General features: G+C 43.2%; 1 protein-coding gene and 1 pseudogene across 2 annotated transcripts; both read left to right on the top strand.

Moving 5' to 3' along the window:
* The first annotated feature begins 25,957 nt into the window (after positions 1 to 25,957).
* LOC147435666 (putative clathrin assembly protein At4g40080) lies at positions 25,958 to 79,447 on the top strand. Of its 2 annotated transcripts, none has more exons than XM_086488661.1 (2): positions 25,958 to 26,109; positions 77,507 to 79,447. In XM_086488661.1, exon 2 carries the CDS (start codon positions 77,578 to 77,580, stop codon positions 78,655 to 78,657), a length of 1,080 nt encoding a protein of 359 aa, XP_086344787.1. In that variant the 5' UTR covers positions 25,958 to 26,109; positions 77,507 to 77,577; the 3' UTR covers positions 78,658 to 79,447. The 2 variants fall into 2 exon arrangements, with proteins under 2 accessions (XP_086344787.1, XP_086344786.1); XM_086488660.1 differs by lacking the exon at positions 25,958 to 26,109 and adding an exon at positions 26,133 to 26,386.
* Positions 79,448 to 99,334: 19,887 nt separating this feature from the next.
* Positions 99,335 to 99,939, top strand: LOC147435665 (uncharacterized; annotated as a pseudogene).
* Positions 99,940 to 144,179: the final 44,240 nt, after the last annotated feature.

Raw genomic sequence — 144,179 nt, 5'->3', positions numbered from 1 at the left:
AATGTGTCTTCGTCCTCTCATCACCAAAGGGTAGTAAAGCACGCTCGTGCCCAAGTGGTGATTAGGGAGTGGTTTCGTTAAGGAGGCAAATGCAAATACGGATTAATTGATAGATAGTCCTAGGTGCGGAACCATCGTCTCTAATACCACTTGTTGGGAAGCGTGTTCCCTAATCAACAATGGTTTAGCATTAGGCTATGGAAGATGGAGCCTTAGCTTGATCATGGCGTTAGGGTTAGGGTTAGAGAGATGTAGATTAGGGTTAGGCTATACGAAATGCAAGAGTAGAGAGAGAGAGAGAGAGAGAGAGAGTTGTTGAAAGGTCAACCTTTCAACAATGCTTCCACAAAGATTCCATAAAGATCCCTCAAAGATTCTCTAAAGATTCCAAATAAATATGTTGATGAAGTGATGAAGACGAAGATGGATGCTGTAATGTGAAGATACAAGCTCATGGACATCATCAAATATCCCGTTATTATCATTTTGAGCCATTACGGCCACTTTTGTAATATTTACGAGAACTTCATATTTTAAGTCAACAATTGTATTGAGGCCACAGATGCTTGTTGGATGAGCAAAGCCAACTCACGGTGTTGTAATTAAGCTCTATAGAAGCATAGGGACAAATAAGGTCATTTTGGTCGGACATTAGGTTTTCTAAGGCTTAGTATATAAAGCCAAAACCTAAAGCTTTGTAAAGAGACTTCTAATAATCTGATCTTCTGTGTCGTTGGGAGACTACGAGAGAGTGAGAGTGTGTGTGTGTGTGTGTGTGCTACAGGAGCTACGGTGGTCAGAATCGCAAACGGAGAGCAGCAGTGCATTGCCCACGAGGAGAGTTGCGCGTTGATGCTTACATCACGCGCGTCGTCTGTGTTTTGGCAGATTCACCCACGAGCTACTTTTGGAGTTTCAGTGAGTAACTGTTGTCCGTTTTTGCATTTCAGCATATCCACGCGATCAAAGAGAGTAGAGCTACACATTAGGCACTTTAGTTTTCGAAAACGTCAACCTGCAAAAACCAGCCAGACATCCTACGTGTTTTCTGCACAGAGGGTATTGAGTAGGTTTTTTGGTCACGGACCTTAGGGAGAGTGGCCTATTGGTGTTGATAGGATATCCCTCAAGTTTCGTAACATTTCGAGAACGTCTAATGGGCTTTTGGCTTGCGGTAGCATCATAGGAGACTCTCACATTCACAGAACCGATGGCATGTAGAGTTGATATCTCTGTAGGAAGTAGTCATTAGTCGGTCGAGTAGAGGTTGACACCCTTTGCTTGCTTCCACGCGCCTGCGGGTCGAGCTTCGTCCTCAGTTGACGTTATATGTTCTCGCTATGCTGACGTCCGTCGCGGCGTACCCGTCCAACATTGGCGCCGCTGCCGGGGACGAGGGCCCTAAGTAGGTGACCGAGACTCTGAGTCCTTGAGGATAGAGGTCCCTCTGGCTTGCCATAGTATATTCATTCTTTTAGATAGGATCGGAGAGTGGTGGAATCTTTTGGTCTTAGAGGGAGTCTAGGGAGCGTGTGTCTAGCCTAGATCCTTTGTCTTAGGTAGTATTAGGTAGTATTAGGTAGTAGTTGGTTGTGGTGTAGAGAGTAGGAGTTGGAGTGGTAGATGTGGTGGTAGGTTGACTTGAGAGTTAGTGTGAGGCTAGGAAGCAACCAAGACATCAAAATCACCATCTCACATGATCAGTAGGAGTAGGGTAAGTAGGATATCTTGATTGTTGATCTAGAGTACTTTATGCATGTCTTATTTGTTGTTAGGCTCATCAGAGAAGTGGGAAATGCTAAGTAGGAAAGACGGTAAGTTGTGTTTGGAAGCTGATTTGAAGTCCAAAAGTTTCTGTGATTATTGCTGAGAGTTCTACAAAGCATAGGGAATACTACTGCCAGAAAAAAATTACATTTTAAGACAGTAGTAGACATCCTACGCGTAGGATGTCTCTAGGGCACTTTTGGCAGGGAATTTGGGAAAAATGAGGTTAACAGTGGGTTCAGAGGGTAGGTGTTACCCTAGTAACATATTGACTTGAGTGTTTTTCCCTATTTTTGTTGACCAAAAGCCAAAAGGCGGAGTCAGAAAACGTAAAATTTCAGAAAAGGCTTAGAATGAGTGATTTTTGCATGTTTTTGCAATTGTGAAGCATACTTGCACTTGCTGAGAGCATAAGGAAGCATCAGGGACACTTCAGTCTGAAAAAATAAGCAGCAGACATCCTACGCGTAGGATGTCTACAGGGTGATATGGGCACTTTTTTGAAAATCTGAGGTTACCGGTGTGTTTAGAAGGTAGGTTCTACCCTATTTTCACCTGGAAAGTGGAAATTTGACCAAATTTTGACATATCAAAGCCAAAAGACGAGAATTGCCAGACATCCTACCCAAATTGTGCCCAAGGCATAATTTTTGAGACCAAACCATAGGGTGACTTCATGTGCATGTTATACATGATGTTTTAAGTGCATGTGAGAGTTTTCAGCTCATTTGGGTGAGAAAATTGGGTTTTAAGCAGACTTTAGCATTTTTGACTGAAAAAGGCAAGGATAGCTAGTTTTGGGGTCTTTTGAAATCCAAACCAAAATCTGAGCATACCACTGGGTTGCTGACATCAAGGGGAAGCTTTGGGTCAAGTCTGGACTCTAAACAAAATTCTGAGCATACCACAGTGATCAGCACCTTAAGGAGAGTCTGTGGTTCAAATTTGGGGCAATTCTGAGCAGTTAGACATACTACGCGTAGGATGTCTAAGGCATGATTTAGAGACCAAAATTCTCCTGTGACCATACCATGCTGTCATATAGCCTTAGATAAGCCCCCTAGACAAATTTAGTCCAATTTGGAGTTGATTTGACTTGGGAATTCATTAGAACAAACATCGGGCTTTTGGAACAGATTCTTGATCATTTGACCAACCCATAGGTGTCAGAATCAAAAAGTAAAAATAGTTGTGAGCTAATCACAACAAGGGGAAGCTACAATGCAAGTTTGAGCTGAAACAAAGCAAAAAGACATCCTACGCGTAGGATGTCTCCAGGGTCATAAAGTGGTCAAAATTCTACTTTGGCCATATAGGGAGGTTCTAAGTGTCTCAAGGATTCCAGAACTTTTTTCAAAAGTGAATTTGGACCTTGTTTGGCCTATTTACCAAGCAAAGACAAGAATTGTCAGACATCCTACTCTTAGAGTGCACTAGAAGCTTATGCATCCCAAATCTTGACCTATTGGCATCCAAATTCAAATTCTAAGCATACCATTGGGTTGCTGAGCACTAGGAGAATCTTGGGATCAAGTTTGGACAAAATTTGAGCAGTTAGACATCCTACGCATAGCATGTCTCCAACTTGATTTAGGACTCCAAACCAACCAATGAGCACACCACTGTGATCAGCACATCAAGGAGAAGCTGGGGTGAAAATTTCAAGTCATTCTGAGCAAAAAGACATCCTACGCGTAGGATGTCTCAAGGCCATTCTTAGGTCCAAATGAAATTCTGAGCATACCATTGTGTTGCTGGACTTAAGGGGAGTCTCTGGACCAAATTTTGTTAAATTTTGAGCATATAGACATCCTACGCGTAGGATGTCTCTAGGCCAGTTTTAGGGTCCAACTGTAATTTTGATCATACAGGAGTGTTCACAGTGTCACAGAGATCCCAAATCTTCTTTTAAAATTGAATTTGGACTCATTTTGACCATTCTAAACTGCAATTCACTGTTTTGGTCATAACTTTCACAAACGGTATCGGATTGGAAAAGTTTTTATATCAAAACGTAGCTTGAGAGCGACACTACAGATCTTAGAGCAGAACTTGAACTAAATGCATGCCTATGGCAACCATTTAGTTCAACTTTGGAAAAAAAAAACGTCGTTTAAGGCCTCAAAATGCATCCGGAAGTCAGGGGTGTCTAAAACCGGCAGTTCGAAAGAATTGTGAGAAAACGGTCACGGTTTTTGAAGACTGCTAAGTTAGTCACCCGCGGGAAGGTGTAAAAGTTAACTACGGCCTAGTGTAAAATTTGAGCGTCCATACACAAATCTGGTAGCAGTAAGACCATACACAAGGACTCTTGATTTTGCAACAACAGTCGCAAGTTTTGGAGAACTTTAACACAAGATTTTTGCTAGCAAATCACTGTGACTTGTGCATAATTCTCTTGTGCTAGCTTAAGTTTAGTTCAGCTAAAAGCGAACTTGAAAGTCACTTCCGAGCCCACGGAACAAGTGTGGCCATCAAAGGTACATCAAGAATTTTTTCATTCATTGTGAAAAAGTTTGCCAGCTAAATAGAATTTTGCAGATTGTGTGCTAAAGTGAACACAGATTAGCTCGACTCAAGAATCGCTACAAAGGGAGCAGTCGTTGCAGTATAGTGGTAAGTTGCATAACTTATCACAGTGCTTCCACTAGATCGAGGCCTGCTAAAAAGCTCTAGGAAAAGCAAGCAGCCAGACAAGACAGTATCAGTCTTGGCAAGCAAGGGAGCTAAGAAGTTCAAGCAGTGCAAGCCAAGCCCAGTTCATAAAACTCAGAGATTAAGGCATCCACAAAAGCTGAAGGACCTCAAGCGAAAAAGACCGACACAAGGGTGCTAATAATTTTTATTAGCATTGAGGCAAGCAATTAGAGCTATCACTGAACAGGTACAACAAGGGAGTCAAGATGAAAGCAATGGCGTCTCAAAGGAATCAGACCAGTCAGGAAGAAGCTTCAAGTACATCCACAGATACTACAAGAGAGCAAATTTGGATCTATCTGATTGGATACTACAAAGGACTGCCATGCTATGAGGATGTCAATCGGAATTTGTACATCAAGACAAAGAAAGATACAGAGGAAACTCGGACATCTCAATATGTGGAAGTTGAAACAGCGAAGAATGTACTACACCCACATCCAAATTTCATGGAAGACTGTCTGGGATCAATTTACATGAGGCACGGAAAATACATCGACAATGAGATAGAAATGTTGTACAAGGATCAACTTACAGAACTCTACGCATATCCTCCAAGTATTTTTCTGTACAAAGCACAAGATGGAAAACAGAAATTTGGTACCCTCTATGGAGATGAAGACGGTCGATACTACAGGGCTGTCACAAGTCATGAAGTTCCTGTAGAAAACAATCATTACTTTACAGCAGAAGCGTTTGGCTCAAGAGGAGAAGACTACATGTCTAAAGGTGGTAATGTATACCATATCGTCATGGGTTTACCTCTAACTACGCATCTGGAAGAATTGACACCTACGGCTGTCACTACACAAATGAGTGACACACCACATGACACACAACAAGACACAACACAAGACACCACATGGAAAGACACGACACAAGTCTCGTGCACCGCACCAGCACAAGACAAAGCTCAAACACACCAAATTGCACAAACAGGGAATACGCCGGAAGTATCACCTATGAAGATAGCACAACTTCAAAAAAAACTAGCTCGGTCTCAAGAGCTACTTAACAAAGCACAAGAAGTCATATCATCAGGCATTGAACAGATGCTAACATCAGATATTGAACACTCTCGGATGGGGGGAGTTCAAACTCAACAAAGAGACCCTATATCTTCAAGAGTGGGATTAAGAAGTCCAGTTTTACAAGAAGTAGTGTCCTTTCCAGGAGTCCAAGTGGAATTTCAAGAAGCATTGGAAGATGCCGAGCCGGAGGAGAGACCACTGGAAATTCACAATGCCCAATATAAAAGGTCAGGTCAAGATGTCATTGTGGTCGACAAATACGATAGGCACTATGAAATAGCCGATGTAAAAAATATGGATGAGTTTAGCAATTGTGGGCAACCTGTAAGTCACATACTTGGACCCCGTCCAAAAGCACCATCAAGGGAAACGGAAAACAAAGATTTGGTTCAATCTTCACCCTCGGTGCAAAACTCGCCAAAATCAACTCGGAAACATAGCCCTAAGGCTATGCAGAAGCCCCATGTCAAAGACCATATACTGATGGAAGAATTAGCATCACAACTGCTAGAAAGCATGGATAGTGATTTGATCTTGTATGCAAGCAATAATGGAAGCTATTTTCAGCTTCTCAAGGACAAGACGATGAAGGATAAAGAGACAAAGCCAGTGGATACACCTAAGTCAGTCGTAATCTATAGGTTCATGCATGCAAAGAAGAGGTCATATCTGTATCTAGATACCACAGGAAACCATTATCAGCAGTATTATGGAGAGCTGCCTCGTCCAAAGGGTGCACATGTTGAGATAACAACATATTGCGACCAATGTGCCATTGGTCATTTAGTGAAGGACTGCCCAATAAAGCTCTACATGGAAAAGAAGAAGCAACAAGCCAAAAGCAAAGTTCAGACAGTGACAACAAGGGAACGGAAGAAAGAATCCCCAACAAGATCTCCGAAAAAGAAGCAGATCTTGTCGCAGAGCACAAAAGATAGGCTCAAGACACAGTTGCTTGAAGTCAAGGGTGTCGACGACATTATCATAGAGAATCAGGCTTTCAAAAAAGATCAATTGAATCAGCTGATTCAAGATCGTTTAAGGAACCTCAGTGAGGACAGTCAGAGCATCCACAAGGTGATGAAGATGAAGCTTGTAGTTCAAGGTTCGAGAGCAAAAGAAGCCAAGATTTTGACAATAGTGAGCCAACGCAAGAAGAGGTGGCAGAGGTAACAAAAAATCTTAGTGCCACATCACAAGTGGAAGACATGCAAATAGAGTCAATGGATGAAGCTGAAAGTCTACCAAATAAATTTTCTATTGTGGATTCTTCATTGGTGATTGAACAAATCATAGAGTATGAGAAGCTAAAAGAAGACGTAACTGAAGACATACAATGCACAGAAGATTAGGAAATGACTGAGTCCAAGATTGACTACCAAGGACAAGCAATACATGATATGAATGAATATTTTCAAGAAGAGACTCTACAAAAACCCATGGAACAATGGAAACCAAAGGCCACGGCGACCATTGCTTCAGAAGAAGAGAGTAAACGTCAACATCCTGCTACACAAGCTTCAAAACATTTCCAAGAAGAAAAGTCACCATTGAATGACCTTCAAGTGCTAGAAGAAGTAAATAGTGACAGAGAGCTTCTAAAATCAAGAATCAAGGCGTCACAGTCAAAAACTAGCAATGAACACCAACAAGCAGCTACAGCAGAAGATAGTAAGCACTTGGGACATGCTACAACCAGTCAAATGACAAAGAATTTCAACATACAAGAGGATGACAAAGCTTCCAAGGCACAAAAGTCCAAGACAAGTACCAAAAGCAAAGAGGACATCAGTTACTTGGCAGCCAACAAGAAGATTAAATTCTCGTTGGACGTGTATGAGAAACTGAAATTCAACTTTACAGCAGAGATAGATTGCACTGCCACGACTAATGTCATGTCTTATGGGCTATGGTTACTTCTAGGTAAGCCAGAACTATATGAAATTCAGGTACAAGTTCCTATATCACATGGAATAGCCGTCACAAGTTTAGGGATTGCGAAAGCTACCCTTAAACTACGGTCAAAGATAATCAAAGACAAATTCCTAGTGGTGGATTCCTCCAAAATGAATACACATTTGATTTTGTCCAAGCACTGGGCAAAAACATTGGCAGAAGAACCTGGATTTTCAACAATGTGAAGGGGATCGGGGAGCACCACAGACAGAGAGTGAGAGAGAGAGAAGGAGACACACACTATGTGGGTGGGGAGACTCAAAAGAGTGAGCAACCCCCTATACACTTATGCTATGTATAAGGTATACAAGTCAGTGGGCGCCCAGACTCTGGGCGACCGGGCAAGGCACAGACGCCTATACCCCAACAACCTCCCACTTAAAGGCGACTGTGCCTTTAAGCAAGAGAACCTAGTCTAAAGACTACAAAAGGCGAGAGAAAACCGCTCTCAACCGATGCCCACTGGCTGGCTGTGATCGTGTGCATCCGGCTGTCCTGCTCCCGTGTAAGTCCATACACCACCAGACGTACCGCACACGTACTGCAAGTATGTACGCAATACCTGCATATCTCCCTCGTGCACTATGCCATCATCAGTCAACAAATGACTGACAACCCCAACTGCAAATGCTCCCACTGGAGCTGCAATATCCGGTCTCAAGATCAACATCTCATACATGAGACCACCGAATGCCGATGCAATGCTAGCGGGCCCTGCTAGCTCTACGGAGCATGCATCAACATATATATCCCTGGCAATAGGCATCTCTGACTAACAAGGCGTGTCAGCCACATGCATCTCCTGACTGTCCGCAAAAGACGCATCAACCTGTCGTGCAACCTCAGAGCAAACCAGCTGCTCTAGGTGTCTGCTCGAAGACATATGCTGCACAACTATATCCCCATGCTCACTGTCGAGCATAGAAAGGAATGACTGCATAATCGCTGACATCTCAGCCTCCTCTGCAATCATCCACTGCAAACATGACCACTCAATCTGTTGTGACTCACTAGAGCTCTCATGCTCTAACTCCATACGCATAGACTCTTGCACAACGTCCTCCTGTCGTGACTCACTAGAGCAAGACCGCTCTACCTGTCTATCCTGCATAGAAGTATCTCGCACAACTGACTCTCTGCTTTGCTCAGTCACTAGCAAAGCATGCATGTCTGACTCTGTCACCTCTCTGTGTGACTGCTCAAGTCGTGCCCCAACTGTGTGCACAACGAGCTCACTTCCCTGCAACCCATGAGCAAAAGAGACTCGCCTATCATGCAGCCAGGTAGAGAGCGAACACCGTCTCTCCCGTGATCCACATGCAATGGGTAACCTATACCACTTCTGGCACCTCTCGCAATCACTAGCGAACCCAAACGCATCACAAAATCTCGCTCTCGTAGCGAAATCTGACATCCACTATCCCGTAATTGTCTGACTGAGATCAAATCCCGTCTCAGATCTGGCACATAACGCACATGACGCAGGGTAAATCTCATACCAATGGGCAAGGACAAACATACGTCTCCTGCACCCTCAATGTCATACACAACACCATCATCCATGTGCACACAACCAAGTCTCCCACTAGAAAACGTGCTAACCACTCACGATGCGACGTGACATGGAAAGTAGCATCTGAATCTAGTAACCAATGTGAAGACAATGTGCAATCCGATATGCAATCCGTAGACATAAGATCGTCTGAAGACAAGCTAGATGTAAATGTGACATCGCCGTCACAAGCATACTCAGTAACCACCATACTGATCTCACTAGCATCTGTCATGCCCAAATCTGCATCACGCATCTGTCGCCTCCGTTGTCTCAAACGCCTGAAACATCGACGCCTAATGTGCCCTCTATGTCCACAATGCCAACATGTCAAGTCTCTATGCCGTCGAGACTTGCGTGTGGGACCAATCTCTCCCATGGACATAGAAGTGGGACTATACTCCCCTGTAGACATGGATGTCGCATACATAGCATGTAAACTCTGCCATAAAGCATGAGTTGTAGTCTCCCTCGAGACTTGCCAGTAAACAGACTCAACCAGATGCAAACAAATCGTAGACATGGCTAACTCATCAAGATCCTGCCAATCATCATCACGCATAGAATTGGGCTTCGCCGATAAACCATGCAAGGGTTTATCCTGCCCCAAATCCGCCAATGCAACAAGCATATGTTCCTTCCAAGCAACAAAATCTACACCATCAAACTGTGTCAGACCATAACGTTGGAAGTCAAATGAAAAATCAGCCATAATGCTCGCAAAAGAGCAACCAACAAAGAGTAGCAAATGTCAACCAAATCAGCCCTAAACTGGCTCGAATCGCATCAACAAAAGTCTGCAAATATGGCTGCAAAACAGCCCCAAAATTCAGCTCTTAAACAGCTACATAAACAAGTCACAAATGTGTCCCAAATCAGCCTACAACTGAGCCATACATGGACACCTGCAAAAAGGAAACAATAGCTGAAAATTCAGCGCCCAAATAAGCCCTCAAACCTGCCTGTAAACTTGTAAACCTGTAGCTGAAACCTGCTGAAAAACCTCAAGCCATTAGTGCTCGAATCCGGCTACCTAGCTCGTAGCCACACAAGCATACATCACAATACTCACTCCTGTGAGTGTGCCAAGATAACTGTACGCCTGTCAAACCCGTGGGCTAATCACCAAGCCCACACTGTGCGGTATCGATGCATACACACGCACAAATCTCCCACCTGCAGAGAACACCGCACGCAAATGCTGAGTGCAACCCGCAATCTCTACCTAGATCGCATAAATGATACGCATAAAACTCCTGGGAAAATTTCGCCAGAGTTTTGTCAGTAAAATGGCCACAAAACCAGTAACCAAACTGACTGCACGCTCAAAACCATGAGCAACCAAAGCGCATCAAACCGCACTCCAAATGCATGCACCAATCTCCACACTTTGCATACATCATTGCAAACACCTGCAAATCTAGTACACAAATATCTGATCTACCTGTGACTGCCAAAAAACATGCTCGAGGCATACATTGCCGAGCTCAAAATGCAATCACATTAGTCTCCCTGAGCATCAAACCACATAAGGCATACATCGTATCCTCCCACCTGTGAGGAAACTTGCAGCAAATATCACTCTCACATCTGAGAGCAAACCATGTGTGGAATCTTCGACACACAATAAACAACTGCTGCTGCAGAAAATTCAGCATTCAGAATTTTAAAATTCTAATATGATGAGCGCGTCCGGAGCGTGCCAAAACCCCAAGGTAGACTCCTGGATCACATGTATCCGAGTCCGGGTGTGAAAGCTATGCCAAAAACCTCCGTTTCGACCCAAAAACGCAGCATAAACTGCCAAAAGAGGGCTGAAAAATGCAGCTCCTCAACCGTAGCTCGAATGAATCTTTTGATGGCTCGAATGGCTTCGAAAGGGGGGTAAAACGCTAGAACACCTGGTGGAAACACTCTCAGAAAGCTGAATTTGCCGATGCCGAAGTCGAAACCCTGTTTGCACTCTTGAAAGTGCGCGCGCGCGAACGCGATTTTGGGAATGACACTGGCTCTCCGCTGTCCGTCGTGACTGTGCACACACGCGCTCCCTCTGCACCTACGCTCTGATACCAATTGAAGGGGATCGGGGAGCACCACAGACAGAGAGTGTGAGAGAGAGAAGGAGACACACACTATGTGGGTGGGGAGACTCAAAAGAGTGAGCAACCCCCTATACACTTATGCTATGTATAAGGTATACAAGTCAGTGGGCGCCCAGACTCTGGGCAGCCGGGCAAGGCACAGACGCCTATACCCCAACACAATGGTCATCACGACTAGCTCTCAAGAAATCCAGCCTACTACTGCTCCAAGATTATCGGCTTCCGACAAAGGCAAAGCCAAAATGAGCCCACAAATGTCCTACCAACAGAAGCAGCCCCTTAAATCAGAGTCTTCAATCCAGCCCCAAAAAGTTCAAGACAGAGCTTCGACATCAACTGACCACATGCTTCCACATGAAAGACAGACTCCAAAGAAAATCTTTCAACCAAAATACCCTACACTGCGAGATCATCGTCGACAAAAATCTGCAAAGGTCTACATCAAAGCTGAAGAAATCAAGGTCAAGGACCCAATATGGGTAAATGAGCCTAGCCGATTGACGAAAGGTAAACACATGGGATGGATAGCCTCCCACTACAGCTTAGTAGAGCAAGGCTATTATGAGGGTCAAAAGAAACTTTGGTTACCAAAACCACAGACCTCGGCTTATGTGGTGGATAAAGGTTTCAAAAAGCGTCCCCAAAAGCAACAAAGCTCATATTTATATCGCCAAAGGAGACCAACCAACAAGGATCACCAAAGGGATGGAGAAAATTTCCAATCCAACTGGCCTTCATACCAACATAGGACTTCATCGATAAATAATCCCAAAAATGGCACTCTTGTACATCTCAATACGACATCAAAAACATCATGGGAAGTGCCATCTACAATTCTTCAAGCACAAGGTTACTATCAAGGAAATCGGAGAATCTGGCTACCAAAGATGTCAGGTAAACATTCTTCAATCAAACGACTTTAGCTTGAAGATAATCACAATTTCACGGAAGGCAAAATCAAGGACAATGTCACACTCAAGGCAAAGGATATCTGCAAAGACACGCTAATCACACGATGCAGATACAAATGGGTGCCAAAAGAAAAACACATACCGAAGAAGATTGAAGTCATCTCTAGCTCTCAAGAAATGTCAAGACATGATAGACAAAGTGTTACAGGGAATGGAGCGAGCCAATCTTCTCAACCAAGGGACCAACAACAACAAAAAGAAATTTTGACAACCAAGGTCACCCAGGTATGGCAAAAGAAACCAATATTGCCACTATGGTCCTTTACAAATCCTCTCTTCGAGGATGGGAGTTTTGAATTTCAACACCTATTCTTCGATGAAAGATCCCGAGAGTAAGTCAAGTCGCCATAAAAATCATGGCATAAGAGTCAAGAGTCGGGCAGCTGAGCCACGAAATGAGCAAGCGTCAGACCCAAACTTCATGTCTTAATATTTTTTGTGGTCTATGAGTCTAGATATTTAGATTATAGCTCAAGCTAGAAGAGTTGAGCATATTGTAAAATTGAGTCGCTCATGCTAGATAGGTGAGCATAAGAGTCAAAGTCTACTATTTTAAATGGTGGAGTGGCGGAGTAGTCCAGAAAACACTCACGCACATGAACACAGTGAGGAGAGTGGAAAAAACCTCGTCGACAAAAACCCTTCTTGTGAGTAACGGCAGCTCTTGAAGTCAAATATATTTTTGCTTCTCTAGCTACGTTCACTCCTGGAAGCACCCATTCAAACTCCTCTCGCACCGCATATTGTTTCCCATGCATCTATCTGTGCAAGCATATATAATGTCCCATCATTGGACATTTGCATTTGACACGATTTGTGTTTCACCCATGCACTTACACAACAAAATGACGATGACGAATTGGTAACAGGTTTCATAAGCATTTGCTCAACAACAATGACTCTGACTTCAAGCTACTAACACTTATCCACTGTATATCCAGTAATAGTAGCCATACGGCCATAAGTACTTTAACTCAAGAAAACTCGATTACATCAAACATAAGTACATATAGCCTCACATATAATGGTGACTAAAGGCATTTTTTCCCCACTGGGTTTTTCCCTCTAGTCCTATCCAGGTATCCAAGACCTTCATTTTGTAATATACGCCACATTTTATTTTTACTATTTTATTTTTCTTATAAAAACACAGAAAAGCAGATCAACGACATCCCTAAACAACTACATGCTCATCATCTATAGGATCCAAGGGGAGCGGCCCAGAAACAATTCAAAAAGGCTTCAAGATTACAGGTACACATGCAGGATGACACCCAAAGAACAAACAATACAGAGCTGCCAAGATAAAGACTTGCTGCAACAACAAACCTCACTCAACCTATTCACCCTACAACAACCAATCGGAGGGGGAGAGCTATGGCTTCAACTACACTACATGTACAAGAAAAAGGTAACTCTACAACATACAAAGCATCTGGTAGAAGCAACTGCAACAACAAAAGATTCAACCAACACCAAAACATGAACCACTCGCCAAGGCCACTGCAGACATAGGGTCTTGTCGAGGACGACAAGACTTCGGAGGGCGAGAGTGTTGAAAGGTCAACCTTTCAACAATGCTTCCACAAAGATTCCATAAAGATCCCTCAAAGATTCTCTAAAGATTCCAAATAAAGATGTTGATGAAGTGATGAAGACGAAGATGGATGCTGTAATGTGAAGATACAAGCTCATGGACATCATCAAATATCCCGTTATTATCATTTTGAGCCATTACGACCACTTTTGTAATGTTTACGGGAACTTCATATTTTAAGTCAGCAATTGTATTAAGGCCATAGATGCTTGTTGGATGAGCAAAGCCAGCTCACGGTGTTGTAATTAAGCTCTATAGAAGCATAGGGACAAATAAGGTCATTTTGGTCGGACATTAGGTTTTCTAAGGCTTAGTATATAAGCCAAAACCTAAAGCTTTGTAAAGAGACTTCTAATAATCTGATCTTTTGTGTCGTTGGGAGACTACGAGAGAGTGAGAGAGTGTCTGTGTGTGTGCTACAGGAGCTACGGTGGTCGGAATCGCAAACGGAGAGCAGCAGTGCATTGCCCACGAGGAGAGTTACGCGTTGATGCTTACATCACGCGCGTCGCCTGTGTTTTGGCAGATTCACCCGCGAGCTACTTTTGGAGTTTCGGTGAGTAACTGTTGTCCGTTTTTGCATTTCAGCATATCCACGCGATCAGAGAGAGTAGAGCTACACATTAGGCACTTTAGTTTTCGAAAACGTCAACCTGCAAAAACCGGCCAGACATCCTACGTGTTTTCTGCACAAAGGGTATTGAGTAGGTTTTTTGGTCACGGACCTTAGGGAGAGTGGCCTATTGGTGTTGATAGGATATCCCTCAAGTTTCGTAACATTTCGAGAACGTCTAATGGGCTTTTGGCTTGCGGTAGAATCATGGGAGACTCTCACATTCACAGAACTGATGGCATGTAGAGTTGATATCTCTGTAGGAAGTAGTCATTAGTCGATCGAGTAGAGGTTGACACCCTTTGCTTGCTTCCACGCGCCTGCGGGGCGAGCTTCGTCCGGCGTACCCGTCCAACTGAGGACGAAGCTCGACCCGCAGGCGCGTGGAAGCAAGCAAAGGGTGTCAACCTCTACTCGACCGACTAATGACTACTTCCTACAGAGATATCAACTCTACATGCCATCGGTTCTGTGAATGTGAGAGTCTCCTATGATGCTACCGCAAGCCAAAAGCCCATTAGACGTTCTCGAAACGTTACGAATCTTGAGGGATATCCTATCAACACCAATAGGCCACTCTCCCTAAGGTCCGTGACCAAAAAAACCTACTCAATACCCTCTGTGCAGAAAACGCGTAGAATGTCTGGCCGGTTTTTGCAGGTGGACGTTCTCGAAAACTAAAGTGCCTAATGTGTAGCTCTACTCGCTCTGATCGCGTGGATATGCTGAAATGCAAAAACGGACAACAATTACTCACCGAAACTCCAAAAGTAGCTCGCGGATGAATCTGCCAAAACACAGACGAACGCGCGTGATGTAAGCATCAACGCGTAGCTCTCCTCGTGGGCAATGCAGTGCTGCTCTCCGTTTGCGATTCCGACCACCGTAGCTCCTGTAGCACACACACACACACTCTCTCACTCTCTCGCAGTCTCCCAACGACACAGAAGATTAGATTATTAGAAGTCTCTTTAGAAAGCTTTAGGTTTTGGCTTATATACTAAGCCTTAGAAAACCTAATGTCCGACCAAAATGACCTTATTTGTCCCTATGCTTCTATAGAGCTTAATTACAACACCGTGAGCTAGCTTTGCTCATCCAACAAGCATCTGTGGCCTCAATACAATTGCTGACTTAAAATATGAAGTTCCCGTAAACATTACAAAAGTAGCCGTAATGGCTCAAAATGATAATAACGGGATATTTGATGATGTCCATGAGCTTGTATCTTCACATTACAGCATCCATCTTCGTATTCATCACTTCATCAGCATCTTTATTTGGAATCTTTAGAGAATCTTTGAGGGATCTTTATGGAATCTTTGTGGAAGCATTGTTGAAAGGTTGACCTTTCAACAAGAGTAAACACAATGATGATAGCTCAAAGTGCAATGATTCATTAGAAAATAGCCTCTTAAGTAGGCATGGTGCTTTACAATCATTGGCTAGAGAGGTTGCATCCTCTTGCTATAGGACCATGTCATCATATAATCTTTCCTAGGTGTCTAGAGGGCTTTTCCATATGTTGCCTCAAGTTGGGCTTACCCTAACAATCAGGATGCTTTCAGAGCGCTTTTTCTTCCTCGTGAAGAGTTAAGAAGCTGATTCCTGCTGAAAAAATACGATGCACGACGAAGAAAAGATTTTGGGATTCTTTTTCTCTCTTCATGCATGCACCAAAAGTTGTTGCTTTTTACTTAAACTCTAAAAATAGTTTGTAAAGGAGAGTTCTATTTACATTGCTTCTTTTGAATGGTTAAAATATAAGCAAAACTGATAAAATGTCCAAAAGTATTAATCACGATAACAAATATAATCACTTGAAAAAGGGCATTTGTCCAAAACTTGTGTGCTTGCTTGCATAAGCAATCATACAACCGTGTCTACTTAAAGAATTTCCTTCATATGGGACCTATCCAGCTATTAGTGCCCTTACCTAGGAGGATGTAGCTGATTATACAGTGCATGAAGAAAGATGCCTCCAAGCTTTTCAATTGCATCACTCGCTTCATTTTACAACACAATCAATATCCAAAGAACCTCTTCAAATGGACTACAAGTAAGAGAAAACAAGTGATATATAAGAGAGGATTCTACTAAGAGCTCTTACACACTACATAATTACAAAGGAGACTATCTAAATCACTAGTGTATCATATCAAATCGTCCAGAACACAACTTGGGGGGAGAGAGAGAGAGAGAGAGAGAGAGAGAGAGAGAGAGAGATTGCTTCACCCAAAATATCACAGCCCTCACATATTTGTGCACAAAATAATCAAATACAATGTACCTTTAAAAAATGTAATGCCAATGGAAAACCCAAGGGGTGTCACGGACCTAGGTCAAGGGCCAGCTCCCAAGGTGTGGACAGGGGAATACTATATATAGAGAGCCAAGGGCCTACTTAAAGGGTGGTAGGGCGGATGTATTCCCAAGGCAGTTCCCTTGGGTCTCATATTGGTATCAGAGCTTAGGGGAGAGGGGAGCTATGGAGGAGGGCGGAAATCTTGCATGGAGTTGCATGTTATCTCTCTCTCTCTCTCTCTCTCTCTCTCTCTCTCTCTCTCTCTCTCTCTCTCTCTCTCTCTCTCTCTCTCTCTCTCTCTCTCTCTCTCTCTCTCTCTCTCTCTCTGGCCTTCAAGGAGGAGGAAGGGCATGCTTGTCAAGCCAGCTTTGCATGCCCTGGCGAAGAAGGGGATGATGTTGAGGTTGGTAGCAAACAGGGTTGTGGGAATCATGGCTTCCACAGACGCATCTCGGGGTCGAGGGCCGCGAGAGTGGCCGCTTGCATGAAGGAGACGGGTTGCTTTGACTTGCGTGAACCTGAGTCGAGTTGGGCTTGCTAGAATCACCCTAGCCTGAGGAGGTTTTTTCACCACAGGGGAGTCTCTTGGTTTGGACTATTGCGCATGCTATCTCTCTCTTTTTCTCTGCGCAAGATGCTGCCCGCCATCGCTCAGTATTAGTAGCAAATTTCACATTTTATTTTATTTTTTCAACACTTGGATGCCCAATTGGGAGACCTAAGACCCTCCCAAGAGCATTCTCCCACCAAAGGGATGCCTCGGTGCTCACCCGCTTGTCAGATCCCTTGGAAGGGGAAGCAGGGTACATAAGTCCATGCCAAGGGCTGAGGCTTGCCTTCGACAATGGAGTAGGATATGCAAAGCTGTTGAATATGCAACAGCAAGCGGGATCCAAGTCATTGAATCATGAATTTCCAAGGTGTTGAAGGCCGAGACCAAGGCAACAAGCTTTCCAAAGATTATGGAAAGTGATGGATGGACAGTTGGAAGAATAACCAATTGTAAGCAGTCGATTGTAAGCAGACATGAAGGACAATTGGCAGCGGTTCGAGGTTCAAGGATACTCGAAAGCACGTGCCATGTGGCCGAGGTGGCAATATGATTCGATTAGTTAATGAGGTATGCAATAGTGCATGATTGTGCAATTTAAGCACTCGACACAAAAACAAGGCTTGTGATCATTACCAACCGCATGATATTTTTGTTTCCCAACAGATTGTTTGCAGCAACCATTCACGGTCCAGTAAGGCTTGAGTGAGCAATGATCTTGATTAAAAAGCAAGGCTTCTCCCCATGCTTGGCAAAGGCCAAGGTAAGGTAGTGCTTGAGAATCTCATGAAGATTGGCTATGCGTATTGCTAGCCATGATGAAGGAGGCACAGGTGCTCCGCATGGCCGACCTTTGGTAACAATTCTGAGACATCGACAGGTATCTTTTTCTTCTAGTTCAGAGTTTTGGGGCATGGCTCCTAGGCACGTTCACTATATCCAATGCAATAAGGAATGGTCATGCTAAACTCATTGTTGGCAACACAAAAACAATCCAATTTCAAGGGTAAATGCGAGCAGAGTTGGGCAATACAGGTACGCTTTATTTCTGCACTACTATAAGTACTATTAAGCTTTTATTCCGGTATAGTACTTGACAAGGTTGACAATCAGCAGCGTTAAATTTCTTTTACCTGTCTCGAGTATGACAATGCCATAAGATGCATTACGGGGGGAAAGGCTTCAATTTAGGAATCTTGCATTGAGACTTTCCACGTTTGGAATATGAGCATACAAACTTGGGAGGGACTTGGCAATGTGTCTGTAGGTGCATACAACAACTCTCTCTCACGCAAAAGATATGGCTTTGAGTCAGCTTCGAGCGGGTTTTTTCCTTTGGAATTTCAGGAAAACTGGTTGCAGTAGGATGATCGGGGTAGACAATTTCAAGTTTTTCTATGTTTTGACCTTAAAAATTGGCAAGGATTGTTTGTTTTACTAAATAAAGTTCTTTGAGCACGCTTATGGGAAGCAAGGCTTCTAACTCGTGCCAAGATCCTGACATTGACTTTGAATCAACGACATTGGCACACAATTGTGGGCATTTGTCCAAGTGAGGATATAAGCTCACAATTTACGTATGACAACGACAGATTGTGATGTATCCATGCCCCATTGTGCAAGGCACTTTTGGCATCGGCTCAATCTCTAGGGGTCATCAATGTCGCCAAGGGCTTACACCTCAGCATGCATGACATGCTAGTGAGGTAGACATAGTTCCATCTTACTACTATTTATGCTTCCACTATAACACCAGCTACTCTGTCAAGGACAAGGCAAAGTGCCATACTTACGTCACCTTGGTACAGTCACGACCACATACAAGGTAGGTGGATCAGGATGTGCCTTATGCTATCTCTCTTTGCGAGAGTGTCGTACAAGTAGACTGTGAAATGCTTATAAAATAAGCTATTAAGTTATAGTAACGTAAGGAAGGATCCTCATCCCGACATTCTCTTTATCTTTTCTCTTTTTCTTAAGAACTAATGTTAACCTTCTAAGTAGGATTTGGTTACATGTTTTGGTTGTGCATAGTCATGAGCTAGGGTGCTCTGACTCTCAGGAAGAAAGTGGCAAAGATGCCACAAAATAAAAATTCATCGTTCAATAGACTGAATATTAATTTTAAATTGATGTAAAGGCTAAGCCACACAAAGGCTAAGAGCCATCTGTTTTTGAAAGGGTACAAGCTATCTATTTTAGAATGGCTTAGAGCCATCTACTTGTAATCCATAAGGGATTTATTTTAGAATAGCTTAGAGCCATCTGCTTGTAATCCATCAGGGATTATGTGTGCTTTGTCGCATGTGTTGGAGGCTAGGAACTCGCTGTGCACTATGTGCGAGCCTTGAAAGGCTTCAAGCACACAACTAGAAGATCCTAGCAAGCTCAAAGGGGCAAGGGTGTGACACTCGCCCAATGCTTCCGTTGTGAAGGATCATGTGCCGCGAAGAAGAAGGAGCCGCCACCGTCGCCACGCTCAACCGCCTCGCCACCATCGATGCTGTCGCAATGCTCAATTACTCTCTCTCTCTCTCTCTCTCTCTCAAGCATACACATACACACACACACACACACACACACGCGCGTGAGCACACGAAGGAGGAGAAGACAAAAGTAGAGCAAGAGCACTTCTTAGCTTGCACCTCAAAGAATGAGGATTTTTAGGTCAAATGGACCTTTTATAAGAGTTTGACCCATTCACACATAGGCGCCCACAATGGCCGATCATTGCAAAACTACTGTAAAAATAAGATAAGCGGTGCGCCTCTCATCGGAGATAACCTAAACACTTATTGGACCGACAAGCCCAGTCCATGATTCAATCAAATAAATAATAAGGCGTCCATCGGAGGTGATAGGGTGTCCGTGAGGGTTAACATGCCTCCCTTCCTGATGTAGATTCCATCTCAGATGTAATTCCGTCCTCAAAAGCTATTGAGATGAAGCCCGTTCATCGAGGTGGAAGAGCATTCAAGATTGAATGTCTTTAGCTTCTTCAATCACTGCAAAATCAACCAAAATTGTCACAGTAATTGCATTCTCATATACAATTAAAAAGCATATGCAATTGTAGGCACACAAATTGATTGGTAATAGAATATTAAACAAGTCTAGGGTCACTAATTTAACGGTCGAAAGGTACTAGAGGTCAACTATTAATACAATAGGCAAGCTTCTAAATTCTCTCTGGTCAATTAAGTTGTTTAATTGCGAGAGCAAAGTATTTCATGTTTGAGGGCTGACTAGAGGTACCTAAAAGACCGTTTAGTTAAGCTATGATAAAAGGAATTGCTTATGAAATCATCGCCTAAATTATTCCTTTGTTTACCCCCAAAGTCTTTCATAATAATAGTTCAAGTAATGCTTTTAAGGCTTCGTCTTTTCCTTTCTTGAACAAGGCTCCACATAGTCACAACAACAACAAGAATAATGAAAAAGTCGATGTGAAGACTGTTGTTTGCTACACTTGTCACAAGATGAAACATACAGGTAATAAGTGTTTTGAAAGCAAGTCAACATCTGAAGATAATGACTATCAAGTGCACAACATGGAGATGGATGTCAACATTACCAACACTTTTAAAGATAGCAAACAAGAACCTCAAGGTAACTCGGACTACCAAGATCACAGAAGTACTCCTACTTCTCAGCTACATAGTGTTTTAAGTATGTAAGTTAAGATCGGTGATGATGCCTTTAAATTATTACATGATGATGGGAGCACACAAGATTTTATTTCTATATGTGTGCACAAAAGTTAAAACTGCATATGACTTGGACAAATTACAAAGTAAAAACATCTTTCCAAGGAACCAAAATAAATTGTGTGTATATGGTAAAAGATTTGCAATACCAATTAGAAGACTTCGTTAAATTACAAAAAAAATTAGTAGCACCATTGGAAAATATATATTTAATTTTGGTTATGCCTTGGAGGCATGCATTTAATCCAAAGATTGACGATGATCAGCATACACTCATTATCATGCATAATGAAAAATATTTCACATTACAAGCTAACAAAAATTCTAGAACTAGAACCTGTTCTTAGTCACACTCATGCTAAAAGGTTAGCTAAAAAAGATAACAAACAAATTTAAATTCTAACCAATAAAATTGACACACACCAAAGACCAATTGTCTCCTTCTCAAGAAACTTTTTTGATGAAATATATATAAAAAATATGTTGAAGATTTACCTTCAGGATTACCTCCCTCTAGAGTGGAAGACCACACAATAGAGTTGATTCCAGGGAGTGCACCACCTTATGAGCACCAATTCATCAAAATCAAATTGAAGAGATCAAAATTCAACATCACATTGAGAAGTTATTAAAATCGTGTTTTGATTAAGTCAAGTATTTCACCTTTTGGTGCACTAATTCTCTTAGTCAAAAAGAAAAATGGTACTTATCGTTTGTGCTTTCACAACCAACTATCTCTGATCGTCACATTAAGTGGACATCATTTATTTAAAGTTTTCATCCACTCATTCAATATCAACCAGTGCATGAAAATAGGGTTGCAGATGCGCTAAGTCGCATGTCATTGATTAATAACATTTCTGTTGTGTCCGTTTTGAAACTTGTTCAAAAATGATTAATACTTATGCTAATGACTGTGACTTTGTTAACATATATGGTTACATTGGTAACCATACATCTTTTGTTCATGCACACTACTCTTTACGTGATGGATATTTGTTCTTTGAAAAGCGATTGTGTGTAACCATTGCATTTCGCCAACTTGTCCTTAAAGAGTACTATGAACCACCTTATATCGGCCACCGTAGGATTGCCACAACTATTCACATAGTATAATCTCAAAGTTTATTGGTCATCCCTTTGATGTTGTTACATATGTTGCACAATGTTTTCTTTGTCAACGAATCAAGCATCATCATGGTAAGCAATATGGTTTGTTGATCCCTTTACATTATCCCGACTCTCCCTGGCAACACATTTCTATGGATTTTATTATTGGATTGCCACTCACTTGTGCATAAAAAAAAATGATTTGGACCATTTTAGATAGATTTAGTAACCACACTTACTTTCTACCCTGTAAAAAAACCCTCTCAACTAAGCAAGCGGCTCTATTGTTTCTTAAGCATATTTTTGTTTTGCATGGAATGCCTAAGTCTATCATATTGGACTGAGATAGACGTTTTTGCAATAATTTTTGGATAACACTTTTCACAAATTTAGGCACTTAAATAGAATTCACTTATGTATTTCATCTAGAATCTAATTGACAAACTAAAGCGACCAATAACCCATGTTAGATCTTTTATGAATATACACTCATGGGAGACCACAAACTTGGGACATATACATTTACTTGCTTCAATTTGATTATAACAACACTTCTCATTCATCCATGGAAAAATCACCATTTCAAATTGTATATGGGTGCTCACTACTTACTCCTTGTCTTGCATTTCTCATAAAGTACCACATGCTAATGAAATTGCTAAAAAATGCACCAAAATCTAAGAGCAAGCAAAACAAGAAATTCACAAAGCACAACATGCATACATCAAACAAGCAAATAAAAAGAGACAACCCATGGAGTTCAAAGAGGAAGATTTTGTGATGCTTCACATTGAAAAGAGACGTCTTAAAGAGCATAGAGACCAATTCTGCAAGCTAGCACCATGGTATTATGGTCCCTTTAAAATCACTAATCATATCAATGATCATTCTTTTTTATTAGCTCTCCCTAACTCTTGGAAAATTCACAGCACATTTCACATAAGTCTTCCATGTCCTTTCAAAGGTTCTCTACCATCACTCCCTATCATTAATGATCCACCTTTTTTAGAAGACAATTCTAAAATCCTTGTACCTAAGACCATCAAGATACTTTGACATGCAGTGATGTGTTGCATCATAAGTATTTGCTTAAGTATAAGAATCATGCATGGCCTTGGAAGCGCCGAGTGGATGCTAGAGAGATTTTTTCGCTCTCATTCTAGTATCATGGAAGCATATCAAACTTCTAGAAGCTGAACATTTTTATTCTTTACCTAAGGTTTTCACTTTGATTGATGACTGGGGTATTTCATACCTGAGGTTTGCCCTTTGATAGTTCATTCAATGGTAATTTAATCCTGAGGTTTTTCTTTGACTATTAGTCTGTGGTATTTGATACTTGAGGTTCTTCCCTTTGACAGCGATTAAGTGCATCATTTAGAGCAGTAGTTGATTGAGGTTTGTCCTTTGAACAATGTAAAAGGTGATTGCTTTTCACTCTTGTCATGCTCTTCTTGTCTTTGTTAGAGGGCCCGCTAACAAAGATCTCTTTCCGTTTCGTAGATATTTGGATATGTGGATTGCACTTACCTTTTTGGTTTCCTCTTTTCTGGATATTATGATGAGCAGTGGGAAGTCCCCTTTGAGTACTTTACTCGATCCTAAATATATCATGTGGAGATTTTCCTCGTCTCTACACAAATTTTGAAGATTCTTAGTCTTTTCTATTTTTCGCAAGTGAGGACATTTACTTCTCTATTGCGGAGGAACGTTATCACTATTACTACCTTTGGATATTTTATCAATTCTGCTTATGTTTTATTCTCAAAAATCATTCAAAAGAAGCAATATAAATAGAAATCTCATTTATCTACTATTCTTAGAGTTTAAGTAAAAATCAACCACTTCTTTTTTTTTGCGTGCATGCATGAAGAGAGAAAGAGAATCTTGGAATCGCGTACACCACACTTTGTTAGCAGGAATCATCTTCTTGACTTTCACGAGGAAGACGAGCGCTCCGAAAGCATCCTTATCAGTTAAGCTGGTGTTTTACCCCCTTTTCAAAGCCAACAAAGTCATCAAAATCTCCATCAAAATTTTGTCCTCTTTTATACTAATTTTCTCTCTTAATCATGGCATACACTCTCTTGATTGTGTAGCTCGTGCTATTTTTTCTTTCATATATTTGTTTTATTGTAATTCATGCACGCAAGGCAAATACTCAATTATATTGATTGAGGGGGATGGTTGTACCCAATATGGTGTCTTGTGTTTTGATTCTTGTTTATGTTGCTCTCTTTGTGTGTTGTGATTATTCAATCAATCGTTTTGTTGAATTTATTTTGACTCAAAGTTGTGTTGAAAGTTTTAGGAATATTTCACGAAGCCAACAATATTTGAAGGTTTTTGCACAATGAGGTGATGGAGCATAGGACATTCTTTAAGTAGATACCATTGTAGTTGTGTTTTTGCAAGACTCCATCAAAAATCACATATATTTGATATAAATGCACTTTTTCAATTATTTTCTACACAATTTGGTGAGAGCCCTAATAGTGGGCACTGACAGTAGGACACGTCCCTGTAGAAAGGCACAGTTGTAGGCCTATCTATGCAAGCTGCAAGCACACATAATTGATACATGTGACCTTTCTCAAAGGTGCATTGCTTGTATTTGCTGATTTTTTGGACAGGTAGATGAGGGCCTTGATAGTGGTACAGTTTCCAATAGCGACATTCTCTAGGTAGATATAGTCCACGTTGCCTCTAGAGCTTCCAAAGGGTGAGCTCAACCAAAAATCGTTGATCAACCATGAATTTGATCCATCAATTGGAACAACAACCAACCACTAAAATCAGCGTGTGGGGTAGTCTAAGAGCCGGGTCGCACCCTTTTCGAGTAGGGAGAGAGGGGTGGAGGATACGTGTAGGTCGTGCCTAGAGGGAGTTGAAAGAGAAGAAAAAGCGAGAGGCAATTTCGATGGCCGCAGGCTTTTCTATTGGGGTAGCAACTATCAGAAACCAGGCGAAGCAACTTTCTATAGAAAAATAGCTCAATACCTTGTTTTTTGGAGGTACTAATAGAACTATAGTGGGGCTTCTACAATTTAGGAGAAATCGTTGAATTCACTATTTTTAGTATTCTCTCTCGTCCCACTATCCCCACTCGCAGAGGGTGCGACCCAACTTTAATGCGCCGCGTGCGCATAGAGGCCCTTGCACTGCCACTAGCATATGATAAGGATACCCTTAAAAGCAAGTAAAAAAGAGGGTGGGAGGGGTAGGGGATGCTTGTTAGGGGGGGGATTTTGGAGCGAGGTTTTGGATTGGATGGGAGGGTTGGGGGAGTGGGGCTGCTTGTTATGGGGGCGAGCCTTTCGAGCGAGCATTTCAAGCGAGCTTTCATGTGAGACATAGCAAGGCAAGAAGAAATAAAATAAAAGCTCGTCCCATACCCATCTCCCCATATGGGGACCCCCTTGGGAGAACAGTTTCAATCATATCCAATGTCATTTCAAGGCAAGAAGAAATAAAATACCCATCTTCCCATATGGGGACCCCCTTGGGAGAAGAGTTTCAACCATATCCAATGTAGACTCTTTCACCCCCATTATGAGCCCTTTTCTACTTCATCCCATTCACACATGCAACAGTGCAACCCATCAAAGACAGAAAACTCTACAACGACAACATCATTAAATAGTTGGAGACCAAATGGTAACCTCATTGGTTCAGCACGTGTAGGGTCGAGTGCTCAAAACCCTCGCCCATAGCTAGCGTCGAATAATGCTTGGAATACCTTTTTGTCCATGGGGAGAAAGCCACCCATCTAGCTCAAGAAATTGCAACATCTACTAACATAATATGACGGAAGGGGGAGCCCTTTACACGTGTCGCAATCTGCGACCTGAAAGTTAAAGTCCAAAACAAAAACAAGCCCCTTTGCACACGATAAAGAGAGAGAGAGGCTGCCGTCGCGGCCATACTAGTATATTTTAAGCCAATATGTTCATGCCAACACACCCCAGCATCTTTGAGCTATGCCTTGTTCCAAGCAGTCTGAACCGTGGCGTACACTAAAGTGCTCAAAATTCCTTCACCTAGTCTACAAGCTCCAACTTCTTCAGCGGAAAATTGCAATGGGACCTCGGGCCCGGAAAGTTGTCTCAACGTGTCCGTAAATGGACCTTTTGCTCAGGGCGACGAGACAGGTAATAACTACATGCAGGCTGAGCTGGATTTGTAAAGTTCACTGTACAAGCTTACTTGCCGCCACATTTGTTGCTCATGAGGGTTGACAGCGTCGCGCTCTCGAGCTTACTCTAGCAGAGCCCAGCTTCTCTCTCTCTCTCTCTCTCTCTCTCTCTCTCTCTCTCTCCCCGCGTGCGCACAGACCACCGGTTACTTGAAAGAACAAGTGGCGCTCGGCGTCTCATCAGTTAGCTCAAATTCGAACAGCAGCAAGACCTATGCACTGAGATGAATCTTGTGAGTAATTTTAGCTCAAATTTGTGTACTGTGTGTGTGTGTGTGTGTGTGTGAGAGAGAGAGAGAGAGAGAGAGAGAGAGAGAGAGAGCATTTGCCGATTGTCAAGTTGACCTGTTTGGGCAATTATTGCACATGATGTTCAGGTCGCGGTCTTTCAGTCATGGTGGGTGAAGTGGATGTGCGCATGCATCCATGTCAATTTTGTCACTTGATCCATCTATGGATGTGTATGTATGGTTGGCATACATTACACATCAATATTTAGGATATGGATGTCGAGTCTCCATTCAAGTTACACAATTCCAACGTTATGTGATTCTTCTATGCTTAGTGCCCATGCATCTCCCCCCAGGAAGCGTATCCGCAACCCATGCCTCATCCTTCATGCAAGAGTATGAAATACATGGGCAATCGGGGACGGAGGTCCTCCTCATTTCCCGGTATCCGGCTTTGATTGCATCAAGTCTTTTCTTAGCAAGGTCCTAGTAAGCAAGGCATGTACTCGTTTTTATCTGTTTACGAATTATAGCTATCAATGACATGCTGAAGAAGTAGGTCTCTAGAAGTAGTTCTATGATCCGTATAGGTCTTTGATGCAATGGTGCACCCAAAACCATGATCAACGTCTATCACGCACCTGAACCGTATGTCAACCATACAAGCTAAACCTTAACTGCATATCTACTTGTCTCTATCTGCTGCTGATGTGAAAAATTCCATCCTCAATAATATGATCAAAATGCTCTTTGTAAAATGTCATTTTCTTCCCAAACTCTTGAAAAGGAGTCACCATGTTGTCTCCATATTAGTTGAGGTCTAATCTAGTATAACATGACCCAAAAGCTCCCACAAGCTATGTATGTAAGATATTGATCTAGTAAATGCAACCAGTGTAGCTCCAACAAGTTATTTATGTAAAATATTGACGTAGTAAGGGCCTTAATTACAATTGTTAGCTCCCAATCTTTCTCTTACGTCTTGATGTTGCTGTGTGGCTTTACACCAACCTTGCTGCCACGACCTTGCTATCCTTGCTCATCATTTGCAGCCGAGGCCAATGACTTAGGATCTCCCAAAGTTGCTTTTGCTCCGAGGTTGAGTCTTGGGTTATTGGTTGGACGGGGTTTCCAACAAGAGCAAGCCTTTGCCAGATTTCTTATTTGATGACATGGATAGCAGTAGTGAGGCAGCTTGGAGTACCCAACGTTATGCGTGACCAATCCATCACCTTCTGTTGGGAGAAGAATCTCCTTTGGGAGAGCGGGGATCTCAAATCAAAACTCAAATGGTAGGGTTTTTGTTGCCTTAGTGACTATAGAAGCAAAAGTCCTAAGGGAACTCAGTATACAAGACCTAGTGAGATCCCCCGTTCAAGGAAGCAAGGAGAGATATTGGGGTGCAGACGGGGGAAGCGGACAAAAACTTGGAAGTCTGTCTCCTTGGCAGCCGCATCAAGTGCAAGGGCAAAGCCATTCAAAGCCATGGATCATGGTATCAATCATGAAAAGTATGCCAGTGCAACTCGCAAAGCCATGGGGCTCATTTGAAGCACCTTGATTGCCATATTTAGATCCTCAATATGGCTTGAAGCCGACTAGAGCGACTTGACTAGAGCGACTCGGGTTCGTGGAGATTTCCAGATGTTTCTTTGAAGAGTGGCTTGTGGGCCACTATTTGTTGACATGTTTTTCTTGGAGTTGTTTGGAGGACATCAGATTGATCTTGGTCCAAAGAGTATCCATGAGTGGTAGTTGACAGTTAGCCCTTCTCAAAAAAGGTTTCCATACACGCTATGGTCAGTATGAGTTTTAAGCCTTACCTTTTGGTTTGACTAATGCTGTTGTTACGTTCTAGCAAATGATGAATGATCTGTTGAGACCGTTTCTCAAAAACTTTGATGCTGTATTTTTTGATGATATCTTTTTTTTCCCCCGAGAAAGAGATCCTTCTATTAGTTAATGAAACTGCCCATAGGGCTACAACAACCTCTACTAAAGAGGGCTACAACAATCATAAGGAGAGACTCTCCCATTGAAAAAAAAACATACGTACAATGAAGCTAAATCAAGAGATGGGAGGAGGGAAAAGCCACACAGGTGGACAGTAGTGCCATATGAGCACACCCTGGACTGTGGTGAAGAAAGGCTCAGGGCGCCAGAGTCGAAGGAATGCCTCTCTACGCTTCCGCATGCGGTTGGAGCTACCCTGGAGTCTCTCAAACTCTCCCCTGAGAGTATGGATCAACTCTAGTCAAAAGTCTTGAACAGTCTCCGTTGGTAGCACAAGGCGAGCGTCAAAGATGCGGAAGTAGCGGGCCTGCCAGATGAACCAGCCAGATGAACTAGAGTGTCAGGCCAAAGACGAGCTCCCAACAAACCTCTCTCTCATTGCACCACTCCTGTGGAGTAAGCTTTGTAGCAGGCTGGAGTGTAGGTTGACCCCCCTGTATCATGATTATCCTATTGGTGGAGGATAGCTCAAACTATAATGCAGGGCCCGTGAGAGGGGACCAAGCAGCTGCCCCCAAGTGTACTGCCGTGCTGTAGAAAGAGCTGGCATCAGCCGAAGGACCCCAGCCAAACGTGCTGTGCCATAGGGCAGTCCCAAAGACAGTGACGGTGACTCTCCAAAGGATGGTCACAAGCTGCATATGTTGCCGAGAGGCCACTATGTACAAGCCAGCTCCCCGCTGCTGTAGCTCTATGTGCAACCAGCCAGTGGAACGTGACTCGCCGCGGCTGTCTGACGTCCCACAACCTCGCCCAAAAAGCTAACAAGAACTTAACTATGAGACCCTCCTTCTGCAAATGAGGTGCTGCAGCAAGACGAGCCTCTCTTCGTGCTCCCAGTATGTGACGTCCCTGTCGAATAGGGTACTAAAAGAAAGGGACACCTGGATGGTTGGCTGAGGGGACCCTTCCAGGATCCCACTGCACTTGTGCCAGTGGGCAGCTCTCCCAAGCCCACAGCCTCGAGTGACTTGTCTCAAGAGCTGCTGGGTCAGGATCTATGACACAAGTCCTCCCACAAATGCCCACAACTCGGATCCTCTAAAAACAACACTCTTCAACTTGTGGGGCCTCTATTGAGACTCTATGCAAACGACCCTCACCCTGTAGCTCGAAAAACATGGAAGGTACAGTCTCTGAGCAAAGCTCGAACTGCAATGAGGACCTCCAGTCGCGTGAAGGCCCCCATCCATCTAGCCGCTGCTGACTCGAGAGGTGTAAGCCACTCAGTTGGTATTGCCTGTGTGATGTCCTGACACATGCTCTGCACCCCTCTCATGCCTTGTAGCTAGATGCTCTGAAGCTCCTCTGACAAACCTGAGAACTGTCGCCAGCCACCTAAAGTGCGTGCTGGACCCTCTGCCATGGAACCCCAAGAAACATGAGGCCTACTACCAACCAAGTGGCCTCTTTGAGTGCTGACCATGGGGTTCCAAACAAGGGGTTGTATCAGGCGCTCCCGCGTGGAAGTAGGTTGGTGCTGCTCCAGGCCTCTCCGCAGCTGCTCCAAATTTCTTGACATCACTAGTAGGTGTCTCTTCTTGAGCTGATAATTTCGGAGGTCCACTGATTGCTATGCCTTGGGACTGTTAGACTTACACCACTCTGCTGCTTCACAGGTCTAGGGCATACATGTATGGCCAGTGTGCCTCCGGGCTGGCGACCCTTTGCATATGCATTTAGACTGCATCATTGTCCGGCCGCCCACTCCGGGCTGGCCGCCCACTTTTGTCCGTGCGTGCACATATATTTCCATATATCATTTTCTTGTTTGGTCGTGGGGGATTTTTCCAGACTTTGCGCTACCTCCCCTTGGGCACCTATTTATGGGGCCAGGGGGTACCCACTTCCATCGTTTGATTGTATAGATAGAGTTTCTGCTCATGGTAGTCATGGGGGGGCTGATCGCCCCTCTTCACCATATCTTGCGTTTGTATTCTCTCTCTCTCTCTCTCTCTCTCTCTCTCTGATTTGAAGAATGTCCATGAAGTTAGAAGCTTCTTGGGATTGTGTTCGTGCATATGCATTTAGATTGCATCACTGTCCGGCCGCCCACTCCGGGCTGGCCGCCCACTTTTGTCCGTGCGTGCACATATATTTCCATATATCATTTTCTTGTTGGGTCGTGGGGGATTTTTCCAAACTTTGCGCTACCTCCCCTTGGGCACCTATTTATGGGGCTAGGGGGTACCCACTTCCATCGTTTGATTGTATAGATAGGGTTTTCTGCTCATGGTAGTCATGGGGGGGCTGATCCCTCCTCTTCACCATATCTTGCGTTTGTATTCTCTCTCTCTCTCTCTCTCTCTCTCTCTCTCTCTCTCTCTCTCTCTCTCTCTCTCATTTGAAGAATGTCCATGAAGTTAGAAGCTTCTTGGGATTGTGTTCGTACTATAGGCTGTTCATAAGGAAGTTTGCAGAGGTTGCTTCCCCTTTGCATATCTTGACACAGAAAGGAGTCCCTTTCTTGTGGGGACCCATTCGAAAGAGAAATTGACTACGGGACCAATTTTGACTTTGCCGCACTTGTAGAAGTCATTTGAAGTATATTGTGTTGCTTGTGGTCGTAGTTTGGGTGCGGTCTTAATGCAAGAAGGCCATGTCATTGCTTACGAGAGTCGATTGTTCTCAAGGCCGGAATTGACAGCACAGATTTATGAGAAGGAGCTTTTGGCGGTTATCCATGCTCTTACTCAGTGGCCCGCCGGCCCACTATGATGTGTGGGTCGTGCGGTACTTGAACTTCATAAAGGTCTGCAACACTTGCTTCTTTGGGCCGCGCCGAAAGCGACACAAAGTCTTCTGAGTCTCCTTCGATGCTTCCACTTCTTCTATGGACGTAGGTCCACCTTCCTCAAGAATCTCCGAGGCTGAAAATTCCTGAAACCACTTCCAACACAAAAACATGAACATACCTATTCCATATAAGGTGATTAGAAAAAATCTCGTCTTTCTAGAAGACTGTGCATGCAATGTAGATGAACAAATCGACGCAATGCCAAACCGTTCACCACACACACGCAAACAATGAGATCGAATCTTTCTCTTCTGATCTAAAGCAATCAACTGTGGCAATGCACAACGGAAATGCCCATGCTTGGTGCTCATACTTTCATGTGCTCTTTCTACAATTGTGTCGTGCCAAGGAAGAGACAAGAATGTGACTTCCTTACATGCATACTTTTCAGCTTCTCATGAATAATCCGCATACATCCGTGCTCATTCATGAGTGAAACGTGCTCAACGTACAATATGTCATGCCTAGGAAAAGGGATCACATAAAGACGCGGACTAAAATACAGGAAACGATCACGAATGAAACACTCGTACAATGCGTGCTGACTAATCATGCGAACACATAATACTTCCTGTAAGGGTTCTTTTGACCTAGGCTCGAGAGCCAAGATCGGTTCTTCTTGAAGGGGTTCTTTGGACCTAGGCTCGAGAGCCAAGATCGATCCTTCGTGATTGATCGAATCTACAACGAGGCTAGCTTCTCTAGAAAAAGCATCAACTAACACATCATCCTTGTGAACAATCACGTCTTCTTCATGCAACTCATCATGCTTGTGAGAAATCACATTTTGATCATGCAAATCATCATGCTTGTCATTGTCCTCCAAATCATCATGCAAATCATTGGCATTCAAATCATCATGCTCATCATTATCATTCAATTCATCATGCAAATCCTATGTGTCATGCTTTGGAGAAGAAGAGACTAAGAGAGTCTCCTTTTCCCGAATCTCTTCAATCTTCGCCTGCACATTAGAAATGAGAGGAAGAATGAACAACGTTCTTGCGATCCAATTCTGTTTTTCTTTTTGCGTACTTGCGATTAAATTCTTTGGCCTCCAAGCGTAATTGCTCGCGCTCACGCTCCATGGCTGCCATTCTTGCTTCGTTCCACGTTGTCATCATGTCCATAATTGTCTTGCACCAATCTTCCATAGGATTTGGTGCAATCCTTGGCGTAGATGGGGAAGGGTGAGGGTCGGAAAAACCTCTTGGTGGGGAAAATTCTTCTTCGCCTCTCTCATGCTCATCACCTCCAAGCGAAGTATCCATTCCGCTTTGAGTGATGACCATCTACTGAAGTCGTGGGTTCTTGTGGTCTTGGGTTGTTAACTTCACGAACTTGGGTTCTCGGGATTCTTGATTCTTGGGTTCTTGAGTGTCGTGAGGTTCTTGGGTGGCTCCTTGGATGAGATTCGACAGTGGGGCCTCATCACCATCCTCAACTCAGCCTACAAAATTCTTGCCAAGGCTCTGAGTTTGAGGATTTAGCCACTTATAGAGAGCCTTATACATGGGACTCAGACAGGTTTTGTCAAGGAACGTAGTATCCTTGACAACATCTTTACTTTTTGGGAGGCTTTTGCCCTGGCAGGGCTCCGTGGTGAGGACCTCGTGATTCTTCTTCTCGATTTTGAGAAGGCATACGACAGAGTTGACTGGGACTTTCTAGAGAGCACTGTACCCAGGATGGGCTTCTCAGATGCTTGGATCAGAGGGGTGTCAGCCTTGTACAGACAGGCTCACAGTCAGGTACTTTTGGCAGGAGGTAGAGGTGATCGCTTCATGCTTACACGCTCGGTCAGACAGGGCTGTCCTCCTGCCCCCTTTCTCTTTCTGTTCTATGCGGAGGCGATGAGCAGATTTTTGGTGTCACAGCAGGTTGGTCTACGGGGCTTAGCACTCCCTATTCGGGGAGATGAGCTACTGGACGTTGAGTTTGCTGATGACTCAGCCTTGTACTTAGATGGCCAGGAGGCCAATCTTCACAGATGTGAGCAGGCTTTGGAGACGTTCTGTTGTGCATCGGGCGCACTGATCAATTGGAGAAAGACAGTGGCTTTCTCGGTTGGTAGTGCCTGTGCGAGATTGGATGCCAGGAGAGGGTTTCAGGTGGATTCTTCCAGGGATTGCAGTTCGGTACTTGGGGTGTCAGGTTGGTTTGGACTTGTCTCCCGAGCAGCAAATTGCTCCCCTTCTCCTGTCTATCAGGAGAAAGTTGTTACATTGGAGCTCAACACGACTTTCTCTGGCTGGCAGAGTAGTAGTTGCAAACCAGGTGTTGTTGGCGACTATGTGGTACATCACTTCCTGCTGGATCTTCTCGAGTTCTTGTATCAGCCAGGTAGAGAGGCTGATCATGAACTTCCTTTGGTCAGGACGTGACACTCAGATAGCCCGAGCCAAGGTGGCTTGGCAGGTCATCACGATTCCTTGTTCTCAGGGAGGGCTTGGGATCATTGATCCAGCACAGTAGAGCAGAGCCCTTCATCGTCAGAGGACTTCTTCCAGGTGAGGAGCCCTGGAAGGAGTTCTTGCTACAGCGGCTTCGTGCCAGGGTGCCTCAGTCAGGAGGCCCTTGGCAACCTTTGACCAGATTGATCTTTACAGAGATGTGCAGAGTTGGTTTGAGCAGGAGACTGGAGGACCGCTTCGCTGTGAGTTTGCTTCGATCTTGGGAGCTCTTACGGCGTGGCCTGGAGCAGAGATAGCCGACGTGCACGGAGGAGCGCCTACGGCAACCCCTCGTCTGGAACCCCATGGTTAGCACTAAGAGAGGCCACTTGGTTGGTAGTCGGCCTCATGTTTCCTGGGGTCCCATGGCAGCAGGTCCAACGCTCTCTCTAGGTGACTGGCTAGAGTTCACAGGTTTGTCAGAGAAGGTGTAGGGGTTCCAGCTACAGGGCATGAGAGGGGTGTAGAGCATGTGTCAGGACATCTCAGAGTCAGTTCCAGCTGGCTCACGCCTCTCGAGCCAGTAGCACCCCGGTGGATGGGAGCCTTCACACGACTGGAGGTTCTCATCTCAGTCAGGGCCTGCTCAGAGACTGTCCCAGTCCTGTTCTTCGAGCTTCGGGGTGGGGGACGTCTACTGCGAGTTGCAGTAGAGGCCCCGCAGGTAGCAGAGTGCTGTTTTCAGAGGATCTGAGTAGTGGGTATCTGTGGGAGGACTTGCGTCATAGACCCTGACCCAGGAGCTCTTGAGACTGGACACTGGAGGCTATGGGCTTGGGAGTGTTGTCCACTGGCATGAGTACAGTGGGATCCTGGTGAGTGGCTATGGAGGGACCCCTTCTCTTCTGCAGACCACCCAGGAGTCCCATTCTTTCAGTACACTGTTCGACTGGGACGTCATATACTAGCAGCACAGAGAGAGGCCCGCCCCGCTGTAGCACGTCATTGGCAGGAGGAGGGTCTCACAGTCGAGTTCTTGGCAGCCTTTTGGGAGAGGTTGTGGGACTCCAGATAGTCTAGGCGAGTCACCTTGTTTCAGTGGCTGGTCGCACACAGAGCTACAGCAGTAGGGAGCTGGCTAGTGCATAGTGGTCTCTCGGTCGCATGTGCAGCTTGTGACCATTTGGTGGAGAGTCAGCATCACTGTCTTTGGGACTGTCCCTCGGCCCAGCAGGTGTGGCTACGAGTTCTTCGGCTGATGCCTGCTCTCTCCACGGCTCGACAGTACACTTGGGGGGCAGCGGCTTGGTCCACCCTCATGGGCCCGGCACTTCAGTTTGAGCTATCTTCCAGCAGCAGGATGATAGTGATGCAGGGGGGGCGACCTACACTCCAGCCTGCTACAGAGCTTACTCCACAGGAGTGGTGCAGTGAGAGAGAGGAGTGTTGGGAGCTCATCAGTGGCCTGACACTTCGGTTCATCTTGCGGGCCCGCTGTTTCCGCATCTTTGAGGCTCGCCCTGTGCCACAAGCAAAGACTGTTCGTGACTTTTGGCTAGAGATGATCCATACTCTCAGAGGACAGCTTGAGGGACTACAGGGCAGCTCCGACTGCATGCAGGAGCGCCGCGAGGCTTTCCTTCGACTCTGGCGCCCTGGGCCTTTCTACACCATAGTCCAGGGTGTGCTCAGATGGCACTACCGTCCACCTGTGTGGCTCTTCCCTCCTCCCATCTCTTGATTTAGCCTCATTGTATATATGCTGTTTTTTCATTGTGAGAGTCTCCCCATCATGTTTGTTGTAGCCCTCTCCTGCAGAGGTGGTTGTAGCCCTATGGGCAGTTTTCATTAACAAATAGAAGGATCTTTTTCTCGGAAAAAAAATTAATAATAAGTGAAAAATGTCAAAAATAGGAAAAATAGACTAAATGCACTGGAAAATTCCCTTGAAGGATTCTGAATGGAATGCTTATGATCATGCTGTGTGCAACCAGAGGATATGCATCTACACTAAGTGACTGGTCTACGAATAGACTAACAAAAGTGCCAGATCACTTCCAATCTAGACTGACTGGACTGATTGAACCCTTGTCGTGCTGTAGCTTGTCCACGGACACATAGGGTTGGATGTGTCACGTGACATCCCCTCCTTTTCAGAGTGAGGTATTGGTACCGAACTGTATGGCGTCGAGGGAGATCGCCAATAGTATCCAGAATCCTCGAAGGGACTCTTCGCCGGCCCACTCTGATGTGTGGGTCGTGCGGTACTTGAACTTCATAAAGGTCTGCAACGCTTGCTTCTTTGGGTTGCGCCGAAAGCGACAAAAGTCTTTTGAGTCTGCTTCGATGCTTCCACTTCTTCTATGGACGTAGGTCCACCTTCCTCAAGAATCTCCGAGGCTGAAAATTCCTGAAACCACTTCCAACACAAAAACATGAACATACCTATTCCATATAAGGTGACTAGAAAAAATCTCATCTTCCTAGAAGACTGTGCATGCAATGTAGATGAACAAATCGACGCAATGCCAAACCGTTCACCACACACACGCAAACAATGAGATCGAATCTTTCTCTTCTGATCTAAAGCAATCAACTGTGGCAATGCACAACGGAAATGCCCATGCTAGGTGCTCATACTTTCATGTGCTCTTTCTACAACTATGTCGTGCCAAGGAAGAGTCAGGAATGTGACTTCCTTACATGCATACTTTTCAGCTTCTCATGAATAATCTGCATACATCCGTGCTCATTCATGAGTGAAATGTGCTCAACGTACAATATGTCATGCCTAGGAAAAGGGGTCACATAAAGATGCGGACTAAAATACAGGAAACGATCACGAATGAAACACTCGTACAATGCGTGCTGACTAATCATGCGAACACATAATACTTCCTGTAAGGGTTCTTTTGACCTAGGCTCGAGAGCCAAGATCGGTTCTTCTTGAAGGGGTTCTTTGGACCTAGGCTCGAGAGCCAAGATCGATCCTTCGTGATTGATGGAATCTACAACGAGGCTAGCTTCGCTAGAAAAAGCATCAACTAACACATCATCCTTGTGAACAATCACGTCTTCTTCATGCAACTCATCATGCTTGTGAGAAATCACATTTTGATCATGCAAATCATCATGCAAATCATTGGCATTCAAATCATCATGCTCATCATTATCATTCAATTCATCATGCAAATCCTGTGTGTCATGCTTTGGAGAAGAAGAGACTAAGAGAGTCTCCTTTTCCCGAATCTCTTCAATCTTCGCCTGCACATTAGAAATGAGAGAGGAAGAATGAACAACGTTCTTGCGATCCAATTCTGTTTTTCTTTTTGCGTACTTGCGATTAAATTCTTTGGCCTTCAAGCGTAATTGCTCGCGCTCACGCTCCATGGCTGCCATTCTTGCTTCGTTCCACGTTGTCATCATGTCCATAATTGTCTTGCACCAATCTTCCATAGGATTTGGTGCAATCCTTGGCGTAGATGGGGAAGGGTGAGGGTCGGAAAAACCTCTTGGTGGGGAAAATTCTTCTTCGCCTCTCTCATGCTCATCACCTCCAAGCGAAGTATCCATTCCTCTTTGAGTGATGACCATCCACTGAAGTTGTGGGTTCTTGTGGTCTTGGGTTCTTAACTTCACGAGGAACTTGGGTTCTTGGGGTTCTTGATTCTTGGGGTTCTTGATTCTTGGGGTTCTTGAGTGTCTTGAGGTTCTTGCGGTTCTTCTTTCGCTTGCAATCTGTGCTAGAGAAGGATCTTCTCTTCACCCGAGTTCTGCTCTTTTGCGTGGGCACACCCCTTGGCGGCCTTGGGCTCACACCAAGGTTGCTTTTTCCCACCTCACGTCGATTGGCCTGCCGCTAAGTGCACGGTCTGCTCTCAATGAGTGAAAAGAGGCACAAGGGGAGGCTGGACAAGCCCTTCTTTCGTGGGATTCCTGTCACTCTTCAAAAACACGATTAGGAATCGACACGCCTAAGTGAACTTGGGTTCGTCCAACCTCAACAAGCAAAAAAAAATAATATGTGGTTCTTTCCTTGAGTGATACAGAACACTGCCAAAGCTCTGATACCAATGTTAGGTGGAGCGGAATGAATGTTTGCACTTTGCTCAAGATGAGTGCTCCGAAGTGTGCTCAAGGTTCCTTTTGTTCTTATGGAAGGGAGAGCCTTTCGTTCTTAATGAGAGAATGCTATGATCACAAACAAAGTGAATGGACACTGTGCGTGCAAGTGTATGAGACTGAGAGATAGAGAGAAGAGAGATACGACACCAGAGACGTAAAACCCTCCTCCGAAGGCCCCACTCTCGTTGGCGAGAGTGGTGTACTTATGATTGCACAAACTGGTACAAACTAAATGCATGTGACTAATGCAAGTCTAGGCTAGATCGATGACGACGACGGGGATGGCGACACCGACCTAAGGGCTGAAATCTGCAATTTTTTATCTGCTGTCCAAAAGCGCTATGGGCTGAAATCTGCTGCAAATCCAAAAACGCTGGTTTTGGGGCTGATTCTGCTGATCTTTGTCGCTGAAAATCTGCAGGTTTTAGGGCTGAAAACTAAGGTTCTTAAGGGTTGAGACTGCTGGTCCTTTCGAGCTGAAAATGTCTGTTCTTATCTGCTGAAAACACTAGGCTTGAGACTCTGTTGAAAACGCTAGGATTGAGAATCTGCTGGTGATGGGTTGCTCATGCAAAACGCTAGGGCAAGGACTGGATGGCGATGACTACTTGCTGGAGAAAACGCCAATGGGGGATGGTTCTTCTTGCTTGGAGGGGGAACCACCAAGGGGGTCTTGCTTGAGAAGTTACCTGTTGAGCGGTGGAGCTCCTGCTGCCTCTTCTGCCAATTAGTGCTAGCCTAGGTTTGCTTATATACAAACTTACTCAATTTGCCCTACCTACTTTCCAACAAAAGTCACTTAAAAATAATAAGTGAAAAATGTCAAAAATAGGGAAATAGGCTAAATGCACTGGAAAATTCCCTTGAAGGATTCTGATGGATTTTGATGGGAATGCTTATGATCATGCTGTGTGCAACCAGAGGATATGCATCTACAGTAAGTGACTGGGCATGCACGGTCTACGAATAGACTCACAAAAGTGCCAGATCACTTCTAATCTAGACTGATTGAACTGACTGAACCCTTGTCGTGCTGTAGCTTGTCCACGGACACATAGGGTTGGATGTGTCACGTGACAATTGGAAGATTGGTTAGAAGAGTTACCGTTCTTACCCTTCTTACCGTTCTGAGGGTTGTGAGAAGTCTGAGAGGTACTTGTCGAAGTCTTGTTTTCCTTGGGCTTTCCCTTGTTGTGCTTCATCTCTTGTGCGAGAGCAATCGCTACTGCTTTGTTGAGATCTATTGGATCGAGCACCTCGACATCATACTTGATATACTCGTCCAATCCATAAAGGAATGCCTCCTTGCGCTCCGCATCCGATTTGCGTAATTGAGTGTCGAGTTGCAAAACACGATTAGAGAAACACATAATTGGCATACCATTTTGCTTGAGACCGCACCAATCGTCCTTCAATCGTGCGAGATACTGAGGTGGCATAAACCGCGCCTTGAGCTTGTCTTGGAAATCAGCCCAGCTGAAGGAAATGGGCGTGAATTCGTCGGCATCCTCTAGGTGCACGGGTAACTGTGCTTTTGGCCATGCGTGATACCAATTTATGGCATCACCGGCAAGATACATGGATGCCGTCAAAACCTTGCTATTTCCTGTCTTCTTAGTTGTCGCAAAATAAGCATTAAATTGATGCAACCAAGAATGAATAAGTGTGCCATCTATCTTACCATCATACTTACTAAACTGGATCTTCTTTGTGACTAGGTTGTTGGAGTCCGAATCTCGGCTTGCGCCACTTTAGGAACTACCAACATCTTTGGTTGGCTCGGACTTCGAGGCGAGAACATCTCGTACAAACTCTTGCATGCGTTGTTCACTCTGTGCCGTACGCTCTGCCTGTCGTTCTTCAGCCGCCAAGCGCGCTTGATCATGCTTATGCTCAAAGGTGTCTTGTCTGAGTTGGCGTTCACGCTCCAAGGTTTCTTGTCTGTCTTGGCGTTCCCGCTCCAAGGCTTCCTCTCGTTCTGCTTTTCTTTCTAATTGTGCCATCACAATGCAAGTTGTTTCTTGTTGTTGTGCCATCATCTCTATCATCGACTTGACCATCGCCTCTGTCACGTGACTCATCAAACCCTACGTGTCCGTGGAGAGTTCAGTCAAGTTAGTCTAGAATAGGAAGTGATCTGACACTTTTGTGAGTCTGTTCGCAGACCGTGCATGACGAGACACTTACATTAGATGCATATCCTCTCGTTGCACACAGCACGACCATCAGATTCCAGTCAGAACCCATCAGTGGCATTTTTACAGTGCATAGACCTATTTTCTCTATTTTTGACATTTTTCACTTATTATTTTTAAGTGACTTTTGTTGGAAAGTAGGTAGGGCAAATTTACTAAGTTTGTATAAGTAGAAACCTAGCGCTAGCACTTTCTGGCAGAAGAGGCAGCAGGAGCACCGCTCGACAGGCACCTTCTCAGCAAGACCCCCAACAACATGGCCTAGCGTTTTTGCAACTCAGCATCAAGCTAGCGTTTTTGGCAAGACCGATCAGCCTTGGCGATTTTGCATTGTAGAGGAGCTTCGGCATTAGCAGACACAGCAGGATCACTTCACGATAGCAGATCAACCCTAGCGTTAGTGGATTTCTCGCAACAGCAGAACTCAACCCCTAGCGTTTTTGCATCAGCATCACACTTTAGCGTTTTGCAGATTCACCGCGACGGAACCTCAAGAACCATCAGCATTTTCAGTTTTCAGCCCTTAGACACTACAGATCAACTCCCGAACCTCGCAGATCTCACCTTCCCGCAGTAGATCCTCTCCGCACGGTCAGATTCCGCGAAGTTTGCAGATTCAGCCCGGAAAACGCAGATTTCAGCATCTGCGTTTTCAGCGCGTCGTCGTTGCATCGTCGCCATCGACATCGTCACCGACAGAGTCAGAATTCAGCAGATAGAAGATTGCAGATTTCAGCCATTAGCAATTTCAGATTTCAGCCCGTCTCGTCGTCGAGTCCAAGCATTGTAGAGCTTTGTGCAATCATAAGTAGACCGCTCTCGCCATAGAGAGTGGGGCCTTCGGAGGAGGGTTTTAGAACGTCTCTGGTGTCGTATTCTCTTCTCTATCTCTCAGTCTCATGCACTTCCATTCACTGTGTCCATTAACTTTGTTTGTGTCCATTGCACCCTCTCCTTAAGAACAGAAGGCTCTCCCTTCCATAAGAATGAAAAGGAACCTTGAGCATAGTTCGGAGCACTCATCTTGAGCAAAGTTCAACATTCGTTCCGCTGCACCTTACATTGGTATCAGAGCTTTGGCAGTGTTCTGTGTCACTCAAGGAAAGAACCACATAATTTTTTTTTGCTTGTTGAGGTCGCACGTAACCCAAGTTCTCTTGGGCATATCGATTCCTAATCGTGTTTTTGAAGAGTGATAGAAACCCCCAAGAAAGAAGGGCTTGTCCAGCCTCCCCTTGTGCCTCTTTTCACTCATTGAGAGCGGACCGTGCACTTAGCGGCCGGCCAATCGACGTGAGGTGGGAAAAAGCAACCTTGGTGTGAGCGCAAGGCCGCCGAGGGGTGCGTCCGCGGAAAAGAGCAGAACTCGGGTGAAGAGAAGATCCTTCTCTAGCACAGATTGCAAGCGAAAGAAGAACCTTAAGAACCGCAAGAACCCAAGTTCCTTGCGAACTTAAGAACCCAAGACCACAAGAACCCACAAGAACCCACGACTTCAGTGGATGGTCATCACTCGAAGCGGAATGGATACTTCGCTTGGAGGTGATAGCATGAGAGAGGCGAATAAGAATTTCCCCACCAAGGAGGTTTTTTTGACCCTCCCCCTTCCCCATCTACGCCAAGGATTGCACCGGATCCTATGGAGGCTTGGTGCAAGACGATGATGGACAGGATGACAATGTGGCACGAAGCAAGAATGGCAGCCATGGAGCGTGAGCCGAGCAATTACGCTTGGAGGCCAAAGAATTTGATCGCAAGTACGACGAAAGAAAAATAGAATTGGATCGCAAGAACGTTGTTCATTCTTCATCCCTCATTTCTAATGTGCAGGCGAAGATTGAAAGGATTCAAGAGAAGGAGACTCTCTCAGTCTCTTCTTCTCCAAAGCATGACACACATGATTTGCATGATTATAATCAGCATGATGACTTGCATGATAATGACAAGATGACTTGCATGGTAATGACAAGCATGATGATTTGAATGACAATGACAAGCATGATGATTTGCATGATCAAGATGTGATTTCTCACGAGCATGATTATTTGTATGACCATGATGTGGTTGTTCACAAGAATGATGTGTTAGTTGAAACTTTTTCTAGTGAAGCTAACCTCATTGAAGATTCGATCAATCACGAAGCACCGATCTTGGCTCTTGAGTCGAGGTCCAAAGAACCCCCTTAGGAAGAACCGATCTTGGCTCTCGAGCCTAGGTCCAAAGAACCCTCACAGGAAGTACCATGTGTTCGAATGATTAGTCAGCATGCATTGTTTGAGTGTTTCATTCGTGATCGTTTCCTGTATTTTAGTCACCGTCCTTATGTGATCCCTTTTCATAGGCATGACATATTGCACGTTGAGCACGCTTCACTCATGAATGAGCACGGATGTATGCGGATGATTCATGAAAAGAGGAAATGTTTTCATTCAAGGAATTCACATTCCATGTCTCTTCCTTGGCATGACACAGTTTCAGAAAGAACACAAGAAAGTATGAGCACCAAGCATGGGCATTTCCGTTGTGAATTGCCAAGAGTTGATTGATCTAGATCAGAAAGACAAGATTTGATCTCATTGTTTGCGTGTGTGTGGTGAACGGCTTGGCACTCCGTCTATTTGTTCATCTACATTGCATGCACAGTCTTTCAAGAAGACTAGAATTTTTCCAGTCACTTTACATGGAATGGGTATGTTCATGTTTTGTGTTGGAAGTGGTTTCAGGAATTTTCAGCATCGGAGATTCTTGAAGAAGTTGGACGCATGACTATAGACGAAGTTGAAGCATTGAAGGAGCCACAGAAGACTTTGTGTCACTTCCAGCGCGGCCCAAAGAAGCAAGCGTTGCAGACCTTTATGAAGTTTAAGTGCCCACACATCAGAGTGGGTCGATGAAGAGTCCTTTCGAGGATTCCGGATGTTGTTGGCGATCTCCCTCGACGCCATACAATTCGGTACCAGTACCTCACTTTGAAAAGGAGGGGATGTCACGTGACACATCAAACCCTACGTGTCCGTGGACAAGCTACAGCATGACCAGGGTTCAGTTCAGTCAAGTCAGTCCAGAATAGGAAGTGATCTGGCACTTTTGTGAGTATGTTCGCAGACTGTGCATGACCAGAGACTTAGATTAGATGCATATCCTCTCGTTGCACACAGCATGACCATCAGATTCCAGTCAGAACCCATTGTGGCATTTTTACAATGCATAGACCTATTTTCTCTATTTTTGATATTTTTCACTTATTATTTTTAAGTGACTTTTGTTGGAAAGTAGGTAGGGCAAATTTACTAAGTTTGTATAAGTAGAAACCTAGCGCTAGCACTTTCTGGCAGAAGAGGCAGCAGGAGCACCGCTCGACAGGCACCTTCTCAGCAGGACCCCCAACAACATGGCCTAGCATTTTTGCAACTCAGCATCACGCTAGCGTTTTTGGCAAGACAGATCAGCCTTGGCGATTTTGCATTGCAGAGGAGCTTCGGCATTAGCAGACACAGCAGGATCACTTCACGATAGCAGATCAGCCCTAGCGTTAGTGGATTTCTCGCAACAACAGAACTGAGTCCCTAGCGTTTTTGCATTGGCATCACACTTCAGCGTTTGCAGATTCACCGCGACGGAACCTCAAGAACCATCAGCGTTTTCAGTTTTCAGCCCTTACACACCGCAGATCAAGTCCTGAACCTCGCAGATCTCACTTTCCCGCAGCAGACCCTCGCCGCAGGGTCAAATTCCGCGAAGTTTGCAGATTCAGCCCAGAAAACGCAATTTCAGCATCTGCATTTTCAGCGCGTCTTCGTCGTCGCATCGTCGCCATCGACATCGTCGACATAGAGTCAGAATCCAGCAGATAGAAGATTGCAGATTTCAGCCATTAGCAGCTTCAGATTTCAGCCTGTCTCGTCGTCGTCCTCATCGTCGTCGACATCGTCGGCAAGTCCAAGCATTGTAGAGCTTTGTGCAATCATAAGTAGACCGCGCTTGCCATAGAGAGTGGGGCCTTCGGAGGAGTTTTTTACGTCTCTGGTGTCGTATTCTCTTCTCTATCTCTGAGTCTCATGCACTTCCATTCACTGTGTCCATTCACTTTGTTTGTGTCCATTTCACCATGTCCTTAAGAACGGAAGGCTCTCCCTTCCATAAGAATGAAAAGGAACCTTAAGCACAGTTTGGAGCACTCATCTTGAGCAAAGTTCAACATTCATTCCGCTGCACCTTATAGCCTCCATAAGATTTGGTACAACTCGTGGCGTAGATGGAGACGGGGGAGGGTAGGGAAAATTTCTTGGTGGGGAAAACTCTTTTTCGCCACTCCCATGCTCACCACCTCCATGCGAAGTATCCATTCCGCTTTGGGTGATGACCATACACTGTGATCTTTGGTTCTTAAGTTCACGAGGAACTTGGGTTCTTGTGGGGTTCTTGGGTTCTTGGGGGTCTTGAGTTCTTGAGGGTCTTGAGGTTCTTCTTTCGCTTGCAATCTGTGCTAGAGAAGGATCTTCTCTTCACCCCAGTTCTGCTCTTTTGCGTGGGCGCACCCCTTGGCAGCCTTGCGCTCACACCAAGGTTGCTTTTTCCCACCTCACGTCGATTGGCCGGCCGCTAAGTGCACGGTCCGCTCTCAATGAGTGAAAAGAGGCACAAGGGGAGGCTTGACAAGCCCTTCTTTCTTGGGGGTTGCTGTCACTCTTCAAAAACACGATTAGGAATCGACACGCCCAAGAGGACTTGAGTTACGTACGATCGCAACAAGCAAAAAAAATTATGTGGTTCTTTCCTTGAGTGATACAGAACACTGCCAAAGCTCTGATACCAATGTAAGGTGCAACGGAATGAATGTTGAACTTTGCTCAAGATGAGTGCTCCGAACTGTGCTCAAGGTTCCTTTTACTTAGGGAAGGGAGAGCCTTCCGTTCTTTAATGAGAGAGTGCAATGGACACAAACAAAGTAAATGGACACTGTGCGTGAAAGTGCATGAGACTGAGAGATAGAGAAGAGAATACGACACCGGAGATGTTGTCAAACCCTCCTCCAAGGGCCCCTCTCTCGATGGCAAGAGTGGTCTACTATTGATTGCACATACAATGATGCTAATGCAATCTAATGGCTATGTCGAGGCCGATGGTGGTGACGACGAGGGCGAGGCTATCTGCTACTGCGACTTGATGTGCAACAACGCTGTCTTTCGTGCTTGGAATTGTGTTGGATCTACTGCTCTTCTGTCTGCTGAATTGGCTGATGCAAAACGCTGAAATGCTGCTCTTCTATTTGCTGAATTTTGCCTTGCTGAAAACGCTGGTTTGGCAGTGCAAAAACGCTGATGCAAGCTGGCAAAAACGATGAAGTGGCTGGTCTCTTAAGCGCTGATTTGCCCTGCTGAAATCGCCCTACTGCTGTTGACAGAAAACGCTACTGGCTGGCTGAAAACGCAGATTGCAGGGGCTGATCCAAAACGCTAGAGTCCTCTTGTTGAAATTCACCAAGGGCTGAAAACGCTAGCATGAAGGGGGAGTTGTCTTGTTGAGAGGGGTTCTTGTTCTTGTTGAGAATTGGCTTGTTGAGCACTGTTCCTGCTGCCTGATCTGCCAGAAAGTGCTAGCTTTGGTTTGCTTATATATTATCTTAGCAAAATTGCCCTACCTAGTTCTCAACAAAGGTCACTTAATAAATAAGTGAAAAATGTCAAAAATAGGGAAAATAGGTTTAATGCACTGGAAAATTCCCCTTATGGATTCTGATGGGAATACTGATGATCATGCTGTGTGCAACCGGAGGATATGCATCTAATCTAAGTGACTGGTCATGCACGGTCTACGAACAGACTCACAAAAGTGCCAGATCACTTCCTATTCTAGATTGACTTGACGGAACTGAACCCTGGTCATGCTGTAGCTTGTCCACGGACACATAGGGTTGGATGTGTCATGTGACAGCGACTTAGACACGGCTTTTGTCAAGGTCCGCAAGGCTTTGCAGAAATCTCAAGAAAGACAGAAAAAGGCAGCGGATTGTCATCGTCATGATTTGAAATTGAAGGAGGATGATTGGGTGCCCTTACGATTTGAGAAGGCATTGCTGAGAAAGAAGAAGGGAAAGGAGAGGCTTTTTTCAAAGCTTAGTATGCGATACTACGGACCTTTCCAGATCTCCGAAAAGATCAATGATGTCTCATTCCGACTGAAACTGACTGACACTTGGAGGATTCACAATGCATTTCATGTGAGTCTCTTGAAACCTTTTAAAGGTGATGTCCCGAAGAAGGGGAGCCAGATGAGCAACCCGAAGTGGAAGAAAACGAGGAGATCCTTGTTTCTGAACAGATTTGGACACATAAGGACATAAAGAATAAGCCTAAAGTACGAAGGTGGTTCTTGGTTAAATTCAAGAACTATCCTGCATTGGATGCTAAGTGGATGGAGGAGGACCTAGCAGATACTCCTCAGATTGTGAACCTTTACCTTGAAGCTTTTGGTTTAGCATAGTCTACAAATGGAACCCCGAATTCAGCTTGGTCGGAGATATGGTGCAGTGGGTTGCTGTCACAAAGTGATGACGTGGCGGACAGCAGAAACCCTAAATTCTGCCAGAAACCCTAAAATTCCTGCAAACCCTAATTTCTGCCAGAAACCCTAATTTCCGGAAATCGCGGAGGCGGACTATTAATTTTTTTTTTTGGAAAATGATGAGCGACTCGAATTTTGCTTTTGCTTTTTTTTTATGTAAAAAAAAGAAAAGACTCTCTAAGAGAGAGAGAGAACTGATGCTTTTGATTTTAAAAGCTTTTGGGGCTCTGCTTTTGGGCATCCCTTGTAACCTTTAAATTAGTGGTGAGGGCCTCACTTCTCAGAGCATCTGGACGCAGAGTCTGAGAGTGAAACCCTAACCGCTCTCTTGTACTTTGATGATTGATTAATACAAAAAGAAATACCGAAAGGGGCGCCAGTCTTTGGGGCCAATATCTCTAGGCACGGAACTCCGCCGGGCCAGTGCAAATCTATTGTGATCTGTGAATTGTTTTGAAGTGGTTATTTGGTGCTGTCGCGGTTGATTCTTGACTTGGAGTGTCCAAGTTTGTTACAGTGGTATCAGAGCACGACCGATTTCTCTTCTACGGGAAATCCGATCCTCGAATTTTTTTTCCGCGGCACCTATGGCTTCATGCAATGATCAGTCGACTCCCTCTGCATCTGGATATGCGGGCTGGGATCACAACGAAGATTCAGGCAGAGAGTATGGCCCGCCTTGGCCTACTTAGGCGGAGCGGCGAGAGATAGAGCGTCGCCGATTGATCAGCGATGCAACAAAGATGATGCTCAATTTTGCCAAGGACCCGAAGATGGCAAAATATATGAACCAGACCTCTTTGAAAGAGGTACAGATGGAGTGGCAGAGAACCACAACACCACTCCCGAAACCCGCTCTCAAGAAACCTTCTGCCTCCAAGAAATATACGGAGAAGGAACTGGAGAACCTGGTTGATGCACGGATTGCTCAGCTTTTCGACGTGCAAAAGAAAGACAAAAAGCACGGCAAAAAGCAGAACAAAGGTACTGACTTCCCGGGATATTTGGGTCGTCAGTCGACATTCGACAAAGCAAAGAAACGGAAGAAGCGTGTTCGATTTGAAGGAGTACCCAGTTCTTCTTCTTCTTCTTCTTCTTCTGACAGTTCTTCTAGCTCCTCGGATTAGAGCGAAGAAGACAGAAAAAAGCAAAAAGCGAAGCAATACACAAAGCTTCGGAACGGGCAAGAAAAAGGGAAAGAAGGCTACATCTCGCCCAGAGACTGACAGTTCTACTGAGGACTCGTCTACAGACACCTCAGATTCCGATGACGGAAAGTTTTATGCGAACAAGAAGAATTTTTACAAAGCCAAGCAGTATGACTTTCTCGAAGATAAAAGCAAGAAAGTCCGAGAGTTTAAGGAAGGTGGCCACTCGATCAAGTTTGATACTTTTCAGGACACTCAGATGCTTCGAAGGCTTTGTCTTTTATACAGCAGTTTGACATTGCTTTCGCGGGAGGACGCTATTCAGTGCACTCCAAGATTCGGAGAGCTGCCTCTTACTTTGAGGGGAATGCTCGTACTTGGTGGTCCACGCTTCTATTAAGCAAGACTGTGCCAGTTACATGGCTGAAATTCAAGAGGCTTTTTATTTCTTCTTGGTTGACTCAAGAGTTTGAGCGAGATATACGAGCTGCTTGGAACCATCTCCGGATGACCAAGAGCGATACAGTGAATTCTTATTGTGAAAGATTCTGGAGCTCTTTTCTACCCGCCTCTTCATTCAAGAAGATCTCGTTCAGAGAACAGATTGAGCGGTTTACCTTGGGTCTACCTACAGAGATCCGAGATCACTGCTTGGAACAGAAGTCGGCTTCTATTCAGGAGTTGATGAGTCATGCGAAGCGGGGCTTTGCCATTCACTCTGATAGTCTGACCTACCCCACAGATGAGGCCATGACACAACGAGCCGAACAGACTTCTGGGAATGAAAGTAGAATGAAAAAGAGCAACCCAGAGAAAAAAAAGGATGCATGACCCAAGCTTACTCCTGAGGAGAGAGCTCGCTTCATTAGAGAGGGGAAGTGCTTTGGATGCGGGGAACATGGACATATTTCCGCGAAGTGCCCTCATAAGGCACAGAAAGAACAGAATGATAAAGATGACGACAGGTCTGAGAGTTCGAGAGCAGCTGAGGAATGTGGCAGAAAAGGCAGATAGAAAAGTAGAACTGGTACCACATGGCGTGGGACTTGCACCGAATCAAATGAATGAAAGTACAAACTTTGCCGCTTTTTTTGGGGCAAAGTGAAGGATCAAGAAGCTCTTTTGAAGGAGCCAAGGCCAACTTCTTTTCACTTGGAATTGGCGGCTCGATTTGGAACTACGCTCGACAGACTGACGCCATAGGCGGAGGTAGTTTGACTGGCACCCGGATGGGATGTTGCCATTACACCGAGCATTGGCAAACTTTGTTTGCAATGACAGGGGTGTTCAGGGCACGCGAGTGACGTTCTACTCGGGATCCCTTGGTACCACAAGAACTACGCCGTGGTTGACTACCGGGCCGAGAAAGCGACTTTGATAAATGAAGGGCTTAGAGATTGTACTTGATGAACTTCAGTTTTCTTACTCATTCTTTTGGGAGAACTGAACGATGGATAAAGGTTGAATATGTTTTGACCTGAAGAAAAGAACGCCAAGAGTTTTTTTCTCCACGCTCATGCCGATTGCTTTTGAGAGGGCCTGAAGATCATACCATTGATCTGATATCTGGAAGCACGCCACCGAATCGGCCACCTTATCGTGTGAGCCGAGTACAAAATGAAAAGATTATGAACTCAGTGAAAGACCTCTTGGAAAAGGGTCTTGTCCAGCCTAGTACTTCACCGTATTGCTCTCCAATGTTGTTGGTTTTGAAGAAAGACGGATCTTGGAGAATGTGCATCGATTATAGCACTCTCAACGAAATCACCATCAAGAACAGATTTCCGATTCCTAGGATCGATGATATACTCGACAGGTTACAGGGATCCTCGTGCTTTAGCAGGATTGACTTGAAGAGTGGATACCATCAGATCAGGATAGCGCCAGGAGATGTCTACAAGATAGCTTTTCGGACGACTTTTGGGTTATTTGAGTTTTTGGTGATGCCTTTTGGCTTAACCAATGCTTCTGCGACATTTAACCGGATGATGGATAGGATTTTTCGAGAGTACAGGCTATTTGTTGGCACTTTCTTTGACGACATCATTGTTTTCTCGAAGAATGAGGCAGAACACAGAGATCATCTGCTTCAAGTCTTTCAGGCATTACGAGATCACACATTAGTGATTAATGCTAAGAAAAGTGAATTTTTCCTACCAGAGATACACTTTTTGGGACACATTGTGTCAACAGCAAGAGTGCAAATGAACCCGGCCAAGATAGAGACTATCCGTGATTGGCCCGATTTGAGGAATGTCCATGAAGTTAGAAGCTTCTTGGGATTGTGTTCGTACTACAGGCGGTTCATACGAAAGTTTGCAGAGGTTGCTTCCCCTTTGCATACCTTGACACAGAAAGGAGTACCTTTTTTGTGGGGACCCACAGAGGTGACTGCCTTTCAGACATTGAAAGAGAAATTGACTACAGGACCATATTTTGACTTTGCCGGACTTGCAGAAGTCATTTGAAGTATTTTGTGATGCTTGTGGTCGTAGTCTGGGTGCGGTCTTGATGCAAGAAGGCCATGTCATAGCTTACGAGAGCCGTTTGTTCTCTAGGCCGGAGATGACAGCACAGATCTATGAGAAAGAGCTTTTGGCGGTTATCCATGCTCTTACTCAGTGGCGGCATTACCTACTCGGAGCGGATTTTACTGTCTTTACAGACCATCAGAGTTTGCGCTACTTCTTGTCACAGAAGCAGCTTTCGGAAAAACAGATGCGGTGGGCGAACATCTTGTCACAGTTCCACTTCCAGATTGTCCATGTGCAGGGACAGAAGAATGTGGTGGCAAATGCTTTGTCTCGGAAACCGTTGGTTCTGGCTATTTCCGCGATACATCATAGAAGCTTCGAGGATATGGTCGATCAGTACGCCACAGATACAGATTTTGCAGATATTTTTCACACGGATACAGGATGGGGAGACAGTAGCTGGATACTCCCTTAGGGAAGGCTACTTGATGAAAAAGACTGTTGTGCGTTACACAGCCGTTGAGGGAAAAGGTTATGACTGATTGCCACTGTCCACCTTTTACGGGTCACCGCGGCATTGCTACCACCATGAAAGGGGTAGAGAGAGATTTCTTTTGGCGGAGACTGAAGAAGGATGTGGAAGAGTTTGTGCACAGTTGCTTGGTATGCCAGAAGGTCAAGTTTGACACGCATAAGGCACAGGGATTGTTACAGCCTTTACCCATACCCACCCGCCCCTGGGAAAATATTGAAATGGATTTCATTTTTTTTAAATCTCTCGAGAATACAAAATGATCACGATGATTTTCCGATTACATGGCACGCCTGAGACGATTGTCTCCGACAGAGACCCCATATTTATGAGTTTGTTTTGGAAGGCAATTTGGGAGAACATTGGCACGCGGTTGCAGTTCTCGTCATCGTTCCACTTGCAGACTGACGGGCAATCTGAGATTGCCAATTCAGTGATTTTAGATTTATTGAAGTCTTGTATCTCGCATCAGAAGACTCAATGGGAAAAGAACTTACCTTTGGTAGAATTTGCCTACAATAACACGATACACTCTTCGACGGGGAAGACTCCATGTGAGATTGTTGAAACTGCTGCGAAGGTTCCATCCTTCCTGAGCACGAAAGATTAGAAATTTGAAGCGGATGAATATTCGCGAGATTTGGATACGGCTTTTGCCAAGGTTCGCGAGACTTTGCAGGAGTCTCAAGAACGACAGAAAAAGGCAGCGGATCGCCATCGTCGCGACTTGAAACTGAAGAAGGATGATTGGGTGCTCTTACTTTTGAGAAGGCACGTCTAAGAAAGAAAAAGGGAAAGGAGAGGCTTTTTCCAAAGCTTAGTATGTGATACTACGGACCTTTCCAGATCACTGACAAGATAAATGATGTCTCCTTCCGATTGGAACTGCCAGATACTTGGAGGATTCATAATGCATTGCATGTGAGTCTCTTGAAACCCTGTTAAGGGTGATGTGCCTAATGATGGGGAGCCTGATGAGCAACCCAAAGTGGAAGAAAAGGAGGAGATCCTTGTTCCTGAACAGATTTTGGCACATAATGATACGAAGAAAGGTAAAGTCTGAAGGCGGTTCTTGGTTAAGTTCAAGAACTTTCCTGCATTTGATGCGAAGTGGATGGAGGAGGAGGACCTAGCAGATACTCCTCGGATTGTGAAACTTTACCTCGATGTTTTGGTTTAGCATAGTCTACTCCAAACGGAACCCAGAAACTCAGCTTGGCCGAAGATCTGGTGCAGTGGGATGCACAAGAGGGGAGTTACTCCGCTCCTTTGTCAACAGATGCCTCGATTTTGATACTAAAGTCACTGATGTCTCTTTGAGCTTCAGGGATACTGAGAGCTGACAGTATTCTGTTGGATGACTTTATGAAATGGAATTCTTGATTATGATACTGATTTGTTCTTGACTTCTTGTGAGTGCAGGAACTGATAGACGAAATGACTGCAGCATTTTGGTCTACTTGATCTCGAATAGACATGGTTGCAATAGGGGTTAGTCAATCGGACATCGATGAGGTCCCGATTGGACCTAGATGTGATTGCTAGCTACATTGCCGATAAATCATGGTCTAAGATCCGAATGAATGTTGAATGTCATGTGATGTCCTGTGATGTCTGGTGATGTCCTGTGATGTCGTGTGATGTGACTGTCGATTTTGTACATGTGCTAGATGTGCGTTCCTAGTACGTAGGTACTAACAGTCAGTGTCTGCTAAGACGGTTTATGGCTTTTGTCGGTTTTGCAGGCGTAATCGCGGTCGATTACAATGCTTTCAAGAGGGGGGTATGTCACAAAGTGATGACGTGGCGGACAGCAAAAACCCTAAATTCTGCCAGAAACCCTAATTTTCGGAAATCGCGGAGGCGGATCATTAAATTTTTTTTTTTTTGGAAAATGATGAGCGACGCGAATTTTGCTTTTGCTTTTTTTTATATAAAAAAAAGAAAAGACTCTCTAAGAGAGAGAGAGAACTGATGCTTTTGATTTTAAAAGCTTTTGGGGCTCTGCTTTTGGGCATCCCTTGTAACCTTTAAATTAGTGGTGAGGGCCTCACTTCTCAGAGCATCTGGACGCAGAGTCTGAGAGTGAAACCCTAACCGCTCTCTTGTACTTTGATGATTGATTAATACAAAAAGAAATACCGAAAGGGGCGCCAGTCTTTGGGGCCAATATCTCTAGGCACGGAACTCCGCCGGGCCAGTGCAAATCTATTGTGATCTGTGAATTGTTTTGAAGTGGTTATTTGGTGCTGTCGCGGTTGATTCTTGACTTGGAGTCTCCAAGTTTGTTACAGTTGCACAAGAGGGGAGTTACTCCGCTCCTTTGTCAACAGATGCCTTGATTTTTAGAATACTAGAGTCACTGATGTCTCTTTGAGCTTCAGGGATACTGAGAGCTGACAGTATTCTGCTGTATGACTTTATGAAATGGAATTCCGGAATATGAAACTGATTTGTTCTTGACTTGTTTTTAAGTGCAGGAACTGATAGACGAAATGACTGCAGCATTTTGGTATGAATGATCTCGAGTAGACATGGTTGCAATAGGGGTTAGTCAATCGGGCATCTACGAGGTCGTGAGTGGATCTAGATGCGATTGCTAACTGCATTGCCGATAAATCATGGTCTAAGATCCGAATGAATGTTGAATGTGATTTGTCATGTCATGTCATGTCATGTCGTGTGATGTGACTGTCGATTGGTACATGTAATAGATGTGTGTTCCTAGTGCGTCGGTGCTAACAGTCAGTGTCTGCTAAGGCAGTTTATGGCTTCTGTCTGTTTTGCAGGCGTAATCGAGGGCGATTACAATGCTTTCAAGAGGGAGGTATGCCACAAACGGTGACGTGGCTGCCCATTACACACTCTCTGCCCTGCATGGACAAGCTCGGGGAATTGCAGACACGTTGAAATGCTGACGTTGCTGGCTGTACGGTAGCCCCGCGAATTGCGGAAAATATGACACGAGGCAGGCAATACGGATTTCGTGATTTCCGGCGCTTTATGCGGCAGATTTGGCGCAGCTTTTGGGCATTGCTTTTCTACGCAATGTAGCATGGGAGAGAGAGGTAAGCTCTTTGCTTTATTGCTTTTGGCTTAAGAGAGAGCTTGTGAAAAGCAGAAAGCTTCTGTTTTAATTAACAAGGCTTTTGATTTCAGCTTTTGGGGGCTCTGCTTTTAGCATCCCTTTGTAAACTTTAAATATGGGGGCAGGGCCTCATAACTCAAGCATTTGGACGCAGAGTCTAAGTGTGAGTGCCTGCCTGCACTCTTGTACTTTGAACACAGATTAATACAAAAAGAAATACCAAAAGGGGCGCCAGTCTTAGGGCCAATATCTCTAGGCACGGAACTCCGCCGGGCCACTGTTGAGGGCCAGTGTCGAATCAATTGTGAACTGTGAACTGTTTTGAAGTGATCTTTTGTGGTGTCCCGGTAGATTCTCGACTTGGAGTGTCCAAGTCTATTACAGTCTGTCGGGGACGTGTATCTTTCTTTTCTTTGTTCTGGGAACTCTCTCTTTCTACTTTCATTATTAGAAGTCTGTTGAGTTCTTTGAATCAAGAGCTCATCAGTGGGCTATGTCGGATTGCCCAAGTGTATGGCAAAACCCCGTTTCGCATGACCCATCAATTCTTGAATAGAATGCGACTTTTGTTCCAAGCAAAAGTCCGTAGCAAAACCTCTCAATCTGTTCCTTAAACAAGACCTTCTCAAATGAAGAAGCTGGTAGAAAAGAGCTCCGAAGTCTCTTGCAATCAACGTCCAAAGAATCTCCCTTGGTCGTTCGAAGATGATTCCAAGCGGTTCATATATCTCGTTCGTACTCCCAAGTCAGCCAAGAAGAAATAAAAAGCCGTTTGAATTTCAACCATTTAACAGAGCTTCCTTTCTCAGTAGAAGAGTGGACCACGATGTTCGAGCATCTCGGAACCCAGAAAAGGATTCAAATCGATTGTCCACCTTCTTTAAATTCTTAACTTTCTTGCTTTTATCTTCGAGAAAGTCATACTGGTTGGCTTTTAGAAATGCTTCTTCTTTGCGTAAAAATCTGTGATCGTCGGAGTCCGAACTGTTTGAGGATGACTCCTCTGTAGAATTGTCAGAAATTGGGTGAAATCTAGGCTTCTTTGCCTTTTTCTTGCCCTTTCAAAGCTTTGCTTTTTGCTTTGCTTGTCCATGTCTTTCTGCGAGTACAAGTTCTGCTTTTCTGCACTTGTCTGTCTTTTCGGCTTTACTCCCTACCTTAGAGAAGCCATGGCCACACGCCATCTCATGTAAATCTTATCAATTGGGTGATTCTTCAGGTGTATCACCAATCTTGGGTACTCCAAAGTCCTTGGAGTACTTAATCAATGTGTTCACACATATGCTAATCTGCAGTTGATGTTTGTACACCTTTTCTGGCAAACTTGTCCGAATTTTTTTTTGCCCAAATCTTCATTCTTTTCTTCAGTTCCCGTGCTGGATCTTCAACTTTTCTTTGCCTTCCCATTGAGAGGTGTCTGCATGTGTAATTTGGGAATTTTAATGGCTTTATGCCCTGTAAGACAGAGCGATGAAGACGGAAGCGCGCCCGATGCGCGATGTATGAAGGGTGGGAGTGGCTAAGTCCGGGGTCACGGCACGAAGCAAATTTCCCGGGGTCGGGGCATGAAGCTAATTTTCCAAAAGCTGTGCGCGCTGTAAAAAGGATCGGATCCTTCGTAGAGGAAGAATCTTTCTGGGCTCTAATACCATTGTAACAAACTCGGACACACCAAGTCAAGATTCTACCGCGACACAGCAGAGATTCACTTCAAAACAGTTCACAATGCGCTCTGATACCATTGTAACAAACTCGGACACTCCAAGTCAAGATTCTACCGCGACACAACTGAGATTCACTTCAAAACAGTTCACAAATTCACAATTGATGTGACATGGCCCGATGGAGTTCCGAGCCAAGAGGTATTGGCCCCAAAGAGTGGCGCCCCTTTTGGTGTTTCTTTTTATATTAATCTTTGAGAAAGTACAATTGCTCGCTCTCAGACTCTGCGTCTAGATGCTCTGCAGAGGGAGCCCCCTTGGGTTTCTTATAAAGGTTACATGGGATGCTAAAAGCAGAGCCCCCAAAAGCTTCAAATCAAAAGCCTCATTTAAAAACCATTTAAAATAAACCAATGCTCCCCAAAAGCTTCTCAGCAATTTGCGTAGATTTTCAGTAGACCAAAAAGCAACTTTCTGTATAGCTGTCACGTCAGCTTGCTGTTGCAATTCACGGAACTGTCTTACAGTTGCCTCGTGTCACAAATTCCGCGTTTCCCGCTATTGCCACGTCAGCCTCCTGTCTCCGCATTTCATGGGCCTGCCAGCTTGGGGGGGGGGGGGGGGTGTATCTGGTGCCCGCACTTCACAGTGTATCTCGTGCCCGCACTTCCGTTGCGGAGAGACCTTTCTCCACTTGTGTTTTTGCATTCACACTGAGATCACCTCCTGGCTGCCTAGCGCTACCCTTTTGGGCACCATCCGTCGCCGGAAAACCCCTCCCTCCATCATCATTTTTGCAACCCATCTGCGTTTTTGGGAGCATCAGCGTTTTCAGCAGAGGAGGGCAGCGCTCATTCTCTCACGCTTCCATACATTCTCTGTTTTCAGCCCATCTGGGGTTGTGACATTGATTCACCCCACTCCCCAGACCCTTTGCACCGCTCCAGATCTTGCCGGGAGCGACGAGCACGCTGAAAATCGCTGGACAGCGGCGTTCTCATCACCTCGCAGTTGCGTTTTTGGGTGGACAACAGCCACATGTGTTAGGTGCAGCGGAATGAATGTTTGCGCTTTGCTCAAGATGAGTGCTCCGAACTGTGCTCAAGGTTCCCTTTTGTTCTTATGCAAGGTAGAGCCTTCCGTTCTTAATGAGAGAATGCTATGATCACAAACAAAGTGAGTGGACACTGTGCGTGCAAGTGTATGAGACTGAGAGATAGAGAGAAGAGAGATACGACACCAGAGACGTTGTAAAACCCTCCTCCGAAGACCCCACTCTCATCGGCGAGAGTGGTCTACTTATGATTGCACAATTTGGTACAATGGGAATGCATGTGACTGATGCAAGTCTAGGCTATGTTGACGACGACGACGGGGATGACGAGGCCGACACTAGGGCTGAAATCTGCAATCTTTCTACTGCTGTCCAAAAATGCTTTGGGCTGAAATCTGCGATTAGTCCAAAAACTGATTTTGGGGCTGTTTTCTGTGGGTCTTTGACGCTGAAGATCTGCAGGTTTAGGGCTGAAAACTGAGGTTTCTTTAGGCTGAAAACTGATGGTCTTGCCGGCTGAATCTGCTACTTCCTTACGGGCTGAATCTGCTGGCCTTCATTGCTTGAAATCGCCAAGGCTGAAAGCTGTCTAAAATGCTACTATAGCAGAAACGCTAGACTGGAAATCTGCTGGCGATGGCTTGATAAAAAACGCTAGGCATGGGGGTATGCTTGCGGTGGAGATCTGCTGAAAAACACCAGGCGCTGAGAGGGCTGGGCGATGAGGGATCAAAAACGCTAGGGATGACTGCTGGTTGAAAAACGCCAGTGATGGGATCTTTGCTTGGAGGGAAACCACCAAGGCTTGGTCTTGCTGAGAAGTTGCCTGCTGAGCTTGGCTCCTGTTGCCTCTTCTGCCATTTAGTGCTAGTCTAGGTTTGCTTATATACAAACTTAGCAAAATCGCCCTACCTACTTTTCAACAAAAGTCACTTAAAAATAATAAGTGAAAAATGTCAAAAATAGGTAAAATAGGCTAAATGCACTGGAAAATTTCCTTGATGGAATCTGATGGATTCTGATGGGAATACTGATGATCATGCTGTGTGCAACCAGAGGATATGCATCTACACTAAGTGACTAGACATGCACGTCTACGAATAGACTCACAAAAAGTGCCAGATCACTTCTAATCTAGACTGACTGGACTGACTGAACCCTTGTCATGCTGTGCTTGTCCACGGACACATAGGGTTGGATGTGTCACGTGACAACATGGCTTGTGTTTTTTACAGAGGATGAAGTTACCTCTTGCCAGGACACCATCCGATGGTGGTCCGTGCGGTCTCTCAATGATTGTTGCAGTACACGGTATCTGCGACGTCGGCTTGATCATCTACGTGTGTACGATCCTTGGGAGATACATTCATTCCAGCCATCATTCAGCGGTTGCGCACTCCAGAGGGGGTGGTGACTTGTAGTTTGCTATGGACTCATCTATGCACTCATCAAAGGAGTTCACACGAGATATGGCCATGCTCATGGCATATGGGATTCCTACATTCCCAAAGAAGACACCACCATCTTGGGTGGACAGACACTTACCACTTGACTTCGGTTTGAGAATGCTCGTTCATACTCATGGCTCGGACCCTTGTGGTTATTTGCGGGAGGAGTATTGAATGTTTGAAAAGTGTTGTTTTTACTCATGGCCCAGACCTGGATGGTTATTTACGGGGGGAGTATAAAGAAGTTTGAGTAGTGGTTACTCTCGGCACCTCCAAAGGACGCAGGTTGCGTGCGGTCTGGGGGGTGTTTGGTTGTAAAAGGCCTCTATATCTCATGGCATGGACCTTTTTAGGTTATTTGCGGGAGGAGTGATGAAGGAGTCGTCGAATAGCTCATGGCTCGGACCTGGATGCTATTTGCGGGGGGAGTGTTCATCGGCGACTTTATGTTTCTATGTCTTGTAACATGCATATGTAAGCATTTGTGTTGCATTGTGATGTGCCAACCATTGAATATTCCTTATTGGATGAGATACTTCTGGGAAGTCAACAGGTTATCAAGAATTCTGATATGGAATGAGACTCCTTATTGGATGAGATTCTTTTGGAAAGCCAACGACCCAAGAAATCAAGAGTTCCGATTTGGAATGAGAAAACTGATTGTCCCTCCTCGGAATGACCCTCAGAATTTTTTGAGCTAACTTGAGGTGTTTTGCAGATATGCTGTAATCGCGGACGATTACTTTCTTTCAAGGAGGGGTATCACAAATTGCTGACGTGTCAAGCCACTTCAGAACGGAGCTGACTTACAGATTCCGGCCTCGGGGCGTAAACCCTGAGTGAAGAAGCAGAAGAAGTTTTACTAGCTTGCAAAGTCTTGTCGAGTGGCCTATCTTAAAAAAGAAGTCTTACCAACTTATGGGACCCCGTTCGATGGGGCCCAAGGAACCTAAAGAGATTAAAATAAAGCAAGATCCAACTTACACACACACGGAGATGCGTAAAAGATGATGATGTGGCAGTCGTATGGAACTCCGGATTTCACGCTGACTGATGACGTGGCAACCTGTACGGGTTTCCGCTTTTTGCACTGGCTTGTTGATGTGGCCGCCTGTACAGATTTCCGTGATTTACGCTGGCAACTTTTGAGCACCTGCTTTTGGACTAGATGCTTTTGAGTTTACTACTTTTCATGTAACTGCTTTGGAGACCAAGGGCCTTTAAATATGTGCAGAGGGCTCATTCTTTGGCACACTTTAGTAGGAAGGCGCAGAGGGTGGAGTACCGGCATTGTATTGAGTTCAAGTAATATAAAGAAATACTGAAAGGGACACCAAGGTTTGGGGCTAATACTCTGTGGGGTGGAACTTTGCCACTTTCCGTGTCGTCTCTCTCTTTCAATTCAGTTGTTATTGAAGTGCTAAAAGTCTGTTCAGTCTGTTCTTTTCTATTGGCACGTGGTGCCCGTCTTGTGACATCTCACACTGTCATGTAGAGTGTCGCTCTACAATCATCACGCGACCATCTCTGTAGAAGGCAATCTTTCCCTTCTCCCTTGCTGTTGTAATCGGTGGCATCACCTCTCTCATGTGAGCCAGCTGCGAGAGGGTGAGATCATCACCGAGAAAAATACCTGTCTTCTTGAGGGTTGGCCTCTTCTTCAAGAACTCCTTTTTCTCCTCTAAGTAGGGGAAACATAGTATGAGTGCTCTGTGCTTTGAGGACTCGCCTGGGTTTTCACTCCTCTTGCCCACCATCCATGCCTTTGTGTGTAAAGGCTTCTCCATCCCCATCATGGACATGAGGCTTGTGACCTCTTTTTCAACATTGTTGACATCCTTGAGGCCGGTGACCCTCACATGTAAGGCACGTAGCCACCTTCTTTGCTCTTCTTCGAGGGTCATGTTAATGATGGTAGGTGTAGAAGAAGCCTCTTTACCTTTCTCTTTCTTGGCGACCTCGATCTACATCTCGGCTGCCTCCACTTTCTTTTGTGTCTTTGTGATGACCTCGACCCAAACTGACTTCTTTTCCTCCTCCTTGATGGCCTGCACTTGTTCTTTGATTGTGTTCAGCTCCTCCATCATGGAAGGCTGAAATTTCCCTTCTTCAAGTTGCCCACTTTTGGCTTCAAGAAGCTCACCTTGTAGATTTTGGATGATGGAATCTTGGATGACCACTTTCTCTTCGAGCGAAGTGATCCTCTTACGCATGCCATCACTTTCTTTGGTCCAACTTTAAAGAATAATGCTCTTCACCTTCGTCCTCTTTTCCACTTCATTTCTCCATTGTCTCATTTCCTTCTTTATCGCTGACATCCTCTTCCCTGTCCGCATGGGGGCGGCCGGCGAGGGATAGGTCTTCTTACACATGGAGGAAGCCATTGGCACTTTTTCGATGCTTCCCACCATGAGAGAGAGAGAGAGAGAGAGAGAGAGAGAGAGAGAGAGAGAGAGAGAGAGAGAGAGAGAGAGAGAGAGAGAGAGAGAGAGAGATGATATGATATGATGTATTAACGTCTTCAAAAGGCCAAAATGACCTATGAGACCAGCTGATACAAAGTGGTGAAACTAGTACAATGTCTGAATACAAAAGTACAAATGTACTGAATGCAAAAATTAAAAATGAGAAGTGAGTAGTGACAGTGAAAATGAAGTGTAGAGTAAGTTCTCAATGACACTCCGGATGTCGTGCTAGGATGTCCTTGATCCTCTGCTGAAGTCTCCGTCGATGGAGTGTGCTCCTGTGTCTCGGTCGTGGTCGCCTCGATCTCCCAAGCTCAATCGCCATGTCAATGAAGGTGCCTCTGGTATGCACGCGGGCACAACTCTGCGCTGGTGGCTGCTCTCCTGGCTTTCCCGATCCAAAGAAATCTGTGATCGGTCTCTGTGACTGTCGTGTCCCATGTTTCCTCAACAGAGTATCCCTATGCCGCTGTAGCTCAAGTAGATATAAGCCAAGGCATCTCTGATCCTCATACTTCATGACTCTATCTAGGGGTCCAAAGCCCTCCCTGAATAAGCAATGGAAGCGCCCTCGTATCTCATAATACACAGTGCAGTGGCATATGTAATGTAACTCTGTCTCATCTCCGTACCGCATAATTTACATATCCTGCTCTCCGGTGGTATCCCTCTGAATCTGCCCATCTCAATCTCCAAATGGTGCGAGGATGTGTGGATCTGACCTATAGCGCATCGCAAACTATGAGACAGATGAGTGTCCATGTAGCTCGGACGAATCACAAACCCATCTCCCGAGAGTTGGAGAAGATGCTCCTTGTAGAAAGCCATCTTCGTGCCCAACTCCTGCACTGGCTCTACCCATGTCCTCCTGGTGTCCAAGTGTATAAGATCCTGACGAATAAGTCTAGTGATCTCCGTCTGTGTGACTGGTAGTGAAGGTGCATCCAGGGAATACTGAAAAGGAGGCAGTCTATCTAGGCTGAAACCATGCCTTTGAAACCAAGAGGTCATCTGTGCATACCAACATGATGTGACTCCCTGCGTCGCTAACTGTCTAGAAGACTCCAGAGCCAATCTAGCGTATCTGCCTCCACGTGTACCCCATAGGCTGTGCAAAAAGGACACTGATTTGGTAATAGCCTCAATCTCTATAGGAGGGGCTGCTAGCTCCGCTCGAATAATCGCAAGTGGTACGGAGGACTTGGTTCTAATCATCCGAGAGATCATAGATACCAAGGGCCTCTCCATGTTCCTCCACCTGTCATGATCCACAGATGGTCCCCACACCTGTACCCCATAAAGCATAGCTGAAGTAACCAAAGTATCAAAAAGCCATAGCTTTGTTCGTGGTTCCTGAAACTGAACTTGCGAACACATTCTCTCTAGCCCTCCCAGTGCTGCATATGCTCTAGACAGTCTAGTCTCTGCTGCTCTCCTTAGAGCAAACCTCGGTCCCGAGAATACCACCCCAAGATATGTATATGCATCTGTGTATTCCACAGTGTCCTGACCATATACGAGTGTAGGTGCCGATCTCCTGACCCACTGCGGAGTAGTGTTAAACACCATAACCTTGGTTTTACCAAGGTTCACAGACAATCTACTATCCTCCGCAAAGCTGTGTAATGCATCCAACTGTCTCTGCATGTCCTCTGGTGACTCTGATATCAACACAATATCATCAGCATATAGTAACAAAGGGATCCATGTCCCTGCTAGCTGAGCACCTCTGTCGCCTTCTCTGTCAATGTAGTCAGAAACCTCATCTACATACATACCAAATAGTGTAGGGGACAGAGGACACCCCTGCTTCACACCAATAGTGGAATGCACAATGTCAGAAATCCCCTCATGAGTGCGTACGTGGCCAATCACTGAGCCGTATAAAGCCATGATCCCCCAAATGATCTATGTGGGCACTCTCAACTCCTATAACCTGCGCATCAATCTGGCTCTCGGTACTGTGTTGAATGCTTTGCGGAAATCCACAAAGCAACAATACATCCGTCTCCCATGTGCCCTACCCTCCTCAATAATGGCTCTGAGTGTAAGAATATGGTCCAAGGTGGAGAAACCCCTCCTGAATCCAGCCTGTCCTGTTGCTTGTCACAAAACGGGAGCGTACACGAGCACTTAGAAAATCTGAAAATTATAATTCTTTGAAAACATGAGAGAAGGGAGAAGATCGACACAGTATTGGGGACCAGAAGATGGGCTGGTCCCCCCCCCCGTTAAGAGTATTCTTTTATTTAGGGAGAATTCTTATACAAGCACGAGAACCCGAGGAAACCCCTCCGTTCTGTAATCTTAGACCCGAAGGTCGTGCTTTCCCGGAAAGGGCTTGGGCACAAGGCCGTCCTTCCCGTAAGGGACTTAGGCGTGAAGCCGTACTTCCCGTGAAGGGCCTTCCCGTAAGACGGGAAATTCCTGCAAAACAAACCGCACAAACACGCGACAACAATTCGTATGGCGAATCCACAATAGATACCTGTCGCTCTTGTGCAGGAAAAGCGACTTCCGTGCTTCGTAGTCTCGTGATCTCTTGCGGCAGAGTCTTCTCTTGTTGATGTTGGTACCTCCCGTGAGTGAGGGCATGTGGTGCTTTTATAGCTCCCTGGCCACGGAACGAATAACTGCTCGCGTAGAGATTGCGGCCGTTTTTTTTTTTTTTTTTTTTGGCGCTGTTCTACTTGAAATAGGGAGAGAGAATTCGTTGGCTGGTTTTGTTGCTTTATCTTCTAAGGGGCTGCCCACTTATTAAGTGGGCGGCCGGTATATTTTAAAATTGGTCTGAACCTGCCCAAAAACTCAATAAAACCTTATAAGTTAAAACCAATGCATTTAACAACACTTCCCAGGCGTCCTTGGATGCAACCACATGCACGAATGCAATGCAAACATAGATTCCTCGCGGGAAAGCGTCTGCCTTCCCATGATTGTTCTTGCTTTTCGTAAAAAGCTTCATTGAACCCATCTTTATTCTTGTGCTTGCGTTCTTACGCGTATTTTCTTACTCAGTTCGGATTTCCTCCTTAGCCTACGGGATACCCCCTTACTGATGCACCCGTCACCCATCATGTGACGCATCAGGGGCACTCGTAACCCGGCCCTTTCCACCGAACTTACGGAAACTCCTTCGCGATGTTTACAGTCACCCATCAAATGACACATCAGAGTTGTCCGTTCGTGATGGCAGTTCCTGTAGCTACAATCTTTTAACAGTTCTTAGTGCACATAATAAAATATCCTAAAAAAAATTAATCATTAAAAATAAGAAAATAGTCCAATTAGCAACATCCCTCTGGCTTCTAAACAGTTGACCTCAACTGTAGTGCTTGGACATATACCCCCAGTATCTGGGGATAAGCTGCTAATTCCTCCTGCGTCATCCACTGAGCATCTAGATTCGACTAGTTCTTAAACTTAACCAAATACTTCCGTGTTATCTTTCCGGATTTGAGAGGCCGCTCCTGATGACTTACTATCTGCTCCGGTTGGAGTATTTCTTCTGTTTCCTCAACCTCAGGAGGTTCCTCAGCACTAGGCTGGCTTGGAGGCGGTCCCACATACGGCCGGAGTAAACTGACATGGAAAGCATTATGGATCTTCCAATTAAGCGGTAGCTCTAATCGGAAGGTGACATCATTCACTCGCTCAGTGATCTTAAACGGCCCATAGTAACGGGTAGAAAGTTTTACCACCTTCCCCTTATGAGACGCTTGTTTCTTAAGTCTTGCCTTCTCAAACTTGAGTAAGACTAACTGTCCGACTGTTAAGTCTAGATTCCTTCTGTGCTTGTCTGTAGCTTTCTTATGCTTTTCCTGAGAGCGTAGAATAGCTCTCCTAACTTGCCCGTAGGCGGTGTCCAAATCCCGGACAAACTCATCTGCTGCAAAGATCTTATCCTTAGTTAAAAGGATGGGTGGAAGCAAAGGCTTACCATAGAGAATCTCAAAAGGTGCTTTCCCCGTCGATGAGTGTATGGTATTGTTATACACATACTCGACAAGAGGCAAATATTTCTCCCAGTCAGATTGCCGGTCTGACACATAAGCTTTTAACATGTCCAATACTGTGGAATTGACTATCTCACTTTGCCCGTCCGTTTGAGGATGGTAGGCAGATGAAAAATTCAGCTTTGTACCAAGATTATCCATCAAGGCACGCCAAAAAATTCCTGTCATGCGAGGATCTCGATCGCTCACAATAGACTTAGGCATTCTATGATGCTTAAAGATCTGTGCTAGAAAGACCCTAGCCATATGATCTGCTTTGATCGTTTTCTTGACTGGTATAAAGTGTGCTTGCTTGCTAAACCGGTCCACAATGGTCCAGATCGCGTCATTTCCAGTCTGAGTTCTAGGGAGGTCCATGAGGAAGTCCATGGCAATACTTTCCCAAGGTTCATTAGGCACAGGCAATGGTCGTAGCAACCCAGGCGTCTTATGCCGATCATACTTCACTTTTTGGCAAACTAAGCATTCCCTGACATACTTATCAATGTCTGCTTTAAGGCTAGGCCAAAAGAAATATCTTTCCATTGCTAAGGTCGTAGGGAGAATACCCCGATGACCCGCATAAGGCGAAGCGTGTGCTTCATCCATGATCTTCTTTCTTAATGGTTCCGCCACACATATGGCCTGATGGTGGTAGAGATAACCGTCCCGAATGGAATAGGGAAACTCATTCTCTCCACGATGTAGCTTTTCCCAAATGGTGGAGAAGTCTGGATCATTCGGATACAAATCCGGTAGTGCTTCTAATTCTTGGTGATACACCGAAGTGATAGCGTTCACCCTTGGCCGCCTAGACAATGCGTCTGCGACCACATTCTTACTCCCAGCCGTGTGAAGGATCTGGAAGTGAAACATAGACAACAAGTTTGCCCACCTCATCTGCTTCTCAGATAGTTTCCGTTGCGTAAGAAAATACGGCAAACTCTGGTGATCAGTCTTGATCACAAAATCCGCTCCTAGAAGATAGTGCTTCCAGTTGGATAAGGCGTGAATCACAGCCGAGAGTTCCTTTTCGTAGATTGATGCATGCAACTCTGCATCCTTAAGCCGTCTGCTTTCATAAGCCACTGCATGGCCTTCTTGGTTTAACACTGCTCCGATGCAATCGCCTGAAGCATCGCAGTGAACCTCAAATGGTTTCCTTAAGTCAGGCACTATCAAAATAGGTCCATGGCTTAGCAAGTACTTGAGCCGATCAAAAGCTCCTTGTTGTCTCGATCCCCATCTGAAAGGAATCTTTTTCTTTGTCAAATCATGAAGTGGTCCTGCTACATGGGCAAATCCTCGGACAAACCTTCGATAATACGAACATAATCCCAGGAAACCACGTACATCATGTACCGTAGTGGGAATAGGCCAATCTTCTACCACTCGGATCTTGGCAGGATCCATACTCACTTGATTGTGAGAGACTATATGGCCGAGATAGTGTATCTCTGAGAGAAAGAACTCGCTCTTCTTTGCATTCACATGCAACTCATGCTTTCGCAATTCTTGAAACACTAAGTCCAATTGCTTCCGATGTTCCTCTTCTGATTTAGAGAAGATGAGTATGTTGTCAAAGAATACTCCCGTAAAAGCTCGATACGGGCTGAAAATGCGGTCCATCATGCGATTGAACGTCGCAGGAGCATTGCTCAAGCCGAAAGGCATTACCAAGAATTCATATAGTCCAAAGGTTGTGCGGAAAGCAGTCTTATGGACATCCTCAGGGGCGATCCGTATCTGATGATACCCACTCTTTATGCGACTAAAGACACTTGCACCCTGCAACTTATCAAGTATATCATCAATCCGAGGGATCGGAAAGCGATTCTTGATTGTGATCTTGTTTAAAGACCGATAGTCTATGCACATTCGAAACGTGCCATCTTTCTTCTGCACCAGTAGAACTGGAGAGCAGTAGGGTGAAGCACTTGGCTGTACTAACCCTTTCTCTAGAAGCTCGTTGACTTGCTTCAAAATTTCCTCTTGCTGAACAAGACTTACCCGATAAGGGGGTTGATTGGGAGGCGAGCTACCCGGTATGAGATCTATGCGGTGATCTTCCGGGTGTACCGGAGGGAGTTCATCAGGAAGTGTTTCCGTGAAACAATCCTTGTACTTTTCAATAAATTGAAGACGCTTAATTTCCAGACTAGAGGGAGAGTCCCTACTAGTTTTATCCTTCTCACGTGCAAAAATCAAGTAAGCAGAAACACACTTCTTCATTTCTTTCTTAACGGAGATATGGCTTACAATTGGGAACTGCCAATCTCCTGCATCAGCATGAATCTTTATCTTCTTACCCCCATGATCAAAAGTGTGGGTCTTTTCCACATAATTGGGAATAGGTGTCGTGTGGAAGTGCCATGGCATACCCAAGATGATATCACATCCCTCGATGGGTGCCATCAAAAATGATTCGCGGTCCTCGTACTCGCCAATCCGAAGATTGAGCTGTCCTTGCACGGGAGTTGCATTGGTTGTCAACCCCTCGAATGCCGATCCGGATGTAACCGGTGTGCCAAGCTGAGCCGGTGTGAGGCACAAACGTTCCGCAGTATCCAAGGAGATGAAGTTATGCGTGGACCCTAGATCATAAAGAATCAGTACTCGTTGGTTGTTCAAAGACCCCCAACCCTTCAGAAGTTGACGCTTTCCTTCTCCATTTCTGTGTTTCCTTGAACATCTGGAATGGAGTTCGAGCTTGGTGGTGCGGGTTTCTTCCTTGCTTTCTCTTGCCTCGTAGAGGCTTGCTCTTGCCGTTGCTGCTTTAGCGGGCAGTCTGGTTTCATATGTCCTTTCTCGCCACAGTAGAAGCATCTTCCTTCCTCTCTGAAAGTTTGAAGTTGAGTAGGAGAAAGGTACTTAGTTCGCTTGCCAGTGCCCTCTGGCTTCTTAGAATGATCATCGTCTCTAGATGGAGGACGTTTTCTTCCTTGGCCCCCTTGGTCATCGTAGACCCCTCTTTGTCTGGCACGGTAAGTGCTATGCTCCATCTTTCTGGGCGTCCCAGTTGAGTGCAAATCCTCAGCAATGATTGCTGATTCCATCATCCTCTGAAGAGTATCATGCGGATACACCTTCATACTCTTTCGAAGCTGCGGTTGGAGACCCGCTTCGAACTTTCATTTCTTTTCCTCGTCGGCAATCTTCATGAAGGGAGTGACCTTCAGAAGAACCAACCAATACTTGTCCACATAGGTCGTTACTTTTTCATGTTCCTTCTGGGCAAGCTAGTCCCATTCCTTCCGTATGTCGTGCTCGAAGTCAGGCGGAAGAAATTGTTCATAAAATTCAGATTTGAAGCTCTCCCAAGTTCTGGCCTGAGAACCTTCCAGAATCTTGGCTAACCACCAATTACTTGCCGTTTCCTTGAGGTGCATCCCCACATGGCGTAATTTGGATTTTTATGTGAAGTGCCCATTGGTAAAGGCGACTTCAAACTGTCTGATGAAGGACAGTGCTTTGGAGATGTCTCTCTGTCCGTTGTAGGTTTCGAACTTGATGTCCTTGTCGCCCGATTTGAAGACTCTCATGTGATGTTGAGACTTGCGACCATGCTTCTTGAATCGAGGTTTATCTTTAGGTTGATGTAGGGTAGTGGCAGTAGTAGCGGCTTCCTTCTTCTGACGAGATGATCGAGAAGTAGAAGTATAATCAGGAGAGTAAGATGGAGATGAGATAGAGATGTCCTTGCTCTCGTCTAGCAAAGAGAGCGCTTTTTCCTGGCCTTTCCTTGAAGTAGGCCGTTCATTCTGATCCGTAGATCCTTTGTGCACCTCGACACGTTCTTCTTCTCTTGCCTCCTGTGGTCTCACGCCAACAGTGTTGTCTGGATGCTTGGCTGCATCAGTTCCATTCGTTTTCTTCATTCCGCCCAAAAGCTTTTGGACGTCTGGCAACATTAGAATTTGTTGCAACTCCGCAAGCTGAGCTTGCACTTGTTGAAGCTCCTCTTCAACGCTTCTCCCTTGGCTCGACATGGTTCTTCCCGGAATCGTCCTTCTTTGCAGAGAAAGAGAGGAGTCCGAGCTCTGATACCACTGTCACAAAACGGGAGCGTACACGAGCACTTAGAAAATCTGAAAATTATAATTCTTTGAAAACATGAGAGAAGGGAGAAGATCGACACAGTATTGGGGACCAGAAGATGGGCTGGTCCCCCCCCCGTTAAGAGTATTCTTTTATTCAGGGAGAATTCTTATACAAGCACGAGAACCCGAGGAAACCCCTCCGTTCTGTAATCTTAGACCCGAAGGTCGTGCTTTCCCGGAAAGGGCTTGGGCACAAGGCCGTCCTTCCCGTAAGGGACTTAGACGTGAAGCCGTACTTTCCCGTAAGAGACTTAGGCGTGAAGCCGTACTTCCCGTGAAGGGCCTTCCCGCAAGACGGGAGATTCCTGCAAAACAAACCACACAAACACGCGACAACAATTCGTATGGCGAATCCACAATAGATACCTGTCGCTCTTGCGCGGGAAAAGCGACTTCCGTGCTTCGTAGTCTCGCGATCTCTTGGGACAGAGTCTTCTCTTGCTGATGTTGGTACCTCCCGTGAGTGAGGCTCGTATGCCCTCATTTTCTGCCCATTTACTCAGCTGCTGCTCCAGGATGGACGCATACAACCGTGCTAATGTGTGCCCTACCATAATAGTACGGTAATTCCCTGGTACCTTGGGATCCCCTGCTTTAAAGAGAGGTACAATAGTAGATAAACTCCAAGACCTGGGCAGTCCCTCACACATGACCCGGTTAAACAACCGCGCAAGAACCTCTGACAATAAATCTCTAGCATGTATCAAGTGCTCTGCCACCAAACCATCATGATCATATGCTCTCCTAGTCTTCATCCTGTCAATGGCCTTCTTCACCATCTCAGTGGTAAAGAAGGTACTGGTGTCTGGGCATGGCTCTGGGGGTCTGGTAGAGGCGGTTGCCCCGGTATTGTATATAATGATGCTGCATACTGACCCCAAATTTCGGGAGAAGTAATCATTGGAGGGGGGGAGTGCTCATGGAAGAAACGCCAGGCCTCCCCTGAATCTCGACTCAAAAAGAGCTGATACAAATCACGTTCCAACTGGGCTAAAAAGGCCCGCTTCTTCCGTCGTACTAGACGCCGAAGAGCAATCCGAGACTGTTTATATGTGATCACCCCAAGTACAAGCTCATGCTGAATCTGAGCTCTCATCTCTCTGCACTCATCATCATACCAACTATTTTGAGGTATGCTCCTAGAACGTCTTCTCTGATCTGGTCGAGTATGTGGGTATGCCTCTGTTGCTGCCCCATGCAAGATCTCAGTCAATAGAGTAGTAATCTCCTCCACAGTATAAACTGGCTCGGCTGCCCAAATCCGTCTGTAAATCTCCTCTACATACACCGAGTCGGTCTTTGGTGTAAAAGCATATCGTGTGTGTGCAATCCTTTGTGGTGTGAGAGAAGCACTGAACTGGAAGGAGACTGAAAAAGTCAAAAGAGCATGGTCTACTGCTATTCCAACAGGTCTAGATTCCACACTAAAATCCTGAATACTAGAAATGAAGCTCGGTGAAGTCATGACATAATCCATTGTACTAGCCCCATGTCTGTGCGGAAAGCATGTAAATCCCCCAGAAGAAGGAAAAATCTCTATTCCATTAAGTATGGCCAAACCATGCATAGTCGTCATCTCCACGAGATATCTCCCATACTCTGTATGCTCCCTATCTGTTGAGTGTCTGTCAAGCCCCATCTCCGAAATATCCACTTCTCTGAGTATCTCCTCTGAGGTATCATAGAATACCGTTTGGGAGTTGGCCGTCCTGGCATTAAAGTCTCCTAGGAGAATGATATCTCCATCTCTAGAAAACTCCCATATGTCATCATCAAGTACAGAGAAAGGAGATTGTCCTCTGGGTGAGGCATAGACTGAAGTACTAGGGGGAAAGTAACATATAGCAATATATAAGAATCTGCCCGTCTCAGCTCTTAGTCTCACCCACATGTATCTCGCCTGGTCATCTCTCCGAACTATCTGTAATAGCGGCTGCAATTCCTCCTTGAATAAGACAGCTACACCTCCTGAACCCTGGCTCCAACCCCGGCTCCCGTGCTGGGATCTAGCATCTGGTCTACAAGCTGTTTCCCATAAATAACGAGTCACACGTGGCATCAACTGTCCAGACATCAAATGCGTTTCTGAGTAAAAAACAATGTCTCTATCTCTGAAGCTATCCTCAAAAGCACTCACATCCAACCTATAAGATCCATTACAATTCCATGCCGCCATCCGGAGTGTGGTCCCATAGGTCTCGCACCGTCATGCTGTGCGCTTTTCCAAAACCACTACTTTCCCTCCTATATAAAATGCAATTTTTCCTTTCTCCCTGGCTTCCTTAATCTCTAGCATCAACTCTTGCATATGTGTTATTTGCGCCAAAGTAAGGTCATCCCCCATAAATATCCCTGTGTTCTTAAGTGCTGGTCTCTTCTTTAGGAATTCCTTCCTTGATTCCATAGTTGGGAAGCGCAAAATAAGTGCTTTCTCTTTGACATTTCCCTTTCCATCAATTCCCTTCTTTCCTACTCTCCAAGCACCTGTATGCGTAGGTTCCGGGATGCCCATGCGTTGCAAGAGTTCCTTCACTTCATCCTCTACATTTCCAGTGTCTTTGATACCTGTAATACGCACATGCAGGGCTCTATTCTTCCTCTTCTGTTCCTCTTCAATGGTCATATTGATGATGGTAGAAGTCTGTACGGCTTCTGTCATCTGGGCCTTCCCTTTCTTTGCACCCGCAATCCATTTTTCTGCTTCGTCAACCTTCTCTTGTGTTTTAAAAAGGCGCTCCGCCCATGAAGAGGCTGCTTTCGAATTTTGCTCTTCCCCTTTGCGCAAAGTTTTCACTTGCTCCTTAATTTCCTCAAGCTCCTTCAACATCGAAGGCTGATTTTCCCTCTCCATTTTGGGCATAATCTTGCAAGCTGCAAGCTCCCCTTTAAGCTCTTCAATCACTGCATCCTTTTCCTTTATGCACTTTTCCACATTTGTTTTCCAGGCATCAAAGCTTGCAATTGCCTCATCTAATTTTTTCTGCATAATACATTCCATAACATTCACTTCTGCCCGCACTAAATTCTGCATCTCCCCTTTCAAGGATGCGTACATCTCATCATGTTTACCAAGCATCGCTTCATCCAATTCTTTCCTCATATCTGCATACATAGAATTCTTATAGTTATCCGCATTTGCATACATCTCTCTAATATCATCTCTCATAAAGCTGAGCTCTGATTTAATCATTACTTGAATTCTTTCCATTAATACATCATCCTTGACTCTGATGGTTTTCCCTGCCCGTAAAGAACCTGGCGAGAGTATACTTTCTCTGTTCCTCCGCTTGAAAGTCACTTGCATTTTTTGTGGGGTGACGAAGCTACTTGTATCATCCAACTCATCTGGTTGGTCCATCCTCAGAGAGAAAACTCCCTTGCTACGTATCTGCTGCTCAGCACGTGGTCGTCACTTGCTCTCTGCTCCTTGTGCGTGTTACTCAGGCCAACACACAGTCGACACTACTCAATCCAGCATGCGGCCTGCTGAACCTCAAAGCTTGCACACGCTTTGCGTGCAGTAGACTGTTTGCACGCGACCTAAGGTACTGTGTGCATGCGCGCTATCTACTGAGAGAGAGAGAGAGAGAGAGAGAGAGAGAGAGAGAGAGAGAGAGAGAGAGAGAGAGAGAGAGAGAGAGAGAGAGAGAGAGAGAGAGAGAGAGAGAGAGAGAGATGCAATGTTATATTAACGTCTTCAAAAAGGCCAGAATGACCTATGAGACCAAACTGATACAAAAGTGGTGAATCTGTTACAAAGTCTGGGTACCTTAGTACTAAAGTACTAAGTGTGAAAGTGTGAAAATAAATGTGAAAAACTAAATACAAAGTATTAAATAAACTTCTTAGGAGCATTCTAGGTGTCTGGCTAGAATGCTTCTAATCCTTTGTTGTAGTCTCCTCCGGTGAAGTGTGCTTCTGCATCTCGGTCGTGGTCGTCTCGATTTCCTAAGCTCAATTGCCCTGTCAATGAGGGTGCCTTTGGTATGGATGTGGGTAGTCCTTTGTACTGGCTGCTGGTCTCTTGCTTCTCCTTCCCCTCCTGCTTCTCTCGATCCGAAGAAATCTGTGATCTGCCTCTGAGGCTGTAGTGCTCTTTGTCTTCTCATTAGATTATCCCTGTGCCGATGTATTTCCACTAGGTACAAGCCTAAGCATCTTTGATCTTGGTATTGCATGACTCTATCTAGAGGTCCAAAGCCTTCTTTATATAGGCAATGGAAACGCCCACGTATCTCATAGTATACGGTGCAATGGCATATGTAGTGTAATTCTGTCTCCAGCTCCATTCCGCATAGCTTGCAAATTCTGCTCTCAGGTGGGATTCCCCTAAATCTGCCAAATTCAATTTCCAGCTGGTGTGAGGATGTACGAATCTGACCAATAGCACATCTCAAACCATGAGACAGGTGGGTATCCATGTAGCTCGGGCGAATCATAAATCCATCTTCAGATAGCTGTAGGAAGTTTTCTTTGTAGTCGGCCATCTTCGTGCCCAATTCTTGTGTAGGGTCTACCCATGTCCTCTTAGTATCCAACTGTATAAGATCCTGACGGATGATTTTATTAATCTCCGTTCGTGTAATTGCCAGTGATGGAGCCTCAAGAGAGTATTGGTAGGGGGGTAATCCTTCCATACTGAACCCGTGTCTCTGAAACCACGAAGATAGTTGCGCATACCAGCATGATGTATCCCCTTTCATTGCTAACTGTCGAGAGGATTCGAGGGCCAATCTAGTATAGCGGCAATTATTTGTATCCCACAAACCATGTATAAAGGACACTGATCTGGTAAGAGCTTCAATTTCTATCGGAGGGGCAGCTAGTTCCGCTCGGATAATCGCTTGTGGTACGGAGGCCTTGGCTCTAATCATTCGGGAAATCATAGATACCAAAGGTCTCTCCATTGGCTTCCAATTATCTTGATCCACAGATGGTCCCCAAATCTGGACCCCATAAAGCATAGCCGAAGCCACCACAGTATCAAAGAGCCAAAGTTTTGTTCGTGGTTCCTGAAATTGCACTTGTGAACACATCCTCTCCAACCCTCCCAAGGTCGCAGAGGCTCTGGACAATCTAGCCTCCGCTGCTTTCTTAAGAGTAAACTTTGGTCCTGCAAATACCACACCAAGGTATGTGTATGCATCTGTGTACTCTATTGTATCCTGGCCATATGCAAATGTATGTGCCGATCTCCTAACCCACTGCTGTGTGGTGTTAAACACCATAACTTTGGTTTTACCCAAATTCACCGACAGTCCGTTGTCCTCCGCGAATTTATGTAATGCATCTAACTGCCTCTGCATTCCCTCTGGTGATTCTGCTATCAATACAATATCATCTGCATACAACAACAAAGAGATCCATGACCCTGCAAGTTGAGCACCTCTGTCACCCTCTCTATCAATGTAATCTGATACCTCATCTATATACATACCAAATAAAGTAGGGGACAGTGGGCATCCCTGCTTTACTCCAATGGTGGAATGAACATCGGAATCCCCTTCTGGAGTACGTACATAACCAGTTACTGACCCATATAAGGCCATGATCCCCCAGATAATCTCTTTGGGGACCCCTAACTCTTGCATTCTGCGCATCAATCTGGCCCTTGGTACTGTATCAAAAGCTTTCCGAAAATCCACAAAGCAACAATACATTCTTCTCCCGTTTGCTCTTCCTTGTTCAATAATGGCTCTGAGCGTAAGAATATGATCTAGAGTGGAATAACCCCTCCTGAATCCAACTTGTCCTGTTGCCCTTATGCCCTCATACTCTGCCCATCTACTCAGTTTTTGTTTCAGAATGGATGCGTGCAGTCGGGTCAATGTGTGACCCACCATAATGGTACGGTAGTTCCCGGGTATCATAGGATCCCCTGACTTGAAAATAGGTACGATAGTAGATAATTTCCAAGATTCAGGTAATCCTTCACACATGACCCGATTAAACAGACGAGCAAGGACTTCTGAAAGTAGATCCCTTGCATGGATCAAATGTTCTGCTACTAGACCCTCATGATCATATGCTCTTCTTGTCTTCATCTTATCAATGGCTTTTTCCACCATTTCCGTAGTAAAGAAAGTACTAGTAGCAGGGCATGGCTCTAGCGGATCTGGTAGTGGAGGCTGTCCAGATACCATATATAATGATGTTACATATTGACCCCAAATCTCAGGAGAAGTAATTGTCGGAGGCGATGAGTGCTCGTGAAATAAACGCCAGGCCTCATGTGAGTCCTGACTCAAGAAGAGCTGATATAAATCCTTCTCCAGTTTGGCTAAAAATGCCCTTTTCTTGCGACGTACTATACGCCGAAGAGCAATCCGAGACTGCTTATATGTGATGATCCCAAGTTTAAGCTCTTTCTGGACCTGGGTTCTCGTCTCTCTGCATTCCTCATCGTACCAACTGTTCTGAGGCATGTTCCCAGATCCTCTCTTTTGATCAGGCTGAGTATGTGGGTATGCCTCTTGTGCTGCTCCATGTAGTATCTCTGTTAGCTGAGAAGTGATCTCCTCTACAATATATACTGGCTCGGCTGCCCACATCCTATTATAGATCTGTTCCACATAGACTGAATCAGTCTCTGGTGTGAAAGTATATCTTGTGTGCGTCTTCTTCCTTGGTACTTGAGAGGCATTGTATTGGAAGGAGATTGATAAGGTCAAGAGAGCATGATCCACTGCCATCCCAACCGGTCTGGGTCCCACCTTAAAGTCCTCGATACTAGAAATAAAGCTTGGTGAAGTCATGACATAATCCACTGTGCTGGCCCCATGCCTGTGCGGGAAGCATGTGAATCCCCCAGATAAAGGGAAATTCTCTAGACCATTAAGTATGGCCAAACCATGTGTAGTTGCCATCTCCATGAGATGTCTCCCGTATTCAGTGTGTTCTTTATCCTGTGAGTTTCTAGTAAGCCCCTCTTGTGATAAATCCACTTCTCTGAGCATTTCCTTAGAAGTATCATAGAATACTGCTTGAGAGTTGGCCGTTCTGGCATTAAAGTCTCCTAAGAGGACGATGTCTCCTTCTCTAGAGAACTCCCATATGTCATCATTCAATATGGAGAAAGGGGACTGTCCTTTAGGTGAGGAGCAGACTGATGTACTTGGAGGGAAGTAGCATATAGCGATATATAGAAATCTACCTGTCTCGGCTTTCATTCTCACCCACATATACCTTGCTTGTTCATCTTTCCTGATAATCTGTAGTAGTGGTTTCAGCTCCTCTTTAAATAAGACTGCTGCTCCTCCTGAACCCCGGCTACCTCGTAGAGATCTCTTGTCTGGTCGACCAGCTGTTTCCCATAAATACCCCTTCACATGTGGCATAAGCTGTCCCGGTATCTGGTGTGTCTCTGAGTAGAAAACTATGCCTCTGTCCCTGAAGCTGTCTTCAAAAGCACCTACATCTAGCCTATATGATCCATTACAATTCCACGTCGCTATCCGGAGCGTCGCCCCATAGGTCTCGCACCGTCATGATGAGCGCTTTTCCAGAACCACTACTTTCCCTCCTCTATAAAAGGCGATTTTCCCTTTTTCTCTTGCTGCCCTGATCTCTGGCATCAACTCTTGCATGTGTGCCACTTGTGCCAATGTAAGGTCATCTCCCAGGAAAATACCGGTTTTCTTAAGAGTTGGCCTCTTCTTTAGAAATTCTTTCCTTATTTCTATATTCGGGAAGCGGAGAATAAGTGCCCTATCCTTTACGTTTCCCTTCTCATCGACTCCTTTCTTGCCCACTCTCCATGCACTTGTGTGAGTAGGCTTTGTGATGCCCATGCTTTGTAGGAGTTCCCTCACCTCTTCATCTACAGAGGCCACTCTAGAGAGAGAGAATAACTTCAAATCCTCAAAACAACTGTGTGGGTGAGAGAGAGAGAGAGAGAGAGAGAGAGAGAGAGAGAGAGAGAGAGAGAGAGAGAGACTAAAACAACAACAAAACACAAGAAACCCTAAAACCCAGCAAGAAATGCTTGTGAAACCCTAAAAAACAGAAAAAATCAGCGACGAAACCTTAAACAACAACAAAAAACAAATTTGAAACCTTAAAAAAAACCAGCAAAAAACAATGGCGAAACCCTAAAAAACAGCAAAAAACAGTTCTGAAACCTTTAATAACAGCAAAAAACAATGACGAAACCCTAAGAACAGAGAGAGAGAGAGGTCCAAACCCATGATAGAGAGATAGATTAGGCAGATGATGGGCAGCAGGAGCTTGACTCCTTGGCAAAGGATGAGGCGCCAGATGGAAGAGGACAATGACCGCCAAAAAACGCCAGGTTTAGGGCCGTAGAGGGCTGCAGAGGGAGGGCGACCTGCAATTGAAAAACGTTAGGGATGAATGGGGGCTACTGGTAGCAAAAATGCTGGGAGAGCTCTCTTACTGGGGCGTCCCTTGACAATGTGTGAAAGCGAGAGGGGAAGGGGTGCCTTCAAAGTGATTTCTATCACCTAGAACTCTGTAGTACTATTTCAATCGTTCCAATTATTGCTAAATTTTGAGTTGTAATTTTGGTGATGCGCATTTCTCAACGTTCTCTGCGTGCCAAATTTCTGGTTTCAGACTCCTTAGGTCTGCTTGAGGTGCTGGTTAGTGAGTATGTGCTGATGCTTTATCCAATACAATGATCATTCTGTGCAGGCATGGTAATGGCTGTAGTGTGAGGGCTATCTAGGGGGTCCATATGTCTCTGCACGTGTTCAACATGAGGACATTTTATGGTTCACATGACATCAATAGGATGCCATATACAGAATGGAGTAAAGAGCTCTGAAAATGGATCAGGAAAAAGAAACATTTGATCCATGAAAAGTTCGTTTCAGAAATGCATGTGATATTGAGGGTTTACATTTAATGTAAACCCCTACAGTTGGCTGCATGTGTATGCTGTTTGTTAAAAGCAATATAGCTTTTACTTTAGTATCCATTCATGCTTCTTATTCTTGTTTTGAGGCTCGGGTAGTATTCGTTTGGTGGATTTTTCCGAACACTAAGAAAATATCTTTGAGTGTGAGGTATGTCTCTGTTGACAAGTTGTTTCATGCTGTGACACATTCCAGGGAAGTTTTGCAAGTACTTGATGCAGCAAAATAGTGCAGCAGTGGTTTTTCTGGTCCTGTTCTATTCGTAAATGGCAGGATGGATTAAGAAGCGTATAAAGCTGCAGGAATTCATGGGCCTCATGAAAGATCAAGTATCTCTAGGGAGGGCAATGGCAAAAGCAGGCCAGTTCTCTCAAATAGACCTCGCAGTGTTGCGTGCAACAGGGCATGAAGAGCACATTGTGGAAGAAGAAACGGTTAAAGCTGTTCTAGAGGTGGGGGGTGGTTCAAGGATGCGTGTCTCTCATTGCATTCGCTTCATAATGGACAGACTCAACAAAACACATAGCTGGATTGTTGCACTAAAGTGCTTGCTTTTAATTCACAAATGCTTACATGAAGGCGGCTTCATGTTCCAGGATCAGCTCAGCATCCATCCTTCTACTGGTGGTCACAACTATTTGAATCTGTCAAAGTTTAGAGACACAAGCTCGGCTTTCACGTGGGCAACCTCAGCTTGGGTTCGGTGGTATGCTAGATTTATAGAGCAGTGGATTCAAACTTCAAGGAGCATGGGGACGTTCCTTGACTTAAAAAAAGAGGACAAATCCTTGCATAGAGAGAGGCTCATGTCGTTAGCAAGCTCACAGCTGGTGAAAGAGATGATCAACCTTGAAGAGCTTCTACATGAAGGAGCAGGGTGGGAAGCAGAGGATTTTGTTATGGAACATGTTTTAGTGAAAAAGGCTATTGGCCTCATCACTAAGACCACCGGGAAGGCTTATAGGGAGTTAAAGTCACAGTTTGAAGAAGTCACTGAAAGGATTTCAACGCTGGTGCGACCGGAGGCTCTGGCATTGCTGGATGTTTGTGAGAGGTTGTCAGAAGACTCGATGTCCTTGTTGCAGTTGTTCGAAACAGGGGAGAGCATATGCAATGACGGGGCTTCTGGGCACATTGTCTACACCTATTTTGAGCTTCAGAAGCTCAAGGAAACCCTTCGACATGCCTCTCTTCACAACTTGTCTGCATCGCCACAGCACACATATCTTGAGCAGGGCCATTCGCAAATGTGGAAATCTGCGCGTTGGGAGAGGATAGCCATCTCAAACCTTGGTATTAGAGACACAAGAAAGGGCTTTTCTTTTTCCGAGTTCGATTTCAATTAGGGGCTTTCTTAGCAATCTCAGAGTAAAGTTTGTTGCTACAAGTGCTTCTACAAGAGTTTGTCGATAGAAAACTTTGCTTTTTCTTGAAACGTCGACATCTTGAAGAGAGACCAGATGTAGCTACCTTATTGTCATGTGCTAGCTTGACAATGCAATCACCGCAAAATTCAGAGGCCAAATATCAGGTGTTGCAGAGTCTTGTCTATTCTTCAGAGGAGAAAATTGCCACTTTGGCAACCCAGTGTGTTTGTACTTATTGTTTATTGTCAATGGAGTTATGCTACATGGACTGCTTTTGCAAGCATCAAAGAACCAAGTTCTGCTACAAGTTCACATATGGCGTACTCTTACATTTCAAGACCTGTAAATAAAAACAAACCCCCCGGTTGTGCATGCGGATGGAGGTAATTGTGTTTGAACAAGTCTAGCTTTTGGCGGACTTGATCAGAAGTGGGAACGACATGACGCACGCCAAATTTTGGTGGTCATCTCATGAAGATTTTGAACGTTGTTCCAAGAGTGTGATGTTTTGATTCTCCACAAGCCCTCTTTGTCTAAATGAATTCCCCCCCCCCCCCCACCCCTTCCTCCCCTCCTTGCGCGGCACGCCAAAACCACTTCCGTTTGATCATATATTTACACTCGGAACTATCATTGACAAAGATGGACTTTGAATTCATTGCTATCATGTGGATTTCCACAAAGGTTGTGATACAATGTTTAGAGCAAGATTGATGCCTGTATTATATGTTTTGGGTGTTACAAATGAGATTATCGAGGGCATTTGACACTTTATGGGATTGTTTATTTCCACAAAGGTTTTTGATAGAATGTTTAGAGCAAGATCGATGCATGTACTGTATGTTTTGGGGTTGCAAATGCGCGCGCGCGCACACACACACACATGGTCACTCTACTAGTGATTACTTCTTATGTAGGATTTTCTCCTTGGGAAATCTTTATATTTCTTTTGAGTGGCATTTCCTCTTGATATGGAGGAGCCCATGCTTGGATTTGTACTGATTAACCTTCGCTTGGTAGATGCTCACCAATGCTCACAACCTAAAATGTTGATGTCTCTCAGTTGGATGCTTTGCCCTACTCCGACCTATCTGTTGGTGTGTTTACTAAAAGAGGGGCCTTGGTGCTATTTAATCTCTAGTAATTTGATTAACCACTCTACGAATGGATTCTTTATTATTTGCTAAAGGCTCACCTTTGCACCTACATGTGCTCATAAACTTTATCCTAATTGTTTGATACCTATTGCACGGATTGCCTTTACGTTGTTGGCTCTACTAACTTTGACGTTGTAGCTGAATTCAATGGACACTTGCTTGTCTTCTTGAAATATTCCCCTGTCTGCGGCTTTACTCTCTCCTTGTGACTTGCCGATAGGCTCGTATTGCCATGACTTTAATGGCTTAACTTTCTTTGAGAATCATCTCTCCTTCCCTCTGCCCAAGAGAGTAGAAGGTATTCTTACCTTTTCTATATCACCTTGATCAAGTTGAAGATGATTATGCATGATTTTTTTGCCTTCCATCTACTGGCTGCTGTGGAATTATGTGTATTACAGCTATCCACCTTCGTCTTTTCCTATCAAGGGGAACTCCTTGTCCTTGCAGGTACCTAATTGATTGGAAGGAATTTCTTTCAATGCTTGGCTGATTTGCTTGAGAAGTTGGATGTGTCTTGGCTTGCAGACGCTTTCCTCTCTAAAGGTGAAGGATTTGTCTTAGCCTTGTGAACTATTAATTGCTGTCTGCAAAGAGAGTGTGAGTGTGAGAGGAAAAGTGGTATGCTTGTGGAAGTTGTGATCTATACTCCGCCTCGATTGACAAAAAAATTATGGAAGGCTCTTCCTCATAGGTTTATTATTAATTCAATGGTTATTCCCTTGTTTTGTTTAAAAATTTTCTCTGGAAATACTTTAATGCTATTATGTGCTGTTGTAGAATGTAAATAGCATGAGATTGTTGGGTTGCTTTAGCTTGAAATATAGGGTTTCAACTGAGCAGGGCAATGTTCCCTTCTCATGAAGGACTCATGCTGGTCCTATTCTAATATCTACCTATAGAAAAGGAAAGTTTCGACTGATGCGGTAAGGAAGGAGCATGATGTTGGCATCAATGATTACATGATTGGGCTTTTGTGAGTGCTGTTCTCTTGGGCTTGAATATTTCTTTTGACACTCAGCTATGGACAGTGGTAATGGGTTTCAAAAAATGCATTGTATATGGGTTGTTCTTATGCCATAGTGGAATAAATCTAGCCATGACAGGATACACGACTTAATTATATATGGATAATCTCTGCTTCTTTTTTTGCTACTAGATATGATTTGTCTCTTGCTCTGGATTACCTTTATCGTCTTTCTAAACAGCATGCGGTAGTTGTGATAACTGGCTTGTTCTACCTTTTAGGAGGCGTCATACTAACTTTCACCATCTGGTCGAGATCTTTTCACTGATATGGTTTTTTCTCTTCCTAGTTGGGACTATGTAACTGCACCTGATGGGGTTAATAATTATGATCAGTCTTGCTTAGGATCCCTTTGAAACAAATTCTACATTTTGTCCTTTCTCACTTGAAATATGAGCGGAAATTTGCCGTTTTTCTTGGTTTTTGGTGCAACTTGGCTACATGCTACCTTGTGTCATCCTGTGCTTTTGAATTTGTTGCTTTACATAAGCTGCATAGAGTAATCAATCTTCATTAAGCTGGAATTTTTGGCTTTGAACATGTCTTACTACCTAACACTGCACTTTCTGTTACATGCAGTCTCTTCTACATATGGTATGCAGCCTTCCTAAGGTTTGAATTTCTTGCATCTGGTTGGATGTCCTATTTTTAGGTGCATCCTGGTTTCTTTACTATATTCTGAGATTACATCCTTCTAGCCTACATTTGAGCCTTTGATTGGAAGAATTTTTCTCCTGGTTTTTGGTACCTTTACTAATTCTTGCTTTCCTTTGATCTCACTAGCGGGCTCTGAAAAGTGTTTTTTCTACTGGTATTGATTTACTGACGTGTTTGTTGCTCTTGCTAATGTCTTGGCACCGTGATTGTTTTGAGATTTTGGTGATGGGACTCAGACAAGTGATCTCTATTTATGATGGTGCGTTGTCCTTTGGCTCTTAACTGATCTTATTTCTGTTGATTATTTTACTGGCTGGCTGGCTACTGGTTGTATGGTCTGGCTCTGTTTTGAAGCATATTGAGGATCTCTGGTTAACTGGTTGGGGACTAGGCATTAATTCTAAAAATCTTGTTGTGCATTGCTCTAAAAGTCCTGTTAGCTTGAGGCCTCTTCTTAGTTTGGATTACTGGTTGTACTGATTTTTGAATCTTGTAAACAATGAAATAATTGGTACTACTTTGATGCTATTATACTTTGGTTTCTTGCTGACACTAATTTTATGATGCTAGCATCACTGTTACCATACATATGTGGTAGTGCTGTGTGTGAACACACTTAGGACCGCCGCCTCACTAGGAGGTTTTTTTCCCGTGCATTGTATATACGTCCAGTGCTCTAGGGCTAACTCATCTTTCCATTGCACACTACGTAAAGCTACTCTTTGTTGTGTGTCTTGAGCTTCTTCGTCTTCTCCAAGCTGTGTGCGTTTCCTTACAACCCTATTTTCAACAATTGGTATCAGAGTAGGTTGCGTCCTCCCGATCTTAGTCGCCAACATCGCCAGCATACGCCTGTTCACTTTCTCAGATTTTGGTGAGATTTGATGAGCGCCTGCACATGTAGTTTCGTCTTTTTGTGCAGAATTTCTATCAGTGTCATTTTTTGCATAACATGTGCCTTACACTCTTCTTGGGTTGTGCTATATAGCACATGTTGGTCTCGCTTCATGTCTCGCTTCATTTCTCATCTTTTCAGGAAGTTTTCACATCAAGTGTAGGCACTCATCACGACTGACAACAACACAGATGTGTTAAAGATTTTGCTGCTGAGGATAAATTAGATGGGAACAATTATCCAATGTGGGCTTACGAGATGCAACATGTTCTTGTGTCAAAGGGCGTTTAGAATGTTGTGCTGGGCATTGATGTACGTCCTAGTTCTAAGAATACAAGTGATGTTGAGGATGTTGTAGGTTTTGGTGGCAAGGTTGCTCCTGCTATAGCTGTTTTGTCTACGGTTGAGCAGGTTCATTGGGATATTAGAGATGTGTAGGCTCATGCATTGATTGCGTTATCTATGAAGCACACTATTACTCTTCACAGTCGTTGAGTTAAATGTGCAAAACGGGCTTGGGATATTCTAGCTTGTCTTTATGCAAGTCGCAATGAGGCTAAAATTGCATTGCTGCGTAAAGAGCTGGAGTCGAAGATTATGTATGAGGAAGATGAAATGAACACTTTCCTTGTTGGTATCATGGATATTAATTAGCAACTTATTTTTGCAGCTGAAGTCATTTCTGACAGTTTCCTTGTGCAGACTATTCTTGATGTATTGATAGATTCTTACCAGACTTTTGCTAGTACTTGGAGACTTATGACCCAAGGAAATCCTGATGTTGTCAAGTTTAATGCATTATGCACATTGCTATTGCAAGAGTCACTTTCAAGAAAAAACAGGGCTAAGCAGTGTGAAGTTGAACATGCCTTTATTGCTTCTCAAAGAAAAAAGTGGTAACAACAATGTAGCCACTTGTCATGGTTTTTCTATAAGTGGCAAATCACCTATTTCTAATGCTTTTGCTGGTAGCACTTCGTTTGGGAATTCTGGTGAAAGGGGCAAAAAGAAGATGTGTTGCTATTATTGTAAAGCTAATGCTCACTTGATCAAGCATTGTCTCAAATTGAAGGCAAAAGATGCTAAAAAGAAAGAGGCTGGTTCCACTACAAGTGCAACAATTGTGAAATCTTTTGTGAAAGGAGATTGTGATGCTGATGTAGATGCATAATGGGCATTTAGTGTCGAGTGCACTTTGATTCTTCTGTCCATGATGCATATGTGTCAGTTGTTGCAGATTCATATGTGTGGTACTTTGATATTGGTGCTACAAAGCACATTACCTACCAAGGATGTCCCTCATCATGGGAATTCAGTTACTTGTGCCAACAATGCCTCTTATCCGATCAAGAGAGTTGAAAAGATTGTGCTTAATGTTGCGAGTGGTAGTTCTTTTACACTTGTTGATGTACTTTATGTACCTGGGATAAAAAAGGACCTTTTGTCTGTATCTGCACTTGCTAGATTTGGTCTTGTTGTGTAATTTGTGGATGACAGTTGTATAATTCATGATCTTAGTTTTGGTGATGAAATTGTTGCATCTGGCATTTTATGCCGTGGGCTGTATAGGCTCCCTTTGTATGACAAATGTGGACAGCATTTTGCAAATGCAGTTGTGATTCAAAGGCTTTTTTAGATGTAAAACTTTGTCATGCATGTTTTTGGCATCAAAATTCGGCTAGTTTGCTATGTTTGCAAAAAATTGACATGGTTCCTTCTTTGCTGCCACTTAAGCACCTGTGAAGCATGTTTGTGAAGGTTGTATTTTGAACAAAATGCAACATTCGAAGTTTCCAAAGGATGGTTCAATTATTAGGGCTACATGCAGGTTGCAGCTTGTGCATAGTGATGTTTGTGGACCCATGCAAACTCCGTCTGTGGGCAATTATCTTTACTTCTCGTGACTTTCATTGATGATTACTCCAGGCATGCATGGGTGTATCCGGTTAAAGCTAAGTCCAAAGTGTTTATGTGCTTCAAGAAATTTTTGGCTATGGCTGAAAATGTCTCTAAATGTACTATGTGCACCCTCCGTTCAGATCCGGGGGGGGAGTATATGTCTACTCGTTTCTGGACTTTGACTTGCACCAATCGATGTCTTATAGCTCTGGCCAACTCTGTAATTGTTGCCTTGCTTTCAAACGATTCAATCATAACTAAATTAGACTATGATACCGAGCTCACTTGGCTCTCATTTTGTTTTGGAATGAATTGACTAGGTAATTCTTTGAATTTGGATGGCTTCTTTTAGTATAAAATGCTCATATGGCAATTGTTTATTGCTGTGATAACTGAATATTTTAAGAAAAACACCCTTGAAATGGAAGGCTTTTTGATGTCCTAGAAGAGGTTTGATACTTGATTCTATGAACTATGACTTTTTTTATTATAATTGGTACTTGTTGGTTTATATCTATCAAAACGAAGTAGTAGGCTCTATTTGTGACATGCTCTTTGGACTATGAGAGAGAGAGAGAGAGAGAGAGAGAGAGAGAGAGAGAGAGAGAGAGAGAGAGAGAGAGAGAAATGAAATGATATATTAACGTCTTCAAAAGGCCAAAATGACCTATGAGACCATCAGATACAAAGTGGTGAATCTAATACAATGTCTGAGGTACAAGTACAAAAAGTACTGAAAGTAAAAAATGAAAACTGAAATGAAGTGTGAAATGTGAAATGTAGAATAGGCCCTCAATGACAATCTGGGTGTCGTGATAGAATGCCTCTGATCCTCTGCTGGAGTCTCCGTCGATGCAGTGTGCTCCTGTGTCTTGGTCGTGGTCGTCTCGATCTCCCGAGCTCAATCGCCCTGTCAATGAGGGTGCCTCTGGTATGAATGCGGGTACAACCCTGTGCTGGTGGTTGGTCTCTTGGCTCCCTCGATCCAAAGAAATCTGTGATCTGTCTCTATGACTGTCGTACTCCATGTCTCCCCAACAGACTGTCTCTATGTTGGTGTAGCTCAAGTAGATATAAGCCAAGGCATCTCTGGTCCTGATACCTCATGACTCTATCTAGGGGTCCAAAACCCTCCCTGAATAAGCAATGGAAGTGCCCTCGTATCTCATAATACATAGTGCAGTGGCATATGTAGTGTAGCTCTGTCTCTGGCTCTCTACCGCATAGTTGACATATCCTAGACTCTGGTGGTATCCCTCTGAATCTACCCGTCTCAATCTCCAGCTGGTGTGAGGATGTGCGAATCTGACCAATAGCACATCGCAGACCATGACATAAATGAGTGTCCATGTAGTTCGGACGAGTCACAAACCCATCCCCTGAAAGTTGGAGAAGGTGCTCTTTGTAGAAAGCCATCTTCGTGCCCAACTCCTGTATCGGCTCTACCCATGTCCTCCTGGTGTCCAACTGTATAAGATCCTGACGAACGAGTCTAGTGATCTCCGTCCGTGTGACTGGCAGGGAGGGTGCATCCAAGGAATACTGAAAGGGAGGCAATCTATCCATGCTGAAACCATGCCTCTGAAACCATGAGGTCATCTGTACATACCAACATGATGCATCTCCCTGCATCGCTAACTGTCTAGAGGACTCAAGAGCCAGTCTAGTATATCTGCCTCTATGTGTATCCCATAGACTGTGCATAAAGGACACTGATCTAGTAAGAGCCTCAATCTCTATAGGAGGGGCGGCTACCTCCGCTCGAATAATCGCATGTGGTACAGAGGCCTTGGATCTAATCATCCGGGATATCATAAATACCAAGGGTCTCTCCATGTTCCTCCAACTGTCATGATTCACAGATGGTCCCCAAACTTGGACCCCATAAAGCATAGTTGAAGCAACCAAAGTATCAAAGAGCCATAGTTTGTTCGTGGTTCTTGAAACTGAACCTGCGAACACATCCTCTCTAGCCCTCCTAATGCCGCATAGGCTCTGGATAGTCTAGTCTCTGCTGCTCTCCTCAGGGTAAACCTCGGTCCCGTGAATACCACCCCCAGATATGTATATTCATCTGTGTACTCCACAGTGTCCTGGCCATATACGAGTGTAGGTGCCGATCTCTTGACCCACTGTGGTGTGGTGTTAAACACCATAACCTTGGTTTTACCAAGGTTCACAGACAGTCCACTATCCTCTGCAAAGTTGTGCAATGCATCCAAATGTCTTTGCATGCCCTCTGGCGACTCTGACATTAACACAATATCATCAGCATATAATAATAAAGGGATCCATGTCCCTGCCAGCAACTGAGCGCCTCTGTCACCCTCTCTGTCAATGTAGTTAGAGACCTCATCTACATACATACCAAAAAGTGTAGGGGACAAAGGACACCCCTGTTTCACTCCAATAGTGGAATGAACAATGTCAGAAATTCCCTCAGGAGTGCATACCTGGCCAGTCACTGAGCCGTATAAAGCCATGATCCCCCATATGATCTCTGTGGGTACTCCCAACTTCAGTAGCCTGTGCATCAATCTGGCCCTCGGCACTGTGTCAAATGCCTTGCGGAAGTCCACAAAGCAACAATACATCCGTCTCCCATGTGCCCGACCCTCCTCAATAATGGCTCTGAGTGTAAGAATATGGTCCAAAGTGGAGAAACCCCTCCTGAACCCAGCCTGCCCTGCTGCTCGTATGCCCTCACTTTCTGCCCATTTACTCAGTTGCTGTTCAAGAATGGATGCATACAACCGTGCCAATGTGTGCCATCATAATAGTACGGTAGTTCCCTGGTACCGTGGGGTCCCCTGCCTTGAAAAGAGGTACAATAGTAGATAATCTCCAGGACTCGGGTAGTCCCTCACACATGACACGGTTAAACAACCGTGCAAGAACCTCTGACAGTAAATCTCTAGCATGTATCAAGTGCTCTGCCACCAAACCATCATGATCATATGCTCTCCTAGTCCTCATCCTGTCAATGGCGTTCTTCACCATCTCAGTGGTAAAGAAGTTACTAGTGGCTGGACATGGCTCTAGAGGGTCTGGTAATGGTGGTTTCCCAGGTACTGTATATAATGATGCTGCATATTGACCCCAAATCTTGGGAGAGGTAATCACTGGAGGAGGTGAGTGCTCATGGAAGAGACGCCAGGCCTCACCTGAATCTCGGCTCAAAAAGAGCTGATACAAATCACGTTCCATCTAGGCTAAAAAGGCCCGCTTCTTCCATCGCACTAAACGCCGAAGGGCAATCCGAGAATGTCTATATGTAATGACTCCAAGTATAAGCTCGCTCTGAATTTGAACTCTCATCTCTCTGCACTCCTCATCATACCAACTATTCTGAGGCATGTTCCCAGAACGTCTTCTCTAATCTAGTTGAGTGTGTGGGTATGCCTCTCCTGCTGCCCCATGCAAGATCTCCGTCAATAAAGTGGTGATCTCCTCCACTGTATATACAAGCTCGGCTGCCCCCATCCGTCTGTAAATCTCTTCCACATAAACTGAATCCGTCTCTGGTGTAAAAGTATACCGTGTGTGTGCAGTCCTCCGTGGTGTCTGAGAGACACTATACTAGAAAGAGATTGAAAAAGTCAGGAGAGCATGGTCCATTGCTACTCCAACAGGCCTAGGGCCCACACTGAGATCTTGAATATGAGAGATGAAGCTCGATGAAGTCATGAAATAGTCCACTGTACTGGCCCCATGTCTGTGTGGAAAGCATGTGAATCCCCCAGACGAAGGAAAAATCTCTAGACCATTAAGTATGGCCAGACCATGCGTAGTTGTCATCTCCATGAGATATCTCCCATACTCTATGTGCTCTTTATCCTGTGAGTGTCTGTCAAGTCCCATCTCCGATATATCCATCTCTCTAAGTATCTCCTCCGAGGTATCATAAAATACCGTTTGGGAGTTGGCCGTCCTGGCATTAAAGTCTCCCAAGAGAATGATATCTCCATCTCTAGAGAACATCCATATGTCATCATCAAGTATAGAGAAAGGGGATTGCCCTCTAGGTGAGGTATAGACTGATGTGCTAGGGGGAAAGTAACATATAGCAATGTATAAGAATCTGCCTGTCTCAGCTCTCAGTCTCACCCACATGTATCTCGCCTGGTCATCTCTCCGGACAATCTGTAATAGCGGCTGCAACTCTTCCTTGAATAAGACTGCTACCCCTCCTGAACCTCGACTTCCATGCTGGGATCTAGCGTCTGGCCGACAAGCGGTCTTCCATAAATAGCCAGTCACACTTGGCATCAACTGTCCAGATTTTTGATGTGTCTCCGAGTAAAAGACAATGTCTCTATCTCTGAAGCTATCTTCAAAGGCACCCACATCCAGCCTATATGATCCATTACAATTCCATGCCGCCATCCGGAGTGTGGTCCCATATGTCTCGCACTGTCATGCTGTGCATTTTTCCAAAACCACTACTTTCCCTCCTCTGTAAAAGGCAATTTTTCCCTTCTCCCTTGTTGCCTTGATCTCTGGCATCAACTCTTGCATATGTGCTATTTGTGCTAAAGTAAGGTCATCCCCCATAAATATTCCAGTTTTCTTAAGTGCTGGTCTCTTCTTCAGGAATTCCTTCCTTGTTTCCAAAGTCGGGAAATGCAAAATAAGTGCTTTCTCTTTGACGTTTCCCTTCTCATCCACTCCCTTCTTTCCTACTCTCCAAGCACCTGTGTGCATAGGTTCCGGGATACCCATGCGCTGCAAGAGTTCCTTCACTTCGTCTTCTACATTTTCGGTGTCTTTGATACCAGTAATACGCACATGGAGGGCTCTAGTCCTCTTCTTCTGTTCCTCCTCAATGGTCATATTGATGATGGTAGAAGTCTGTGCGGCTTCTGACATTCGGGCCTTTCCTTTCTTTGCACCTTCAATCCATTTTTCTGCTTCATCAACTTTATCCTGTGTTTTAGAAAGGCGCTCCGCCCATGAGGAAGCCTCTTTCGAGTTTAGTTCTTCCCCTTTGCGCAGAGTTTTCACCTGCTCCTTAATATCTTCGAGCTCCTTTAACATCGAGGGCTGATTTCCCCCTTCCGTTTTGGGCATAATTTTGCACGCTGCAAGTTCCCCTTTAAGCTCTTTAATCACTGCATCTTTTTCCTTCATGCACTTTTCCACATTGGTTTTCCAAGATTCAAAGCTTGCAATATCCTCATCCAACTTTTTCTGCATAATACATTCCATTACATTCACTTCTGCCCGCATTAGAGCCTGCATCTCCCCTTTCACAAATAGATACATCTCATCATGCTTACCAAGCATCGCTTTATCGAATTCTTTCCTCATATCTGCATACATAGAATTTTTATAACTCTCTGCGTTTGCGTACATCTCTTTCCTGATGTCATCTCTCATAAAGTTGAGCTCAAATTTAATCATCACTTGAACCCTCTCCATCATTAAATCATCTTGGATTCTGACGGTTTTCCCTGCCCGCAATGAGCTTGGCGAGAGTATGCTATCTCTGTTCCTCCGCTTGAATGTCGCTTTCATTTTTTGTGGCGTGGTGAAGCCACTTGCATCACCATCCTCGACTGGTTGGTCCATCCGAGAGAGAAGAAGAAAGCGAGCACTGAGTCAAGGCCCTCACCAGCTGAGGTCTGGCCTCTGCCCTGGTTGGCCTTGCCCTCGTCACCAAGTCCTAGCCCTCGTCCTGACTGACTTGACTGCTCTCGTCCTCGCCCTGGCACTGGTCTCGTCTGGTCGCCCTTGGCTCTTCTAGCCCTCTTCCTTGGTAGGCAGCTAGCTCTCACCCTTGGCACAACTCACCCTCGTCCTTCAGAGGTTAGGGCCCTCGTCCTTGCCCTTGGCAAGCTGCTCGCCCCCTTGACACAGGACTAGTAGCTCGACCAGGTCCACCTGCTCGCCCTCGACCAGGTCCAATAGCTCGCCCCGCCTTCGACCAGTAGCTCGCCCTCGTCCTTCGTCCAGTAGAGAGAGAGCTCGATGAGCTCGTCCTTCGTCCAGCAAGGCAACGCAAGAGGGTTTGACTCAGCCTGCTCGCCTCACCTCAGTCTCCTCCCCTCAGACATCTCGTCCTCGTCAGCCTGCTCGCCCTCCTTAGTCTGCTCGCCCTGGTCCAGCTGCTCGCCTCAGGCTGCTCGCCCTCGCCCTGGTCCAGCTGCTCGCCCTCGCCCTCGTCCAACCTGCTCGCCCTCGCCTCAGGCTGCTCGCCCTCGCCCTCGTCTAGCTGCTCGCCCTCGCCCTCGCAAGAGAGAGAGAGAGAGAGAGAGAGAGAGAGAGAGAGAGAGAGAGAGAGAGAGAGAGAGAGAGAGAGAGAGAGAGAGAGAGAAATAGATAGCTTTGTCTGGATTTGTTGGCATGGTGGGCTATGCTGATCTTTAATACTTCTCTTGTTATTGGCCCTAGTGATGCCTTCTCTGGATGTTGTGATTATATGATGTTTATCAAAATCTTGAACAATTGGATTTTTGATGTAAAAAAAAGGGGGAATGACATTGATCTTGATTGGTTCAGATGCCATCTTGTCACACTTAGGTTTGTTGTTGGAGATGATTTCTCCTTTTAGAGTTAAAGTATGATTTGAGAACTTTAACCTTAAACAAGTCATTAATTTTGGAGTTTGGTCCCTAGTCTTTTTGGAGAATTTATTTGAAAGTAGATTATTGATCAATGGGTATCAAGGATTAGTATTTCACGGTTGCTCACCCTTTTGCCTTCTTATTGACAAGGGTTTGGGGCTATTAACTAGTTGTGGGTGGAATACTCTGGCTCCACTTTTCGGTCATGATTTTGCTTAAATTTGAATTTTTCTTTTGTATACATCATATCCTCTAGGATTAAATTTGGCACTTTGATTTGGAAATTAACATTTGGGCTTAAATGTGGTTGTTACTCTAGTCTTATTGTGTCAACACTCACTTGTTTTTGTATTTTTTGGCATGATTTTTTTGGTTTTTATTATACTAATGTATTGCTAAAGATGCACTAATTTACATCATAGCTTGGTTATTGATATTTTTTTCTTCTGGGTTCTCTAGCCTATTGGCTTTGATATTTCTTTGTGGCTCTTACGTGATAATTGATTGAAAGAGTTCAAGGATGATCTTGGTAGCTTGCTCTGCACCTACTAATATTTTGACTATTTAATCCATTTTGGGTAGTGTTTACTGATGTTTCATCTTAGGTTTACTTAAACCAATTTTGCTTTTGCTGCTCTTTTAGCTCTTTGAGATTTTTTACTTTTTACATCTCTGAATGGTTGTCCTCAAATGGATTGACACATCTGCCTTGAGAACATGGCCGAGGCATCTGTCATTGCTTCCATTTTCTAGAGGGCTTTAGTTAAAGTGGGTTTTTCTACAATTTTACATCTATAACTCATTATCCTCAAATGGGTTGGCATAGGGAATGTCCCTTTTATATGGTTCTCATTTATGAAGGCTCTTCTCTACCATTGCCTTGAATTTGGTTAATTCCAAATTGAGTATTAACCTTCTATGTTCTGCTTGTTGTTCGCTTACCATAAATGATCCCTGCTAAATGTTCCCAATGGCATGCATACCTACACTTCAAAATAAGTATGTTTGAATTATGAAAGTCCTATTATATGGATCAAGTTACAACATGTTACATTGAAAATCTGCATACAAGTTGTGGTGGCTTGTAGATAGTTTGACAAATTTGAACTGTTTGGTAAAACATAGAGTTACTTTTAAGTCTTTTATGATCATGTGGACACTACTCCAAGAGTATAATTATAGCTTGGAGCTTCAACTCTTAGTACTAAAAAGAGGAATTACTTGGCATTTATTTGAAAGTGGTACAATGACTTAAACGCTTTGCTCACTTTATGGCAAGATGGGTTTCTATACCTCTTGTTTTTTGCACTACCTAGCATTGTGCTTTCCCTATCTTTGGTAAGTTTCATCTAAAATGAATGGATTTTGATAACCTACTAATGAATTAACAAGCTAAGAACCATATTGCTAAGTAGGTTAGATTACTTCTTGTGACTAACTTGGTTACTTGGATTCTACATTGAACAAAAGTTACATAAAGAGGTTCCTAGATTCTTTGGAGAACATCAATTTAGATGTCAATATTGCCAAACTTTGCAGTAACCTTCAAAGAAAAGGATGGTTCTTAAGAATGGGATGCTTCTATATATATAGGATTGTAGTTAGTCTAATTATTTTTAAGTATGACATGGATAACAACTGATAGGTCCTTTGATACATGTTATACGTAGCCAAGTCTAACAGAATATGTTGTCTATATGGATACAAGTAAGAATTTTATCTTTACATAAAAAGGTTTAGCTTTGCTGTAGTCTACCGACCTTGGAGATGAAGGCATATTTCATCCTCATAACATGGTTTAGTCCTAATGTATAGGACAACTAGAATGCTATTTCATTATGAGTGTATTGTTCAAAAATGAGTTGAATACAAAATCTTTTTTGTGCAAGCCACCTTCCTAATTTCTACAGCCAGTTGTCTTTTGAACAAATTATTCTTTTGTGTATAAGTAGTAACACACACACACACACACACACACACACACACACACACACACACACACACACACACACACACACACACACACCCACACACACACACACACACACACACTCACACTTGGTCACTCTTCTAGTTATTGCTCCTCCTCATGTAGGATTTTCTCCTTGAAAAATCTCTATACTTCTTCAAATTCAACGACATCTTCTAATTAAAACTCATAACTTCTTGCAAAACAAACATTGCTATACAAAACCAATGAAAGTGTGCATATAGATTTTCCAACTGTGTCTATATCAAGTATTTGTATACAAATAAATGAGATGAATGAACACATTCAAAAGTGGACTTTATTTTAAGCTTAATATTTGATAATACAAAAATAAGAATTTCAACATGCGTAGTTTTTGGTATATGACATAAATCACCAAACCTAGCTTGCACAAACATCAAATAGTATCACCTTAAGTAATGGAGTGGTAGATCTAGTATGTATGCAACATAAGGCAATGCAAATTTAGATGAATCGAATGTTTTATGTGGTCATTAAATTGAATTCACAAATGTTGCATATTTGATCCACACGATTGTATAATTTTTTTTCTCACTTGAAGATACCAAAAATATCAAGCACATATATAAGTATCTACCATGGATTATTGCATGCACCCTACTCATTTGTTTTCTTAGACTAGGCTATGCTGCTATTTTGAGTGGGTGCTTTTCATGACTGTCGTTACTATTGAAGTTGTGTATAAAAGAGGAAAAATAATTTTTATGAATACTTTGGCTAGCATTTTATAAGTTTACAAAATCATTTCTTGAGATGCTTTCTAGATTTTATTAACCATTTATAAGTTTACAAAAGCATTTTTTGAGATGTTATCTAGATTCCATTAACCATTTTATTTAAATTCGTGAAAAAAACATTGAGTTGTCCTTTTTGGTACCAAACTAGTGTTTAAGGCTCACCTTTGCACCTACCTACACTCATAAGCTTTACGCTAACCATTTGATACCTATTGCATGGACATTGCCTTTACATTGGTGTCTCTACTCTCTTTGACTCTCTCTCTCTCTCTCTCTCTCTCTCTCTCTCTCTCTCTCTCTCTCTCTCTTCACCCACTTCTTTCACACTCCCTTACATCTGATTGTTTGGGCTCTGTATTCACTTAAGCTCCTCCTATCAAGGGACAATTCCATCCGTCCTTTACTTGTTTTACGCTGATGACCTCATATTCTACACAAAGCCGAACTCTTCATTGCCATGTCGATATTGCACCACCACAAGGCTATGATGGCTAGTTTGCAGCTTTACTCCTCTCCTTCTGTTTTGTTGACAAGCTCATATTTCCATGACTTTAATGTATTGAGACTTTGTCTGGAATCATCTCTCTTTCCCTTCGACCAAGATAGCTGAATGTATTCTTACCTTTTGCTAGATTACCTTGATCAGGATGAAGATGGTTATGCAGGATTTTTTTTCCTTCTATATACTAGCTGCTTGGGCTATTGTAGAATTATGTGCCTTACAACTATCTACCTTTGTCTTTTCCTATGAAGGGGAACTCCTTGTCCTTGCAAGTACCTACTTGACTGAAAAGATGCCTTTTAAGGTCTTGCCTTACTTGCTTGAGGAGGTGGAAGTGTCTTGGTTTGCAAACCATTTCCTCATTAAAGGTGAGGGATTTTCTATCCCTCACTTAGCCTTTTGAACTATTAACATAGAGAATTTGAGTGTGAGAGGAAGTGGTATGCTTGTAGAAGAAGTTCTTGTGGTTGCTAGCATGCTGGGTGCTAATTACTGTGATCTATATCCTCCTAGATCAACATAAAAATTGAGGAAACATCTTCCTCATAGATTTTCTTTTCACGTCAATGGTTATTGAATTGTTTTTTAAAGAAAATGTTCTTTGGCAGTACTCTAGTGCTATTGATGTTCTAAGCAGCACGTGGTATTTTTTTAAATTGATGTTTTAAATAACACGTGGTAATTGTGATAACTGGTTTGTTCTACCTTTTAGGAGTCTTCACTCTAGCTTTCACCATCTGATCTTCCTAGTAGGGACTATGGAAATACACATGATGGGTGTTAGATGTGAAGATTCCTAGGGAAAAGGTCTATTGAAATGCCTCACTGCTTATTTTCAGATGGGGTTAATAAATATGATTACATATGATCACTCTTGTTGAAGACCCCTTTTAAATCTTCCGTAGGTTTGGCTCAGTTTTCTCTAAAGGGTTTTGGAGTTTATTGAACTCTCTAGGGTTTGAGCTAAGAAAACTCTACATTTTGTCCTTTCTCATTTGAAATATGAATGGAATTGCCACTTTGCTTGGTTTTTTGGTGCAACTTGGCTTCTTGCTACCTTGTGTAATCTTGTGCTTTTGAATCTATTGCTTTACATAAGCTGCATAGAGTAATCATTCTCCATCAAGTTGATTTTTTGGCTTTGAAATCGTCTTACTACCTAACACTATACTTTTTTCTATATACGGTCTCTTTTACAAGTGGTATGCTGCCTTCTTGGGGCTTGAATTCTTGCATCTGGTTGGATGCCCTTTTCTTTTTATGTGCCTCTTGGTTTCTTTACTATATTCTAGGATAACAACCATCTAACCTACATTTGAGCCTCTGATTGTAAGAATGTTTCTCCTGGCTTTGGGTACCTCTACTAATTCTTGCTTTCCTTCGATCTCACCAACATGCTCTGGAAAGTTTTTTTCTATTGGTATTGATTTATTGAGGTATTTGTTGCTCTTGTGAATGTCTTGGCACTTTGATTGTTTTGAGATTTTGGGGATGGGAATCATACAAGTGATCTCTATTTATGATAGTGCATTGTCCTTTTGTTCTAAATTGATCTTATTTATGTTCATTATTTTACTAGCTGGTTACCGGTCGTATGGTCTTGGCACTTTGCTAAAGCACCATATGATATTGAGGATCTCTAGTCAACTGGTTGCTTGATTGGTTTACTGACATTTTGGGAATGTTAAGCTTTTGATGATGATGTGAGGTCTTGCAATCATCTGATGCCACTTAATGCGTTGGATTTAGCATGAGAGTTTAGTTCCTTGATTAGATTTTGGTTTAAATAACTGATTGCCTGCTACTTTTAGTTCCTTTTGTAAAAATTGGTGACTAATCATGTGTTTGGATCTTGGATTGAACAATTGATAGCTTGATAGTGTTGATCTCGTATAGAAATTGGAAATATAGTCCATATGGGAGATATAAGATTTTTGGGTTGCTACGCTTGATAAGGTAGATAGTAGATATTTAAATGGTTCCATGTAATCTATAGTAAAATGGCTATACTGAAGCCTTGGTTACATAAAGCTTTTTTGAAACTATACTGATGTAGGATTTTGGTCTATGTCATTTAACAAGGCTTTGGTTATCATCTATGGATTATTTTTGAGTTGCTTCGCTTGATAAGCTAGATAGTACATATCTGAATGGTTCTATCTACTCTATAGGTAAAATGGCTATACTAAAGTCTTGGATACATAAAGCTTTGTTGAAACTATACTAATGTAGGATTTTGATTTGTGTAGTTGGAAAAACAAAGCTTTGGTTATCATTTCTTGGATTACTTATACAATCTTAAGAAACTTTGACTGATCTAACCTCACTCTTGCTACCTCAGTTCTCACTAATTTTGGAGTAGGATGGAGTACTTCTTATGATTGGGTTAATTACTTGGGTTCTACGGTGTATTGAACTTACATTAAGAAGTTCTAAGCTTCTTTAGATAACATTAGTTATACTTGTTTAGACAACTATTGCCGTCCCCATAAAAAGGCATAATTCCTTTTGATGCTAATCAAGAGGCAAAATAAAAATTTTCAAAAAAAAGAGAGAGTATAAGAAAATATAGATAAGCACTCTTTCATTTGTTAGGGCAGTAGCTATTCTAATAATCTTTAAGTAGGAGAAGGTTAACAATTGTTACATCCTTTGACACATGTAAAATGTATCCAAAGCTAACGAATATGTCGTTTTGTTTATATGGATGCATGCAAGAATTCTATCTTAGCTTAAAGAGGTTTAGTTCTGTTGCAGACCGAATTTGAAGATGAAGGCTTATATCATTCTCATAAACCAGTGTGGTCGTGCTGTCTTTGATAATTAAAATGTTATTTGATTTTGATCATATTGTACAAAAGTGAGTCAAATACATAATTGTTTTGTGCAATCTACCTTCCTATGTTTAAAACTAATTGTTTTTTGAACAAAATGTTATTTTGTGTATAAGTATTATCTTAATACAACAATACATACATATATGTGTGTATATAATATTACACAAACACAAACACACACACACACACACACACACACACACACACACACACACACACACACACACACACACACACACACACACACACACAATTTATGAATCGAAGCCCATGTAGACATTGAAGAACTAACTGGCATTGACTTTAATGTAAAAATTTGATGCTTGATTTCTTTTTCCTAAAGTAAATAAACAAGGGAACCAAAATACACACAAAATTCAAATAAAATAAATCAACTTTTTCTCCAATCATGTTTATTTTTTTGGCAATTCACAATTTATGTGGCATATTTCATATTAACAAAACCAAAAAAGAAAGCCAACCCATGCAAGGTTTACTTGCCATGGGGACAAATGAGCTAAGAGTTCTTGGCTTTTAATAGGAGTCAGCAACCCACAAGGATAAAAACTGTATACAATGGTAGGGAAGTCACTTCTTTTTTTTACATTTTTTTTTTCATCTAACTAGTACCCAAATACATCAACAAGGTGACAATAAGTTCTAACTTCTAGTTCCAAATGACTCTGTCAACAAGGTTGTGTTGAAGGGTTTCCACCGTCGCCACCATCTCATGAGCAGTTCCTCCTAGCATACTTGTTACCTCCTACTTATTAATTGAAGTAGGGCCAATCATGTAAATTTCAACATAGAAGGATAATCTTGCTTACTTGTTGCCTCCTCCTTATCGACTCCACTAGGGTCAATCCTAAAGAGGCTATGGTTGAAATAGTCAAGGAGTTTGCTCCAATCATGTTAAACTCAACATAGAAGAACAATTTTGCACAAGAATCTAGCAAGGGTAAAGTTGGCATTTGCTTGATGGTCGTCTTCTAACTTAAAGCTTTCAAGGGTGACGATTTATTTTGTCCTCTTCTTGTTTTTTTCATTGTCAGGACACAGATAGAAAATGCCCTTTCCCAGTTTTGCCAAAACTTGAAGACTTGAGCAGTGGGTAGCAATATGTATGACACATAGCATGAGAAAAATTGCATGAAGTACCATACTTACCAATTAACCTTCAAAGCACAAAAAATTCTATACTATATATAATGTGGCTTAAAATTTTTGAGCTCAAAAAAGGCATCCACGTGCTGGTTTCTCCTTCTTATGCAAAGAGCTGTGCTCACATTTAGTAGACCTACTGTTTGGCAAGCTCGATGATTCGCATGAGAGGAGACTTGCAGTTGTTGTCCATGTTTTAGTGTGCGTGTGTGAGAGAGAGAAACTGGAGAGAGAGTGAGAAGTGATGCGCACAATATGATGTTCGTACGTTTGAAGAAATCTTCAATAACAATGGCAAGAGAAGGAGGTGTCTCTAACTTCTCTTTGGGAATTCCACGAATATGAATGTTCTTGGAACGTCGCTCCTGTTCCTTCAACTCCTCCACATCCACATTCTCAACATTCTTTGTTTGAACCATAGCTTGCGTGAGTGAGGTATTAGAGACCACATTGCTACCACATACATCAGCCCAAGACTTGTTTGTGCATACATTTTTCATGTCGTATACATCCCTGCTCATGGTGTCAAATTTCTCCTCTTTCAATACATGGTCATGCTCTACATTCAAGTCCACAAGAGAGCGTTTACGTTCCTTGACTTCCTCTTCAAGTTGCATCAAACGTGTTGTTTGCATCTCAAGTGTCCTCTTAAGATTCTCATTCTCAACCACAAGTACCCTTAGTGTGCCATTCTCCATTGCAAGTGATCGTAAGTCTTCACCTTGTTTGTTTACAGTCTCCTGCAATGATACCAAGTACGCCATGATCATGGTTTTCGATGTCGTTGGTTGATTGATTGTGTTGCTATCTCCACACTTAAGAGATTTTGGATCATTTTCCACAATGGTTGTGGACCTTGTTGAAGAAGAAGAACCCTTGCGAGTGCCGGACGACAATGCATGTAAAATAAGAGATGAGAGTCAATTTTCCTAAACCTGTTCACTTTGGAAATGCTGTTAAAGAAATGCCTTCCATAAATCTGAAATTTTTTGTCTTTACATCAATGCATGGAGGACTTTGTGCTCTTTGATTGAGGCTATAGATCACCCAAATCGGAGTTCGGATGAAGAAGTTATGATCAAAAGAGTGAACTACTGTCTACTAGGTCAAAAAACGGCTGCGTTTTTTGTTGGAAGAGAGAGAGAGAGAGAGAGAGAGAGAGAGAGAGAGAGAGAGAGAGAGAGAGAGAGAGAGAGAGAGAGAGAGAGAGGAAGTTGAGCTCCGCGTTGAGGAGGGAGACGATGGGCAGACCCGTGCAGTTCAAGTGACAGGCCCGAACAAAAAGGCTCTACAAGGATTGAGAGAAGATGATGGATATGGAGGAAGAGGTGGTTATGGTGGTGGAAGGGAAAGGGGCGGGCGTGGCGGATATGGAGGGGGTGGGGGAGGTGATTATGGAGGTGATGGTGGTGGTGGTATGGAAGTGGTGGTAGCGGCGGATGTGGATGTTATAACTACGGTGAGGTAGGTCATTTTGCTTGGGAGTGCCCATCTGCTGATGGAGGAGGAGGTAGTGGATATGGCGGAGGTGGAGGGCATGGAGGAGGTGGTGGTGGTTTTATCACAATAATAGCGGTGGTGGTGAGGGCTATGGAGGTGGGATGGAGGAAGCTGCTACAATTGTGGAGAAGAAGGGCATTTTGCACGTGAGTGTCCATCGAGTGAGGGGGTGGACGAAGCTTTGGCGGGGGTCGTTCGAGTGGTGGAGGCAGCCGTTGTTGTGGTTATGGAGGAGGTGGTGGTGGTGGAGGTTTGTGCTACTCTTGTGGCAAACCAGGGCATTTTTCATGTGAATTCCCCCAGGCCTTGTAAGATACAACTTCATCAAGTCTTCTCATAGAGTCTCCTCATGTGCTGTTTTTGGGTGGCTCTTGTGAAGCTGAAAAGGTGCTTTCCATGGCCAATTTTGTATAGGGCTTCTCTATTTTGTGAAGTTAGGAAGTGAGGATGTTTTGTCCGACTCATAGTGAAGCTGTGAAGCCCTGTAAATTAGGAAACCTTTATGGCAAAATCGTGGATTTAGATGTGGTCTGTGGATGCAAGCGTACTTTGTTCTCTTAAATTCACTGTATTGTATTGTGATGTTGCACCCTTGCGTTCCTTGAAGCAACATAGATATGGATGTAACATTTTGAATGAGAGAGAGAGAGAGAGAGAGAGAGAGAGAGAGAGAGAGAGAGAGAGAGAGAGAGAGAGAGAGAGAGAGAGAGAGAGAGAGACATGCAAATCGATGACGGAGGATTGAGGGCGGGCATCTCAAGGAGATCTGATGGCGACAAAAATATGATTGAAAATAGGCATGTTCACATATACTTATGCTTGTCTGAGTTTACTCTCTAGATGTCCGAGCGTACAAAATATATCCGCGTTTATTTTTTAAAAATCCAATGGCGTCGCACGTCTCTACTTTCTTGCGTGCACTTCTCCTTCGTGGATCCCATGGCTGGGGGGTCATTTGAGAGAGAGAGAGAGAGAGAGAGAGAGAGAGAGAGAGAGAGAGAGAGAGAGAGAGAGAGAGAGAGAGAGAGAGAGAGAGAGAGAGAGAGAGAGAGAGAGAGAGAGAGAGAGAGAGAGAGAGAGAGAGAGACATGCAGATTGATGACGGAGGATTGAGGGCGGGCATCTCAAGGAGATCCGATGGCGACAAAAATCTGGCGCAGTTCTTGGCCCCGGTCTTGATCTCAGAGGGGTGTTGTGGTAGCCCCGTGCTCTAACCAAGTGAACGTATGCATTTCATTGAAAATAGGCGTGTTCACATATACTTATGCTTGTCTGAGTTTACTCTCTAGATGTCCGAGCTTACAAAATATATCGGCGTTTACTTTTTGAAAATCCAATGGCGTCACGCATCTCTGTTTTCTTGCGTGCACTTCTCCTTCGTGGATCCCATGGTGGGGGGTCATTTAAGACTCGGCCTTCTTTAGTCTTGAGCTGCGGCCAATGTTCAAAGAAAATCAATTTAAGAAAAAATTCCCTCTAGGATAGATTCAAAGAGGAAGTTTTCCAAAATAGTTGGCATTATTTGCAATTTCATTCCATTTTCTTAAATTTTACAAGCATACTTTTTTCTTCTTCCCCTCCCTTCAACCTGCTGTTTTGATTTTACAACCGAGTCAAGGCTAAGTTGACACACACTTTTCATGAACACTGCTTGCATGCTACAACATAGAATATTATATATACATATATATATATATATATATATATATATATATATATATATATATATATATATATATATATATATATATATATATATATATATATATAGGGAGAAAATCACCCTCAGGGGGTGCACTATGTTATCATGTTAATGTATAACGTGAGTTCGAAAGGAGGGGTTTTAAAATGCAAAAAATTTAGGCAATTTAACAGAGATACATTAAAATAAGGGGTTTTTAAATTCAATTTTGGAAAAAAATCCTAAAATAAGGGGTCATTTTATTCATTAAGACATGTTGAAAGAGGGATTTTTTTAATACTCTCCGAACGCACGTTATATAGGGGGGTACTGAATGGTGAACCCCCCGAGAAATTACCCATGCGCTACAGAACAAAACAAAACCTTCCAAAAGAAGTTTTTTGGTTTTGAAAAAGAGAGAGACGAGCAAGGCTAGAAAAATACATTTTCTCGAATCGAAGAAAAAAAGGGAAAACTTGAATTTCTCCCGGTTTTTAGGTTTAAAATTTCAAGCTTTTACATGTATTTACACTAAAACTTGTGGAAATTTCTTGATTTTCTTCAAGGCAAGCTCAAAATATGACGGGGATTTTGTGAATTCAAACGGTTAAAGAGAAAGAAGAAGAAGAATATAAATTTTAATGTCATGGGAAATATATCCCAAGGGACCTCAAAGATCTATACGACAATAGTTGAATTACCTACTACGTTTGCTGCAGCTGCTTCTTGCCATGGCCCGTAGGAGAGACAAAGATGAGCCTCACATACTAGAATGCAACAAAGCTACACTAATAATACTCTTGGTGCTGTTGCTTGTGAAATTGCCTTCACGAAAACTCCCAAGAACGTCACCAAGCTGTGAAACAAAGCAGCTTGGGCACTCCTCAAAAAGGTGATGTCAAGGATCTTGAGGTTGCTCATAAGACCGCTCAGGTGGGTGCCGTGAGATCTACAAATACAAGGTTTGTGGAATGTCTGCAAGAATTCAAGGCCCGTGAACTCCCAAAGCTTTGGGCTCGATTGAGGAATCAATCTCTAAGACATTCGAGGTTATCAAAGGGACACTCTTTGGGAAGGTTGATAAAGACAACATGTAATGTTGTTTGGTGATCTTTCACATACATACTGTGCCTCAATAGCTCTATATATTTGTCTTTGGTTTTTATGAAATGGATAAAAATCCATTTTTTGTGCTTTCCTAACTAGGTATGTTACATAGCCCCTTTTTGGACATGTTGATTGTATGCAGCTTCAATGTTGTGTCGACATGCCTCTAGGTTTTCTCAAAGAGTTATTAAAACTTCCAAAAGAAGGCTTTTTGTTTTATAAAAGAGAGAGACAAGAGAGGATGAGGGAGAGAGAGAGACGGAAATTTGCAATGAAGCATAAGTATCACCAGTTGTCTTTGCTTCTCTCTTGGGACTGATGAGAGTCGTCTTTGGAGCACAATGATTATGGCTTAGTAAAATATTACTAATCACACCATATTATTCCTAGACTCTTAGAGTGGTGATGATGTGCTTCTTAAGAACATCAGATTGAAGCGTGCAAGCCTTTTGTGTAACGCAGTAGAGACTAGTAAATGGAGGTTGTGAGCTATGCTGACAAGATGCTTTAGTGAAGGATTATGGTCTCACAAATGGGAAGGGTGTGCATTTGATTGTGAAAGTTTCATAATAATAGGTAGCAACAATCAAAACAATTAGTGGCAGGAAGCATATTTTCAAAATTGACAGAATGAAGAGCATTCAAGACTTGAAATATAGACATGTGCAATCCACTTCTCCAATGCATGCTTCTATTTTGAATCATCTGCTTCTCCTACATGCTGCTCCATTTGGAATCATCTGCTTCCTTGCAAGCCAACATGTTTGCACCATTTTTGTCAATATTAGCAAGGCCTACAGTCTCCTCCTCTCTCTCTCTCTCTCTCTCTCTCTCTCTCTCTCTCTCTCTCTCTCTCTCTCTCTTATTTGTTGAGAGCACTCTTTGGTGAGAGCTCTTGAGGTGTGTGGCTATGGAGCCCTTGAGCTTCTCCTTGCTCATGTGACTTGATTAACACTAATCAATGCTTAATTCTCTTTCACTATTCCTCTCTCATGCTTCTTGTGATTGCTAATGATGCTTTGATTAGCTAGATCGTAACTAATTAGTGGTTAATCCCTCTCTAATCGTGTGTAATTGCCCTCTTTTGCTTGTGTGTGCATGTAGGTTTGATTGGAGTGTGGTGCTCGATATATCTATGTGTATGTGCTTGTGATTAGTGGTTCCATGATAGGATTAGTGTTGTGTGCGCCTTGCAATCATTAGTGTGTGTGATTGGGTTGATTGGAGGTGAAGGGAAGTGGATGTGGAGATTGCCAACCGTTGTGGCTTAGCTCCTCCATAGGCCAAGAAGCTCATCTCATAGAGTCACCATTTGTGTTGCCATGATTAGCTCACTAATCGTGTGAGTGTTTTCATGCCCTAGCCCGGTAGCTCATCCCTCCGGATTCATAATTTTGTTGGCCATTGGAGCTATGCAACAATGGCAATCGCCAATATTTGGCGTCTCTGTCGGGGACGATGGCCTACGCTAGTGTAATTGTGGCATAATTGGATGTGTTTCCTCACTAATTTCACTTTTGTGTTTATGTTTTTGTGGATTTTGGATGTGTGTGCATGAAGCAGTGTGTTCATTATTCCCTAATTTGTCACTGTATCTTGCCAATTATATGTTTACACACTCTAATTTCACACTAACCCCTTAACACTCTTCTAGATGAAATGGGAAAATTCCACAACTTTGGGACCCATTTCAATGCCTATGGATTCCTATTTTCCATTTGATTTGGGAAAATTTCATTTATTCTAGGACTTGTCTTGAGGACTTGTGTTACATTAGACAAAGAGATAGATTCTCAAGAAAATGGTGGTGTTGAGAAACATCTTTTTTTGGTCCCATCCAAAATTGTATTTTCATGTTGGTGTTAACTAATACTTTATAAAATATACATAGACACGGATAGCAAGAAAAACAATATATGAAAATGAAATGCTATTCAGTTTCTCCTATTAAGCTAGCTTGTGCTTTCTCCACAACATTGAATAGGATTTTAATTGCTTCTGCAAGTCTTCCACCCTTGGGAGTCCGTGACCACACAACTGCATCAACACACTTTAACACTTTGGGTCAGCAAGATTGCAGCACCAATTGTTTTCCCAACAATCCTCATATTGTTCTTGGATTGTGGGATTCTTTTCCAATGTTTTGGTGCCCAATATTGAATGAAACTTTCTTGTAGTTAGGAGATGACCTGTCTACATCAACATCTGACTCTGCAACTCCTAGCCATATCGGATATTGTGGATCTGCGGGTCTCACAAGAACAAAATCCCCTTTTCTTACATCAATTTGAGGCCTAAAAGCTTCCTCTGGCCTTGCACTTTGAGGACCAACATAGTGATCATTCAATTCTTCATATCCTTTAAACTCATCTATCTCTTCCTCTATCTGTTGCATTCGATGACTCCCTATAGTCTTTGGCCAAAATGATGTATATTCACCAATTTGTTTATTGGTTGGTTGTTCAAGCTCACTAATTATTTCTTACCATAGATAATAACTGGCTCCATGTATGTTGTAGAATCGTACTCCTTTCCTTTTACTAGAGTCCATCTTTTCTAGAATTCAAGACATGTCTTAATCCCTTGATTAACAAGCGGACTATCCCTCACATAGTCTGCTATAGGAACCACATCTAGACAACCTACATGCAATTTTGGTTTTTCTTGATCATCTTTTTTCCACAACTCAATTCCTGACTCCCTCGACATCCAAATCAAGTGATTTGGGGTGAATTTTGTACTGCATTACTAGGATTTCACCTTGCATAAAGAAACAAGCTTGAAGTGGCTTAGAGTGTCCAACAAGAGCATCTTGTACATCCCACATGTACCCTTTAACAAAGGATTTGAAGTCAGGAACTTGCGTCATCAGAAATGGTGCTGGAGCTGAACTTTCACATTTTTAAAAATGTTCCATCAAATGTGGAAAAGCCTAGGTCATTCCTGTTCATAATCTCTCTGAAAACCTGCTAAACATTGCATCTATGTCCTCATGTGTATGACCCACCATTAAGAATCCCAAATGCACCGTTTTGAAAACACCTTTTTCTACTAGCAAGGATAAATATGCAAATAAATATCGATTCTTATTCTCTCCTGCACACTTATCTATCTGTATTAGAAGATTCTTAGGCAATTTTTGAAACACGAAAGTGGACATGGTTTCCACAGCACATTGAGAGGAGGATGATTGCAAGTTAGAAATCTCTCCATTACATCCTTCAATAGCCAACGATGGTGTTACTACTGCTGATACATTTCTCTTATGCTCTTTCATCATTATGTTTTGGTGGTTTAGAGCTGTCCTTGAATTCAATGCATTGAACAATGTTACATTGATGCGTGGCATACCATCATGGCATAAATCTCCTAGCCCATGGTTTTTTGTTCTTTCCAAATTCTATTAAGCATAATGCAAGGGGGAACCAATTGTAGAATTCGGATCTAAAGGCCATAGACCATTCAACGAGAAATGACGATACATCCCATGCCCATGCCCATGTGTTATCATACTTGTTAATGATACTTGCAACTAATATGCATTCACATAGTCTATTGAGTTCACTTGCAATCTAGGTATTGCTGTCTTTTTTTGGTCCATTTTATCATGTATAATGCATAAGTAGTTATCCTTTTTCATTTGCGAGAACTTACGCTAGGTGAAGTACAAATTTCTACAGCTTTGTTGTTGCATAATGTGAATTTTACGTTCATCCTTCAAACATGAAATCAGCTCAATATCATTTGTTGACTCTAGTTGAGACTTTATCCGACTACATACAACACATTTGGAGAACTTGCTTGTTTTTGACAAGGTCACATTATCAAATTCTATATTCGAAACCTTATTGAATGTAGTGCTAGACATTGGCTTGAGACTCATACTCTCGAGTGCTTTATTGACATCATGTAAGATGTCTAATTGCTTGTACGTATTTGGTATTGCAAGCAAGGTTTCTCTAGTACCATCTTCCATAGTTCTACTCTTATGTGGAATTTTCTCTGAGTTTCCATCTACAAAAGAGCACATCAATGTCCTTCCCATTTCTATATGGTATCTTCCTTTTCTTATGACACCATCATTACCATGCAGTGAGCGTTGAACCCCATTTTCAAATTGTTCACGGTAACGATAAACTGAAGTTTTTGGAATGCCAGGAATTTTGTACCAAGCTCTGCTATAGACCTCATTGCCATTAAAATAAAACACATAGCAAGTCTTTGTAGTTGTTTTTTTCTCACGCCAAGAAGTCAACATTGTATCATACACATAGTTGGTTCTATTTTGCAAACTTTGTCCCCAAAATTCATTGCGCATAGCCATGACCTTATCTCTATTGACATATTGACAACACCTCATAGAACAACAATTTATGGTTGAAACAAGCTGGACAGATGATAGGGATGCTTGATTGGATCTCTTAGAAGGTTTCACGAACATTTTTGGCTTCCTATTCATAAAGCAATATTTTTGTATTTTTGAAATAGGCTCTACTAAACGAGCTGATTCAATGCATGTATCTTGTAATGAGTCCCTAGCATGTAAATCGTTATATTGTAATAATGATTTTCCATCCATAGTTGTCACTCTCTTGACAGGCCAACAAACCAGATTGATGCTGCATACATCAGATTGTGCAGAAATAGTAGCCTCACAAGCATAGGATGTTTCAATACCAATACTGATGTTATCCACCTAACTCACCAAAGTTCACGGAATCAAATGGACACACATACACTACTACATGTGTTTTGGTTTCATCTTAAAGTTGAACCCTCTTATCCTTTCAAACCTCCCTATATCTCATTCCATTAGATTGTGCCTCGAATGCTCCCATTCCTTTGTGAGTCTCAGACATAGAACCCCTTTGTACTGTATCTCATTCATATGTTGTAGCAACCCAATACTCCATTTCATAATACTGTGAAAAGAATCTCCCACTATCAATGCATCCACTGTTGGAAATGGAATAAGTGCTTTCTTTTGAAAACACAAATCAACTGACACCGATACATTTCCTTCCCCAATAAGCATGCCTGAGTAATATGCGTTTGGGTTTGTCTCACAGACACTCCCAAGGGAAACCTTTTGTGTGGCTACAAACATTCATGCTCTATCACCTTGATTAAAACCCATACCTGCAAGAAGGTTTCAGTAAATATTTGTTAAGAAAACCATCACAAAGTCATTTCATTGTGAGTATATATGTAGGCGTTTCATGATGATTATATATACACACATGGCACTATATGTGGTTGTTTCATGATGGGTATATAGAATCCTATGGATTTAGGGCCATAGGATGCTATATGTAGGTGGTTTATGATGAGTATGTATAAATCATATGGCCTTTAGTCCATATGATGTTTTATGCAAGTGTTTTGTGTTGAGTAAATATACATCCTATGGCTTGAGGGCACTATATGTAGTTGTCTCATGATGGGTATATAACATCATGTGGCCTTAGGGCCATAGAATGCTATATGTAGGTGTTTCATGATGCAATTGTACACATCCTATGGCCTGAGGGACATAGGGCACTACATGTAGTTGTCTCATGATGGGTATATAATATCATGTGGCCTTAGGTCCATAGGATGCTATATGTAGGTGTTTCGTGATGCAACTGTACACATCCTAGGATGTGACTTTGGGCCATAGGGTGATATATATAGTGAGTTCAGAAAGCTAGAGCCCGCTAGGACATAAGGGGGTACGTATGAGCCGCACGATATGCCACGTGGAGCATCCACATTGATTGATTATATGCCATGTGGTGTATCCACAACCATTGATTTTATCTAGAGACCCTGTCTCAAGTAGTCCCGTGGATGTACATCCATATGATATGTTTACGTCTTTGGAGGGACATAAAAAACAATGGTATGCACGTATCGCATGATCAAATGTGTGATCAAATAGCGTATGTGCACGTTTACAACCCTCTTCGCAGATGTGCACCAGCACCAATTTTAGTATATGGCCTCCTTGTTTAAATACTATTTGTATAAATATGTGTATATTGCATGTATGCTCACACTTTCAAAACACGTGCAATTAGTGTGCAATTGCACGTGCAGAAAAAAGCCAAAAAATTTTGATTTTTTGATTTTTTGCTTACCCCAAATTTTTTCGAAATGTCTTTTCGTCTCCTGATCAATACTACACAAAAAAATATTGCAATTTTTTTCAATGGAAAATTCTTTAATTTTGAATGCTTCTTAATGTATGTGTATTTTTTAGTATGCGATTTTTGGTCCAGGGACGATGATTTTGACCGTGGGTGTCATTCTACTCGTAGCGAGATGACACGGGCATTGACAAAGTCTCACGCCAATTTTTCAAAAAATTTCTATACTCTTTGTTTTTGCGGAAAGCTCTTTAAGTTTTCAATCCTTTGGTATGACTCTCCCTCTCCCTAAGAAAACGATTTTAAACCCTTTAAAATTCAAAATAAAAGAGAGCGGGAAGTGTAGGTTTAAAATTTGAAAGTCAAATTTTGAATTTTGAATTAACAAAATTGATTAACCTTATCTCTATCTTTCTCTCTCTCTCTCTCTCTCTCTTTTCGAAACCCTACTCTGCTCTCTCGAACAAAGCTCTCTGTGCGCTCCCCTGCGCTCTCCTAAATGCCCTTTGTGCGTGCTCCCTACGCCCTCCCTCCCTACGCCTCTCCCAAAACACCTCTTTTGTGCCACCTCTATTGCGTGCCCTCCCTTTGTCTCAAAGCACCTCTTTTCTCAAACAAAGAGCGCCCCTCTATCACCCTTGCTGCACCTCTTCTCCCTAACAAACATCACCTCACACTACCCTTTGCCAAATGAATAGCCGCCATTTTCCGCCCAAGTGCGCAACATCTCACGACATCGAACGCCTCCTTGAGCTTCTCTCTCAAACGTGCAGCATCCTACGGTGCCGCCTCTTTCGTCTTCTCTCTCCCTCCCTACACCTCTCTCCCAAACACGACAGTGCCTCACGATACCTCTGGTAGGTAAGCTCAATCTTTTTTTGTACATTTATTTACCTCTCTCTATTAAAAAATAGTAAAACAATTAAAAAACAGTAAAATAGTAAAAGAGTAAAACGCTTTCTGTTGGTGTGAGAGGAGATGTGGAGGGGGTGCATGAATGATGATGCTACAGGTAAACCGGTAGATATTCATGCCCAAAATTCACAAGGTACTACCTGCTATATGAATGGGGAGAGATGAGAAGAGGGAGAAAAATAGTTATTTAGAGTGAGAGAGAAAGAAGAGGAAGGGAGACAAACAGAGGAGAGGAAGCTACAAGAGAGGGAGGAGAGGTAATAAGGTCAAATAAACAATTTAAATCAGAGAGAGAGAGAGAGAGAGAGAGAGAGAGAGAGAGAGAGAGAGAGAGAGAGAGAGAGAGAGAGAGAGAGAGAGAGAGAGAGAGAGAGAGAGAGAGAGAGAGAGAGAGAGAGAGAGAGAGAGAGAGAGAGGGCACCTTGTGGCCCTGGGGCCGTAGGGTGTCAACGTAGAGCATATAGGGGTTTAGGGTAGCATAGAGCACACCTGGGCCCTGGGCCATAGGGTGTCAATGTAGAAAAATTAGGTTTTTTAAAATTATTGGCATGGAGGATGACACCTTGTTCCGTAAAGCAATAAGAGACAAACCTAGAGCAATGGTGGTTTCTTATTAGCATAGAGGACAACCGCCATAAGATGCCAAGATAGAGCATGGAGAGTTTTCCCTAGTATACAACAAACCCTATGGCCATAAAGAGAGCACCCTATGGCCCTGGGGCCATAGGTTGCCAAAAAACCCTCATAGTGGTTGCTAGCATACACGGGATCCTATGGCCTTCAAGCCACATGGTGCCATATAGAGCATAAATCGGTTCTTACTAGCATAGAGCGGACCCTACGAACTTTAGGCAAAAGGGTGCCAATATAGAGCATGGAGAGGCTCTTACTAAAATAGAGGGGACCCTATGGCCTTCAAGCCACATGGTGCCAATATAGAACAAATAGTGTTTTTTACTAGCATATAGAGCACCCCATGGCCCTAGGGCCATTGGTTGTCAAAAATCCATCATGAAGGGTTTCTTCAAATTGAAAACATAGAGGGTACCTTGTGGCCCTTGGGACCATAGGATGTCATTATAGAGCATAGAGAGGTTCTTACTAACATAGAGGGGACCCTATGGCCTTCAGGCCTTAAGATGCCAATATAGACCAAATAGTGCTTTATACCGACATAGAGAGCACTCTATGGGCCATAGGTTGCCAAACCAATGAGGGTTTTTTTAAAACAATGAGGGCACCTTGTGGCCATAGGATGTCGATATAGAGCATAGAGCATAAAGAATAAAGAGCTTCTTACTACCATAGAGGGAACCCTATGGCTTTGAGGCCATAGGGTGCCAATATGGAGCATAGATCGGTTCTTACTAGCATAGAGTGGACCCTATGGCCTTCAGGCCATAGGGTGTCAATATAGAGCATGGATCGGTTCTTACTAGCATAGAGCGGATCCTATGGCCTTTAGGCAAGAGGGTGCCAATATAGAGCATGGAGAGGCTCTTACTAAAATAGAGGGTACCCTATGGCCACATGGTGCCAATATAGAGCAAATAGTGTTTTTTACTGGCATATAGAGCAACCTAGGGCCCTAGGGCATTTGGTTGTCAAAAATCCATCATGAAGGGTTTCTTCAAATTGAAAACATAGAGGGCACCTTGTGGCCCTTGGGGCCATAGGATGTCATTATAGAGCATAGAGAGGTTCTTACTAACATAGAGGGGACCCTATGGCCTTTAGGGCTTAGGGTGCCAATATAGACCAAATAGTGCTTTATACCGGCATAGAGAGCACTCTATGGCCCTGGGGCCATAGGTAGCCAAAACAATGAGGGTTTCTGTGAAACAATGAGGGCACCTTGTGTCCTCGGGGCCGAAGGATGTCAATATAGAGCATAGAGCATAGAGCATAGAGAGCTTCTTACTACCATAGAGGGAACCCTATGGCCTTCAGGTCATAGGGTGTCAATATAGAGAAAATGGAGGTTCTTACTAGTATAGAGGGGACCCTATGGCCTTCAGACCATAGGGTGTCAATATAGAGAAAACAGAGGTTCTTACTAGCATAGAGGGGACCCTATGGCCTTCAGCCCACGAGGTCTCCTCAATGGCATAGAGAGCACCCTATGGCCCTGGGTTCATAGGTTGCCAAAAAACCCTCATGAAGTGTTTCTTCAAAACATAGAGGGCACCTTGTGGCCTTGGGGTCATAGGATGTGTAGAGCATAGAGAGGTTCTTACTAGCATACAGGGGACCCTATGGCCTTCAGGCCTCTGGGTGTCAATATAGATCATAGATCGGTTCTTACTAGCATAGAGCGGACCAAATAGTGCTTTATACTTGGGGCCATAGGGTGCCAAATCAATGAGGGTTTTTCCAAAACAATGAGCACACCTTGTGACCTTTGGGGCCATAGGATGTCAATATAGAGCATAGAGCAAGCGCATAGAGAGCTTCTACTAGCATAGAGGGAACCCTATGGCCTTCAGGCCACATGGTGTCAATATAGAGAAAACGGAGGTTCTTACTAGCATGGAGGGGACCCTATGGCCTTCAACCCACAAGGTCTCCTCAATGGCATAGAGAGCACAGAGGATAGAGCATAGATCATAGAGCATAGAGAGCTTCTTATTAGCATAGAGGGAACCCTATGGCCTTCAGGCCACAGGGTGCCAATATAGAGTAAACAGAGGTTCTTACTAGCATAGAGGGGACCCTATGGCCTTCAACCCACAAGGTCTTCTCAATATAGAGCAAATAGTATTTTTCACTGGCATACGAAGCACCCTTGGGGCAACCCTTCAGGCCTTAGGGTGCCAATACAGAGCAAATAGTGCTTTATACCGGCATAGAGAGCACTCTATGGCCTAGGGGCCATAGGTTGCCAAAACAATGAGAGTTTTTTGGAAACAATGAGGGCACTTTGTGGCGTTGGGGCCATAGGAAGTCAATATGGAGCATAGAGCATAGATCATAGAGCAAAGAGAGATTCTTACTAGCATAGAGGGGACCCTATGGCCTTCGGACCACAAGGTTTCCTCAATATAAAGCAAATAGTTTTTTTTACTGGCATACAGAGCACCCTATGGCCCTAGGGCCATAGGTTGCCAAAAAACCCTCATGAAGGGTTTCTTCAAAACATAGAGGCCACCTTGTGGCCTTGGGGCCATAGGATGCCAATGTAGAGCATAGATAGGTTCTTACTAGCATGTAGGGGACTCTATGGCCTTCAGGACACATGATGCCATATGGTGTTGTTGTAGAGGCTCTAAAGGGGGATTTAGGCCATTCTAGGGATACTACTTTGAGGTTCCTCCAATGTCATAAGAGAACCTGTGATCATAGTACCATGGGGTAATTATTCATTTATTGAGAAAACCCGACATTTCACCTTGTAAATATTGGGGCTTACAGAAGTTTCCAGATTGTATCCCAGTTTTGACATTTAGATTGAGTAGATGGTTAATTTGGAACTTTAGGGTTTGAGAATTGTAAGGTATTTATACCACTTTTTGACCTTAATGAAAAGAACCTTTGTCATTTTTAAAAAGTTGGAAGTCTGTGAGTGAGCGTACTATGTACGAGAGAGAGTGTGAGCTTCATCTTGACGCTACGTGTGCACCGGTGGTGGTCGGAATCGAGTGCAGAGAAGTGTAGCGTGTTGCCCCCGACGAGAGCTACGCATCGATACCTACATTGTGTGCATACGGTCCGGTTTTGCGAGCTCCATCTACGAGCTTCATCTGGTGATTCGTTAAGCATACGTTGTCTGATTTTTCATTGCAGCATATCCACGCGTTCGCATTGAGTAGAGCTACACATTAGTCACTTTAGATTTTGGAAATGAAGACCTGCAAATTTCGGCCAGACATCCTAAGTGATTTTACACCGGGTGTTTTGGGTTGGGGTTTTGGTTCATAGACCTTAGGGAGAGCAACCTATTGGTGTCAGTAGGGTCTCCTTCAAGTTCTGTGGTGTTTCGAGATTGTTTGATGGGTGTTCGGCTCTAGAAAGCGTTGTAGGAAGTTTCCTCTTATGCACTCCTGAAGGCTGTGACTTAGACATTGGGTAGAGACCTCTGTAGGAATTAGTTAGGAGTCGGTCGAGTGTAGGTTGACACCTTATGCTTGCTTCCACATGCCTGCGGGTCGAGCTTCGTCCTTAGCTGACAAATCTTGTTAGGTGAGTTCTCGCGTGCTGACGTCTGTCGCGGTGTATCCGTCCAACATTGGCGCCGTTTCCGCGGACGAAAACCTTAGGTAGGTGACCGAGACTAGTCCTTGAGGATAGGGATTCTTTGGCTTGCCAAGAGTCTTGTTTTACATTTAGATAGGACCAGAGGGTGGAGGATTCTATAGGTCTTAGAGGGAGTCTAGGAAGCGTGTGTCTGGCCTAGATCCTTCGACTTAGGTAGATTTAGGTAGACTGAGATAGTTTTAGGTATTAGAAGAGTAGGAGTTGGAGTGGTAGAAGCGGTGAGAGGAGAGCTTGAGAAGCCATAGAGGCCAGTAAGCAACCAAAACACCATTATCACCATTTCACATGATGAGTAGGAGTAGAGTAAGTAGGACATCATGATTCAGGATCTAGAGCACTTCATGCATGTATACTTGCTTGGTAGATTCATCACAAGGTTGTAAAAGACGCAAAAAGATGAAAAAGTGTGTTTGAAAGCTGAAGTGAAGTACAAAAGTTACTGTGAGTGTTTCTGATAGAGCTATAGAGCATCAAGAGCATTTCTGTCAGGAAAAAAATTAATTTTAAGCCAGGAGACATCCTACGCGAAGGATGTCTACAGGGACATCCTACGCGAAGGATGTCTACAGGCTAATCTGGTGGGAATTTTGGAATTTTGAGTTGACCAGTGTGTTCAGAAGGTGGGGTTTACCCTATTTTCACCTGGAAATTTGACCATATCTTGACAGGATAAGGCCAGATAGACTGAAATTGCCAGACATCCTACCCAAATTGTGCCAAAGCATTATTTTAAGACCAAAACCATAGGATGGCTGCATGAGCATGATCTGCATGATATATTGAGTGACTGAGAGAGGTTTCATCTCATTTGGGTGAGAAAATTGGGTACTAAGCAGACTTTAGCACTTTTGACTGAAAAAGGCTAGAACAGCTAAAATTGGGGACTTTTGAAATCCAAACCAAAATATAAGCATACTACCGGGTTGCTGACATCAAGGGGAAGCTGTGGGTCAAGTCTAGGGTAAAACAGGCCAAAAAGACATCCTACGCGTAGGATGTCATTTGTGTGATTTTGCACTCCAAACCTAATTTTGAGCATACCAAAGTGATCAGCACCTCAAGGGGAGCCCGTGCTTTAAATTTGAAGCCATTCTGGGCAAAAAGACATCCTACATGTAGGATGTCTAAAGCAAGAAATTGAAGCCAGATACTGACTGTGGGCATAGCAAGGTGTTGTATAGCCTGAGGCAAGCCTCCTAGTCAATTTTGGTCCAAATTGGGGTTGATTAGACTGATCAAGACCAACAGCAGGCTGTCAGAACAGATCTCTGATCCATTGACCAGCTTATAGGTGTCCAAATCAAAAAGTAAAAACAACTGTGGACTTAGCACATCAAGGGGAATTCATAGTGCAAGAATCCAGGCAAAACAGAGCAGGAGACATCCTACGCGTAGGATGTCTACTGGGGCTTAGTAAAGAGAAAATTTGACTGAGCTTAGACAGTGAGGTTCCATTTGGCTTAAGGGTTCTAGAACTTCTTTCAGAAGTGAATTTGGACCTTGTTTATCCATTTGACGGAGCAAAGATTGAATTCAGACTTTTTTACGTAAATTGACCAGCATCCGAGGGAAGTACAGTTCCAGATTACCAGACCTAATCCAGAACATTAGCAGTGTATAAAATACAGTAGTGGTTGAGATTAACTCTCCAGTTATACCAATCATTACTAAGATAACCTCTAGCAGTTAGATGCTTTGATTCGATTGCCAAAATTAAACGCTTGTGTACAGGTATATTCAGCAGCAGCAAAGCAAGAAGTTGTGCGAAAACTGATCCATTGCCAGGTGAGTGGTTGGATTTGTGATAAATTGCATTGATAAGGTTGATGAATTTAAGATCAGGTAGATACATTTTTAGAGACCAGAAGGTGGCAGGTGACCAAGGTAGCTTAGTGTCCACTGAGGAGAGTGTAACTCAGGCAAGGCTAGATCCACTAGCACCGATTATTGAGGAGGGTAGTGATACTGACACTTCGTCAAAAAAATATTTCTTCATGATGGGCAGTCAACAGCCAGGAGGTTTTACCTATGATGGACCCATGCCAGGAGGAAGCACCTCCCTAAATCCTTTGAATGATTCCAAGTTCACTGTGATCTTCTTAGAAGGAACAAACTCGAGGGGAGCCCTAGTTTATTCTGACTATCGAGGACGCAAGTGCATTTGTATTGAAGAAAGACCGGCTCAGAGACTGGAGATAATTTGAGTCTATGATGATGCCAGATAGATTCCGAGACGAAAAGGGGAACCACTATCGGATAGTTAGTAACCTTGAAGATTACAAAAGATATGGAGATAACGTGGCAAAAGAGAAAATGGTTTCAGAAACTCAAGAACCACCACCAAACATTGATCGACCTGGAGCAATTTTTATGTATGATAAGAAAACAAACAGGGTTTCAACTTATAATGAGAAAGTGGGAATCTACAAGCATGAGAGCGAGGGAATAGTCTCTTACTTCTGCTGCAAAGAACCATACCCAACCGAGTTAAGCAAAGACAAGGTTCTTTACTTATTCTCTTATGAAACTGGAAGGATATAGTTTTTGTTGATAGGTACGGGCGAGAATACCAAAGTATTCTCCCAGAGGAGGTAGAAAAGACAACAGTTCCAGGAGTATCAACATATGCCCCCGACGAAGTGCCAAGATCCACCTACACCCTAGCAAGTCTACAAATCCCTTTTCAGAGGAGTATGACGCGACCTCACATTCTACCCGACCACCGTAGACATTCAACAATCAAAACCAACCAACAACTCAGCCATCATTGCAGGCATGGATTCGACAGAGTGCAACATTAGAGCAAGACCGAAACCGAGATGGTTATCAAGCCGCACGAGGGCTAAGGGATTTGCAAGAACCACCACTTTATTCAAAGTATCAAGGAGAGAATAAGCCAAAAACTCAAGGGTCAACGGAGCCTGGAAGACCACCCATAGAACGAGTTCGAAGAGATGATCTCTTGCAAGAACTATTAGAAATTATGGCTTAGAAGCACCACTGGGAGAGGAACCAGCCTACCACAGAAGACCAGAGGAGGTATATCGATTAGGACGTGGAGATCCAATGATGAGGTTTGTAGAACATCGTAGAATTAGACCTTCTTAAGTGCAAAAATGGGTAAACAAGAAATACACAAGAAACAGAGATCCAAGAGATCACGTAGCAGCCTTTGTGCATGTAATTAGAGCGAAAGAGGTGTTAGACTTCCCTACCCAATTTGCAGGGTTTGGACTAACCTTAGAGGATGATGCTGCTACTTGGTTTGACTATGTGGAGCGTAGATACTTTGAGTCTATGGAGGAGGTGTTTGACGAGTTTATTGAGGAATTCTCACAAAGGGAGATAGCTCATAATACCGTCTCACAAATCCATAAATTCAAACAGAAAGACGGGGAATCTATGCGAAAGGAAGTCCTAAGACTAAAAAGATATGTTAAGTTCTGCCCTGTGGAAGAACTGCCAACTCAGTACAGACTTATGCTTATATTTATCCAAGGACTAAGGAATGCAGATCTCTAGAAGGACTTACATATGAAGAGGAGCACGATGTTGAATGAGTTAACCAAGGAATCTCTTTACCTTGTAGACAATTGTGCGGTCTACAAAGAGGGTGAGTTCAAGGATCTTGATGACGATTCATCTTCACAACAACAAAGTGGGAGCAAGTCTTCTAAAACAACACCGAAAGGAGAAGTGGCTGTAAACCAAGAGCAGCTTGTAGAGGAAGTACTAAAAAAGATTAACTTGTACGCCAAATCCTTGGCTAAACAGCCCAAGTGGTGTGCTATTGAACAAAAATGGACAAACCATGGGACGGAGGAATGTTATTATAACAAGGGATATGTGAGAGAGGCCTTACGCTCCCCAAGCTCAGGTAGCTTCTCCTCAAGTTCCACCGATGCCTAGGTATCAAGCAGGCAACCTACGAGGACCTGTAGGTGTAGAAAGACCACAACCAATGTGGAGCAACAACCACCCCTACCAAGATTACGACCAGTCGGACATAAGATACACACCAACCGTAACCGAATCAGAAGAGAAGGCTTTGGTGCCTATGCATGCATATTATGAAGATCCCAATGGATATGTGGCAAACCCTGTCTATTATCCACCGAAAGAACCCTCGACACCAGAACCATGGAGCATGATAGGAAATACAGGACCACCAACAGTTGCATAGACAGCAGGAGAAGGAAGATATAGCTTAGATGAACGAACATTGTTGTTCATAGCCAACAGAGTCATGGGCGGATAGAGACATGCATACCAACAAAGGGGAGCTCAAGGAGCACCTCAATAACCCAAGGGACCCTGCTACAAGTGTGGTGGAGACCATTGGCTAAGAGACTGTCCTCATGATGAAATCATTAGAGTCAACGCATATTGCACCAAGTGTGGAGTTACTCATTTGATTCTTGATTTCCCTAAGAACCCGAGCAAAGGAGCAAAAACTACCTTGAACATACTGGAAGCAATGCCTCCCAGTGGAGGGTCAGAAAATGAAACAATCATACCTATTCAGGCGGTGACACAAGCCCAAGGTCAAAGAATGATGAACGAACCCATAATTGAAGAGCCAAAAACCGATGCCCCAAGTTTAGAAAGGAAAAATCAGAGAAGCACTTGGAAAGCTCGAAAGGCACGTATGAAAGCCAAGAAAGAACGAGAGCAAACAGCTCTATCTGAGGAGTTAAAACACACAAAGGATAGACTAGAGCGGTTAGAGGATCTAGCTAGCCTAAGCTCACACACTGCGGCAACCATAGCACCCAAGGAAATAGCAGAACCCAAAAGTGCAGGATGAGGAGGATCAGTACTGGTAGACAAGGTAGATGAACAATTGGATGCACTTCTAAAAGCTTACGAAGCCAGACTAAAAAAGAACCAAACCCAAGAGCAAAGATGGATGACTTATCCATATGCTGAAATAGAAAAATAGAGGTTGAAAATGTGTAGAAAGATGATTGAAACAGCTCAATCTTTGATAGAAAACCCGCTTGGTAAACTTGCAAATTGGCATGAAGTACCAACTACAACCCCTATCAATCAACTTTAGAGGAACAAGTAGAAACGAAGGAAAGACTCACGAATGCCTACGAGTCTAGGGGAGAGCCTATCATGGTGCCAAATACAACAGATGAGGCAAGTGACAGGTTACAGCCTAAAACATTGGCAAAAATGGGTAAGGATTGTAACGGTCTAGATGAACTATGGAAGCAAATCCGTGAGGCCAATGAAGCTAACAAGGAGAGTTACCACATGAACAACACAAGAAAAGAGAAAAATGAGATCTTACCTCCTATTGAAGAATTTGAGGCAAGGTCTCAAATGAACTTTGATATACATTCACAAGGGGGAGACCAGGGATCAATTAGTTCGGGGCACAGAGAGCAATCCCATATCAAAGACTTTCTTCTAACAAAGTGATGGATTAACAAGGGTTGATTGAGTTATTGTCCACCGCGGTGGCATACACAATCACATTAGCTGAACTCCTAAGGTTACGACCAAACATGTGGACCACAGTAGGCAAATGCCTAGAAAAATTTGGAGTGAAAGACCCCACCTCGAAGCTTTAGGAAGGGATCAGAGAATTGAACAGGCCTCAACTAAATACTAGGCCAATACCATTAAACAAAGTTGGAGAGTATTGTGAGGGAGAATATGGAAACACCACGCTACCAGTAGAATTCCAAGGAGTAGTTTCCAAAGCCATTCTTGACAGTGGAGCAGGGGTTGCTATAGCCACCAAGGAAATCTGGAAAAAATGGGGAAAACCAGCTATGAGAGCTACCAGAATGAAATTGCAATCGGCAGATGGGTTCATGGAGAAACCTCTAGGACTCTTAGAAAAAGTGATTGTCACTTCATGAGGAATCGAGTATGAGCATACATTTGCAATAGTCGATTTCGACAAAAAGAACAATTATGAGATCATCTTGGGAAGACCGTTCATGCGAAAATTGAGATGGTCCAGGATTGGGGTTACCTCAGACATGGCGAGACGACAACCAAAATACACCTGAAAGACCATACTTACAAGGATGTGAACCAGACACCAGTAGAAGAGTTTGATTCAGCTACAGTCGCAGGATCGGAACTCCTAGCATGGTTAGGCAACAAAAAGAGATATGGATGTGCGGAGCTTCACATTGTGGGAGCTTAAAAAGAGCGGAATGCGTCTTAGAAAGAGCGATTGAGGACAAGGATTATATTCCGAAACCTTTTCTTGAAGATGCCTTGGAACCTCTAGAATGGGAACACATACTAGCAACATTGGATGTCTGTATCATTACAGATAGTCCAACAACAAAATTTTGCGATAAGGATGGCTATGATGTGCTACCCTATTACATGGTAAGCATTATACCGGGAGGAGATGAGATGGTAGAACCACCAGAACAAGAAGAGTTTTATAACTCCTCTGAGCATCTGGAAGTAAATAATGATGCAGATAATGAGTGTTCAGACAACTCAAGTGAGCGTGGGGAGAAAACAGAGAATATTAGGTTTTATGATTTTGCTAATCATCACCCTAGACGCCAAGAATGCTATAGGAGGAAACGGGCAGAAAACAAAGCGAGAGAGAACCTGATGCCCAGGATAAAAGGTAAAACTCACTATCTGATGCTTGTAAAAGCAGGGGATTGTGTGAAAGATCAAATATCAGGAAGATTCTCAAAAGTTCGAAGGGAAAGAACGCGAGAGGAAATAAGACAAGTACGGAAAGCTAAAGCAGAAACAAAATCACAAAAATCTCGAAAATTAAAGAAAGAAACAACGAAAGGCCAAGAGTGGACCAAACTAGAGCGTAGACAGAAATACCAAGAACCGAAACGGTCTTTACGAGAGGTATAGACTACTGAGGAAGATAGTGATGGTAAAGGGGAGTTAGAAAAGGGAAACATGAATGTACCATCACACTACGGAAATTCACCATCCAGGACAGAAAAATCATAATGACACCACCAGTCAGGGAAAGAACAAACCAGGAATCTTATGATGGGCCGGAAAATGCAAAAAGGATAGACCTCACGGAACCAGGTGAGAAGCCTCAGCCGGTCTATATCGCAACCGATTTAGAGCCTGAAGAAGAAGAACGGCCAACACAACTTCTCAAGAAGTATAAAGATGTGTTTGCATGGTCCTACAAAGACCTCAAAAGAGTTGATCCATCGATATGCCAACATACAATTCCTTTGAAATCAGATGCAAAACCTAGCAAACAACGTCCTTATACATATAATGACACATTTGCTAAACGAATCAAAGAGGAGATTGACAAGCTGATGGAAGTTAAATTCATCTATGAAATCGAGCATACAGATTGGGTGTCACCCATTGTGGTAGTCCCCAAAAAGAACATAAAACTGCGAGTGTGTGTAAACCTCAAAAAGGTAAATGCAGCCACCATAAGGGATAACTATCCTTTGCCAATCACAGAACATGTACTTGAGAGGGTGGCCGGGAAACGGGCTTATTCCTTTCTGGATGGGTTTTCAGGATACAACCAACTGGAAATTGCAATGGAGGATCAACACAAAACAACGTTTGCCATAGAATGGGGAATATATGCGTATCGAGTTATGCTTTTCAGCTTAACTAATGCTCCAACGACCTTTCAAAGGTTAATGACGCACGCGTTCAAAGAATACCTAAGAATATTCTTAGAAATATACATGGATGATCTTTGTGTACACTCTCTTCTACGAGAGGAACATATTGACCATTTGCAAAAGGTATTTGAAAAATGTAGAACATATCGAATCTGTCTTAACCCGGAAAAGTGCATTTTCATGGTTAGGCAAGGCCGCATCTTAGGACACATTGTCTCAAGAAATGGCATAACCACTGACCTAGACAAAGTCAAAGTCATAGTAAACCTACCCAAACCTACTAATGCGAAACAAGTGCAATCCTTCATGGGACACTGTGGGTATTATCAAAGATTCATATATATGTATGCAGTCATCGCACAACCTCTGTATCGTTTGCTAGTCAATTTTGACTGGACCAAGGAGTGTGAAACTGTCATAATAATCAATATCTAATTCTCCTAAATGATTTTCTCATGTTAAACTGATCATTTAATATGGGGAAGTGCCAGGGGAGAAAAAGCTAGAATATTGGTTAAGCTAGCAGACCGGCCACAGTAGGGATCGAAAGGAGGAAAAATAGATCCAAAGGGGGGGCCATCTGCAAAAGAGCCATGTGCAACAATGGGATAAAAAGACCCTAAGGTTCAACCCATTAAGACTTCCAAAATGCTAAGGTTCCAAAATTCAAAGGTTGTGTCCAAAGGTCAACCTTAAGGGAATTGGATGCTTTGTGTGTGAACAAAAAAGTCTTTGCAATCCCTACTTGGGAGGGGGCGATCCTTTCTTGTAGGGGATGAGAGAGAAAGCCACACACACACACACACACACACACACACACACACACACACACACACACACACAAGCTCCCTTTACACAAAGGAAATGAGGGACACATGTCAACTCCCTAGGCCAGATGGCCACAAGGTGTACCCAATTCCTATTGGATGGCCTTGGAGGTGGTCCAATAAGAATTAGGCTAGAGTAAATCTAGTTTAATTAATTTAAAAACACTTAATAAAAGAACCAATGAGAATTAAGTCCTCTAGAAGACTATTGGATAGTCTCCCAAGGGGTCCAATGAGCATTCAGCAGCCCAATGGCTTGCCTGATTCCTATTGGCCAGGAGGCAAAAGGGTCCAATGAGAGTTTAGTTGAATTATTAAATTACCTAAAGCTCTCACAAAAGGGGAAAGAGGGACACATGTCAGAAGTCTATCACTTATACTGCTTAATTACCATTGTCTAGGCCTGGGGAGGTCCAATGAGGGTAGAGCAAGAGCAAATAGCAAGAGGGCTTGCCCAAGAGAGAGAGGGGGCTGATTTTTGCAAGGAATTATCACACACACACTCTCTCACACAGTTTATGTGAGAAGCAAGAAAAAGACTATCTCTTCCCAAGCTTTAATGGAGAGCTCATCACCTACTCCAAGCTTGTGAGATAGAAGCCTACATCGACACACTCTTGGCATGTGGATGCAAATCCAACCAAGAGTCAAGCTTCAATGCGGTTCATCTCCTCTACCATGCTAATTACTAAGCTAAGATATGCTAATATGAGTGATTATGTGAGGAGATGTATATCTTTCTCGTAAGATACTCCTTCTTCCTCTCAATCTACTCTCATACCCTGCTATCTCTCACCATCTTCGAAGGTGTGTGAGGTCTTGGGGGTCTGAGACCGGGGATAATTGATGTTGTGTTTGCTAAGTGTTTTGCTTAGTGCATGAAGCTTTCATCTTCATTGCACTAGCTAGTCTTGAAGGAACACAAAGGATTGTATTGTACAATGTCTCTCTTGATGGGAGAAACCATAATACAAAGCCTTTTGGAGGGGGGACCGCCGGATCCATGCAAATCCGGTCCTCAACTGTTGTCAATAGCTTAATTTCTCTCTCTTTTGAAAGTATTGTTCATGCTATCTAACTAGGTGTTATGCTTTTTGTTGCTCTCACCACCCAAGCACTCTTGTAATTCTCATTAGGAATCTATTCTAATGAAATGTCCACTATGTTCATGCTAATTTCCGCTACACACAAGTTTTTAGGCCATTAAATGTTACAGAAACTTCATTCCAAAAGCTGAAGGAAAACCTTGTATCAACACATGTACTTAAAGCACCGGATTGGAAAAAGATATTCCATGTTCACATTGATGCTTCTGCACATGCAATCGGGAGTATTCTGGCTCAACCTGGAGACGGAACAATGGATTTTTCAGTTTGTTATGCAAGCTGACAGTTAAACAGTGAGGAAAAGAACTACACAACCACCGAAAGAGAGGGGTTAGGAATGATTTATGTTGTAAAGAAATTTCGGCATTATCTGCTCGCAAACAAATTTGTGTTCTTCACAGATCATCAAGCTCTTTTGTATCTGGTGAATAAACCATGCAATACAGGGGGAATTGTATGCTGGTTTATTATATTGCTGGAGTTTGATTTCACAGTGGTGGTCAAAAAGGGTAAAACCCATCTACGGGCGGATCATCTTTCAAGGCTACGCAACGGGGAAGGTCGTGAAGGAGTAGATGATGACATACCAGATGCTTATCTTTTCAATATTGAAATGATACCCAAATGGTCTCAGGAAATTGTTAGCATTCTTTCCTTTGGAGGTAGGTTTGATAACACGGAAGATAGATCCAAACAACAAATAATTCGATAAACAAAAAACTTCTAGTTGATTGTAGGGCGGCTGTATCATCTAGGATCGGACCAAATTCTACGATTATGTATAAATCCAGAAGAATTCGAGTGTTATCTTGAAGAAGCACATGTCCAGGATTGTGCATTTCATTGTTCAACAGTGAAAACACACCAGAGACTGAAACAGTTAGGGGTTTATTGGCCAACTATGTACGCGGACACACATGCTTATGTTACCAATTGTACTATATGTAGTGCCAAATGACCAGTGGATCACGCGACATTGTTTCAGGTAAACATTGTACCTGCATGGAGTCAATATATCATTAATTTCTTAACCACAAGGACGTTTCCTGAAAACATAACAAGAGCACAAAAAAGGGCTATAGAGCTGGAGGCTCATGACTTTCAGTTAATTGGGAACCAACTCTATAAGCAAGGAAAGGACAATCAACTTAGAATCTGTGCAAGTGAAAATGAATACCTGCTGATTCTAGAACATGCACATAGCGGAATAAGTGGAGGCCATTTTTCAGGCGATAAGACGGTAAAAATTATCTTAACCGCAGGAATATGGTGGCCTACATTGCATATGGATGCTGAAGAGTTTGTAAAGCATTGTGACGCATGTCGGCGCACCAAGGTGCCGATAAAGAGAGATGAGATGCCGCTACGGCCAATGATGGGGGACAGGGCATTGAAAAATAGGGCATTGATTTTGTGGGACCTATTTCACCCCCTGCATATTGCACCCCTACCCAATATATCATTGTGGCTACGGACTATCTCACAAAATGGGCGGAAGCCAAGGCAACACAAAAAGCAGATGCATGGACCACTGCACAATTTTTGTATGAGAATGTTTTTGTACGATACAATTTACCAATAGAAATTTGTCAGTGATCGTGGAACACATTTTCTTAATGAAGTCATTGAATATCTGCTAGAGGAATTCATGGTCATACATAGGAAATCTGCTCCATACCATCCATAGGCAAATGGACAAGCTGAGGCCACAAATAAAACACTATGCACGGTTCTCACTAAAATTGTGTCAGAGTCAAGAACAGATTGGGATCAGCATCTACACTCAACACTATGGGCATACAGGGTAGCTTACAAAACATCGATAGGAACGACACCGTACAACATGGTGTTTGGCCTAAATGCTATATTATCCATAGAGTTTTTAATTCCAACTCTACGAGTAGCGAAACGCTTAGAATGGACAGGGCATGAGCTCTCTTCAAGAATAGATGATCTTGAAAAGCTAGATGAACTCCGCTTGAGAGCTGTAGCTTCGATCTATGCTAAAAAGAGAAGACAGAAAGAGTTTTTTGACAAGCATGTATGCACGAAAGAGTTCAAAACTGGTGATTATGTACTTGTTTATACTTTGAAGCAACATGCCAAGAAACTTAAAAAGAGAGGGATGGGACCATTTGTGATTAGTGATTTATCACAAAGCAGAGCTGTCAAGCTTGCTACATTAGCAGGTGAAGAAATGCCAAATTGGATTAGTGGGTGTCGATTGAAGAAATATCATTTACCACTAACATAGGATATGCTTCAACAAATCCATCAAGGAAAACAATGAATGAAGGATAAGCAGAGGGTACGAGAAGAAGCTCAAGCAGAAGCACAAGAACACATTGCAAAAACAAGACTTCTGCGACAACAACAAAAATGTGGAGCACCATTGCGAATCAATGCCATTCGACTAACGAGGTTTGATGAAGACACAGTGGAGCCAATAATTGTAGTCAAAGTGGGTAGCAATCAAGTTGAATAGACGGCCTTGCTTGATTCTGGAGCTCAAGCAAATTTAATCTCTTACGGATTATACAAATAGCTCAAGCCCACAGGTCAACTTCATCCTACTCCACAAGTGCTGTAAAGTAGTACATCACACTCGTTGAAAACATTGGGCTCGACTATATTGCATGTATAAGTATATCAATATATTTACCCACACAAATTTTATATAGTAGAGGATGAAAGCACATAACACCCATGTTGTTGGGACAACCTTGGCAAAAAGAGTACAATGTGCAGATAGATTGGAATACGAATGCAGTTAAAATTCAGCATGCACAAGAACAACACGTGGTAACCTTTGCTCAGCAACCCCGGAAGAATCAGATGCCAGCAATTCAATTACTGGATAAAAAGCAGAAAGGAAGGGTGCCACTAAAGGACAACATGATACCCAAGGCTAACAAACAGAAAAATGCCAACCATGCTCACTACATACATACGAAGTCACCAACCGCACTGCAAAGATCGAGGTTACCAAAACAAGAGAAACAAGTATGGATGCGGAAGGATAGAAATGACATGGCAGACAGAAAACAAGACAACGGAGGAAGTCAACATAAGCCGATAGTTCAACCAAATACCAAGGGCATAAAACAGATATGGTCCCAAAGAAAATGCTCCGCAACAACTCAAATGCGACTTGCATTTGGATTCCAAAACCGAAGCACAAGGAACTTCCTTCAGTACAAGCAACATCGGAAGGGAGACAACTGCATATGAAACCAACAAACCAGGGTGCAAATCAGCAACAAAACAATGGCACCCAATGTAGTAGCAATAAACCCTAAACCGGAAAAACAAAGCTACACATGGAAAGAAAAAGAGACAAGGTCTACGACCAATTCTGCCACGAAAATTCTCTCCAAAGAGAAAACTATGGCCATATCAACAGTAGCGGCAAAGCAAGCGACTTTTGCCCGAAAGACAATCAAACAAAGAGCAGTAGAGTTATAGCTGTTACTTGCAAAGAAAACAGGAAACCTCGACGGTGAATGCCAATAAGCATCTTGCTTATACCCTTCTCTTGCACAACATTAATTTTTCCATGCATTGACCGAGTATGCATAAAATAGGGCCACATTACCCGACCAAGCATTAGCACAATTTTTTCAACCCATGAACGGCACATACTCCGAGGTGATACCTTGTCATCCGGGAGGACTCTGGCTAGGAGGAGGGGATGCATTCTCAAATGCGGACCCACTAGTAGAAAGAGCAAAAAAGGGCATGTTTTTTGACTATTTTTAAGGATTGTTGTTTGATTGTAAATTTTTTTGGACTAACCCAAGTACATATGCCCTTATATAACATGAATCTATAGGTATATGGAGGCAAACGCCAAATCAAGCCGCTAGGTGTGTGTATATAAGTAGAAATAGCCATTTTTCGGGTAAAATATTGGTAAAACGGAGAAATTTGGCCATAAAAAGTGCATGCAAGTGTATATAATGTTTTGCGGTGATGTTTTTGATTTATTATGATTTTTGAAGATTTTTTGGGTTTGATTTGCTATTCTCCTTTTAATTTTGCTAATTTTTGGCAGAAAAACTTCAAAAATACAAAAAGCAGGTGAAAAACGATCGTAATGAAAAACAAAAAATATGGGGATGATCAGAGACTATAGGACAACCTATGGTACAGTGGGGGTGCAATTATGAGACTGGAGCGGAAAGCGTGTTTTGGCCAGATGTTGACCGAAATGCCAAATTTCTGGTAAACAGGGCAAATGAAGTCCAAATCAAGAAATTTTTGAGCCTAAACCGCATCTCGCAAGAAGTTGGGAGCACATGTCAAATTTCATGAAAAGTGGTTCGGGAACCCCCATTATAAAAAATTTTCACTTCATTTTAAGCTCATTTTCACTATTGACCTTTGAGAGAGAGCTTCTGCCACCTAGAGCGAGCGGAACTTCTAGCAGCTTCTACGACACGCACGACTATCCCACGGGCTTTAGACATGAGAGGTAGGCTCACCACCTTGAGCTTTTTGTGCATGTTTGTCGTTTTGTGGCGAAAACTAGCGTAGGGTTCACACAGAAAGCGGGCAGTAGAGACCTACAACTAGAAGTGGCCACCTCTAACGGCTAACCCAAAATCAATGAGACTTCATCGGCAGCTTACCCTAGCATAGGAGACCACTATGGATGTCCAAAGGCAGTAGAAAACCATTGGGAAAAATCCTAATTCCTAGAATCCCGCAAGAGGCCACCAAATGGAAAATCGGTGGAGAGGCGCCCAAATGCTACCAATATTCATGGGTAGGAGCATCTCGACATGCGCGACAAGTCTATGTAGCCCACATGACATAAAGGTGACCCGAAGCGGCACTAAACTTCAGAAACGGCATCAGACACACAAAGTGTCAAATAGCTCTCGCGGCCAAACCGCATGTCCGTTTGCCACCAAACTTCACGGGCGGCTTTCCTAGACCATCAACAACCAAGTCCTACGGTAGTAGACCACCACATGTCATCGAAGACATGTAAACACAACCACGGGTGCTTCTAGAGCGACAAATTGCCAAATGGAGCTCTGGTGAATCCAAAGTCGACAAAAACCATACGGCAAGGATCCCCAAGGGATCGGGAAGCTATGGAGACCAACATCAAGAAATTTCATCGCCGAAAAGCACTCCAAAAGTCAGAAAATGGCTCGGAGGCTCTGAAATCCACACAGGGAGTTACTTTCTATCCATTTGACTTTTTTTGTTGAAATTAGGCTTAAAAGGGACTCAGGGGGACTAAGGGCAGGCACCAGTTGACAGTTTCCATGAAAAAATCATCAGGAGACATCCTACGTGTAGGATGTCTCAAGGCCATTTCTGGGCACAGAACCCAACATTTCCCATCACACACATTTTCTGAATAGCCTTTACAGGCTAGCCACCAAGTTTCATCACATTTGGACCAACATTGACCTCATATGCAGGAAAAAATGCAAAGTCAGGGCATAGAGGCAATAATGGGACATAAACCTACCAAAACTTGTCCAAATCACATGAAACTTGCACAACACATTCATGAGCACATAGCCAACCAATCTGTGTGGTTACTTGCAAAAATTGATGAAGTAGACATCCTACGCGTAGGATGTCTATTTGACATTTTTGGCCTACAAGGGGTATTTTTACATTCTAGATCTAATCACATCATCTTCAAGAGATCATATATCAAGTTTGGAGCCATTCTAATCATTTTTGACCCCCAACACCTTCAAGATACACTTTTTGAGCCCAAAAACACTACACAGGGTCTTACCAACATCAATTCTTGTCCAAATCAAAATCCAAGAGCATGGCCATGTTCCACATGCCAAGGACTACCCACAGAACAAATCCCAAGCCATTTTGATGAAATAGACATCCTACGCGTAGGATGTCTCAAGCATATTTTTGACCTTCTGTGCAAAGAATGACATCATGAGAGCCATTACCATGGTGCAAGGAGCCCATATATCAATTTTCAACCCATTTTGATATCATTTGCTACCTGTAGTGGACTTTTACCCAATTTGTGAGCCTAAAGCCTGAATCTGCCCAAAAATTCGCTTTTTGATGCCCAAATCCAATTCCAAGCACATAGGTATGTTGTACAGGCCAAGGACCACCAGCATGTCAAGTATCACCAAAATTTGATGAAAAAGACATCCTACGCGTAGGATGTCTAAATGAAAATTTTTGGCCAGAATTGCACCGTGAGCACATGCACAGTTGCCCAAGTTCCTTTTAAGTTTTATTTTCAATTTTCAAGTCATTTGGATAGTTAAAACTCAGTTTCTCAGCTGATATGGAAAAAACGCTAACTTCGGACTCCTGAGTGCAATAGGATCTATGGCAGCCGCAAAGTCACCGGCAAAGAAGAAAAGGATGACCATAAAGGATTATTTGGAAGAAGTAGAACCCTTCGTCATACTAGAAGGAACTCTAAAGCCAACCAGCACCTGGATCGAAGAAGACTTGTTAGAGTCCAATGATCTAAAGATTTACCAAGGCGTGTTCAAAGACACCGAAGGAAATGTGATAGAGCTACTAATTCTACCACGGGAGCTCAATGATTTCGTCAGAAGCAAGATGGCAGAGTATCTGGAGAAGATTGATCTCCACAATTATTTTGAAGCTGTGCCGACAGGTATTGACATAAAAAGAGTATGGGAATTTTTGAAGACAATCAAAGAAGATGGAGTGGCCCGAGTTACAGATCTGTAGGGCAAGCCAGGCACGAAGATTCTAATCACAGGGAGAGTAGTAGCAGCTGCACTAGACCTCTCCAACAAAGGGGATAGTGTAACCAAAAGAAGAGACGAAGTAAAGGTGTACAGAGAAAAGAAAGGCAAATATACCTTTGAAGACATTGCCATCCCCAAAGTGGCAATCATGAGTCAGCTGTACAATCAGTACTTTCATATGTGTACAAAGCGGCCACAAAAGTACAGAATGCCGCCTAGAGCAATTGCCACAACATTCACCTGGGCAATGCAGAAAAGCAAGCCGAAGGTAATCAATTATGCAGCTTATATACATGATAATCTGGTAAAGATGGGCAACAAGAACCCCACATATATCGTGCCGGGTGAGCTAATGACGAAAGTGATTTATGGGGCATTGCACGCCAAGGGAAGATGGCCCGACCCTCCATCACAGAAAAACTGGCTGAGGCTCAAGGAAGATAAGGAAGAGGAACAGCCCAAAGCACCAAGGGTGGCAACCCGTTTGAAATGCCGGTTAGAAACCATGCAAGAAGAGCAGCCAGAGCTAAAGAAGGGAAAGAAGGAATCTGTCCAAGTGCCAATAAAAGAGACAAAATCACAGAAGGCGGCACGGCTAGAGCGGCTGATGGAAAGTTTCAGGGCCGAAAGAGCCCTCAAAGGAGATTTGAATGAGCTATGGAAGCCGTCTCTAGAAGCAATGTCGGGATCATCTTGAAGGGTGCACAGAGACAGATTCGACGATTATATTAAAAATTTTGAGATTCTGGATGCCACAGCGGAAAATATCCCACATATACCATTTATGAAAGCAGAAGTGGAGCAAGTCCGATGGCAACTGCTAGAGGAGCAGGAAGGCCAAGAGAGATAAAGGAAGACTCAAGGCGGACAGGGATTTCAAAAAAAAGACGACAAATCCACCGTCTAGCCCTGAGTCCAGCCCACCGCCCTCACCACCTTCTTGTAGCCCTCCACAGACTCAAGAGAAAGAGGAGCAAGACAAACCTGAAGATCAAGAAGAGTCAAAGCAAGAAAAAAGCCAAGAGCAAGAACCAAAAGAAGAGGCTAAGCCTAAAAGTGAGCAGCCAGAGCCAAATGAAGCAAGGTATAACACATTTCTAGACCTACTAGCTACCGGATATACAAAAGAAGAGGCTGCCACAATCGCATTTGACTTGGCAAGCACGGGGCCCAAAGAGCAAATGCAGAGCCTACGGTTAGTGGAGCTAAAGGCGATGGCCACTGATATAGTGGACCTGCACCCACCTACCAATGATTGGGATGTGGTGATGACCAAGCTAACCAGGCTAAGAGCACAATCAATGGCCTCAGAAAGTGAAATGGCAACTCTCAAAGCCATTGAAGTGCAGATAAAGCTTGAAGTCGACACATTACAAAAACAAAGCCAAAGGCAGATAGAGAGAGAGAGAGAGAGACAGAGCTACAAGACAGTCTGGCAAAGGCATTGCAAAGATGCCAGGAAATGGAAAGAGAAAATCAAGAAGCAGCTCAAAGACTGCAAGGAGCCGACGAGGAATATAGACAACTCAGCAAATCATTGACAGATGCAGAGAGAAAAAGAGATAACCTAACCCTACAACTTGCTGAGGAGTCCAAGGAAGTTGAAGCAATACGGAATGAAAAAGAGAAGGCAGAAATAGAGCAGGAGGCTAGCCAGGATGAGGTCCTTGAGCTCAAGGACCAGCTTAAAGTTACAGATCAAACCATCCAGTGGCTACGGGCATCTCCTGCCAGAGTCAGAGCTACTAGCTCGACTCACACCACTTCAGAGAGCCAGATCTATGAAGGACAAATGAAAGAGCTCTAGAAAGAGTTGACCTTAGAGAAGAAGCAAAGGTTGATGATGGCAGAAGGGTCGGTGGTTATGCAAACAGGCATGGAAGAAGAGCAGAAGGAAATGCAAGACGAGCTAAAAAATATCAAGAGAAAGCTCGAGGAGGCGGAGAAGATAAACGCCGATTTGAACGACCTCCTCATGAACATGGGAGAACAAGTTGTAGCAGAGAAACAAACACTCCAAAAGCAGATAGAAGAGCTGAGAGGACAGCAGGCAGAAGAGCAGGCAAGCACAAGGCCGACAACCATGGAAGGCATAGACCTAGAGGATGTGGCAGATCCTGTGGACACACCTACGCAAGAGGAAATCCTAGTAGGACCCTCTCAAGAGCCACAAGATCTGACACAAGAAGAGGAAGAGAAGCTGTGCAAGGCCATAGAAGCAGAAATCAAAGAAACGACCAAGGAAGCCTTGGAATGGGAGAAGAGGACCATTCAGAAGATAAACGCCAGCAACCTTCGGCGTGAATGTCTACAGTCCTCTCTCCCATATCCTTTGCTAAAGTACGAAGCCGCCACAATCAACAAGAGAATTAGAGAAGAGCCAACAGTGCCACTCTACACAGCAGATATCTCCAAGCCTGAAGGGGCAAAGTTGATAGTCGACTCCCAGCCCAGGTGGAGAAAGGCATGGCTGACGAAGTATCCACAGTACCTAATCCATTTGGTAGAGGCACCCAAAATCATCAGAGATAACCTAAGCTTCTGCCCTCTACCAAGGATGCGGACGTGGAAGGCCCAGGAGCTACTACAAAGAAGCCAACCCACTTGGCTAAACTATCCGAAGCTGCCAGGCTTGAAGGCAGGCGAGAGAATAAGTTTCAATACATGGTGAAAACCCTAACGGGCGCCATCAAATTGTTCTCTGGATCGTCTGACCTATCTTGCATAATGATGAGGAAGATCTGCAAAACCCTTTTGGCAGTCTTCGAGATGCTCAAACCGGGCCAGGTGACAGACAATATCTTCTTCTTTCAAGATACTTACAGATGTGCATATGATCTGTCTGGTCAGCCTTCCAAGGAGGTGATACATGCATTGTATCAAAGGATCATGTTTTTGCCATCCAAGCCTTTCAAAAAGCTTTCTACATCGGCTTCTTCACCATCAGCACCGACATATTTGGCCCAACACTACTGGATTTACATGCAAGATACGAGTCGCTGCTCAAGATGCGAGAAACCATAAGATGAAGAAGCAGCTCAACAGCCATGTCGGGGACGACATGAGCAAGGAGGGGGGGAGTGTTAGAAGCTGGACACACCCTACGGAAATTGACTGCTCAACAGATTGTCATTTTTTGTAATTATTCATTTATTGAGAAAACCCGACATTTCACCTTGTAAATATTGGGGCTTACAGAAGTTTCCAGATTGTATCCTAGTTTTGACATTTAGATTGAGTAGATCGTTAATTTGAAACTTTAGGGTTTGAGAATTGTAAGGTATTTATACCACTTTTTGACCTTAATGAAAAGAACCTTTGTCATTTTTAAAAAGTTGGAAGTCTGTGAGTGAGCGTACTGTGTACGAGAGAGAGTGTGAGCTTCATCTTGATGCTACGTGTGCACCGGTGGTGGTCGGAATCGAGTGCAGAGAAGTGTAGCGTGTTGCCGCCGACGAGAGCTACGCATCGATACCTACATTGCGCGCGTACGGTCCGGTTTTGCGAGCTCCATCTACGAGCTTCATCTGGTGATTCGTTAAGCATACGTTGTCCGATTTTGCATTGCAGCATATCCACACGTTGGCATTGAGTAGAGCTACACATTAGTCACTTTAGATTTTGAAAACGAAGACCTGCAAATTTTGGCTAGACATCCTACGTGATTTTGCACCGGGTGTTTTGGGTTGGGGTTTTGGTTCATAGACCTTAGGGAGAGCGATCTATTGGTGTTAGTAGGGTCTCTTTCAAGTTCTATGGTGTTTCGAGATTGTTTGATGGGTGTTCGGCTCTAGAAAGCGTTGTAGGAAGTTTCCTGTTATGCACTCCTGAAGGCTGTGACTTAGACATTGGGTAGAGACCTCTGTAGGAATTTTCTAGGAGTCGGTCGAGTGTAGGTTGACACCTTATGCTTCCTTCCACGCACCTGCGGGTCGAACTTCGTCCTTAGCTGACAAATCTTGTTAGGTGAGTTCTCACTGTGCTGACGTCCGTCGCGGCATATCCATCCAATAGATGTATTTAATATCCATCTTGTCTAAATATATATCATTCTTTTTACAAAAAATGTCTTAGAAGAGAATGTCAAAATCAGTTGATGCAACAGGCTCAACACCAAGTTCGTGGTATCTAGATTTTCACTTACCAAATGGTGGAAGTGATGAGAAAGTCCACTTGTTCTTTCAAGATAAAGAGAAATTTCCCTTCAAGCACTGTGGTATTGTCAAGGAGATAAAGAAAGATTGTTCAGATCTTGAAATGTATCCATGTCTTGGAGTAAAACTACTCAATGGTGACTCCTACTTGTTGGAGCCTGTGGCCTTTGCTCAAAAATTGGTGAAGGTTGATTATGATGGAGTGACAATGACAAAAGCAGGGTGGGTGGAGCTTCCAGACGACACTCCAAGTGAGAACTTTATAGACTTATGTATTTGAGGGCTTAAGAAAGTCAATCAATATTTAGGTAAATTGAGCAGCACAAAGAAGAATAAGAAGCAAAATAATGAAGACACAGGTAAAGCAAATCAATCTAAGACTCTCAAGGAGAGTTAGACTCCCTTACTTGGAGACACTAGTGGAAATGTGGCCGAAGAAATTTTTTTAGTTATACCCTTACAGACTCAAGAAGCAGGAGATTCTAGTGGACTTTCAACCCTAATAGTTGAAAACCCCTCAGTGGCAGTGGTTGTGGACTCAGTATCCTTAGCTGTGTTGGACTCTATTATATAGCCCAAAGAAAAAGATCTTGATAAAGAAGTTGCCAAAAATTCTAAGAGTGGGCTAGATGAATACGTTGGAATTGCACATTATTTTAAATTTGGTATACAATTTACCCAATTGATCCCAGTTGAGCAATGCAACCTTGCACCAGATGGCTATAAATGCAGATCATTGTCAAATATGTATGTGAAAATATCTCTTGAAGAAATTTGCAGGGCACTCTAGGCAGTCTCCAGCGCAGCAGACTTGATGCCGTATAACCCAATTACAAAAATTCCTTTACAAATAGTTGAAGTGCATGGAGACAAGCTATCAACATACCATTACTGGATTCTAGCTGGTCAACATTCCATCATAGCGGCTAGAGATTTTTTGCATAACAAGAGCACTAAGTATGCTTTGAGAAAAGAGTTCAAGTTTAGAACTGCAAGGATAGTGGTAGACGCTCCCAAAGAGGCTGTTGTTCGAATTTCCAAAATGGAGAACATGGAGAGAATAATAGTAATGAAACACCAGCCTTATGTGGAGGTCTTGAAGCATGGCCATAGTCAATGGCTTGCATATTCTAAACCAACAAAACCCAAGGCAAGAGTTCCTATTGGTCATCTGAGTCGAGCACCTTGGGATGTAAGTTTCACTTCCCTATGCTTGTTTTTGTTACAAATATATCTTGAGATAAAGTTAATTTTCTTTTCTTTATTTTGAAGGCCTTTGTAAATGTGGCAAACATCATGCTCAACCATAAATCATTTGCCAACAAAGAAGCACACATGGTCATGTACAATGATAAAATCTATGATCAGTGGATAAACATCTTGGAGAAGCATCGGACATCAATTGCTCGTGTGCGACAAGCAAGCATAACAACCTTTAGATGTCTAAATGGTTTAGAAGATAATGATGTCAAGCTACTACAACAGGAGCTGATAGAAGAGAAGATCTGCTTAGTGAAGCAACCACATCAAGCGGGCATGCTCGACCTCACTGCATGTGCAACGAACTTAAAGCAGGCCAGGGTTTTTGAGCCTCAAATGTTGATGGAATTTAAAGAGATAGATCCATCAGCAATAGCAGTTACTTCATGGGATGAATAGTAGTTACTTCATGGGATGAATGTAAGTCTCATTATAACATTATATATGAAATTTACAAATCTCTCTTCACGAGCTGTACGCAATGGCTAAACCTCCTGCTACAAAAAGGAAAGGAGAAAGAGCCAATTCCTGAGATCACTAGGGGATATGTGTAGTGGATCATTTCACAAAAGAATGGCACTCCTAGTTTTCAATTCATTTTACCATGGAAAATCAAGTTTGTTAGAAAGAATTTGGAAGGCATTGAGTTTCTCAGCAGTGAAATAGCTCTACAATTTGTGTTGGTGTTTGCATCATAGATACAACACATACAAGTCTTACATCTAGTAGTTGGAGTGCTATTCAATTTGGTAAAGTAATTGATGGAGTATGTGGGGTAGCACATCAACCATCAGAGTTTTTAATTGCCGGCTTAGTCAAGTATCAGCATGTTGCTTCCCTAGAGAAGGCAATTTCTGAAAAGCTAAATGGTATGAAATGCATGTTCTACCTTTGAGCTCCTTATTTGGGATCAGAGACCATCCAAACATGTGCTCTTCGTGAAGTAATTTTTGGGATTTGGGAATTCTTCAGTCAAGGAGAGCCGTACACCAACTACTCTTGTGTTAAAGAGTCACTGTTTGAGTCAATGCATACTCTATGCATCAATGATGATGAGTATGATGCTGTGACCACGGCCAAAGCCTTTTTTTGTGCGTCATGCAATCAAATGCATCTATGTCAAAGAAGATGATCAAGTAATAGACATCTTCTCATTAGGCTATGGGACTAAAGAGGCACTACACCAATAGAGAAAGGTAATATCAGTTGCATGTACTAGTGATCAAATGATGCAATTGGAATCTCTTTGCCATTCCATAGTGAAAGAAGACCTTGATCTTAGAAGGTGGGCATGTGTGGATACCACAGAGAAGTCAATGCCAAGGATTCAAAGGAAGAAGAAATTGAAGAACCGTTGGATGCAAGTGCTGAGGCCATTCTAGAAATTCTATAGGAAACACGTAAAGCTAGCTACCCATGATATTACATTACTGATATGTATATTATTATTGTTGTCATTTTATTTTATTTTTCCCATCTCAAATCCGCACATGATGTTAAAAACATTGATGTTTGGTTTGTTATTTTTCTCAATTTATTTTCTTTGAAAAAATGTGAACTTGTGAGTTTGAGTTTTTTCACAATAAATGAATTAGACTTAAGTGTATGATATTATATGGACATGTTGTGGAAAATAGAATTCTACATATATATATATATATATATATATATATGGTCATAAGATATATTATGTAATACTTTAAAGTTAAGTGATCATATGAGGTTTGGGAAGAACACCCTATGACTTGAGGATCATAGAGTTCTTTGTAGACATGGCACCCTATGGCCCTAGGGCCATAGAATCCCCTAAGAGCAAATGGGATACCCTACAAAGTTACGGACATAGGGTGATTGCATCAAGTCTCTAAAAGGGCACATAAGCATTTGGGTGACTCTATAGCCTTAGATCCATAGGGTGTCAACATAGAATCCCCCAAAAGCATTTGGCTTACCCTACAATCTTACAGATATAGGGTGATTACATAGAGTCTTTAAAAGGGCACATAAGCATTTGGGCTACTCTACAGCCTTAAGGCCATAGGGTGTCAACATAGAATCCCCAAAAGCATTTGGGCTACCCTACAATCTTATGGATATAGGGTGATTACATAAAGTCTCTAAAAGGGCATATAAGCATTTGGGTTGTTCTAGAAGGAAACATAAGTTATCCTGACATAGAATCTCCACAGGGGTACTTAAACCACCCCATGGATGCAAATCACTTAGCTCTCTATGGACACATCTTATAGAATATCACATGACATCCTATGGCCTTTAGACCATAGGTTGGTTATTCTAGGTCATCTAAAGACTCTTTAAGTGTTTCAGAAAACATTTTTCTTTGGCCTTACTATCTTGTGTTCATATACATTAGGGACATATATTGCTTATCTTGTGATTAAGGTTTAATATTCTATTGAGAATGAAATAATCTAGAAAAAATTAAAAAATATTTAGTCCTCAGATTTCCAAAATGAGAGTGTGAACAATTGATGTATGATAATTTTTGGTTGGGTGTAAGTTCTTCTATTGTGAATTGATGGTGTAGGTGTTTGAAATAATTATCTTTGTATTGCAACTAACTAGATTAAACATATATTTAACATTCGTTGTAAATGCCAATTATTTACTTAGATAGTAAACATCGAATATCAAAATGCAAATGGTTTATGAAGCATTTGTCCTTTGGATTATGTGAAGATCTAGTTCTTTAATTGTAACAAGATTTTATTCATAAATATAAAGAACGAGTATTTTGTTCCAAACTATGATTTTGTTTTTCTTCTAGATGATGCAGAGAATTAGAATTCATATTGTGAATCTTTTTCAATAGAGGGATGCTAGGACTAGTACAATTTTTTAGCTTGTCATGTAGCAATTAGAACATTGTATCAAGGTTTATTTCAAACAAATGATTGTATAATGTATGAAAATTGTTTAAGTTTGTAAATTGGAAGTAGAAGGCAATGAAAGTTCCAGAGCATGTGCAATGCTAGAAGGAGAATCAAACATAAATATTTTTTCCCCCCAGGATTTGAAAATCAAAGTGCATGATGAGCCCGACCTTCCATCCACCAACAGATCAATGCATTTGTGAATTAAAGTACTTCCAAATTTGATTTAAATGTTTGAATGCTATGTCGATATTTGAAGGCAAAGACCCCTTCAATTGTGTGGCAAAGCAACAACTGTATGATGTATGATAATGATTCAATTTTGTATACTGGATTGCATATTTACGGAAGTATGAACTTACACAATTTAATAAGATCATAAATACATTGAGATTTTATAGGAAAGTTAACACTTGGATTTTTTCATGACTATTTTATTATGAAAACTTTTAATGTATTCATCCTTGAAAATTTTGTCAAAAAGTATATCACCTATATAAATAGTATTTAAGATCACTAAAACAACTTGACGTTTTTTTATTGAAATTACTAGTACTAGAAATAATGCGATGTGCTCTAATGACATCGTAATCAAAATCCATTTGTGAATGTACCATGGATGCCTTGGCCACCCTATGTCCCTTGGGCCATAGGATAGAACTTAGAGCATATAGTGTTTCTTACTAGCATTGAAGACACCCTTTGGCCCTTGGGTCATATGCCAACTTAGAGCATGGAGGATTTCCTTTTAGCATAGAAGCATAGAGGGCACCTTGTGGCCCTAGGGCCATAGGGTGCTAACATAAAGCTTGTAGAATTTCTTGCTAACATGAAAGGTACCCTATGGCCCCAAGAGTGCCAGAAAGATCATATAGGGTCTCTCACTAGCATAGAGAGCACTCTATGACCCCAGTGCCATAGGGCTCTAACATAGAGTCTATGAAGAGGCACATAAGTCACTCAATGTCCATAGGGTACAAATATAGAGTCTCTAAAGGGGCACTTAGGTCACTCAATGGTCTTGGGGCCATACAATATTCTATATGTATGTAGTAGGGAATTCTGTTCAAGGACACCTTGGCCACCCTATGGCCTTAGGGCCATAGGGTCTCAACATAGACAATAGATGGTTTCTTATGATAGCACCCTATGGCCCTAGGGCCACAGGGTTCCAACATAGAGCATATGGTGTTTCTTAGTAGCATATAGGGCACCCTAGGGCCATAGGGTGTGAACACAGAGCACACAAGGTTTCTTCCTAGCATAGACAACACCTTGTGGTACTAGCATCATAGGGTGCAAACATGAAACATTAGGGGTTTATATTGGCCCTAGGGCCATAGGGTGCCAACATAAAGCATATTGAGGTTCTTACTAGCATAGAATGACCCTATGGCCCTAGGCCATAGGGTCATAGGGTGCCTATATAGAGCATGGAGGGCTACCTTGTGACCCTTGTATTATAGGGTGCTAGCATGAGGCATAGAGGGTTTGCTAGCATAGAGGACACCCTATGACCCTAGGACCATAGGATGCCAGCATAGCCCATGTACAATTTCTCTTTTACCATAGAGGACATCTTTTGGATCTAGGGTCATAAGATGCAAACATAGTGCATAATGGCTTCTTATAAGTATACACGTAAACATAGTAGAGAGAATTTTACTAGCATAAAGGCTGCCCTATGGCCTTGGGACCATAGGGTGCCAACATAGAGCGTAGAGGGATTTTTATTAGCACCTTGTTGCCCTTGGGACACCATAGTGCCATAGAGTGGTTTTTGTATATGTAGTAGAGAATTTGTAGCATAGAGGACACCTTATAGCCCTAGGGCCATACACTGCCAAGATATAATATACATGGTTTCTTCGTAGAGAAAACCTTTTAGCCCTACGTAATAGAGTGGAAACCTAGACCATATAATGTATCTTACTAGCATAGAAGGCACCCTATGACCCTGGGGCCAAAGAGTACCAATGTAGGGCACAAAGGTTCTCTTCCTAGGATGAAGGTCACCTTGTAGCCCTAGGGCCATAGGGTGACAACATAGAGAATAGAGGACTTATTGCTAGCATAGAGGGTATCTTTATGGGATAATGGGCACCCTATGGCCCTAGTTCATAGGGTGCCAATATAGAGTGGTACCTAGGCTAATGTGGTCTTTTAAAAAATGGTAAGGAATACTCTCAAAGGTCACATTCTCCACCCCATGGCCCTTGGGACCATAGAGTGCCAACAGAGAGCATATAGGGTTTCTTACTAGCATAGAGATTACCCTACGACCCTAGGGCCATAGGGTGTCAACATAGTCAAATGGGGTGCAAACATAGAGCATAGAAGGTTTCTTACTATCATGGAGGATACCCTGTGTCCTTGGTGCCATAGGGTACAAACATGCAACATGGAGGGTTTCTTGCTAGCATAGAGAGCACCCTATGGCCTTGGGGCCATACGGTTCCAACAAAGAGCATAAAGGGTTTTTTCCTAGCATAGAGGATAGCTTATTTCCATGGGGCCATATGATACCAAATTAGAAGAGTCTTAAGAAGGGCACCTAGGCCACTAAATCACCATGGGGCCATAAGGTGGTATTTGTAGGGAATTCTCCTAAAGGGTTCCTTGGCCACCCTATGGCCTTTGGGCCATAGGTTACCAACATAGAGATTAGATGGTTTTTTACTAGCATAGAGTGCACTTTGTGTCCTACGGTCTTTAGATGCTAATATAGAGTTTCAATGTTTTCTTACTAGGCATAGGGGGCACCCTATGGCCTTGGGGCCATAGGGTGCCAATGTAGAGCGCATAGGTTTTCTTTCTAGCATAGAGGGCACATTGTGGCCTAGGAGCCATTTGATGCACCCTATGGCTCGAGGGCTGTAGGTTGCCAATGTAGAGCATAGAGGTTTTCTTTCTAGCATAGAGGGAACCTTGTGGCTTAGGGGCCATTTGGTGCTCCCAACTTAGAGCATACAAGGTTTCTTAGTAGCATTATAAAGGGTACCTTGTGGCCCTCAAGTCTCCATAGGGTGCCAACATAGAGAGTAGAGGGTTTTTCTTATTACCATAGAGGACATCCTATGGCCTTGGGGCCATAGGGTTTCAATATTGAGCATATAGTATTTCTTACTAGCATATAGGGTACCTTGTGGCCCTAGGTCCATAGGGTGCAAACATAGAGCATAGGGGATTTATTACTATCATAGAGGGTATCTTGTGGCCCTAGGTCCATAGGGTGCAAACATAGAGCATAGAGGATTTGTTACTAGCACAAAGAGCACCCTATGGCCCAAGGGCCATAGAGTGACAACTTATAGCATACTAAAGGGTTTCTTACTAGCATAAGAGGCACACCTTATGGCCCTTGGGTCATAGAGTGCCAACATAAAGCATATATGGTTTCTTACTAGTGCTCATAGAGGGCATCTTGTGGCCCTATGACAACCCATGGCCTTAGGGACATAGGTTGACACATAAATAAAGTACCATATGGCTTTGAAGCCATAGATTTATTTATATGGTGAGACCTGCTAATAATCCTAACTCTATGGCTTTGAGGCCATAAAGAGACATATTTTGGATTATCTTAAAGTCATAGAGATATCTACAAGAGAACCCTATGGCCTAACTCTATGGCTTTGAGGCCATAAAGAGACATATTTTGGATTATCTTAAAGTCATACAGATATCTACAAAGAGAACCCTATGGCCTGAAGGCCATAAAAAACTTAGTCAAGGAAATCATCCAATCCAAGAAGATAGCGAAATAGAAAATGCGACTTGTGTTCTAGAGCTTAAAGGCATAAATGTTTCTCCAAGTATACTTTTAGACGCCACCATCATGGACAAAGAACTAATGTAGCTAGATAAAGATTAGGAATCTCTAGACAATGAGGAGCATAAAATTAAATTTGTTGTAGATGTGTTGCCAGTTAGTAAATCTGCTATTTGCGATTAGTTTTTTCTAAGAGTGTGACAAAAAAGATTCATCAAAATGTCGATACTTTGGAATCTAAAATTAGGTGTTCTTTAAACTTGCAGTCCTTCAACAAGATATTGCGGCTAACAAAGTTTTACTCGAAATCGTTGGTATAGAGGATGCTCATGCCATTGACCCTACTGAGAAAGATTCTATCAATCTCCATGTCAACCAAAGAGCTTCTGAAGAAGATGACAAGAATCTACAAGTTTTTGAAGGTCAACCGCTTCAACAACTGGATATAAATTTAAAGAGTATCCAATGGAAGAAGACAGTGAAAGTTCCAGAACATGTGCAAGGCAAGAAGAATAATCCAATGAAAATATTCTAGTAGCCCAAGATTTGGGAATTGGATTGCATGGCACTGTAATCTAAGTAGAAGGCAATGCAAGTTACAGAACATGTGCAATGCCAGAAGGAGAATCCAACACAAATATTTTAGCACCCCATGATTTGGAAATTGAAGTGCATGGTGAGCCTGACCTTCCATCCATCAACAAACCAATGTTGACTATAATAGTGAGCTTGTGTGGATTGTTTTTGAGGAGATGCTGGCAAAAGTCCAAGAAAATGAAGAGCTTAAAGTTTGGACATGAGCATATTGTTCTTCATCCAGGATGCATTGAGTTTTTAAAGGCTCTACTTAGCAATTTCAATGTAGGGATATGGTTAGTTGCTAATGACATGCATGTTGTGGACATCATCAAGATTTTAGAAAAGGAAGCTAAAGAAAAATTTCCATTCTTTATGATATGGGGGCAAAGCCAATGTCAACCATGCGTAGAATCAAAGATCACTCGCTTAGATAATCCAGGAGTAGAAGCACTTTTCAAACCGTTGGCTATTGCATCATCAAAATTTGGGCTTGATGCAAGAAGATTGCTTCTCGTAGATGATGAACCATTAAAGAATGCGTGAATCCTGCATTGAATTGTATTTTTCCACCATCATTTAATGTTGATGATGATGAGGATAATATCCTCCTTGGGGAGCTGGTACCATATATCAAAGCTCTCAATCATGTTTAATGACATTCGCACAATTTTAGGGTCTCATTTATATGGACAAGCACCCATAGTTCAAGGTTATGAGCTTTATAACCGTATACACAAGGTTGCTGCAGAGTGGGAGGAGAGAAATCTATTTTTTCTAGGAAAAACCTACTCCACGGGCAGGCTACCAGAAGTCTCTTGTCCTCTTCACGATGAGAAATTTGCAACATCTAGCACTAGTGGAATGTCCACTCGAAGTCAAGACAAGAAACTTTCACCACGTGATCGAGAAAAAAAAGGGTCTTAAAGAATATCAAATTGTTACTAGCCTTGAAATGTACAGAAGAAATTATGCTTGCCCAAAAATTGGGATACAAGGATCCTATGATCAAAGTACATGAAGCCAAGAATTATACATAGCATCTAGAAATTCAATATCATCTCAGATAGCCCTATATCAAAAAATGATGGAGCATTGTTTTGTAACATTTTGTCATTTACAAAGATCTTTATGTACTCAAAGACTTTGTTAGAGTGCTTAGGGTTTCAAGATATATGAAGATATAAATGATTAATAGTTTTTTAATTTGTCTTTCAATACTATAAATAAGTTTTGAGTTTCGTGTGCCAAATGCTCTTTTTTTAAAAAGGTTTTATAGTTGTTTGCTTTGAAATTTGAGTTCATTGTACCATCAAGGACAATCTACATGGTCATAAGGTCAAATCTTGCTCTATGACCTTGAAGGATTTGCACTTTATGGTCTCAACACCCTATGACTCTAAGGTCATAGGGTCATAGTTTGGCATGTCTTCTTGCATAAGACTTACTAAGTGTAACCACAAATTGGCACCCTATTTCCTAAGGTCTTCAACACACTTAACATCTCTATACTAACTTCTTT

The sequence above is a fragment of the Adiantum capillus-veneris genome, chromosome 18 (genome assembly GCF_014529385.1).
Source record: "Adiantum capillus-veneris isolate H3 chromosome 18, ASM1452938v2, whole genome shotgun sequence".
NCBI lineage: Eukaryota > Viridiplantae > Streptophyta > Polypodiopsida > Polypodiales > Pteridaceae > Adiantum > Adiantum capillus-veneris.
Note: the sequence above shows the minus strand (reverse complement) of the source record. Positions and strands in the feature narration are given on the sequence as shown.

Excerpts from the sequence above, each read along its gene's own strand:
- LOC147435666 (XM_086488661.1), top strand. The coding sequence starts at position 77,578 with ATGGCAGGATGGATTAAGAAGCGTATAAAGCTGCAGGAATTCATGGGC.